The sequence below is a fragment of the Acanthochromis polyacanthus genome, chromosome 15 (assembly GCF_021347895.1).
Source record: "Acanthochromis polyacanthus isolate Apoly-LR-REF ecotype Palm Island chromosome 15, KAUST_Apoly_ChrSc, whole genome shotgun sequence".
Lineage (NCBI taxonomy): Eukaryota > Metazoa > Chordata > Actinopteri > Pomacentridae > Acanthochromis > Acanthochromis polyacanthus.
In genome coordinates this window covers 23,408,185-23,552,363 of record NC_067127.1, presented here as the reverse complement: position 1 = coordinate 23,552,363, position 144,179 = coordinate 23,408,185, and the positions used below count along the sequence as shown (strand labels likewise).

The 144,179-nt window shown below is 39.9% G+C and overlaps 2 protein-coding genes across 7 annotated transcripts in view; one reads left to right on the top strand and one right to left on the bottom strand.

Moving 5' to 3' along the window:
* The window catches only part of LOC110957747 (vertebrate ancient opsin-like), a 128,108-nt gene extending 120,698 nt beyond the window's left edge, over positions 1–7,410 (top strand). For both annotated transcript variants that reach the window (XM_051959937.1, XM_051959936.1), the window contains exon 5: positions 1–7,410. This exon is cut by the window's left edge and continues 1,162 nt beyond it. The gene's annotated coding sequence lies outside the window, so the exon portion shown is untranslated.
* A 44,026-nt stretch (positions 7,411–51,436) lies between these two features.
* LOC110957748 (cilia- and flagella-associated protein 46) lies at positions 51,437–120,622 on the bottom strand. Of its 5 annotated transcripts, none has more exons than XM_051960094.1 (59): positions 120,250–120,621; positions 120,049–120,170; positions 118,328–118,459; positions 117,941–118,005; positions 116,879–117,043; positions 116,018–116,141; positions 115,364–115,458; positions 112,424–112,579; positions 112,140–112,239; positions 111,660–111,758; positions 111,008–111,198; positions 108,395–108,620; positions 107,991–108,108; positions 106,080–106,209; positions 105,415–105,539; positions 105,010–105,125; positions 102,933–103,045; positions 101,550–101,762; positions 100,575–100,776; positions 97,742–97,894; positions 94,830–94,940; positions 93,837–94,018; positions 93,361–93,492; positions 93,102–93,264; positions 91,670–91,742; positions 91,298–91,433; positions 91,024–91,207; positions 90,607–90,760; positions 89,747–89,958; positions 89,520–89,630; positions 88,702–88,863; positions 88,146–88,294; positions 86,291–86,389; positions 86,155–86,215; positions 85,364–85,516; positions 84,872–85,072; positions 84,667–84,773; positions 84,110–84,292; positions 83,694–83,832; positions 82,492–82,689; positions 80,340–80,525; positions 77,663–77,770; positions 74,515–74,694; positions 74,119–74,292; positions 72,651–72,748; positions 72,245–72,321; positions 71,403–71,569; positions 71,016–71,122; positions 70,305–70,375; positions 69,635–69,808; positions 65,918–65,997; positions 65,463–65,523; positions 64,874–64,906; positions 62,223–62,322; positions 61,970–62,082; positions 56,679–56,751; positions 56,333–56,469; positions 55,537–55,635; positions 51,437–51,818 (listed from the first exon to the last, which is right to left on the bottom strand). In XM_051960094.1, exons 1-59 carry the CDS (start codon positions 120,296–120,298, stop codon positions 51,802–51,804), a joined length of 7,659 nt encoding a protein of 2,552 aa, XP_051816054.1. In that variant the 5' UTR covers positions 120,299–120,621; the 3' UTR covers positions 51,437–51,801. The 5 variants fall into 5 exon arrangements, 4 of the variants coding, with proteins under 4 accessions (XP_051816054.1, XP_022059630.2, XP_051816053.1 ...); XM_022203938.2 differs by lacking the exon at positions 51,437–51,818 and adding an exon at positions 54,177–55,296; XM_051960093.1 differs by lacking the exon at positions 51,437–51,818 and adding an exon at positions 54,177–55,296 and having other exon boundaries at positions 89,747–89,955.
* Between the last annotated feature and the right edge of the window lie 23,557 nt (positions 120,623–144,179).

Sequence of the window (144,179 nt, the reverse complement as noted above, 5' to 3'; positions counted from 1 at the left end):
CATGTAGATATATACACAGACTGCAGTTCACTGCCTGTTTTGTGATCAACTCTTTATAGGCACTGTGACAATGATACAATGCATAAATAAACATCACTAGCACAAGAGTGACTCTGCTAATTAGCCATGCACAAAAGCAATGAGCATTCCCCTCACAAGCACAGGTCAACAGCAATATGAAAGCTAAATACTGTCACACATTTGAGCACTTCTGCATTAGCTACAGTAGATGTAGCAATGAGTGTTAAAATGTCTTCTACTTGACTTTGTTGTGCATGTTTGTTCAATATTACTGGTATTTGTTGAAACACTGTTGTATGCTGCACAGTGATTCACTACATTACAAAACAGTAAAACTGTATGGTGTCAGTTTGCAATGTACCAAGTGTGTGTTTTAGTCATGTTTAGACAGTCTGGTAGGAGTAACATCCAGCATTTTTAAGCATCAGTGCCGAACTATTTGTGATGCCTTGATATAATCAACAGACCATGAGACCATGGTGGAGAGAACTGGCAAATGAGCCTCCGTCTCACACCAGTATTACCCAGAATTAAGAACCTTCATGACGCTTCTGGCTTTGTTGTTGAAATTTACAGTGTTTTGACAACCCAACTGAAATCACAGTGCATCATCACCACAATCAACACCTTAAATCCTCTAGCTCCTTTAGTTTACAGCTGCACAATTCCTGTATAGTTCAGTCTCAGTATTCTCTTTCATCTCATTTCAGCAGCAGGAAGCTGAAAATGTGTCAGTCAACCTACTGCATGCTCCCTGCCAACCAGTTGGCTCAAAATAAAATAAAATATGTCAAATATGGCCTTATCACCAGTAATGATTACATTTTCCCAGAGCTGGCCTCTGTTTTTTATGATGATTATGCCAACTACTCAACACTGCTTAATTTATTGGTGTTAAAATGTTCAAGCCATATCTGAGGTCTGTCAAAATTTACTATTTGTGTCAATTACAATACGGTCCTGTCATATAGCAATATGTTTCCCTCCTTTTGTATGTGTGTGTTGGCATTTTGAATTTTACATTCAAGAACTTCAAAATTGGTTTTCAAATGGGCCTGTATAGCAGTCTCAAGGGGAGAAAAACACAATTATGATGTGGGGTGTAGCAGATCAAGTACAAAAATCAGACTGTTTGGTTCGCTATTCACGCTTGGGGGCACGTACACTAGCGTTTAAAAGTTTGGGGTTACTCAGAAATGTCCTTATTTTTGAAAGAAAAGCATTTTTTCCCAATGAAGATTGCATTAAATTAATCAGAAGTACAGCCCAGATATTGTTAATGAGGTAAATGACTATTTTTGCTGGAAACAGCTGATTTTTAATGGAATATCTACATAGGGGTACAGAGGAACATTTCCAGCAACCATCACTCCTGTGTTCTAATGCTACATTGTGTAGGCTAATGGTGATGAAAGGTTAAATGATGATTTAAAAAAACCCTTGTGCAATTATGTTAGCACATGAATACAAGTGTGAGAAATTGTCTGGGTGACCCTAAACTTTTGAACAGTAGTGTGTATATGTAGTTAATTAGGAACAGTTTTTTATGAGTCATGTGCAAAACATGCCACAGTGACCCAGTGAAACTTCTCAGTTTGCACCATAGAAGTGCTGAGTTCAGCTGTCAGTCAGTATTAGAAATGACAAGTTGACAAATCAGTTAGATGATCTGCCAGCATCATTTCAGTCTGTCATATGGGAGGATTACAGAGTGAGTGTGTTACCTATGACAGGGCTTAAAGTTTTCCGGCGCCGCGCCGGATTTCCGGCGCATGGAAGTGTACCATTTAAAAAAGTTCATCCATCTCCATCCCGAAGGCTCCAAGCATGTGCGTCATTGTGCATTCAGTTGCTCCGCTTTAATCAATCAAACTCCAAATCCTACATTAAAAAATATACACCTTCTGTCCAGGCATGCGACTTTCTGATAGAACTTTTATCTAATTACAGTTTTCTAACTGCCAGTGCGCGTCGACTGCTGGGCGCACGATATGCCGCGCCCTCTTGGTTCGGCATCGTCAGTGCTACTGAGCCACTGATAAGAAATAACAGTATCTCACAAACAAAATCCAAATTTGCAATATTTGTTGGTGTTTTTTGTAATTATATTTAAAGGGAATTACTGGAAACAAATTGATATATATTGCATATTATTTATTTTATTTCTGCTTGGACTGTATACCCATTCCACACGTGTCCCAGCCCTGTGGCTGCCTGGTGTCTCCAGAGCGCACGGAGCTCCAATCTGTGAGCGGTGCGGTGAAGAATGGAGCAGCTGATCACTGGTCAATAGCGTTGGAGCTTGTGTTTCGCCCAAAGACGCAGATACTAAAGTTTGCGCAGACTTTGTGTGACAGAGGAGAGAGGATGTGTCTCTGCTGATTAACAAAGAGAGCAGCCGCTGCCACGATCCCTGAGCCGTGGTGTGTTGACTCGCCCCATTGGCGTAAGTGCGTCAGTGGCGATGCGCGTGCACCCCCCACAGTCCCATGGTTTCGCCACAAAATAAAAACAAACGGGCTTATGTATTGAATTAAAAAAAGTAACAAAAACAGAAGGTGTTGATTTTGTTTGATTTCTTAATCTTTAAACATTTTCTATGTGTTTTACAACAGCAAAAGGAAAAAAGGAAACAGCTATTTAGTTTGCTGGAATTTATTTTGAAAGGGAAAAAAATCAAAGATCAAGCCATACGGATTTGTCCCATTATTCTACTCAGAACATATGTTTAGTTAAATATGCACAAACTGAATGTAACTTAGGTGATATTAACCTTTTTTATTTGAGGACATATAGGATGTTTGTAACAATGAGTTAAATAGCTCTCAGCAGATTTTGTGACCTTATGCATCTGAATGATGTCTAGCCACAAACAAAAAATCTCCAATCTTAAGCAAATATTATTAGTAAAAATAGAACGAACGTATGGGTTGTGTGAAATGAATAATGGATAGATAGTTAAATAAGAATGTTCTTAGCCTGCTTTTCACCGTTTTTTCTTCCTAAAATATAGATAAAAAATAGAAACATTTAAATTCAGTTAGTTTTGTAGCAGTTTTGTTGTGGTTGGTGTTGTTTTGAGTTCTTGTTAAATCTACTGAAGAGATAAAAAAAATATTAAAAGTTATTAATAATACATGTACTTGATTTTCATGATTTTTTCCCCTTTACACTAAAATAAATCTTTGCAATTATAGTGATGTGGTATTGAAACATCAACACACACAAAAAATCAGACTTGGGGCACTTTCTAAAATGCCTTAGGTTTTGGCCAAGTAAGGTTTTACATTTGAGCAACAATAAAATAGTGGGATCATGATGGGCATTATTTCCACCAGATGACCTCATATTTGCTCTGAATTAATAGAATCTCATATATATTGTGTTTTAGTGAGTTTTAAAATACGTTTAAATACGTTTATTGACACTATAAATTGGATCTTAGAAGTTCAGGCTCAGGATTTTTCTCACTTTAAGCCCTGCTATGATAATGAGAGAATTAAGAGGTGAACTGTGTGCAAGTACTGTGCAACCCCAGTAGCAAATATTAGTTGCAATGCTTTCAATGCGATGAACCATTTAGGAAGATATCACCTGAGTGTAACAGTTAAAGAAAGAGAGTCACATAGGAAAGAGTAACAACCTCTCTGACTGTCATTAATGCAAGACAACACTGTCCCCCTAAAAATACAACGAGGAATAGTCAAAGAACACTCCAACTGTTCTTGCTTTTAAACATTGACTCTTTAATGTCAAAGTGAAAACTAATTTCAGTTTCAAAGTCACATCACTTAATATAATGTTAACACAGTGATTTCATAACTATTCACCCCTTCAAGTCAGTATTTACTAGATGTGTCTTTGCCTGTAGTTACAGCATCAGGCCTGTATGGATATGTCTCAATCAGCCTTGCACATCGGGACACTACAATTTTATTTCATTCTTCTTTGTAAAAATTAGGGCTGGATCCGAATATCCGTTCGGTACATCAGTATCCGGATATTAATTTTGGTATCCGAATATTCGGCCCGCCCCCGGTCGGACGTTACTGGGCGGAACGAATATTTGGCGTTACTGTCTGCCCTCCGCCTTCGGCCCACAGCGGCTCATATCGGCTCATATCGGCTCATATCGGCTCATCCTGTCGTGTGATCACATGAACAGATACACATATGTCTATGACATATACACATATGTCTATGTGATCACCCCCTCCTCCCCCCAGACGAAAATACGAATATTCGGAGCTCGTCTCTTCCATGCGCCTTCGGTCCACTTCGACTCATTCCGCCCTGTTCGGCTCATCTCGGCTCATCCATTCATGTTTGTTACCACCACCCGAAGGGCCGGATGGCTGCCGACTCTGACGTCACACTTCACTTTGTTGCATAAACACAAGACAAGATGCCAAAGACCTCCGCTGTTTGGGAATTCTTCAGTTTAACTGAAGACAAAACGAAGGCAGTGTGCAAAATGAAGTGTGCAAACCACTATTCGGGCCAGCTCTAGTAAATTGCTCAAGCTTTGTCAGGTTGCCTAGAGATTATGAATGAACAGCCCTTTTTAAGTGGAGCTACAAATGCTCAATTAGTTTGACGTCTTGGCTCTGACTTGTCCACTCAAGAACATTCTTCTGTTGTCTTTAAACCATTTGTACGTACCAGGCTGTATGCCGTGCATTAATGTCTGTCTCCTCGCACTTCTCTAGCAGACATCGTCAGGCTGTCCTTCAGCATTTCTCTGTACATAACATTTCCCTATAGTGCATTCATTTTACCCTCTGTCTTTAGAAGCTTTCCACTGCTGACCCATCATGATGCTGCCACCACCATGCTTAATAGTGTGAATGGTCAATTGTGATGATGTGCAGTGTTTGATGTCTGTTCAACATTTGACCTAGCCCGATGGCTAAAAAAGCAAAATTTTGGTCTCATCAGACCAAATAACTTTCTTTAAGTTCTCTCCCATAAAGCTTTGACTAATGAAGAACCCACGTAACAGTTGTTGTATGAACAGTCTCTCCCATCTCAGTCACTGAAGCGCAGAGCTCCTTCAGAAGACTCATAGGAGTATCTTTCTTGTACAATTGCTCAGTTTGTAAGAACACCCTCCTCAAGGGAGATGTACACAGTGCTGAACTCTGTCCATTTCCTAATGATGGAATTAACAGTATTCAAAGGGACATTCTGGAATTTGGATATTTTCTTATATCATTCCCTGACTTATGCGTTTCAGTAACCTTTTGCAGAGCTTGGAGTGTTCTTTTGTCTTCATGGTGTGGTTATATCCAGGAGTACTGATTCTGAGACTGGACCTTCCAGATACACGGAGTCTTTTTACTCCAATCACTTTGACTGCCTTAAGATGATCTCTATTTAACTAATTTACTTTTTTGCCCCTATATTTAGTGACCTCTAAATAGTCTCAGAGGTCCATTATTGCCCCATTTATTAGTGAAGTAGCTACAATTTAGCACTTGGAAAGAGGAACAAAGCCAAATTTGGAAGGTGGAGATAATGAAGGAGGTGTAAATCAGCAGACATTCCGCCTAAGAGACTTGAGTTTAAGTCCCATAGTTCTGACTTTATCTTTTATTTCACGTTTTGACTCAAAACTGCTTGGTCAGGTTAAGGAAAGGACACCACAGCTCCACTCATGTCCATTACCATATGTCACAAAACTAGTGCACTGATTTACACAACTTCTAACTTTCTGTATATCATGGATTAAAATGGATGATAACCGCCTACTGAGCCTACTACAGGATGATAGAGGTCCCGACTGGTCTGTATGTATTATAGTGATGTGCACTAATAATAGGCAGTTTGATAGGCTGAGAATGTCCAAACTGCCATATAATTGGAAATTCTCTCCTGCTCCAAAACAGTGACTGCAATACTGTCACGTGGACTGAACTGGGACTTTTGCGAACTGTTACACTTTAAATCATCCCCTGATTGATACCTGATTATACACTACGGTTCAAAGGTTTGGGGTCACTTAGAAATGTATTTTTTTATCAAAGAAAAGCAGTGTTTTTCAATGAAGATATTATTAAATTAATCAGAAATAAAGTCCAGACATTGTTAATGTAGTAAACAACTATTCTAGATGGAAATGGCTGATTTTTAATGGAATATCTCCATAGGGGTACAGAGGAACATTTCCAGCAACCATCACTCCTGTGCTCTAATGCTACATTGTGTTAGCTAATCGTGTTGAAAGGCTAAGTGATGATTAGAAAACTCTTGTGCAGTTATGCTAGAACATGAATAAAGTGTGAGTTTTCATGGAAAACATGAAATTGCCTGGGTGACCCCAAACTCTTGAACAGTAGTGTAAATTTACACAATTTGCATGCTCTCCTCTTGGTTTCCAGAGTGAAATATTTTCAAAATATTCTTAAAATTAGCCAGATTTAGAAACTGACAGTGCAGTATTGCTTGAATGTTTGTGCACTGCGGTAGGGTCAAACAACTAATGGCATGTCATAGATGTATAACATTACATAGTCTGGGAATAGCTCAGATTTTATGACATATGGTGGTGTAAGTTTTTTACTAGAAAGGTACATTTATGTGTGGACAGGAACTCCCAGATCTCCCAGTGGAGCTTCATGTGGACGTAGCAGACACACAGATAAAAAGATGTTAGTCATTACATCATAGTCCAGCTTTCAGTGTGGGCATTGATCACTGTGTGTAAAGATACCAGTTTATACCAGCAAACAAAATATTTCCGAGATACTGAGATGTCAAACACTCCAACAGCAGCAGTTTCAACTTTCTTTCTTTTTAAATGTGTGTTGTGGCTTGAAATGTTTGTTGATTGCTCATATCTGGATGACCGTGTGGCCGTGTATCAGCAGCACAGCTGGTCAGTGACTCATACTACCTGTGTCAGAAAAAACGTTCTATTTAAGTGTCACAGCCCACTGTTGCCAGTACCAATAGGTATTCTTAAACGTTTCCCTGCTGACACACAAACACACACAGACCCATCAACAGGAGTAGATACAGTAGGTGTGTAGGGGCTTTTCTATGTAGCGACTTCACCTTGAAGACCAGACAGGATATAAATCAAACCAACCTGCCAGTGTTACATTTTGGTGCAAAGATTACAGACTGCACTACATGCTGATAAGGGGAGGAAGCACTCCCAACAAGTATAGATGGGTTCAAACTCTCATTTCTCACCTCCCCACCCTCAATATCAGGTCCCTACACCTGTTTGTTGTCTTGTACTTACAAAGGCATGTCAAGACTTGTTCTGCTGTGTGTTTTTTGTGTCATGACTAGTATTGTCTGAGTTGGATTTACATGGGTTTACAGGTCATAGATGCACGCTGGTTATAAAATGTCTGCATTAAAGTATATTTTTGGAAAAGCGATCATGCTGCGTGTTCTGTTTTTTCTACAATATTCACAAAAATGGGAACTACTTAGACTGCAGCGATCAGACATACTGGATAAGACACACTTTCTGTGCTCTATTGAGCATTTTAGCGTTTGAGTTGAAGTCCAAATATCTGTCCACGCAGATGATGCATCGCCACGAAATCTGTGATGGATCGGCATTGTCCCATTGTAAAATTGGCAAGTGCTTGTGGACTCACCAGATTTGAGAGGTTTTCATAAACACTTGTCATCAGTCTTCAGTCAGTGCTGTGTTGGCAGAGGTAGTCCACAACCATCAGCTGCAAATAAAAAAAAAACTTAAATGAATCTGACACTTCCCAGCTACACACAGTGTGCAGCTGTTAGATGAAAAATGAAAGGCTGAACAGTCACGACTTCACGAGTAAAGAGAAGGACACGGTTGATTGTGTATTTTATTTTGTTACTGTCACTCCAAGCCATACATAGGAGAGATAAGCTATTTTTGAATGTTTGAGGTTTCTCACCTTTTTTCTGATTTGCCAAATGGCGTCTCTCGATAGTACATCTAAGCACACAAATCTAGATTGCATGTTGCATTTTATACAGCTACTATTTTCAGCCCCAGTACAGTTTCCACTACTCTGAAGACGTTGCTCTCCATTCCACTCACTCATGCAGGATGGAGAAACAAAAATAGGGTGTGTGAGGACAGTCTCTCAGTGTGGATAGTTTGTCTTCTGCCAAGCATGCAACAAAAAGCTAAAGGATGAAGGTTCAAATGTCTCTCGCGGAAGAATAAAGGATTTCCTCTCTTCATTCTCTTTCAATATCACTCTTCTCCCAAATGGGTATTTTCAAAGTCCTATCCTGCTCCCACATTGAAAGAAATCAATATTTTCAACCCACATGTGATGACAAATGTTGGACCACATGCATGTTCTCTCACCAGTGCAACACATCATGAACTGTAATAACTGACCTTGTTGTACTGCTGCCATTGAGGGGCAGCAGGAATGTGTTCTGACCCCATTAGCTGGTTTATTATGGTGACATTATAAAGAAATGCCCTTAATACTGTCATATTTCTGTAGATTAAAGGGTGAGAGAGCCAGTGCAGATGAGACGAGAGGCATATCTACCCTTTGCTTCATCTGCTCTCTGTTCTCTTAACACCCCAGGTCCACAGTCAGGGCAAACCCAGGACCTTCTCCCCTGTTTATGCAAAGGGGGAAACTGTGGACACTGTTCATTGAAGACTCATTCCTCTCAACTAGAAGTAGTCTCATATGGAAGTCCATTTTTGTCACACTGAGAGAAACAAAACAGATGAGAAACTATTGACTTCAATATGTATTTTCTGACTTACTGTGTTATTTGTGGCCATTTCAATTTTAACCAATCCCAGATACTTGCAAAGTGGGACTTTCTGCATCAGTATTCTTCAGAATTATTTTTTGAGCGTTTTAGTTGAGTTGGTATGCTTGAGCTGCAGTGAGTGGGAAAAGGGCTGAGCGAAGAGAGAGGTAGGGACTTAACAGATCTGTGCATTCTCAAAGAAGCAATGATGTGGTGTTACATCTGAGCCAACCATATGGCATGAAGGGATTATTTTCATGGAAATACGCAACTTCAATACACAGAAATGAATTGTAGGGGTGACAGTAAGAACTGGAGATGGACTTTAAGAGTACAGGTTGATGTAGATAAATTATTTTGTCTTTTATCTTGACTTTCTATAGATTTGTTTAACACATTTTAAACTTTTGCTACTCCACATGTATGAGTTACTTTTTCCCCAATACGAATTCAGCTATATGGCGTATCATTTTGTAAATTTAATTTAAATATTAAAATATTAGGAACCAAAAAATTGTCATGGTTTTGACAGTGCTTCACTTTTTTTCTTGGCCCTCCCTTGTTATGCCTTTCGTTGTGTTTCTTGCGTGTTCTATCTTTCTGCGGAAGTGCCTGGACGCTCCTGACCCATTTTAACATTTGTGGTAGCCTTGGCCAAACCTTATCCTAAAAAATCTTGTCCAGTGTTCTTGTTGTACTTTATAGTAACTCCATGATAGCTTGAGCCTGTAGTTCTCACCTCAGACCTGTCAGCAATGCCAGCTTCTATTTCACCACTTAGCTGGACATCGACCTACAGGCTCCACAACCAGCTGCTTCACCTTTTACATGATCAGACACCCCACCTGTGTCACACCCAGTGCCTCAGCCGAGCACCTCACAGACCTCCCTGGATTCCCCACCTGCAGTCCAACCTCACCAGCATGAGCTTTGAGAATAAATAATCCTTCAAATCCGTCTCTCATGTGTTCTGTATTTGGGTCCAGTATCTATTTTTAGCGACTTGGAGTCATGAATATTTGAAAAATGACACTATTTACAATATGAAAATTCTGATTTGTCATGTAAAAATTCTGATTGTTACTTTGAATTATTGAGTAAAACATGACACCTGGGAAATATATTTTTAATCTTATGTATACCTTTTCATCTTGTTTTGTTTCTGAGCTTGTATTCCATTGCATTACAAGTCAGTAACATTTAGATCTGCTGCACTTAGACTTAAAGGCAATCTGACTGAACTCTCCATGTTAAATAAATGTGTATTTTTTAGTGCATTAGCCACCAACTGTATACTGCAGTTTATATTTGTTAGATGTTTTAAAATAGATTGTTTTTGCACACATTATCAAAATACACTGAGAGTCCATTCTTGGTTTTCTCATAAGCAAAGGCAGACCAAAATGCAACACTGCTCTGCAAAATACTATATATGGATATACAGACAGGTGCAGAATAAGGGAGTTGAGGAGGGAGGTGGTTGAGCTTCAGTGTCTTGCTTAAGGATCTTTCTTTAGCAGCATGTCTGTTGTTCTCAAGTGGACTTTCCTTTCTCCTCTACCCACTGGAAAAATTCAATCCGTCCTTTGAAGCAATAGTGACACCAGTGACTCCATATCCATCATGCAGAAGAAGCAGTAAATATTTACAAAGACTGTCAAACCACTGTGACAGCTGAGATGAAAGTGTTAGTGCAGGCAAAGACAAAGAAGAGGAGAGGAGATGATGGCACCAAACACAGCTGTGTCCCAGACATCAAGATTGATGGAACGAGTGAGAGGTCCAGCGGAACCAGCAGCATCGGGTGCTGACAATTGATAAAGCAGACTTGATTTCTACTTTGTGCAAATTCGGTGCAGGGATTGCAGGTCCAACACATTGTGAAGCTTTCGTTAAATGTCTAAACTAGCTGTCATGGAAGTAAAACGAGGACAGATTTAATAGCTTATTTGTTGCCTCAAATGCTTTCATGAAATACATTTTTGCTGAACTGTTTTTGTAATAAAGTTTGAGAAGGTTTGCGACTGAGCTACCATATTGGCCCAACGTTTCTACCAGACGAAGTGGCCTACCAGTGGTCCGCCCAGCAAGCAGACAAAATTCAGATGCGGAGTGTTTCCATGCAAGACAAAATGGCCCTGTGGACACGTAGCTCTGGTGTCCATACTCGCAGCAACATGTTTTGTATTGAAGTGATACCATAGGCTTCAAATGTTGCGATGATAAGTGAACTCTTTGTTGCACAATTTGCACACAACCACACTTTCATCCAAGCTCCCATCAGGAAGTTTTTAAAAGAAAACTTTCCACCCAACAAGCTCATGTGGTCTTGTCTTCCTTCACTGTTCACCACACTTTCTTGTGCGCTGACGTCACTCACTGAGTCCTGTGTATGTTCTTATCATCCGGAAAACAAAATTCAGGTTCATTACTGCCCCCAGTGGAACTAGTGTGCCAGAAATTAGGGAAGTGAGAAAGGTGCGATTAAATGCATTGATTTTTAACACATTATTTCTTTTGTAATTAATTATTAAAATTAATGCATTACAGTCCCGACCCTAGATAAAATCCATCCATTCTCTATGCACCGCTTTATCCTCATTAGGGTCGCGGGGGGTGCTGGAGGCTATCCCAGCTGACTCAGGCGAAGGCAGGGGACACCCTGGACAGGTCACCAGTCTGTCGCAGGGCTACATATACAGACAAACAATCACACTCACATTCACACCTACGGGCAATTTAGAGTAACCAATTAACCTCAGCATATTTTTGGAGTGTGGGAGGAAGCCGGAGTACCCGGAGAAAACCCACGCATGCACAGGGAGAACATGCAAACTCCATGCAGAAAGATCCCAGGCCCACCCCGGGATTTGAACCGGGGATCTTCTTGCTGCAAGGCGAAAGTGCTAACCACTACATCACTGTGCAGCCCCCCTAGAGAAAATGTAACATAGAAATTGTTGAAATTCCTTATTAAAATCTCTAACATCATGTCTGACCATCACTTGTCATTTGTTTGTGTCATGGGCATTAATACAATTGGGGGCAGTATGTAGTTCTGAAATACAGTAAAAACTACAAAAAATAAGCAAAAAATTAATGAATGTAGTTTTCATGGGGCATGCTATGTTCTAAAATGTTCTGCAGAACAAGCATTGAGGAGACAAGATGTATTAAACTAATGACACAACATGACAGACATGTAAAAATGACCAGGTTAAAAAAATATCAACATCATCAATCTCATCTGTCTTTACATGCTTTGTTTTTATTGTGCTCACATAATAATTCACCTACAGGGAACTTTTTAACCTACTTATAAATCACTGTAAGTGCTCAGACTCTCATCTAGTCAAAACACTGACAGGTGTCATCTATTATCTGTGTGAATACAGAGACAAGAAGTGGGTAGAAAGAAGGTGAAGGCGGTGGTCAGAACACAGGACTCATCTGTCTTCTCTAGTGAAGAGGCTGAGATATCACACTGGTGTAGAAGAACAGCAACCCTCTGACATGTAGCAAGCGATAAACTGCTACACTTTGACATTGGCAGCTTCCATGTGAAAAAAACAGACAGTAAATGGGACATTTGAGGTATTTAAAGAAATGTTTCTTGCTCAGCACAGGTGAGTTTTTTTTTGTACATTACAATACATCATGAATGTTAGAATTTCTACATCATTTCTGTCAGGATCAACAACATCACATGATCTACAGTTTTGACTGTGACCGCTGTGTGAATCCTGCCACGGTTCCTAACATTTTGGATGAGATGCATTAAGAGTGCAAGCCCCTGACTCATTTCAACAGGTTACTGAAGACTGGATAATGAGGCAAGACTAAACGTCTGCAGCTCTGTGAGGCTGTAGTTGAACTAAATGCCAACATTCATTCATCCATCTATCCATTATCTATACTGATCAGGCATAACATTATATCACTGAGTATCTCTTCATCATGGCACCTGTTAGTGGGCTGAACATATTAGGCAGCAAGTGAACATTTTGTCCTCAAAGTTTATGTGTTAGAAGCAGGAAAAATGGGCAGACATAATGATTTGAATGAGTCTGACAGAGGTCAAATCATGATGGCTGGATGACTGGGTCAGAGCATCTCCAAAACCGCAGCTCTTGTGGGGGGTTCCCAGTCTGCTGTGGTCAGTATTGTAGTGGACTGACAGACAGAACATTCCAGAGCAATACACAGAGAATCCAGAGAGCCTTTCTCACAGCTGCAAATTTGATAAGAAACCGTTTCAGAAGACTGCTAGTCCAAAAGTCACATCCATATGAAGCATCTGCTGATCATTTGTTTACAACCAAAGGACCACTGACAGCTCTCTTGGAGACAACAGGATGTCTCCTACTTCCATCAGAATCTGATAAAGGTTAAAGGTATAAAGTGTTAACTGTGAGGAAAACCACACTTCTCTGACTTCTCTTTTGTCCAAACAACAGCTCCGACCACGTTTTAGTGTTAGGAATAAATCCCAGTGGTTCAAAAAGTTTAACACTCAACTCTTTCTATCATTTCTTGTACAAAGTGATCTTCCAGTTTTTCATCTTCCCCTGCTTTGGGTGCACCCTTGAGCTGTCAAGACACAAAATCAAATACCTCATAGTTGAGTCAATGGAATTCACTGTGCACAGGCCATTATCTGCTTTTTGATTGATCATTCATCACTAGAACGCAACCTCAAAACCTAATTACACAGAATGGAGAAATCAAGGGGGAAAAGATTTCTATGACACAAAATACGGCCATGGTTTAAACATAATGCAACAAAACCTGAATGCTAGTCAATAAACTCAATCGATAAAAGTCGATAGGATGACGCTTTTGAGCAGATGTGACAGCTTCACATTGGGGATAGATGGCAGCCCAAGGTGAAAGGAAAAATCAGAGGCAATTTGGGCCTGTCTGACTCACTAATTACAGGCCTCTCCTTTAACAATGGATTGATAGCTGCATTTAAGGACTTTGCAGGTGTCATTATGCTCCCAGCAGGAGCCCAGAGATCTCACAGAGCAATTCAACTTCAATACACTGAGCCTTGTCTTTCTTGCAAGCCAGCGGTTCACAGGTGATTTAGAATCCCTTTGCTCCTTGTTGCTTCAGACTTACCTTCTAAACAGAACGACAGAGGACACATTATACATGCTGTTCTCGTGCTAACACGGCACTCGACTCTTTCTCTTTTACTTCAAGTGTGGCTTTTAGATGCCAGGAGGGAATACTCAGCTGATCAGAGTAGAATTCTTGAAAAGTTATTTTGCAACTGTCAAAATCAAACTCATTCCCACGACCATTTGATGTGCATGCCTTCATGGCAGGTGTGTATCTCCCTACTAAGCTCTACACAACAGATCCTTCACTGCCAGCACAATGAAGTCATATTTTGCCAATGACTGAGTGCTGTTCATGTGTCAGGGGGGACATCATTCATAAAGCAGCTCAACTGAAAGAACTCTGGGCTCAGTGTAAAAGGCTGAAATAGCCATCTAACCCCACAGATTCAAAGCAAGCTTTACGATGTGAGTGCAAGTTTTGACCGATAAGCTTTTACGGTAAGTACTATGCACAAATGTATGAAGTAAAGATGTGGAAATGTGTTTTTATAAGCTTTAGGTTGAAAGAGTGTGAGGGAATGACATCAATAGAGTGATTGCAAAATATGTTCCAATCCAATCTTTAAATTGCATACGTCAGATAACTGCCGTATCAAATATAATAGTCACCGCTCTTCAAGCTTCACTTATGCTTTCAACTTTCTCCAGGTTGCTGTTGCCTCTGCCTGCAAGACTAAAGCTCAACTGCAGAATATTTCCAGGTGAATTCCTGTCACGGTGAAAGCAGTTTTGAACACGTCAGCCACATGAGTGATATACAGTAGCAAAGATTGAATTTCCCATGATCCCTTTTGTAGCTTATTAGCATTCTTGTCTATAAGTCTCCATATAATGACATTTTTTGATAGTATATCAGCACACACCAGCACTTGAAGTGGGCACATATTTCCAACAAATGGCATTTCTGACCAAATGAGGACAGTTGTGCATCACTCACCACTCTAGTGAAAAATAGACCAGTTCTCCTGCTCAAAGTCATAAGAGGATGCAAAAATGTGCAGTTGTGTACGAGTAGGTGAATGAATTACCATTCATGTTTCTTATGTCAAATGATCATTTGTAACCACATATAATCTATCCATCCATCCATCCATCCATCCATCCATCCATCATCTACACACCGCTTTATCCTCATTAGGGTCGCAGGGGGTGCTGGAGCCTATCTCAGCTGACTCAGGCGAAGGCAGGGGACACCCTGGACAGGTCACCAGTCTGTCACAGGGCTACATATACAAACAATCACACTCACATTCACTCCTACGGGCAATTTAGAGCTATCAATTAACCTGGAGAAAACCCACGCATGCACAGGGAGAACATGCAAACTAAGTGCTAACCACTTACTTACCACTTACTGTGCAGCCCAACCACATATTAATCCTTTTCAATTCATGTCTGTGCTTCTAGAGACAAAGGATTCTGCAACACTCAAAGAGGAGTCTGAGGGGAGGGGCAAGAAGTGCCTCATTTACATCATCGTGTATCATTTGGATTTGGGCCAGCCAAATGTCCAATGATGGAAAAGGCAGAGGAGAAAACCTACAAAGGCAACAGAAGTTTTTTGTAAAGACTTAGTTTCAAAATAATTTTAGGTGAGAAAGTAGTCATTATAAAGGGTTAGGGTTAATTTATCAAGATAAAGCCTGCTTAAAAATTTACTGCAATAATTCCGGAGAAGGGAGTGTCGAAGTCAGACAGCCAACATTATAAGTCATTCAGCACTCACAGTAGCCCACTGAGAGCAGCCTTATCTCGGCAAGATTTATTCAAAATCTACCGCTGGCTCTGACAATTTTATAGCGGTTCAACAGGGATGTAAGTAGTTTTACATGTATCTTATGGTCACAAATTTTTGGCCTTAAATAGGATTCTATCATTATTTTACCTGATAATTACACAATTTGTCCAAAAGCAAGGTTTAGCAACTAAGTTATGATGTTCTAATTTGGGTAAATTAAACCTTTAAACCATAACTGATTTAATGAGCCATTCGCAGTTTCACTGTACCGCCCAGAGGAAAAGAAAATTCAAAAAGAGATCTCAAAAATGTTTCATTTACTTCTCCTAGACAACTTTGAGATCTGTGTGACACCAAACTGAGACTAAGGCTTATTTCTCCTGTGTCTCATTTTTTTCTCCTGAGCAATAAGATGCACTAAATCTCAGTTTAGTCTCCTTTAAAGTTTCAGAAGAGATCTCAACAAGCTCTCATATAATTCTCAGAGTTTCTCAACTTTTGTGTCTCTTTGTGATCTCAGGCAGAGAAATCAGAGAGCTCTCTCTAGGAACTCCATCTATTCTCATCCCAGCTTCAGTTCATGCATCTCATACTAAGCTCAGAGAGAACAAATGAAGAGATCTCCACAAGCGCTCACTGAATTCTCAGACTCAGGTCAACGTTTTGGTTGTTTTTAATCATCTAGCATGTTGACTTTATTATAATCCACATGATATTTTTTTAAATTAATTAATAAAGATTCAGATTGCTTTATTCATCCCAAAAGGGAAATTCATTTGTCTGTCAGCTCATCTGCTATTTGCTATAGAATTATAAAGCCTGATCGCTGTGAGTACAAAGATCTTCTATATCTTTCCGTCCTGCAGTCCAGAGAGAGGCCCATCATGATATTATGAGTGAATGATCCGTGGTGTTTAGAATGATAAATCCAGTCAAGTGGGAGGAGAGGGTGACATGATTGAAGTCACCATATATTATTATAAGTGCCTCAAGATGTTTAGGCTGTATCCTGGCAACTTCCTATTTGTTGCAGCATTTATAAGGTGTGTGTGTGCAGTTTAACATATGTATAGGGTGGCATAGCTCAGTGGGCAGAGTAGCTGTCTCACACCCAGAAGACTGGGGTTCAATTCCGAGTCTGTCGTGGAGGCATGAGCGAGTCTCACATATTGCTCCATAGGAGCGCCACTATTGTTCATTTTCTTTTCCCGAGGAGAAATAAAGGAGCCATTAAAAACACTGTATTGAGATTAGCAAGGTATCTCCCACAAGTCTCAAGTATGACTCCCTCTAATTATCCTGTCTCACCTATTTCTCCTAGTGAATTTTAGGAGAAACATATGAGAAACCTTTAGACAAAATAGAAACTAAAATGAGGCTGACATGAGAATCTCAAATTTGTCTCCTGAGCTGTAGAAGAGCAAGCTTTGAGCAGTAAAATTTTCCTCTGGGCGGCCGTGTGTACTTAGACTTGCATGGCTTAATCTTTGAGACAAGCATATGCTACTGGCAGGATCAACCAGATAGGGACTACTCACGAAGCAGTACTTCGTGTGGAATAACCGAAGCATTTACAAAAAACTTTTGGAACCTTTGTAAGTCTTCACTCCACAAGTTAGACAGAAAATTGCATTTGAAAATAGAACTTTGAAAAATTGGGTGGAAAAAACTAAACTTTGAGTGGAAAAAACCTATTTGTCTCTGAAAGCACAGACAAGAAGAAAAACTCTGTCTTTCTCTCGACAGTGCAGATCTGTGAAGTCCGAAGTGCTTTCCACCCATGAGCATCTTCTCATCAAAGCTGTGCGATATAAATGAAACAAATTTGAAGTGAATTGATAGTAGTTTTTCTAATATTAGTCTATAATTCGCTTTGAACCAGGGCCGGCCCTAGGACTTTGGTGGCCCTAAGCAAGATTTTTTTTGTGGCCCCAAAACATGCACAGGACAACTACCAAATCACGTGCACAGCTTGTAATTGGGTTAAAACACACATGCACATGATTAACAGCAAATATTGATTTTTAAAAAAATGTATCCTTAAAACGATAGAGACAATTACCAATAAGTGTTCAAAATAATAGAAAAAAAAATAAGTTAACATATTTAAACCGTAAATGCGAATCACACACTTATTGTGGTGTGGCCCCCTCTAGTGGATGTGGCTATAAACAACGGCATAGAGGGTTTATGCCAGCGGCCGGCCCTGCTTTGAACAGGATGTTTTGCAAATGCCGTTCATGGGTTTTGGAGGAGTATCTCTGGAAGAAGCCCTGAAGTGTTTTCAAATATATGCTTTCAAAATCCAGCTTACTCTCACCCTTTTCTGTAATCCTGCATAATGTAGCTCTACCTAGTGTCTGATGTATTTATCAGGCTTCTTTATAAAATTGAAACTTCATAGGAATTCTAACAAAAAATAACATGGATAATTATTATGCTTTTATTTATGTATTAACCTTTATTTAACCAGAAGAAATCCCATCCCATCCCATCCCATCAAGGGAGTCCTGGTCAAGTCGATCTCAAGAACTGGCAGTTTGGATTTAAAAACCCTTGATGAGATTAATTCACTTAATTTCCTATTTTGCTGCAACATCTCCCAAGCAAAAGGTGCAGACTAAACAAAAGCCTTTTTTTTTTCTTTACCCAATTCAGCACGAGCATATGGAACAGGAAGCAACAAATGATCTTGGGAACAGAGAGAGCAAAGATCAGCACTTTTCTGTGCAATTAGAGAACAAATGTTCTCTGAGGTGGGCAGTAGTCCAAGTATTGCCTTATATATGAAAGTATATCAATGATGGATCCTTCTGGTGGCTAAAGCAGGCCATCCCACCTGAGAGTATAACTCAGCAGTGTCGCAACACTTTACAATTTGTAAGAAACCTCAAAGAAACATGGTAAACAGTGTCAACCATCCAAAGACATTGACATTGAATATTTCACCAGATGTATTTCCAGAGTTATAAGTGGGGTTTTGTTTGTAGAAACATGCTACACATGACCGTGTTGCCACAGACATCAGGTGCACAGACCAAAAGCAAGACTTTGTAGTGGCACGCTCTATTTTCTCCATCTCATTTGTACTTACACTACACCCATCAGCCAGCTGTACTCATTATCTGTGCCATCGAAAGAAACACCTGTTTGTTGGATTTTCCTAGAATTTCTAAGTGACATTAGTGTGCCCCTGCTCTCCAGGTTTTCCTCCCCCAGTATATCAGTTCCACTCAACCTTCTGCTACATATTTGCCGCCCAGCACTCACCTTGCTCCTAATCATCCAGCCGACACCGTTCCCCACACCAATCGCCTGGCTCCATGCTGAGCCGACCTGCTCCACTCATCACCGCTACAGCCTCAGTTGCCATCCAGCGCCAGTAAGACCTGTCTGCTCTCTCAGATCACCGCAGTCTGCTTCACTCCAGCTGGCCTCTGCTCTCAGCGGATTCTCCTCCAAACTGCCTATGTCAGCCAGTCAACTTTCTTGAACCTTGAGTAAATAAAACCAGAATGCCTCAAGTTGATTCAGTTTTTCATTTTGAATGGAAAACAAAATGAAAAGTACACCAGGCTCCATCCTGACACAAGCAAGGGATGGCTGCAATTCTAGCAGAGTATGCTTATATAGCTGAAAGTAATAGCTGATGCAATGTTAATAATATATCATCCACGCATGACAGTCTCATCTGATGCAATTTGAAAATAACAAAAACAAACAGAAAAAAAACTCCTGCTATAAACTTGGATTATTTAGACAGGAAATATGATTTTAAGGACTGATGTATTTTCTTTGAATACAAGTGTATTTATTGCAGGGATATTCATGCTGTATTACATGCATTTGCAGTTATTCTATCTGGAGAAAGACACACATTTAGATTTCCCTTCTGTCTCCCTGTGTCCCCCCACCCATCGCCTCTCCTGCTTCCTGTTCCTCCTGTCTTCCTGTCCTGTGCATTGGCTCAAACGTGCCGGGAACGCACTGTGGAATCATGCTGTGTGCTTCGGTCAGAACCACTTTCTTTCCCATTTACAGAACAAGGATTGTGATCAGATTTTATTCTGAGAGCACACAGAACAGAGAGCTAGTGAATGATGAGAAGATATGTGTGAAATATGAAAAAAAAATTGTATGGGGAAAAAATCTGTATTGGACTTTGCCTTTAATGGAGTGAACTCTACATGATTCTGTCTGTTCATGGAGGTAAAAATGGAAATATCAGAAGTGTGACTTTGTAATGACCCAGTCTCTACATTGAGTACTTCACCTAGACAATTTCCTGTTTTCCATGAAAAATCACACTGGGGTTTTCTAATCATCAATTAGCCTTTCAACACCATTAGCTAACACAATGTAGCATTAGAACACAGGAGTGATGGTTGCTGGAAATGTTCCTCTGTACCCCTATGGAGATATTCCATTAAAAATCAGTTGTTTCCAGCTAGAATAGTCATTTACCACATTAACAATGCCCACACTGTAAATCTGATTATTATCTTTATTGAAAAAAAAATGCTTTTCTTTTAAAAATGAGGACATTTCTAAGTGACCCCAAACTTTTGAATGGTAGTGTACATATACAACAAGATAGAAATATGAGCACATTATTAGGAACACTACAGTGATCCTGGATACTGCCTTCCTGTGTTTAGGAACATCTCAGTTCATCATCTCACAGATTCCACAAGATGTTGGAAATCTTCAGTGCTGCTCCACGGTGCCATGATTGCACGATGTGATTCCTGTGGATTTGTCAGCTGCATGTTCACCACATCCCAGAGGTGTTTAATTGGATTCAACCAGTTTAAGGAGAGCCCTTTCTAAAAATAATAATAATTAAAAAGTTTCTAAAATTTCAAGTTTCTAAAATACATTCTTAATCACATTTTTATGGAAATGTATTTCCATACAGGTTATGCTTACTTGTGACATATCAGAAATACATTTCTATTCTCTTCCATCTTACAATAATACATTTCTCTTCAGCATATTTTTCCATTTATTGTAATTCTTGCTCCTTTTCAGACAAGCAGTCATTGTCAGATGCAATGGGACTCATCATCGTCTGACTCACCAAGACTAAAAAAGTCGATCACATAACTCCAGTTTTGAGGTCCTACCATTGGCTTCCGGTCTCTCAGAGGATAGACTTTAAAATATGTTTGTTAGTTTATAAAGCTTTGAATGGTTTAGGGCCCAAATATATCAGTGGCCTCCTTTTACCACCATCCAGATCACTCAGGTCCTCTGGTACAGGTCTGTTCTCTGTCCCAGAGTCAGAACTAAAAATGGAGAAGCAGCTTTCAGTTTTTGTGTTCCACAAATGTGGAACAAACTTCCAGAAAATTGCAGGTCTGCTGAAACACTCAGTTCCTTTAAATCAAGGTTAAAGACTTATTTATTTACTGTTGCCTTTGATTAATGACTGTTTTAATACCAGCACTGCACTGTCACTCTTATACTGCATCGTAGCTTTTAAAGTAAATTTGTTTTATCTCTCTTTTATTTGAGTTTTAATTTCTTTATTTTTATGATCACACAATTTAATGTTAATTTCATTGCTTACATTGTGTTTTATTTCTATGATTATAACGCATGCTTTTAATGTTTTAATGCATCTTTGTCATTGTTTTCTTTGCCATTGTTAAGCACTTTGAATTGTTTTGTGCATGAATTGTGCTATATAAATAAACCTGCCTTGCCTATGTTGCCGTGATTTCCACCACAATTTATTTCAAGATTTTAGTTGTCGGAAATGATACAGTGACCGAGCAGTCTTGGTGGGGTACTGTGCTCCCTGATTGCTTTTCTAGTTATTATTATATGATCACCAACAGCAGCCTGGACTGTTCACACAACACAGGTTGGTTCCATGGATCCATGCTGTGAATGCCAAATTGTGACCCTGCCATCTGTAGCCTAAGATTTCTGTTCTTGGCTGGTAAGAGCGGAGCCTGACGTGGTCTTCCACTGTTTGTAGTCCGTTTGTCTCAAATATGAACATGTTGTGCATTCTGAGCCGCTTTTCTGCTCACAGTTGTAAAGCGTGGTTGACTGAGTTACTATAGTTTCTTTTATCTCCAGTCTGTCCACAGAACTCACTTGTTTTTTTTTGCTTTGTTTTGTTTTTTGCTGTTGCAGCTTTCTATGTAAATTTGACAAACTGCTGTGATGAAAATCCCAGCTCAGAATTTTCAGAAATCCTCAAACCGGTCCACTCAGATATGTCACTGAGATCTCATTTTATCACATTTGGATGTTTACTGTGAAAAATAAGTGAAGCTCTGCAGGATGTTGTGTATTTATTAGCTGCCACAAGTTTCACTGATTGAACATTTGCATGAATAAGAAGGTGTTCCTCAGAAAGTTGTTAGTAAGTGTATTATTCCAGTAAAAAGTGAATAACATTAAGAACATTAAACTAGAAAAGCATTCAGAGAGCGCAGTACTCTACCAAGGCTGTTCATTCAACCATATGGCAATCAGAAATGCAGCATTATTGATTGATTGATTGAAATCATGGCACCATAGAATGCGTCCCTTTAATGACGTTGCACTGAGCACAGGCGTGTGTTATGCATGTGTATATTGATATTGTGTACGAATACCAAATTGTGGGACCTAAATCTGTAGCGGGCGGCGGGTATTGATGGAACTCGGAAACACCCCTACAGTTTTATCAATTGTTTCTTGTATCATTTATGACAGATAAGTCCCAATAAGTCCACAACAGTGGATTTGTAGTAGGATCAAAATCATGCAAACGTCAACAGGCAGCTGACGTAGTGTTCCCCTGTAGTCATAGTGACAGTGACGCTGAGCTGCTATCTGGCAATGATACAGAAATCCTTAACAAATCCATGGATTCAGACAATAAACCACTGCCAAAATCTAATCACCTGGTCCTTGTTTCATTTCTGACTTTCCCTGAAAATTTCCTCTGAATGCATTAATCCATTTTAAGTACTGTTGCTAACAGACAGACAAACCAAGAGGCTCTGCCTTCTTGACAGAGTAATAACTTTCTCTTCTGTAAGTCAGTTTGCAAGAATCCAAGTAGGAAATGTTGGACATTTTCTGATACAACATTTGAACTTTCTTTGAGCTAATTCGAGCAAAGCGGGGTGAAAATAAAGGAAAGCTTAGGATTCCTGCTTGCATATTATACAGTTTTGACAAGTGAGAAACTGTACAAAACAACGCGGATAGTGTTGTCACTTTCACATGACGAGTGATTTGTCAGAGCCGCTCCTCTTTAAAAGGCTGGGTCTAATTGCTGGTGTATAAATATTCCACAACGTCAGTCTTTTTTTCCACAAGATGAAAAAGGACATTAGGGCTTTCTATTTCCCCCTGCACTTTTAAAGCCCATCATTAATTGAAAAGATGTCATCATTTTGTCAAGGCTTCAGTGTTAATATTTTATCCCGGGGGGAGAAAAAAGGCAATGGCAGAAAATTCTGAATCCTGATGAAATGGACCTGAGAAGACTCTGAGTTGTTGGTACCTTTGGGTGATTTAGAAGGAGACTAAAAATACATCTAAATGTCAGTGATAGATTTTGGCTGGAGTAGATAATGAATTTAAATACTTGCTAAATTGGGCTCTAAAATAATTAGCCTTGCCAGATTATATGAATATTCTCATTCACCTGCTTGGAAATGGGAATCTCTTGGAAAGCACAGAATTATATTGGATTAATTACACTCTTATTTGGATGTGTTTCTGAAACATTTTATGAGAATGACAGATTACAAAACAAATTATGTCCAGTAAAAAGTTTATTAGCATAATTACAGTAAAAGCGATATAACTTTAAGGTGGCGCAAAAACATGTTTACTTTGTCACTCTCTTTGCACATTAAGTCTGTGATTCACAATAATTATCACCCTCTGAATACACACAGTTATCTGCTCAGACTTCCTGTCAGCCATCTCAGCAATCTTGCTTGAAACTGGCAGTCAAGTTGAAATAACATTTAGCAGCTCCTTGCTGTCATGTCGATGTGTACACGGCTGCTCCATCCCAGCACCTTCACTCTCAGTGGCAGCTTGATTTAAAGATAGTTTCTAATTTGTGCTTCACTCACCTCCAACAAGCAGTCACGCTGATGAAAGTGTAGTTATAGTCTAAATTTAATTATATTCACGTTCCTGTACAGTATGACGTCTTAAGAAGCTGGAAGTAAACTGAGTAAACTGGACATGCTGCATGAACATGATGACATGCTTTCATGTGTTACTCCCCCAAGGAGGTGGAGCCTCGGCAGGGTTATGTGACGATCGCCGCTGGTTTGTCTGTCTGTCTGTCTGTCTGTCTGTGTGCAACATTACTCAAAAACGGACTAACGGATTTGGTCAAAGGTCAAAGGTCAAAGGTTCTTTATTGTCATATCATTCCACATTTGCACATGAAACAATACGAAATTAGACCCTGGTCCCGGTTTCAGCCATAAGACAATATAAAAACACTTTCATAAAAGACAATATAAGTATAAAGAGACACACTATTATATACAAATCTACAACATAAATATATGTGCAATGAACCATCAGTTAGTGCAAGATTTAGTAGATAAATAAATAAAGAGCCTAGTGGATGAAATTTTCAGGGAAGGTCAGAAATGACATAAGGACCAAGTGATTAGATTATGCCAGACATACAGCTTATAGTCTGGATCCATGGATTTGTTAAAGACTTCTGTGTCACTGCAAAAAAGCAGTATGGCGTCACTGTAACTATGACTGCAAGTGAACACTACGTCAGCTGCCTGTTGATGATCACGTGATTGCGATCCAACTACAAATCCACCGCTACGGACGTATCAGGACTTATCTGTCAGAAATGATACAAGGAACAATTAATTAAATTGTGGGGGTGTTTCTGATTCCCATCAATTTCTGCTGCCCACTACATATTTAGGTCAAGTGATTCGGTATCCATGCATAATGTACACATGCATAACACAAATGGGCTCAGCACGAGGTCATTTCGTTTGTGGGAGCATCTATGTTAAATGGTCACATTCTATGTATGTTGCTGTGATTTCTGCCACATTTTTTTTTTTAAGATTTCAGCTGTTGGAAATGATACGACTGATGAGTTTTATTTTCTCAACACATTAATATCTAATTGTGGAGAAAGACACTTGACACTCACAGCTTTTGAGTATGTTGTCCTAATCATACAAACCAAAACACTCCATGTAAAAGCCTAGGGAAGCCTACAGATGTGATCCTGAATTCTTGATTAAATACACTTGAGCAAGCTTCAGTTCACTTGAATTTAATTAAGGCTTGATTCAAAAATAATGTCAATTCAGGTTCATCCATCCATTCTCTATACACTGCTTTATCCTCATTAGGGTCGCGGGGGGTGCTGGAGCCTATCCCAGCCGACTCGGGCGAAGGCAGGGGACACCCTGGACAGGTCACCAGTCTGTTGCAGAGCTACATATACAGACAAACAATTACACTCATATTCACACCAACGGACAATTTAGAGTTATCAATCAACCTCAGCATATTTTTGGACTGTGGGAGGAAGCTGGAGTACCTGGAGAAAACCCACGCATGCACAGGGAGAACATGCAAACTCCATGCAGAAAGATCCCAGGCCCACCCCGGGATTTGAACCGGGGATCTTCTTGCTTCAAGGCGAAAGTACCAACCACTACTGCACTATGCAGCCCACAATTCAGGTTGCATTTGGGAAATGTGTTGCCGCACCATCTCTCATTACTCTGCCAAGGAATTTGGTGGAGGTAAGTGACGATCTGCGTTGGTTTGTCTGTCTGTCTGTCTGTCTGTCTGTTCGCAATATTACTTAAAAATGGACAACCGGATTTGGATGAAAATTTCATGTAAGGTCAGAAATGAAAATTGTTATTTATGAGCCAGAATATTTTGGCAGAATTCTGAGAATGTCATAGAATTTTGTTTGTCATTTCTCCCTCAAGAAAAATGTAAATACATAAATAAATAATAACAACAATTTTATATGGGAAGCGAGTTTAAGGGTTTATTATCTTCAGCAATATGTTTTCTGGAAGCATGAAATTTGGTGAGGATGCAGACAAAATTCTTTCCAGCCAATGCACATACATAAACACCGGCCTCTAAGCTAGATACAGTCCAGTCATGATCCAAGGACGAACCAAAGCAAGCTTCAATCAAGCTGGCCTCACCACACAACTGACATCACAGAAATGATCCGCTGCCAACATCCAGTTCCAGGCGCCGCAAGACACCACCAGAGGTCATCTCTCCATGAAGTGATTAGTCAGAACTCGTTTGGCAACATATCCTGTTTTGGTCTTCACTAACCGGGGGGGCTCTTGTGGCGGAGACGGCCCGAATATTCGGATCCGTTCGCCTGGTCTCCTGGGTCCAAATGTTGCCTTTGTTTTGTCTTCAGTTAAACTGAAGAATTCCCAAACAGCGGAGGTCTTCAGCATCTTGTCTTGTGTTTATGCAACGAAGTGAAGCGTGACATCAGAGTCGGCAGCCACCCGGCCATTCGGGTGGTGTTTACAAACAGGAATGGAGGAGCCGAAATGAGCCGAAGAACACGGCGGGATGAGCCGAAGTCGGCCGAAGGCGCAGGGAAGAGACGAGCTCCGAATATTTTCGTCTGGGGGTAGGAGGGGGTGATCACATAGACATATGTGTATATGTTATAGACATATGTGTATATGTTTATGTGATCACAGGACGAGATGAGCCGATAAGTGCCGATGTGGGCCGAAGGCGGATTGAAGACAGTAACGCTATATTCTTTCCGCCCGGTAACGTCCGACCGTGAGGGTCAACCACCATCTGTCCTTCTGCCTTCCTCTCCTGGATACCAAACCTGTCCATGACCTCCTCATCATCTCTGTTTCCTGCACCAACATGACCATTGAAGTCTGCACCAATGACAACTCTCTCACTTCTAGGGATGCTCTGCATCACTTCATCAAGGTCCAACCAGAATTTCTCCTTCTCCTTCCGCTCACATCCTACCTGTGGAGCATCACACTTTCGATTTCTAGCTTCAGGCTCATCACTCGATCTGACACTCTTTTTACCTCCAGGACATTCCTAACAAACTCCTCCTTCAAGATAACTCCTACTCCATTTCTCTTCCTATCTACACCATGGTAGAACAACTTGAACTCTGCTCCTAAACTTCTAGCTTTACTACCTTTCCACCTGGTCTCCTGGACACACAGTATGTCCACCTTCCTCCTCTGCATCATGTCAACCAGCTCTCTACCTTTTCCTGTCATTGTTTCAACATTCAAAGTCCCTACTCTCAGTCCTAGACTCTTGGTGTTCCTCTTCTCTCTCTTCCTACGAGCACACCTTCCTCCCCTTCTTCTTCTACCAAGAAAAAACTTGATTTCTACTGTCTTCTATACCAGTGAGTCACGACTCAAACTTTATTTTATATCTTAACCCTCGTGTTGTCCTTACCAAAAAATGTTGTTGCCTTGTCTGAAAAAAGTCCAAAAATTTAGAAAAAATTTCCCTAAAACTATAAAAATTTGCAAAATCTTTAGGAAGAAAATTCCTGAAAAGTTTCTCTCAAAAGTTTTATTTTTATAAAATAAAAAATCCCTAAATTTGACAGCAAAATTCATTGGATTTTGGTTGATTTTTCTCTAAATGTTCTTAAACATTTTTAATTAGTTTTTTCCACCAAAAATGTTCAAAAATTTCCTAATTTTTTTTTGAAAATGTGGATGTTTTCACTGTGAAAAAAAAAAAATATTTTCCACATTTTTAAAACTTTAAAATGGGACAATTTGACCCGCAGGACGACAGGAGGGTTAATCTGTATTTGAGTCCTGCAAGTTAATGACCTGATTTTCCCAGAGGATCCTAATAGCACAATCTGTTGTGTGTTTGTGACTGACGGCTTTCTTAAACTTGATCCTAACATTGCAGAACAGCTCAACAGCAAGCCTGGCCAGCTGCTCCTACTGTTTAAATTTTCTTTTCAGAACTTCCCTTCCCTCCCTCAGTCTTCACTGCTCTGGGTCAGACAGTTCTGGAGGCAAAAACCACCACCTTCTGTACTCTGTCTTTTCCACGTTTCCACTCAGCCCTGCCGCTTCCTGCAGCTTGAAGCACAGGTTCTGTGAAAGCAGAGCAACATTTGAGCGAGGAGAGGGGAAAAGGGGAGAAAAATGAATAAGAAATGCAGAGAGAAAGAAACTGTTGCACGTTAACAGCTTCCATTTTCAAGAGGTCCAACAGCTCTCTTTGTGGTTTCCTCAGATAGCCTGCTCAAAGCTACAGCGGCCCCCAAAGCCCTGAAAGATTAGAGTTTTTTTTTTTTTTTAAATCTTGTGCAACATAAGGATTTTGTGTACCTGAGATAGTATCCTGTGTGCACAATGTAATAACTGGTGTGTACAACATGATAAGAATTTTTTTTAAGTCGTTCTGTGCTTTGTGGTCCCAGTATGATGATGTATAACTTTTCTTTCCACATCTGTGCACATTTCTCCTAGCTGGCACTTTTCAGTAAACTTGGCATGTAGTTTTTTGCAATGAATCTTTTAACAGTGGTGGAAAGAAACATTCGTGAACAGTTTTGAGGTAATTGTACTTTAGTTGTGTTTCCCCATTTTAAGTTGCTTCATGTTTCCAGTCCAATACACACTACCGTTCAAAAGTTTAGGGTCACTTAGAAATGGCCCTATTTTTGAAAGAAAAGCAGTTTTTTTCAATGAAGATAACATTAAATGAACCAGAAATACAGTCTAGACATTGTTAATGTGGTAAATGACTATTCTAGCTGGAAACGGCTGATTTTTAATGGAATATCTACATAGGGGTACAGAGGAACATTTCCAGCAACCATCACTCCTGTGTTCTAATGCTACATTGTGTTAGCTAATCATGTTAAAAGGCTTGCTGATGGTTAGAAAACCCTTGTGTAATTATGTTAGCACATGAATAAAAGTGTGAATTTTAATGGAAAACATGAAATAATCGGTGTGAACCCAAACTTTTCAATGGTAGTGTACATTATAGGCACACTGTGGCTCCAAGAGACCATTAGACCATGTTCCTACAATGATCAACCCCAGCTGTTATGCAGAGCACACCAGAGAACCCAGCAGCAGTTGTGACAGTCATATTCATAAAAGTACACAACATGTGCTCAGCAATCGGCAGTAGGTACACGCAGTTCCATCTGTACAGTGAGTTTATTCAAAGAAAGAGCAGGCACTGTACAGAGAGAAAACACAAACAAGGCTTGGCAGCAGATGGTGAGTGCTACGAAAAGTAATGTGTCCAATATCTTTGACGCAAAGGAAACCAGAGGAGTTCAATGTGAGAACACAACAATGGGATAGAAAATTAAGACACGCTATTAGCTACCACCTCCCTGCTCACCCTGTGTGGTCACACAGAGCCATACCTCTTCACAGCTAATGAGGCACTGCAGCTGTACAACCGAAATGCTACTTCAGAGCACTGCAGAGGAAAATGCAAAAACCCCTGAAAGGACACCGTTCATTACAGCCACTTTCCCACAGTTCTCACAATGGATCCAGCCAGAGTTGAAATGCATGCCTAGCTGGAGTTTCCCCCTGAGTTACCATGCCCGTGCAGAGAGGTGAGAAGAGAGATGAGGGCGAGACGGTGGGGGGTTAGGAAGGAGCTGGTCTGCACGTCAGCACCTGGAGTCCAAACCCCAGAGGGGAACCACAAGTGCATCTCCTTGCCTGAGGGCCTCTTCTCCATCCATAGAGTGTCAACCACAATCCATCAGTGTTCCTCTGCAGCCATGACTACCGTGCTGCTAGCTGCTGGTTAATCAGTGAGACTGACCCAGCCCATCAGTCAGAACTGCCGGGGGGCCTCACCGTCAAGCTGATGCAATGAGATCCTAATGTCTCTGCATTGTGTAATTCCCCTCAATAGCAGAAACGTGATAGATGCATGTATTTCTTCCCACAAAGTTTGTGTACTGGATGGCAGAGGCCAATAATAAGAATTTTAATGAAGCTGCTGAAGAATTTCTCAGACAGCAAAGTTGGTAAACCAGCCCTAAGAGCAGTTTACAAGAAATGTTTAAGTAAGAACAATGCTCCAATTAGAACACTGAGTTGGTAATTCAGGATATATGCTTTTCTCCCCTTGAATGAGCTACATCTGGGTCACATAATTTAGCCCAGTCTCCCAAAAAATGTAAAACTACATGTATACAGAGCACAAAATGTGCTATATTGATGTCTTTTCAAGGCCATTTTTTGGGTGGGACTCGTCACTTTAGGAATGTAGAAAACAGCCTTGAGCTTTGTTGTTGTCATTTGTACGGGTGCAGTTTGACCCAACTGATAATATTTTCAGAAACCTCATGACATGAAACTCTTGTGGTGCATGATGTGGATGCATTCCAATAGGTCCAAATAATGCAAAAAATAAAAAAAAGTTATCTCTCAGTTCTGTTGCCTTCAGTGGGAAACTAATAGATTTATAGAATAATGTAACTATTACACCTTTCTGTGTGAGACTGTGTTGAATATATACACTACCATTCAAAAGTTTGTGGACATTTAGAAATGTCCTTATTTTTAAAAAGCTTTTTTTTCAATCAAGATAACATAGCTGGAAATGGCTGATTTTTAATGGAATATCTCCACAGGGGTACAGAGGAACATTTCTAACAACCATCACTCCTGTGTTCTAATGCTACATTGTGTTAGCTAACGGTGTTGAAAGGCTAATTGATGATTAGAAAACCCTTGTGCAACTATGTTAACACATGAATAAAAGTGAATGAAATTGTCTGGGTGACCCCAAACCTTTGAACGATAGTGTACATGAGAGAGGTTGTCTGTTTATGATTGTCTTTAATTAGGTAACTGGATAATATCAGTAATCTTCCTAAATATAAGATAAAAATGAATACTTGCCTTCTTGACTTAGAGTTTAATCATGTTTTACCTTTTCTGTTAAAGGGGAACTTCGGTTTTTTTCAACCTGGGGTCTGTTTTCATATGTCATTTCATACATGGGAGTGATGGAGAAATGAATTTTCGACATAGCTCCAGTATTTAGCCAGGCAGGCAGCTTAGCAGCTCAGCTAGCAGCTCAGCTAGCGAAAAGTATTGGGCAACTGGCCCCCCCACGTCAAAGTCCGCCCTAACGTGCTTTTTTCCCCCACACTGACCGGCTCGGATAGTCTCAACGAGTGTCCCACAACATACTAGAGATGAGAAGTGAACGAAAACCTCCACATTACCTGGCGATCGCTATTTGTTGTCGTCTGTATCCAAAGCTCAGGACGCTAGGAAGCAAATCTCGTTCTGAAATCACACGTTTTGGCGCGAGCTATCGCGCGATTTCGGAACGAGATTTGCTTCCTAGCGTCCTTAGCTTTGGATACAGACAACAACAAATAGCGATCGCCAGGTAATGTGGAGGTTTTCGTTCACTTCTCATCTTTAGTTTGTTGTGGGACACTCATTGAGAATATCCGAGCCGGTCAGTGTGGGGGAAAAAAGCACGTTAGGGCGGACTTTGACGCGGGGGGGCCAGTTGCCCGATACTTTTCGCTAGCTGAGCTGCTAGCTGAGCTGCTAGCTGAGCTGCTAAGCTGCCTGCCTGGCGAAATACTGGAGCTATGTCAAAAATTCATTTCTCCATCACTCACTTGTATGAAATGACATATGAAAACTGACCCCAGGCTGAAAAAAAACAAAGTTCCCCTTTAATAATTTTACAGCTGTCCTTCCAAGAAGTATCTTTCAGTACATTTTGTGGTGTTCTTTTCTTAAAATTGTGTTTTATATGCTTCTGATAGCAGATAAATAGCAGCAGTTATCCAAACACTAGTTTGGAGTTCTGGGGCCATCACTTCGATCCAGTTCAGACAAACCTGCATTTTCACCAAACACTTTGAAGATCAGTGGTTGCGAGGTGAAAACAACAACAGTGATGTGAAAAGTTAAAGCCGTCTATTCTTTTCATGTATTTTTAAAGCAAAATTTAGCTACTGAAAAAAAAACAGTCGGCTTCTTGAAACTGAATTGACTTGACTAACTTAACTTTATCATGTTGTTTCATGTGCTACTGACTTCAGTGTCTAAACAGCCCAAACACCTTTCACTGCTCACTTGTTCTGGAAAGATGCTGTGCACACAACAAACTTCCAATCCAAAAACCTTAAACGCCAGACACTGACAGTCAAGATCTCGCCCAGACTACCAACTACCACAGTGTGGGGTGTAGCCTTTCCTCTGAAGCAGGAGTCTCGGTTGAGATCTCCTCACTGCACGACATATCCAGGCTTATATCTGTTTCCTCCACGGAACTTTAAAAACTTCAGCTGCTCTGCATGGTGCAGGTAAATAACTTACATGGCAATCAGTCTTCCTCTATGAATCTGTTCATTTAAATTTTTTATGATTGTACAATGTAGTGTGCACCCTGCAGGTAAGCATCTGTAGAGCATTAAGCAGCAATTTAAAAAACCTACCCTGCTGCCACTCTGATGTGTCTGAATGGATGGAAAGCAGCAAAGAGACACACATGGCACACAAGGCGTCTCACATCAGCAGTAATATACCTGCTACCATCAGGATTCACAGACGTACAGCAGTAATCAAGCAATCAGATGGATGAAAGGGAAGGAGAAACACTGCAGCCAGTTGACAAAATGAGAAAGCAATCATCCCATCGGCCACAGAAAGTCAGCCTGCTGTCAGTAAATGAAATTCTTCGACTTGACTAAGTAGCTATTTTTCTCCACTAATGAGAGCCAGGAGATTCTATTCAACTCAGCCTCCTCAATTAGAATCATAATTTCCTAAACACAGCCACATTGATAACACAGTCGAGTGGCGAGAATACAATGTGAGTAATCCGAGGGTCGCTGATGGAAGCAATCAGACCAAAGATAATTTTGTCTGATGTGGCTACATGGGACACTAGCCTTGAGGCTAACATGCTAGAGCATCTGTGCCAGTAAAAACATTCACTACAGGCTACAGGAAGAACAAAAATAAGCTTCTTTCAAGTGAATTAGGAAGCAATATTACAGGCTGTATCATCATGGAACATTTGACTGCCCCCTCCCCTATGAATAGAGGGCAGAAGCGCTGTCAGACTTGCATTTTGTGTATGGGCACTCCTGACACTAATGCTTTTGCTTTGAGGACCAAGGTGCATTAGCTGTGTCTGATATACCTCCATGGAACCTCAGCAGCATTCAAAGCATGACTGAAAGGTGAGACTTGAGTCTGGCAAAGTGAAGTCCTGAGTCTTATTTGGACTAAGATGCTACAGAGCAACATCTAATGAAGCATCTTATGGTTGAGAAAAGCACTTCAAGCAGGTGAGGAGTGGAATAGGAGACAGAAATGGGGAAACATGTAGGTTTTATTGTTATCAGTGTCTCCTGTGGATTCACCCTCTGCTCCCCTGTCCTTCTGCTGTATGGATATTGATTCTTGCACAAAAAGCAGCTTAATTTATAGTGACTGCATGACAGTACAATGTGCATTAGACACACCACCAGGACAGTGTTCTGTCCTACTTTTTTGAGGTTAGCAGACACAGAAATCCTATTTCATTCCAGCTTACTCTTTCTTGAGTGATTTAAATATGCAGTGGTTTGGGATGTGCTAACGGCTCAGCAGCAACATACAGTTCCTTGTGAGAGTATTCGGCCCCCTTGAACTTTTCAACCTTTTGCCACATTTCAGGCTTCAAACATAAAGATATAAAATTGCAATTTTTTGTCAAGAATCAACAACAAGTGGGACACAATCGTGAAGTGGAACGAAATTTATTGGATATTTTAAACTTTTTTAACAAATAAAAACCTGAAAAGTGGGGCGTGCAATATTATTCGGCCCCCTTGCATTAATACTTTGTAGCGCCACCTTCTGCTGCAATTACAGCTGCAAGTCGCTTGGGGTATGTCTATCAGTTTTGCACATCGAGAGACTGAAATTCTTGCCCATTCTTCCTTACAAAACAGCTCGAGCTCAGTGAGGTTGGATGGAGAGCGTTTGTGAACAGCAGTCTTCAGCTCTGCCCACAGATTCTCGATTGGATTCAGGTCTGGACTTTGACTTGGCCATTCTAACACCTGGATACGTTTATTTGTGAACCAATCCATTGCAGATTTGGCTTTATGTTTTGGATCTCCGTCCCAGTCTCAGGTCTTTTGCAGACTCCAACAGGTTTTCTTCCAGAATGCTCCTGTATTTGGCTCCATTCATCTTCCCATCAATTTTAACCATCTTCCCTGTCCCTGCTGAAGAAAAGCAGGCCCAAACCATGAGGCTGTCACCACCATGTTTGACAGTGGGGATGATGTGTTCAGGGTGATGAGCTGTGTTGCTTTTACGCCAAACGTATCGTTTTGCATTGTGGCCAAAAAGTTCGATTTTGGTTTCATCTGACCAGAGCACCTTCTTCCACATGTTTGGTGTGTCTCCCAGGTGGCTTGTGGCAAACTTCAAACGAGACTTTTTATGGATATCTTTGAGAAATGGCTTTCTTCTTGCCACTCTTCCATAAAGGCCAGATTTGTGCAGTGTACGACTGATTGTTGTCCTATGGACAGACTCTCCCACCTCAGCTGTAGATCTCTGCAGTTCATCCAGAGTGATCTTGGGCCTCTTGGCTGCATCTCTGATCAGTCTTCTCCTTGTTCGTGGTGAAAGTTTAGAGGGACGGCCGGGTCTTGGTAGATTTGCAGTGGTCTGATACTCCTTCCATTTCAATATGATTGCTTGCACAGTGCTCCTTGAGATGTTAAAAGCTTGGGAAATCTTTTTGTATCCAAATCCGGCTTTAGACTTCTCCACAACAGTATCTCGGACCTGCCTGGTGTGTTCCTTGGTCTTCATGATGCATTCTGCACTTTAAACAGAACCCTGAGACTATCACAGAGCAGGTGCATTTATACGGAGACTTGATCACACACAGGTGGATTCTATTTATCATCATCAGTCATTTAGGACAACATTGGATCATTCAGGGGCTGCTCAGTGGCGTAGTGGTTAGCACTTTCGCCTTGCAGCAAGAAGATCCCTGGTTCGACTCCCGGGGTGGGCCTGGGATCTTTCTGCATGGAGTTTGCATGTTCTCCCTGAGCATGCGTGGGTTTTCTCCGGGTACTCCGGCTTCCTCCCACAGTCCAAAAATATGCTGAGGTTAATTGAGTACTCTAAATTGTCCGTAGGTGTGAATGCGAGTGTGAGTGTTTGTCTGTGTATGTAGCCCTGTGACAGACTGGCGACCTGTCCAGGGTGTCCCCTGCCTTCGCCCGAGTCAGCTGGGATAGGCTCCAGCACCCCCCGCGACCCTAATGAGGATAAAGCGGTGTATAGAGGATGGATGGATGGATGGATCATTCAGAGATCCTCACTGAACTTCTGGAGTGAGTTTGCTGCACTGAAAGTAAAGGGGCCGAATAATATTGCAGGCCACTTTTCAGTTTTTTATTTGTTAAAAAAGTATAAAATATCCAGTAAATTTCATTCCACTTCACGATTGTGTCCCAATTGTTGTTGATTCTTGACAAAAAATTAAAATTTTATATCTTTATGTTTGAAGCCTGAAATGTGGCGAAAGGTTGAAAAGTTCAAGGGGGCCGAATACTTTTGCAAGGCACTGTACCTGTTCACAAGTCAATCATATCTTAGCAACAAAAGAGCCTTGGTTTCTTAATGCCTACCAACTCTATCATATGACCATTACATGTCCAATTAACTTTAGCATTTTTAAAATCTTCCTCCTCTTTGGCTGAATAATTAGTCAGCATTTTGAAAAATGTCAAGTGATAGATGAAAAGACCTTCTGTCTGTTGTCCATGATGTAAATATGAAGCTACTACTGCTACTACTACTACTAGTTCGTTGGCATGAAGATTGAAAGGTAACAAAAGCTATTTACCATCTCTTCTAAAATAAAGTCAATCTTGGCTGCCGTGGTGCTCTCCCAAAGGGGGGGGTTAAGGAACAATAATGTTAATGTTGTGGAACTATCAAGCCAAAATTCTGACTTTATTTCAGTAGAAATGCCATAGAAGGACTCAAAGCGAGCAGTTCAGGAACATCCCAGAGGAATAGGCTCGAATCGGCATCAGTTGTTTGTACCTCCTGGAAAATCTCAGACAAAAGAAGCTTCATCCTCGAGTGTTTTGAAGAATTTCCCCTTTCCATCAGGCAGGGTGACTCTCAATATTGCAGAATGGAGGACACTGAATGGAAGTGTCCACATGTGTAGCTCCTACTAGATGTGGTTGTATTCCTTCCTGTGCTCCACCTGACCCACGGTCAGGTCTGGAAAACACAGCACTGGGTGCTCGTCGTATATGATGTGTTCCCGTCTTCCTGGACAGCTTAGTGGATGCGCGTAGGATTTTATCTCGGTCCACGTACTTCAGCAGACAGATGAGGATGGCTTTGGGTCACTGGCCTGCTGGTGAGTTGGATGCTGGGGACCAGTGCGCTCGTTCAATAATCAGGGGTCCAGCAAAAAGCTCCTGTCCCAACGTGGAAGGAATCCAGTCCATAAAAAAAACGCGCACTGGATCTGACCCTTCACAGACTTCTTGAGATTGCCGATGCGAATGCTATTGCCCTGGCTATGATTCTTCAGTTGGTCAACTTTATCTATCAGGAAGTCCCTCCGCTGTGTTAATTCCTTTGTTTCAGCAATACAAGAGCACATCCCATCTATCACTGTTTTAAGCTCCGAAGTAGACTGGTTGATTTAAGCACTTTTTAAAGTCTTGCTTTTTTGAAAGGGCTTCATTCCCACATTTTATCTCTTGTAGTCTGAGTGAACTTCCCTCCGCCTCATGTTGCCTGCTCGCCACCATGTTGCACTTGTTGCTTGCTTCATGTGTCGTAGCACCCCCAGCAGGAAGTTGCTTAGTAGGCAAAATTTGTGCCTTATTTCTCGGTCTCAAGTCCATTTTGCAACTTCTAGATGAAGGTGGGGGGTGAAGTAGGTATTTTTAATAAGTTTAAACCAAGTGTCTACCTAGCTCCCCACACAAATGCCATCTTTACTATAACTGCAAAATAGCTGCAAATCCTTATTTTGGAATATTTTGACGATTCCTGGCACTTATTGGTTAGCTTTGCCTTAACTATTAATATGAATGATTGATTTGTTCTTCTATTTGTGACACAGGTAACAGCAAAAAAGTTGAGAAATACGAATTGCTCAGTGATGACGTTCTTTGAACACTAGTGCAGAAGGAGGGAAGCCAGAAAAGGTTGAAAAAATATAGACTTTTTGTGAGCATTACAATGAGCATCCACATTTTTCTGCTCTTCGGAATCTGACCTTTTCTGCTTCTCGCCGATCTTTTCTCTGAATAGGTGTTCCCTCTAAATCTCAGATCTGTATCCAAACACAGAGAGTCAAAGAAAGTTGGTTGTCTTACCTATGGAGCTGATAGAAAAGTGACTGTCAATATAAGACAACCTGGAAAATTCCTTTTTTTTAACAGTGTGAGGTTTCATAAAATATATATTTGTCACTGTGCTAGTGTGTGTGTGTGTTTTCTTCTTTTGAAGTAGCACTGTGTTTGCAAAACTGCTATGAAAGATAGCTCTGCAAATATTAAAACAGCATGGTGTGTTCATATCTTGCTTCTTTACCTGCAAAATGAGGAATCAATGAAAAATAATTTATCTTTCTTCAGTTTTCCTCCACAAAGATGTTTACACTGCGCTGGCTGTAACCTGGTTACTATGGTGTACTACAAATATATGCTCTAATAATTATTTCTGGTCTTGACAACCACTTGTTGCTGAGCAAATGTGTCTGACTCCTCCGTAGATTGTTTACAAAAGATGAATATAGCCACATACGTCAGTCATTGGTTTGCAGACTGCTGTTTAAAACCTTCATTTGGAACTGTCACTACGTCAGCCTGTGGAAACCAGAAGTAACAAGTGAGCAGCGGATTTTATTGGAGATCCGGAGAACACTAACCATCGTGAATAGTGAGACGTTAATCACAAGGTAGTCCCACATTAACACATGCACTAGCCTCTGTTTTACTCTAAATGGAGACATTCTTCACAAAGTTTACATCATGCCGTACCCAAAAAATTTTGAAACTAGCAATTGAGACTATAAACTCATTGGGAAAGTGTACATTCTGGTATCAGATCAAGTGAGAAGTGGGGTCATTTTCTCATAGATTTCTGTGCAGTGAGACTTCTCTCGGAAGCAAGAGCAGTCTCTCCCTGCTGGTTAAAAGAGAGAATGCAGGTTTAAAGCATTTCCTCATCGGCTTCACTTTTCCGAGTGCATTTTTGCACCATTGAAAGAAATCCCTAAAAATCACATGTATTATATTTTGAAAAAAAAAATTGAGCTGTCTATCACTAAATGTCTTTAGGATGAAGAAAAAAAAATCACAGGCCAAATACTTACTTTAAATTGTTTCAAAAGAGAGAGCTGGGGGTCAGTGGAAGGCAGCCATGTTGTTTGAACTTGGAATGTGATATGTCTTTTAATATTAAAATTTTCCCACCAAAAATGTTGCACTTTTGTAGTTCAGAGTGTGGGGTGCTGGGACATGTAGTGTTTGTCTACATTCAATCAGAAATAGGTACAGCTATGCAGCCTAGAAATTGTTTTGCAATTCTGCAACTGTGGGCATCAGAGAGTTAAATGAATTGTACAATACAGCGGTTGTGGTGAATGTGACTGTTTCACAAATAAGTGATAAAGCTGCCAGTGTGGAAAGGCTATCTTAATGTACTTATCTTAACCCAGTGCCCATTTTAGTACCACTTAGCTTTGGTCACCTGAGATGGTACCAGTATCTGTCTGCGCTATGGACTATTTGTAATGTTTACACCTAGGACAGCTCACAACGTGCCCACAGTCATAGCAACAGTGTATGCTCAATCATATTATAATTTATGCAAATTTATGAATTTAGATTACATCAAGTTATGTTTTGAACAACAAGGGCCATTTCAAAATCTACTCTGGAACATTTCTGGAGCTGTTCAAGACATTCTCCACAAACTAAAGCAAGAGATAGGCTGGTAAATGACTAGCCCTTTTGCTCTACTGGGACACAGTCTGCGAAAACTTGCAACTTGTGTAAAATACGCTGACACTTTGAGAGGTCTATCATACCAAATTGGCATATGCATGGTTAGCACACCGACCAACCTCTCTGGCTCATGGGCTAAAAGTAATCTAAGGTCCACAATAAGATGTTGACTAAAAGATAAAACATAGTTTATTACAACCAGTTAATGAGCAGAATACTAACCTCTCCTTATGTTTGTATGTTCCATCCATTCCAGCCACTAGATGGGGGGAGTATGAAACACTGCAAACTCAAATCATCACTTTGGCTCCTACATGCACAAACGTCTAATGTGCTGAGCAAAAGCCTGACATTTCTCTGCTTATCTTGCAATTTGGAATTCCACCTCAGCAATTCCACTGATTCAAGGTGAATACGATAATCTTAGAAAATGTCATGTAATTGAAGAACTGACAGTAATGTCAGTGAATATTTTTTCCAACTGAAAACCTCAGTGCTGTGTTTGAAATCCAGCCTCACTGATAAAGTTAATAGAAAAATTAAGCAGAAACATTCGATGTGTTCTCCTGCCTATGTACACATTAGTCTTTACATCCTTCTGCTCGGTCTGCCATGAAACTTTGCTTTGTCTCTGTGTCACTGTCGTCGCAACACGTTCCTTTGAGGTGTGACATAATGAAACTTGTCATGCAAGAATTTCTTCTCCACTCCTCCTCCTCCCACCGTGCAAAACTCTCATTATGGGCATTGTACTGTAATGGCCTCATAATGTAATCTTGACATGAAGTAGAGCTTCTTCAGCCACACTAGGACTTACTGTGCACAGCATCTCTCAACACATTCAATTATAAAATCAATAAAAGCATGTGCGTTCGGGGAGCGAGCTGCAACCCTTGCTGTTCTGATATGATTACACCATCTAATTGCATTTTTTTTTAGCAAGAATAATATGATTATGTCTATGGAGACCAAATGTGAAAAGTCTGAGTCTTGCCATGCTATAAAACTGTAGGGGGGAACTGTTGGTAATAAAATGATGCCTGATTACTGCTTATGTCTTCCCTCCTGAGTTCAAAGTGAAGAGGCAACCAGTCTGCTGCTGCTCTTTTCAGATGTATCTTAGATATCAGTGTCTCGACGTCGCAAACCTTTTTACAGATCAACCAGGATAAACCCCGAACCTTTAGTTATATGTTCAAAGGATCAGAGAGAGGAACTGACCACAATATTACATTCTCCAGGGTTTAGTCTGAGCCAGCAGGAAAGAAACCGTGCTGTAATTTCAGTCTCAGAATTCAACTAAAGGTCTCACGTGGGGTATTTCACCAAATCTGCTTTTTATTATCTCCAAAATATTGCTGCTTTTCTCTCTGAGTGACACTGAGTCTCTGATGCATATTTTCGGATCATTTAGGTTAGATTGTTGCATTGTTCTCCTATTTGTTCAATCCTCAAAATGTAATGTAATCAGTTGGAAGTGATTCAGATTGCTGCATCGCTGATAGTGACTCAATGCAGAAGCAAGGGCTTTATACACATAAAGTGCACTTCATGGCTCTGGCTGTCTGACATTTTAGGTTTTAGACTGGAATGTTTTATGGTGATTATTTACACTATCTGTGAAAAGTTTTAGAACGCCACATTTTCTTTTCCAGTTGGTAGTTAAAATGCAAGTAGTTCAAGTCCAATGAATAGCTTGAAATGGTTCAAAGGTAAGTGGTGAAAAGCCAGAGGTAAAAAAAAAAAAAAAAAAAAAGGTAAAGTTACCCAAAACTGAAAAATAATGTACAGTTCAGAATTATACAAAAAGGCCATTTTCAGGGAACAAGAAATGGGTTATCAACTTAAAGCTGTTCTGCAGCAATGGAGGTTGATCAAGCCATGAAAGGTGCCAAATCCTACAGGTGTCCCAACTTTTCTTGATTACTTACAACCCCATCTGTCAAAAAAGTAGTGATGGAACACACCGTGGCACCATACTGCATTATTTGAACAGTGTCGCACTGCAGATAGTAGCATGTTGCTATAAAAATGGTGAAGAAAAGGCAATAAATAGAAGAGAGACAGACCATCATGACATTTTAAAATTTAGGTCTTTCCTACAGAGAAATTGCAAAGAAAGTCAAGGTGTCAATAGCTGGGTTTCCATTACAGTTTTTCGCAAAATAAAAGCGATATTTCTAAAATTTCGACAAAGTATATTTGCGCTTTGAACGTGTTTCCATTGAAGGTTGTTCTGGGCAGAAGCATCGTAACTCTCGTAAAATACCATCCCGCGAGATTTCGATGTCGAACCCTTTCTCCCTCATTTCCGCTTCTATCTCCTTATCCCTTTAAGCTGCAGTCAATTCCAGCCATTTTCAGTACAAAAAAATCGCTAATATTCTATTTGTAAATAAAAATATGATGAGAAATACAGGGAATATTGGACGCGCATCGCAAGGTGCATTTCCTTGAAAACGACCTATTCGTGGAGTATATACCGACTTCAAGACATGTTTTGGACAAAATATCTTACTGGCTTGTTTCGTCTGGATGTCCAAGGTTGGATTATGGCCGTTTTTTTGTGGAATATTTTCATCTGTGTGTAATAATGAACCCGGAAATGTGAGTCGCGCTGTGTACGTTGAAGCCGTGTATAGAGAACGGATGGATGGATATTCGTTGTTTGTCGGACAAATGTGTTTATATTACCCGCTGTGGTAATCACATCTGAAAGTGGTTTATACTGGCGGATTCATGAGAATCTAAGCTTTCCATCGGCATATAGTGTTTGTATAATCGTGTTTGCAGTTTCAGACATTTAGCAAATTGCTTATGCAGATCTCAAAGTGTACCGCGGGCGGGACACTGAAGCCCAACTGAAGCGTAACGGGTTAAAACACTCTGCATTCCTCTGCTGTTTGCTGTCTAGTATGGCAGTGATGTTTTTCTCAAGAATAATGGCAAGAAAAGTCTCGGTCTCCTCTTCTGTCCACACGTACCACGCCATGTTTACTCTGAGAGACCTGGTCATGTGACCAGGTACGTTACGTCCAATGACGTATAATTGCGGAAAAAGTGTTTCCATTGCGCTTTTGCGATATTTTTCAATATCGAAACATCTGAAAAACCACCTCATGAGAGCGTAAAAACTTTTTAGCGATATTTTAGTCCTTTTTCGAAATTCAGGTGTTTCCATTACCAGTTTTTTATTGTGCTATTTACATTTTGCGTATATCTAAGGGTAATGGAAACGCAGCTAGTGAGTACAGCTATTTTCCTGGTGGACAACAAGGCAGTTGGTGGTTTTAATTGGTGGGAGATGTTAGACTAAAGCTCTACGCATCTGTCTGCAAATCCAGACAGACACATACTGACATTTCTGATGCCTCTATAGAAAACAAGAAATCCACAAATTCTACCAAGGAAAGGCTGTCAGATAAAGTATTACCATAAATCAGAGCATTGTCTGGCCCTCTCCGCCTGCACATCGCTCTGGCCTTGAATAAAGAAAGGTCGCTTCCTTGGATACTTCACAGTACCACATTAATCAACCTTGCTTGTCAGAATAGTGGTGTGCCACAGCGTTGCATTTTAACATTACTTGCATTATTTAACCTGTAGCCTAGCTAGAAAAGTGTGTGGCTGTGGAGAAAGTCTGTGTACAGGAAACATGCAGTTACACCAGAGATCACCAGGCAAAATGAAACACTGTGGACTACTGCACGTATTGGATGTTAGAGCTAGCATGATGCCTTGGCAGATATTAGCATTCCACATTTTGAAAATTATGCATCTTAATAGATTCTACACTTCCTTTACTGTCTGTCTCTATTATCTCTGCATTATACAGACCACAGAGACACAAACACATGCATCTCATTTCTGTGACAGTGATCTCTCCTCACTATAGCAGGGCCAGAAGCTGCACATACTGGATGGATTAGGGTAGCAGTCACCTCCTTTCTCATACTTCTAGTAAAATTTTGAAGGCGTTAATAGAAGGCATTAGATTTCTCAGTCTACCTCTCGGGTTTGTCCCAACTGTAAATTAATGGACTGCCTTGAAATTTGCTACAGGTACTAATGGTAAACGGCGGATGAATTTTCGAAATTCAGAACAGGTGTTTTCAACGTTCCATCTGGCCTCCCCAGCAGGTTCAAATGTTAATTTGTTATTTCCAAGTCAGCTGGGATTGGCTGCAGCCACCTCACAAGCCTAATGAGGATGAAGCGGTGTACAGATAATGGATGGATGTGCAGGTGTTTCCCAGTCCCATCAATTCTAGGTCACACAATTCGGTGTCCGTACATAACGTACACATGCAAAACACACGCTTGTGCTCAACGCAAGGTCATTTTGATTGAGAGTACATCTAAATTAAATGGCCACATTCCATGTTGCAGTGATTTCTGATCATCAGTAACTAATAAACAAATGCTGTATTCCTAAAAAAAATGCTGCATTTCTGACATCGCCATATGGGGAAATGAACAGCCTTGGAGGAGTACTGCGCTCTTCGAGTGCTATTTTAGTTATTTCTGTTTACGCTTGTGAAGGCCATCTGTGTCTGCATCGTAGTCTGGATCTGTTGCTGGATTCTGACAAAACAGCAAGCCAACCGGGACCCATAACTTGTGCAATGAATAAAATATGTTGTAAAGTATCAAATATTTTTCATTGAAAACACTGCTTTTGTTCAGTAAAAGTGACATTGATTATATAGTGTAGCTGGAGAATATTCACAGGGTCCCATCTTCAGTTAAATGTGCTTTTAATGTTGTATACAGTGGGTACGGAAAGTATTCAGACCCCTTGAAATTTTTCACTCTGTGTGTCATTGCAGCCATTTGCCAAAATCTTGACAGAAAAAACTGAAATGTAGAAATTTTTACAAATTTATTAAAAAAAGAAAAGCTGAAATATCACATGGTCATAAGTATTCAGACCCTTTGCAGTGACATTCATATTTAACTCACATGCTGTGCATTTTATTCTGATCCTTCTCCAGATGGTTCTGCTTCTTTACTGAAGTCCAGCTGTGTTTAATTAAACTGATTGGACTTGATTAGGAAAGGCACACACCTGTCTATATAAGACCTTACAGCTCACAGTGCATGTCAGAGCAAATGAGAATCATGAGGTGGAAGGAACTGCCCAAGGAGCTCAGAGACAGAATTGTGGCAAGGCACAGATCTGGCCAAGGTTACAAAAGAATTTCTGTAGCACTCAAGGTTCCTCAGAGCACAGTGGCCTCCATAATCCTCAAATGGAACAAATTTGGGACGACCACAACTCTTCCTAGACCTGGCCGTCCAGCCAAACTGAGCAATGGTGGGAGAAGAGCCTTGGTGAGTGAGGTAAAGAAGAACTCAAAGATCACTGTGGCTGAGCTCCAGAGATGCAGTCGGGAGATAGGAGAAAGTTCCACAAAGTCAACTATCACCGCAGCCCTCCACCAGTCGGGGCTTTATGGCAGAGTGGCCCGACGGAAGCCTCTCCTCAGTGCAAGACACATGAAAGCCTGCATAGAGTTTGCCAAAAAACACATGAAGGACTCCCAGACTATGAGAAATGAGATTCTCTGGTCTGATGAGACCAAGATTGAACTTTTTGGTGTTAATTCTAAGCGGTATGTGTGGAGAAAACCAGGCACTGCTCATCACCTGCCCAATACAATCCCCACAGTGAAACATGGTGGTGGGAGCATCATGTTGTGGGGGTGTTTTTCAGCTGCAGGGACAGGACGACTGGTTGCAATTGAAGGAAGGATGAATGCGGCCAAGTACAGAGATATCCTGGAGGAAAACCTCTTCCAGAGTGCTCAGTACCTCAGACTGGGCCGACGGTTCATCTTTCAACAGGACAATGACCCTAAGCACACAGCTAAAATAACAAAGGAGTGGCTTCAGAACAACTCTGTGACCGTTCTTGACTGGCCCAGCCAGAGCCCTGACCTAAACCCAACTGAGCATCTCTGGAGAGACCTCAAAATGGCCGTCCACCAACATTCACCATCCAACCTGACAGAACTGGAGAGGATCTGCAAGGAAGAATGGCAGAGGATCCCCAAATCCAGGTGTGAAAAACTTGTTGCGTCATTCCCAAGAAGACTCATGGCTGTACTAGCTGAAAAGGGTGCTTCTACTCAATACTGAGCACAGGGTCTGAATACTTATGACCACGTGATATTTCAGTTTTTCTTTTTTAAGAAATTTACAAAAATTTCTAAATTTCTGTTTTTTCTGTCAAGATGGGGTGCCGAGTGTACATTAATGAGAAGTAAAATGAACTTTTTTGATTTTGGTACAAGGCTGCAATGACAGAGTGAAAAATTTCAAGGGGTCTGAATACTTTCTGTACCCACTGTATCTGTCGCTGACATCCTCATGGTGATGTTGACGGAAAGCAAAGTCAGTGTTATGTGTTGCTGCTGCTGTGTTCATGTATTAACGTTGCACCAGAGTTTGCTCATTGCTATAAACTGCAGAGATAAAATGAATATTTTTTCTCTAGTACACAGTTACTACGACAAGTGTAAATGTAAGACTGTGTGTCTGAGCTCAGTTTCATTCTGATCAAATCGCAAGAGATGGGACGTTTGATGTAATCACACATCAGAGCTCATTGATGCAGGTAATTGCAGGGAAAACATGCCATTCATCCTGTGTTGAACATGAAGGTTTGTTGCTTTTAAGTTGTGTGAGTTGGTTAAATGTTAACTGTATTATTACCAATTGTTCTGGACCTTGAATAAAAATCCCAAGAGAAGCTGTTATAAAGTCTGATGTAGCCAACAAAAGTCCAGGAAATAGCTCAAGACAAAACTTCCAGCAAAACCAATCTGTTGCAACTTTAGATTTAGTTTTTTTCACAGATTAAAAAAAGATAAAATTCATCAGGTTTCAAGGTGCTTCTAGGAAAATGTTGTCACTTTAGGGCAGATTCTTAGCTACACTCTGCTAATGCACCAGCAGTGTTCAAATAGGTTTCCACTAAGCAGTTGTGTTTGTCCAATTTTGTGTATCATCGTTAAAGTCACCTCCTGGAAGTTTCTTTTATTTTGCCTCCTTTCTGGGCAGAGCAAAGACGTGGTTAAGGAAGGGACACCTGATTGATTTCCGGGTCAGGTCAGGACAGATGACAGAGGAGATAATAACGGAGGAAGGAGGGGAACCTAAACATAGACTAATGTGACAACAATCAATACTTCCTGAGGGAGAGGTTCTTCCCTGCATTTGCCTTAAATTGGTGGGACCATGGTGGTCGTCACCAGCCCACATGAACCCCGACTGACCTCTCAGTGAATTTAGTAAATGAAGTCTGTTTGCACCTAAAAGCAGATTCATCTTTTCATCTCTTCAATGTCAAAAGCAGTCAGATGCTTTGCTTTTCCTCCAGTTTTTGTTCTTCAGCTGTTGTTCATTAAGGTGTGGTGAATACTTTTTATTGACATTGTAAATGCAGAACTTCCCCTTCTTTTCTGTCAAACACTCATGAGTCCATAATTGAGACTCTTCCTCTTTATTAACCCCAATGCAAATATTTACCCCAGTAGAGCTCTGTACAGAGACACAGTGTTGCTGATGCTGATAGGATTTATCCCCAAGATTTAGTGTTACCTAGCCTAGCCGCGCTAGACAACCCACGGCAACTAATTTAATTCTCTGCCAGGGTGGGTCTAGTTACCCTCCATAAGGCTCGAGGTTGGATGCTCCTAAAACTGGCCGGACGAATCCCCATGAAGTGTAGAGTCAGAAGGCGGGCGTAATTAAGTGACGACAGAGGCGCGACGATTCTGACAGAAACAACCGGAAACAACTAGCCTAGCCGCGCTAGACAACCCCCGGCAACGAATTTAATTCTCTGCCAGGGTCGACAACAAAAACGACAACAGTCGTTGAGCTCCATTAGCACTGACTGAATAATCTTTCTGTTAACATGTCTGTAATATACTTGAGCTTCACCCATTGACTGAATAAATAAGGCTTCACCGAACTACCGCATCCTCTGATTTCCGGCGCTCTCGGAACTACGTCAGCCTATTCGTTGCGCTGATTGGTTGTATACCTATCCAACTGCTGCAGAGTGATTTGATAGACAACCTTTTAGCCCGCCTCCCTCCCTGTCGAGCGTGCCTAGACCCTTGCGTCTTCAGAACATGGGTCTAGCGTGGCTAGGCTAAGTGTTACCCGCAGTAGTGTGTGAATAATCTCCTGGGTCTCTGCCTTTTTTCCTCCTGTCACAGCTGCCTCTAGTGTGAGATAAATCTGCTGCCTAGCTACGACTTCTCTCTGACCTACTTACATGCACATAGAGCATATAAAGGTCAAACAACAGGCTGCAGAAGGACATGCTCTGGCCAGTGCATATCAGAATAAGGGGAGCAAGAAAAGCCTCGTTCAGCAAATTACTCTGAATGTCACCAGCTAAAGAACAGGCCGTCCATGCATCAGCAACATGAGCTGAAACAATCACTTTAAAATGTTACTTCATAATCAGGATTTTGTTGTAAACTGCACAGTGTCTATGAGGGCTACTGCAATCATTGTGTGTCTTCACAGCAGAAGCTCTGTAGCCTCATCAACAGGATCTGATCATGAGGCAACATCTGGGTTGAAATAAATCAGTTTTCTGGATCCGAATGTCGCTAAGCACAGAGAGTCTGAGACTAGCCACATCAACACAAATTTGTTGTCTAATGAAGCAGCAAGATGAGAGAAGTAACAAAGAAGTAAACTGAATACTGGTTGTATTGGAGTCAATTCAAAAACTAATAGGGATCCATTAGAGCATTGTTCTCTTTCATCTGGTTCGCCCAGACTCGCCTACAGTTCTTTCTCAAAGCAGTTGATGCCTACAGGGTAAGGGCTAGGGTCTGAACATCATTTAAAAGCACAAACACGATTTCATTACAAGCAAACCAGAGAACTGTGTGATCACTAAAGCCTATATTTTATGGAATAATTCAATTTTGTTGGCTCAGGATGTCAGATGAGGGAAGTGACATTGCTTTTAAATCTGTATGGTAAATATAAAACTAAAGTCAGCAGGTTTTCAGCTTAGATTAGTATAAATACTAGAGACACGGAAAATCGGCCAGCCGAACTCAACCCAAAAGCAGCAGAATCCATCTACTACATCAAAAGCTCACTAATTAACAGAAACAGATATTTACTGAACATGAATTTAATGAAGAAATAAACAAAACGAAACCAAGTGAACACACAAGAGCATCAGGTGCTAGATTCAGGGCTTAAAGTGAGAAGAAATCCTGAGCCTGAACTTCTAAGTTCCAATTTATAGTGTCAATAAACGTATTCAAATGTGTTTTAAAACTCACTAAAACACAATATATATGAGATTCTATTAATTCAGAGCAAATATGAGGTCATCTGGTGGAAATAATGCCCATTATGATCCCACTATTTTATTGTTGCTCAAATGTAAAACCTTACTTGGCCAAAAGTCAAGGCATTTTAGAAAGTGTCCCAAGTCTGATTTTTTTTTTGTGTTGATGTTTCAAAACCACACCACTATAATTGCAAATATTTATTTTAGTGTAAAGGGGAAAAAATCATGAAAATCAAGTACATGTATTATTAATAACTTTTAATATTTTTTTTATCTCTTCAGTAGATTTAACAAGAACTCAAAACAACACCAACCACAACAAAACTGCTACAAAACTAACTCAATTTAAATGTTTCTATTTTTTATCTATATTTTGGGAAGAAAAAACGGTGAAAAGCAGGCTAAGAACATTCTCATTTAACTATCTATCCATTATTCATTTCACACAACCCATACGTTCGTTCTGTTCTTACAAATAATATTTGCTTAAGATTGGAGATTTTTTGTTTGTGGCTAGACTGTTCTGTCATTCGGATGCATAAGGTCACAAAATCTGCTGAGAGCTATTTAATTCATTATTACAAACATCCTATATGTCCTCAAATAAAAAAGGTTAATATCACCTAAGCTACATTCAGTTTGTGCATATTTAACCCGTTAAACTTCAGTGTACCGCCGGGGGTACACTTACTAATTTGCATAGGAATTTCAAGAATGTCCGAAGGCTGCAAACGCGATTATACAAACACTATATGCCGATGGAAAGCTTAGATTCTCATGAATCCGCCGGTATAAACCACTTTCAGATGTGATTACCACAGCGGGTGAGAAAAACACATTTGTCCGACAAAAAACGAATATCCATCCATCCGTTCTCTACACACGGCTTCAACGTACACAGCGCGACTCACATTTCCGGGTTCATTATTACACACAGATGAAAATATTCCACAAAAAACGGCCATAATCCAACCTTGGACATCCAGACGACACAAGCCAGTAAACTATTTTGTCCAAAACATGTCCTGAAGTCGGTATAAAATCCACGAATCGGTCGTTTTCAAGGAAATGCACCTCGCGATGCGCGTCCAATATTCCCTGTATTTCTCGTCATATTTTTGATTTACAAATAGAATATTAGCGATTTTTTGTGCTAAAAATGGCTGGAATTGACTGAAGCTTAAATATAATTACAAAAAACACCAACAAATATTGCAAATTTGGATTTTGTTTGTGGGATACTGTTATTTCTTATCAGCGGCTCAGCAGCACTGACGATGCCGAACCAAGAGGGCGCAGCATATCTTGCGCCCAGCAGTCGATGTGCACTCGCAGTTAGAAAACTGTAATTAGATAAAAGTTCTATCAGAAAGTCGCATGCCTGGACAGAAGGTGTATATTTTTTAATGTAGGATTTGGAGTTTGATTGATTAAAGCGGAGCAACTGAATGCACAATGACGCACATGCTTGGACCCTTCTGGACGGAGATGAATGAATTTCTTTAAATGGTACACTTCCATGCGCCAGAAATCCAGCGCGGCGCCGGAAAACTTTAAGCCCTGTAGATTACTTGTGGGTTGCTTGCAGAAATTTTGTCTATTGTTACAAAAAAAAGCAGCTTCAGTATGTTGAATCATGGGCTTTAGAAAAAGTGCACAGCAAAGTTAGATGTCTTCTGTTCCGACACTATATTACATACTAACAAGCTGCTGCCACTGGTTTCATATTTGACATGCACCAGTCAGCCATAACATTAAAACCATCCATCTGTAACCTAGTAGATAATTTGGTCCTGCTATGCTATTGTATTTCTGTATTATTATCTGTTTGATTATTGAAGCCAGAATGCCTATTGCATTTTGCTCAGGCGTGAACTAACCGTGACGTCACCCGTTGGTTTCAACGGCGAGAAAATGAAGCCCGGATTTTGCTACTTCCTGGTCGCCGTTTTGGATTTTTTGGAGCCAGTGACGTAAAAAGCGTCATCAAACAGGCTGGACCGGAGAGCTAGGGGCAGGATTGGCTTTAGACTCTCTTATCCCGCCCACATTTTACTGCAGAGGCTTCTGTTGCTGTCTATCAAGTATAGACACGCCCACTGGCTCTGCCAACTTTAACGATTTATTTAAAATTCAGTATTGATTTATTTTAAGATCGGCCACCTGATCTCTCATTTTGACCATGAAAACTAACGGGAAAAAAATCCTGAGCTGTAGAAAATCAGTCTATCAAATTTGATTTTTTTCCAAAAATGAATTGGGGTCTATGGAGAAAAAGCTTTTTGGAGCCAACCCTAGCAGACGGCGTGATATTGTTTTTGACACTTCCGGGTGGGCTTCAATTTTGGAGCCAGATGCTACGTCCACTTTTTATACAGTCTATGATTTTGCTCTTCTGGGCTACCTTAAAGCTCGTGTCCGGAGTTTCCGTTTGTTTTCAATTTATGTATCATTGTTTAACAAAGCTCAAATGTGTTAGTCTAGTTCAGGGGTCGGCAACCCGCGGCTCCGGAGCCGCATGCGGCTCTTTCAGCCCTCTGTTGTGGCTCCCTGTAACTTTGGAAAATAAATTGTTCTGCCTTTCAGGCGCGTTTCAATGCATTTTAATATAGACAATTTTATTGTGAAATTACCGCTCTTATTTTGACGTGTCACTCCACCGCATGAGAGCGCAGAGTTGAAGCAGAAAGACAACACGGAGCTTCCGATTCCCACACATTTCATGCCTTTTTTTTTTGTTTTACTCCTGGAGAAGCAACGCCTGTAGTTTCACATCGTTTTGTACTCAAGAATGGCAAGCCTGTATATTAAAGCTCCACTCCAAGAAAGACACGTCTTGTCTTTGAGTCAAAAGTACTCATGATGGGGTAATACACGTTACTCGCAAGAACACGGCAGCAGGTCAGAGAGTCAGAGGAGTGTCGTCTTGGAAAATAGGGCAGCGACTTACCGGAGAAAAGTTACTAGCTTAAGATAAATAGATAAATAGATTTTACAAGTTAAATAGACATTCGCAAAATATTGATTTCCAGCTAACAGTACGTAACATATGAGGTCCAAGAGCAAAAATGACATTAACCAAGTAAGATAAATATTAGTGGAAGGACACAATTAAAAAAATGAATCTATCTAATTAGAGGCTTTGTAATTAATTAATCACGACTGATTAACAAGGGCATAGAGGTAAAAAAAAAAAAAAAAAAAAAGCGATATATGCAGTGTTGTCTTCATTTTAAATGCCAAAAGGATTTTGCGGCTCCCGGTGTTTTCTTTTCTGTGGGAAATGGGTCGAAATGGCTCTTTGAGTGTTAAAGGTTGCCGACCCCTGGTCTTGTTCGATACTATAAAATAATGTTAGTATGACGTGATATGAAAATTTATTCATGAGGTCCGCCTTCCTCTCATAGACCCCCATGTTATTCCAAAAAGCGCCGGTCGCTGCCGACCAATCAAGTTCGAGCTTCAGCTTTGTCATGCTGTCAATCAATGGTTACGCGCACAGCAAGCAAGCCCATGCAGAGGTGGGTGAGCTACGCACTACGCAACCGTGCGCACATTTGTTTTGCTTGTGGAGGAGAGAGCATCAGGGATCAGCAACTTCCAGAAAAGTTACCAATCCCACGGCTTGTCAGGCCAAGAGACTGCAGGACGTTTTTTGGCTCGGGGTGCTCGCATCGCTCCCCGACCATGGCCTCCACAGCCCGCCTGACGGCTTCATTTAGATGCCCGACCTCTGGAGGAAGATGTTGGGGCGTCTGGGACATACTCTTCGTAAGAGGAGTCATACAATTCTGAACTCTAGATAGAAATAAATAAACAATGTAACACATATACACGCGTAAATGCACTAAGTTTGATAAACAACGTCATCGAGAGGGATACACGAGTGTAATCACATATTGAAACTTTACTCGTTCGTCCTAGCAGATTCATGTTATTTTGGTATTAGGACAAGTTAGACTCAATACAGCATTCTAACGTAATTCCTTTACTATTTACTAAATGTACTAAATGTAGAAGAGTGGAAAACAGCAAAACAGGCGAGATGCTGCAGCACTCCGGGCACTCCTCTAAGGTACTGCGCGCGTGCACAAATAAAGGGGCGAAATCAGAGGGAGGGAGGGTGGGACCAACAGTGTTTTGGGAGACGCTGCGATTCAAACTCCGGACACGAGCGTTAAGGAATATAGACATGTGATTGGTTAGAGAAGAATAAGTCCCGCCCTCTTCACGGAATAGTTTCGTAGACAGAGCTAAAATGTCAGCAGGAGTCAGGTCCGTGCTGCGGTGCAGAAACTAGTAATTTCGGAATAAATTGTTGTTAATTTTTATTAGTCCTGAGTTAACTTGAACAGACCCTAGTCTGAGTGAACGAGGTGGCTCACGTTCCAGTGTGCCAGGAGTTTCTTATTTTTGGCGGAGTCTTGGCTAGGTTTCTCAAATCCTTGGAAACTTTAGATTTTGGAATTGGAAACTTCTTGACAAAGGTGATGGAGAGCTCCAGTGAGTGAGATACCTTCTTAATCCAAGGACAGAATCAAGATTATGTGCTGCTGAGGATGTTATTACCCTCTTTGCTTTCATCATTAAAATGCTGTGTGGTTGGATCGTCCATTTGCCGCATCTGACTATTTGACTTCTGATAGATTTCCTGAACTTAAGAGCACCTTGAAACTGCACTGGACTTGACTTTATCCTCTTTGACTAAAGCTAGCTGAACTGACCAAACCTGGAACTTAAAGGAACACTTAAATGAACATTTGAAGGAACACTGAAAGTCATTGTGCCAATTTTCCTTTCTTGTAAACCCTTCCTATTTACTTACTTACTGCCCATCATGCCTGTGTGGCACATAGGGCAGCAACGAAATCCTTCCAACCCTGCCAAACCCTTCTATGAACCTAGTTTTGGTTCGTATCACTTCTTTTATCCAAGTGGGTTAAACATCCATCCATTATCTATACATAGCGTAATTCTCATTAGGGTTGTGGGGGGCTGGAGTCTGTCCCCGCTGACTTAGGGTGAAGGCAGGGGACACCCTGGACATCTCACCAGTCTATCACAGGACTACATATACAGACAATCACACTCACATTCACACACAGACAATTTAGAGTTACCAATTAACCTGAATATGTTTTTGGACTGTGGGAGGAAGCCAGAGTACCCAGAGAAAACCCACATATGCACAGAGAGAATATGCAAACTCCATGTGAACCAGGGATCTTCTAGCTGCATGTTCAAAGTGCTAACCACCAAGTCACTGTGCAGCCCAACATGAAAACAGCCTGACTGACTTAATATTTAAAACTGCATTTTTTACGTTATGTAATTTTGCTTTTCTGAGAAATATCTGAAACAAGAACTATCCTCGGGAATAACAAAGTTTTAACATATCTGGTATTCTGGGGACCACCTTGTGGAACTAAAGCAGCTTTGATCATCCAAGTCATAGACATGGGACCTTTGGGGTGTTTCTGGTGTCTGGCAGTGGGAAGTTAGCAGCAAATCCTTGATTCTTTTGGGATTTTGAGTTGGTGGGGCCTCTAAGGATCAGGCACATCCTGTAGATGGTCAATCAGATTGGGCTCTGAGGAGTTTGGAGGCTCAGGGAACACCTTTGTTATGTTCTGCTAGACATTTCTCAGCAGAGTGAATAGTGTTGTGATAGGGTTGTGTTAGGTTTACAGCAATGTTTAGATGGGTGGTACATGTCAGAGTAAAAAATGCATGAATACTGGGACCCACAGTCTACCAGCAAAACTTTGCATTGTAGCATTCACTTCACCTAATTTTAATGTTATATTTGTAACTCTCAGCAGGAAAATAAAATAGTTTTGAGACTAAAATGTCAATCTAATCTTTCAATTTTTCTTTTGTGACTTCTGCAGTAGTGGTTTACACACCCAAATCAATTTAGGAACAAAGCATCAAAATCACAGCAATGACTTCTACTCTCCCCCCTAAGTTTAGTTTAAATGACGACTTAATAAAAGTCAAGAAAATGTAAATAAATGCATGGAAACATCTGGGCATATAGGTCTAGGGGTATGTTTGCCATTTAAGAAGAGTAGCCCTTTGTGCACTGCAGTGTCTGATGAAAGCATTTTAAAATTCTAACCAGAAAATTAAAATGAACACAAGTATTTGGAGATGTCATTTGAGTATTATTTTAATGAAAGAATGAACCCAGCCTGTTTCAGCTAAAGTCAACTAAACAGAGGCCGCTGATTGAGATTTATCTCATGTGAAGAAAAAAAGAATTATAGTCAATACAGAGAGAGAATCAGCACAAAATGTTTATGAAAGCTTTAACACCGTTTTAGTAAACAGACATTTAAACAGAAGAACACAAAGTTACATGACCGCACTTGAATGCATATTTTACAGTCTGTCAGACATGTTTTCTGGTTCGGTTTGGTCCAAATTGTTTGTGTGTGTCATCAGTGAAACATTGTGACCACTGTGGACAGTACATTCTAAACACTCTGTATGTTGAACGCTACCTGCTAGGCAGGAATCCCACGGGTACAATTTGTCATCACATTGCAAAGTAGCATATGCTAATAATGCAAGACATCCATCCATCCATCCATCCTCCATACACCGCTTTATCCTCACTAGGGTCGCGGGGGGTGCTGGAGCCTATCCCAGCTGACTTGGGCGAAGGCAGGGGACACCCTGGACAGGTCGCCAGTCTGTCGCAGGGCTACATATACAGACACACAATCACACTCGCATTCACACCTACGGGCAATTTAGAGTACTCAATTAACCTCAGCATATTTTTGGACTGTGGGAGGAAGCCGGAGTGCCAGGAGAAATAATGCAAGACATGTAAGGGGCAAATCTCTGTAAGCTATCTGTCCCAGCACTGAAAGCCCAGGCCTTACTTTATAGGGTCGAGCATGTTGTATATTGTGCTTTATCTTTTGGGTAGAATAAAAAATATACCTTTTTTTAAACCCATAAAGTATAAAGTCTGTATTTTCATAAAATCACAAAGTAGAAAATGTCAGAAAAGAATCAAGGCTCATCTTTAATGAAATGTTTTAACCTCTCATACTACAGAAGACTTAGCTTTTTTGAATATTGCTATATTTGCAAAGCCACCTGCCATGTTTGCCTGTAATCATCTTCAACTGACATGTAGATGAGATATAGTGGGGATGTATGGGATATTATGTGAAAATTAGGTTAGGAAGTCCATAAAGAATGCAGCTGAAGGCTGACGGTGAAAGAGGTGTTTTGTGGTGATCGTCCTCTTCCTTTGAGTCTGCAGAGGAAGCAGGAAATATTTGAGAGGGTTATATTGTATTGTGCTCTCTACATACAGCCAGGCTACACTCATGGATTCAAAATTCCAAGTATCCTACATATGCTTTCTCCTTGCAAAGAAACCAAAGCCTCACACAGAAAGATGTATGGATGTCTGATTATGCAAACCGAATCCATTTGCAATAAAGAGAAATGAAAACATGAAACTAAATGAGGTTGTGAACTGGTTATACAGTACCACATGATCCTGTGATCGCTTGCTGCTGGATCTCTGAAGTGTTCCCTTTCCTCAGGGCATAGACAGCCTGGCCACAAGTCTGTCTGGCCTGTAGTATATCTACAACACATGGAGACACACAGACTGTATCACTGTTTCTACTGACAATGTATTAGATGGGGCAGTGATGTGGATCATCTTCGCTACAAGTGGGGTAGTAAGCAGACTTCATAGTAGCCTTACGGTTATGGTTGCTGTTTTGTGAATCAAAACAGCTTGTCAGTGGTTGTTTTTATGATCATGCAGTGCGGTTTGTAAATTGATAAGCATAGCTGAGAATTACCTCAATAATAAGGTTTTTGATTTCTGTGACCTCACACGATTTTGTGTCGTATCCTTGAATCCTATTGAACAGACCTGGGATTTACTGAATTCAAAATCAGACTGCACAAAAGTTTCATCCAAAGCAGGTCTCTGTTCTCTCTGAGAACAGCTAGAAGCCATTTAGAACTCAAAAGAGACAGTTGAAAAGTCCGTAAATACAATGGCAGCAAGAATGCAAATTGTTATCAGGGCCAAAAGAGGTCATACAAAATATTAAGATTTTTAGTTAATATATGTGAATAAGGACTATTCAGTTGTCCCAGTTCATTATTTGACAAATAAATAACAATGCTATTGTACTTTGAAACAAGTTTTGGATTGATTTCTAAAAATATTTATGTGTTCTCGTTTTTATGACAGGCAGTCCAAACAATTTGTTAAGCACTGTATATGCTAAAGACATCATTGTTTCAAAAGTATGTTCAAAACCTACTGTCTAGAACAGCGGCCATATTATGTGTATTCTGCTGAAGGCTGCTGTGCCACTGGTTGAGGACAATGCAGCCAACACCAGCCAAACTCAACAACAGAGCAGTCTCCATGGGCTTCTCCAGGGCAAACTGTCCTGCACTGCAGAGGAGAGAAATGGTGAGATTATTAAAGACAAAAACAGGGGAAGCCCCATCTCTATTAACTTCTATCAACAAAAAAAGCTTAAAAAATGCCAAAGATAAAAAAAAAAATCAACTGTCACTAGTGTTAGTGGATCCAGTAAAGCTCTGGAAAGAGAAGACCGATAAGTGAAAAAAAAGGTTAATTCAATAAAGCTGTTTTGTTACCTTTTCTGCATTGACTGGTGGAGAATGCTAGCATTGTTCTGAATCCGGTCAAAGAGCAGAGCCATGTGGCACTCTAAGGACAGCAAACAATCATTATCATTATCTTTATCTTACCATAGGACAATGAATATTCCTCTAAGTGGGTATCCCCAGAGACGTTCTAAAGGATAAGCTAATGGTCTATGGCTAATGGATATTTTCTCCTTTCTTTTGCTCTTCTGTACCAAAAGGAATTATACATCAACCGTGTCTTATTTTCTAGTGTAGACATAATGTTGAGATGTACATGATGTACTATATGAGGTTCTGAAGTAAAAGAAATGTTGAATTTATGATAAATACCAGGGCGAGGCTTTCTGTTACTTCTGGTCATATTTATTTTCCACCATTTCAGAGCCTCTACTTCGGCTGTGTCTAAACATATAAACACTATACATTTTAGTCATTAGCCCCCATCATGTCAGATGAAGTTCTCAATGTACTTTACACAAGTAAAAGAAACGTATATGGAAATTTAGTCTCGGAAAGTCACGGCACAGAGTCAGAGAGGTTTTTAGTAAGACCCCCCCAGCAAAGAAACACTGTTATTTTGAACCAGTCCATCTGTCTATGAGCACACAGGAAATTGGGCTGGACCTGTGGGTGTGAAAAGCTGGAACTTGTCTGCCACAAGATGTGTGTCAGCGAGGTCATCCACTATCCAACATCTTCTCGATAGCAGCAAGGTTATTAAGTCCCTTGTAGTTATATACTGGCTTAGTGTTTAGTAATAATCATGTCTGTGTCTGAAGCAAGACACCGCTGCTGTCTACACATTGCTAAACAAGTGTTTGAGGTTTAATACAGCAGTCCGCTTCGATTCTCAGTGGTACGGGTGGGTCAATATATAATTGCGGGACTTTTTGTAACATAGTTAACAAATATCACAGTTGACATTTTTGTTGTTTTCAAGCCTATAAATCAACATGGCTGCCTATAACCAAACACCACATAGCATTTTTACAGAAAGATTCTTTGAAATATTATATATACACAACTGAGTGAAATTGAAATTGAAAGTTATTTATAAAGATATCTTCGTAAACCTGTTGACATGCAATAAATCCACACTTGACTCACACACTACTTTATATTACATAACTAAGAATGAGGAGAAAGAACATACCTTGGAGTCTTGCCAGTCTTTTTTTTTCAGGAGGAAATATTATTCTCTGAGAGGCATTTTTTGTAGGGGGTATCTTATTTGAAAGTGATTTCTTTGACACAGATACAATTTGTTATTTTCCATTTAAAATTTGATACATTGCAAAAAAAAGAAATATGTGTCATGATTATCTGAACTTAATAAAAAAAAAACAAATCAAAACAACTTTTGAAAGCTCATTTTATTATTGTTTCGCTATTTAGAAGGTGGTTGTTATTAAATTCAGACAGTTAGTTAGTTGACATTTTAGTGATATACAGTCATTTTTTAAATAAATGATTGTTTCCACAGTAAATAATGATGGAATCTGTAAAAACATGATCATAATGGACATACATTTTTTTTATTTTTTTAACTTTTAAATGTTTGCAGGATATATCCCATGCACTTCAAAAGTCCCTCACTTATATATCAACCCAGATACTGCCAAAGCAATGTTAAGATAACTAAGTTTTGTTTCTTTAAGAGTTACATTTTCAGCTCTTCACACATTCAAAAAAAAAGGGTTCAAAGGAAAGAAGGTGTGAAGAGGAAAAGGTTACATAGAGTTGCAAAGAGTTAAATAAAGATTTTCATTTATCAATTTATTTCACTTTAAATGCCTCATATTAAAGTCTTGCATGTGTCCTTCAATTTTCAGCACAAATTACTGCAAAACTGGGTCACTTCACCGCGACTGTATAACCCCTGCTTTTGGACCTGTTCTGTATGGGCTCTGTGTCTGACATTTTAAATGCAATTCAGTCACTGTTGTCTACACTCCTTTCAGGAAGAAGACTCTCTCTGTATCTGTGACTGACAGCGCAGTTGAATGCATGACAGCTGAGATGCATGTGAATGAATGTGTCAGACCAGAACATACTGTTGCTTGTAACTTTCTTTCTAAATGATCGTTTAATATAGCCTAGCCACGCTAGACCCAGCTCTTAAGACACAAGGGTCGAGGCACGCTCGACAGGGAGGGAGGCGGGCTAAAAGGTTGTCTTTCAAATCACTCTGCAGCAATTGGGTAGGTATACAACCAATCAGCGTAACGAATAGACTGACGTAGTTCCTAGAGCGCCGGATTGTTGCTAAGTGCCATTAGCTTCCCAACCAGCGGAGCCAACTGGTATATTAAGGATTTGCCATATCCCGTCGGCATAAGTCCCAATACGTCTTTCTTCTCAATGAAACACTTGAGTGCCGTCCTTTGTTTATCTTTCAAGTTGAATTTTAGCTTCAAAGCTTTAAGGGCTGTGGCCAAAGCCGAGTCGAAAGATAACTGTTTATTGTGCGCCGGTTGTTTCTGTCAGAATCGTCGCGCCTCTGTCGTCACTTAGTTACGCCCGCCTTCTGACTCTACACTTCATGGTGATTCGTCCGGCCAGTTTTAGGAGCATCCAACCTCGAGCCTTATGGAGGGTAACTAGACGCACCCTGGCAGAGAATTAAATTTGCCGTGGGTTGTCTAGCGCGGCTAGGCTACGTTTAATATGGTCATATTGCTGAATTCTCATCACAATTAGAAACACAATATTTGTATGGAGATTTTGTCAGGTGCAGTTATTAAATCAGTACTTTAGTGGTGCTAAGCAGCAGCTTGGAAATTGCTATAAAGTGACTGCTGGTAAACATGTAAGATTAATGGACTGGATTTTAGTCTGTTTTATATTGGCTGAGTTGCTTGACAACAGAAACAGAAAACATATCTAAATGAGATCAGTTTTGTTGGGAATTCAGCTGTGTTAAAGTGTAGCATATGTGAGCACAGAGAGTGGGAGAGAAGACATTGAGATCTGACAGTAGCACAGTTTCTGTTGCACTGAATCACAGAAGGTGACAAATGCACAGTTACCCCCAGTCCTAGAATAGCATTCAATTTCTGATTATCCCTCAGCATGATAATGTCCACAGAGCTCTGACCTGGGGGAATATGGTCAAAGCTAATGCTAATATTAGTCATCTTAGCAGTACACAGGCTAATGGGAAGTATTTTTCTATTGTTGTGGTAACATTGCCATCAAAAATGAAAGTAATCCACTAGATCTTTGGTTCATCAGATGGCGAGAGTGCATGAAGACTTCTATGTTCCCTCTTGCAGCAGATTTAAAGTTTGTCAGACTCAAGCAAATCATGCCAGAGCTAGCAAAAGTGGCTCTCGACCAGGGGTGTTAAACTCAGTTCCTGGAGGGTCACTATCCTGCATGTTTTAGATGGTTCCCTCTTCCAACACACCTGATTCAAATGATCAGCTTATGATCAAGCTCAGCAGAAGCCTGATAACGAGCCTGATCATTTGAATCAGGTGTGTTGGAAGAGGGAAACATCTAAAACATGCAGGATAGTGGCCCTCCAGGAACGGAGTTTGACACCCCTTCTCTAGACAGTAAATAAACATGGCAGACTGTTAAGCATCTCACTTTGGAAGCAAGGGGCAGTGAGAGGGCCAATTTTTATCTGGAAGACTATTTACCAGATTCTTGCTGCCTTGTAAGGTGTTGAGGGAGGTGTAGAGGAATGGTCTGGCAGTATTAAATAGGCAGTAGTTTTTTCACACCTTTATTTTTTTCCACATCCAAGTCTATATATATATATATATATATATATATATATATATATATATATATATATAGACTTGGATGTTATGAGATATATATATATATATATATATATTACAGACACATATAAATGCCAATAAAAATAGTTTTTCACCACATGGGACCTTTAAGCAGACAAAGATGCACTGACACAATTCCCGAGTGCAGATGGTGCTGCAGATTCTGTGCGACATCTTTTTTATTTTTCTGAGAAACACAAATCTGCCATCACCTAATCATATCCTGATGGCCAATTAAAAATCAGCAATCTGGTGTGCGGTGAAGTAACAGCTGGAATTCAGACCATGGCGTCAGTCAGACTATAGTTAGCAGATCATACAGTATGTCTAGCCTGGGGCAACGCGCAAGGCCAACCTGACACTCTGCCAATCACCCTGGAAAAAAGTTCACCCATGCTCAGACTACCTTTGTTTGTTGGTGAAGGAGAGAGGCCATGAAGATGAAGTCGCGGTTGTTGCTTGAAATATTTTTTGAAGGTGTGAAGAGCTGAAAGGCGATTTGGGGGCAGGTTATCATTTATTTAAAGAGTATCTGAAGGAGGGAAGAAACCTTCTATAAGTGAGAAGGGGGAGACAAGTTTGGAGCTTTCTTGTCCCCTGACTGTAAATTACAACAGCCAGGAGTTCTTTTAAGACAACACAAAGAAAAACTATCTAAAGATTTGTTTGTGCTTCATCAAAGAGGCTTCTTCTGTGAAAACACCTAGTATTTCTTGATTTATTTCTCAAGTCATTCATCAGCTGAGACAGTTTGAAATGATTCAGCAAATATGCCTTAAAATACTGTGATTTACTGCAGCAGAAGTGTGATCTTTTATGATTGCAGACAATGAACCCAATACACCTTATCAGAAATTCAGAACAACAACCTTGTGTCCTAGCACTACACTACATGTCTACATGTTCATATTGTCAAGGCAAACTGTATTTTACAAAAACATCACACATTAATGCACTCTTAATCAATTAACAACTGCTTTTTCCAAATGGGATCCACTAATATAATTCAGAATCATTAACCCCCAACAGATTTCCTCAGCTAGATTGATGCTAAAGACTCTTAGTAAAGTTACTGAAATGTTATGGCAAGTATTCAATAGTAAAACCTTATTGATTTCTCACTGCAGTTCAAGGATATTTCTATATATACCCATGCAGCAGATGAAAGATTGATGTGTTTGAAGAGATGAAGCTTACTGCTCAATTTACTGCTTACATAATCCACACACAGCTCAAGTTCAAACTTCAGTCATTCATTATAACAGTTTCACAATCTATTTTAAATGCTTTAGAAAACCCAGACCATGTGATTTCATAAAGTCTGGCATACAAATGGAAACATCAGGTGCTGTAGAATTAAATGACACAGGCTGATTCTCTGTTACTCTCTTCATTTTCATATAACCTAAGAAGGTTAAAGCTGCTTTTTTTTTTAAAAATGTATCATTATTACTGTTGAACAGACTGTGGTGTAAGTGTGTACAGTACCAGACAGATTGAGGGCTGCTAGTTTGGCAGGTGGAATCTTTGCCATTAAGTGCTCCATCCCCAGGTAAATAAAGGCACTGCATCTGCACAGCACTTGCTCCATCTCAGACACACTTGATAGATATGAAAAAGTGTTAGCAAAGCAGAAGTGATGGGCTGCATTGTAATGCAATAAATACAGTAGGCCGTCAGCCTGCTTAGTGCAAAAAAACATGAAAAAAGGGCTATTGCTGCTTGACGTAAAGATTCAAACCTGGGTGTTTGTTCGCTGCCCTCCCACAAATTGGTGAAATGCTGGCTGTGGTTTTCCAAAATCTCCTTCATCCTCATGCTCAGACTAGTCCCTCCTGCGCCTTATAGAGACAACAACAGAAAAATGTAAATCCTTGCATCTGGATTTATAAAAGGTCACAATAGCAGAATTTTTTATTTTAAAAATCATGCTTTATAAACGGCCGGGTGGTAAGGAGAAGACATATACACCAATCAGCCATACCACTGACTGGTGAAGTGAATAACATTGATCATATTGGTACTATGTGGAGCTCTGCTGGAGAACTTTGGATTTTAGCATCCGTCTTAATGAGACTTAGACACCGAAATAAGCATTGTCCAAGAACAAGCATTTTCTTTCATGCACATAGCAATCCTAAATGTCACTGGCCTTCCCTCGCAGCAAAATGCACCCCACCATGTGGCAAAAACATCAAACAATCAGGAACACCTTGAGGAACATGACAATCACTCATGATGTTGATTTGACCTCCAAACTTTCAAGACCCTGTTCTGATCAAGCATCAATAGGATATAAGTTTGATTCACAGATGCCCCACTGCACAACCCAGAGTATCTACAGTGGGTATGGAAAGTATTCAGACCCCTTGAAATTTTTCACTCTCTGTGTCATTGCAGCCATTTGCCAAAATCAAAAAAGTTAATTTTATTTCTCATTAATGTACACTCAACACCCAATCTTGACAGAAAATAACAGAAATATAGATTTTTTTGCAAATTTATTAATAAAGGAAAACTGAAATATCACATGGTCAGAAGTATTCAGACCCTTTGCAGTGACATTCATATTTAACTCACATGCTGTCCATTTCTTATGATCCTCCTCGAGATGGTTCTGCTTCTTTATTGGAGTCCAGCTGTGTTTAATTAAACTGATTGGACTTGATTAGGAAAGGCACACACCTGTCTATATAAGACCTTACAGCTCACAGTGCATGTCAGAGCAAATGAGAATCATGAGGTGGAAGGAACTGCCCAAGGAGCTCAGAGACAGAATTGTGGCAAGGCACAGATCTGGCCAAGGTTACAAAAGAATTTGTGCAGCACTCAAGGTTCCAAAGAGCACAGTGGCCTCCATAATCCTCAAATGGAAGAAGTTTGGGACGACCACAACTCTTCCTACACCTGGCCGTCCAGCCAAACTGAGCAATGGTGGGAGAAGAGCCTTGGTGAGAGAAGTAAAGAAGAACCAAAAGATCACTGTGGCTGAGCTCCAGAGATGCAGTCGGGAGATAGGATAAAGTTCCACAAAGTCAACTATCACTGCAGCCCTCCACCAGTCGGGGCTTTATGGCAGAGTGGCCCGACGGAAGCCTCTCCTCAGTGCAAGACACATGAAAGCCCACACAGAGTTTGCCAAAAAACACATGAAGGACTCCCAGACTATGAGAAATGAGATTCTCCGGTCTGATGAGACCAAGATTGAACTTTCTGGTGTTAATTCTAAGCGGTATGTGTGGAGAAAACCAGGCACTGCTCATCACCTGCCCAATACAATCCCCACAGTGAAACATGGTGGTGGAAGCATCATGTTGTGGGGGTGTTTTTCAGCTGCAGGGACAGGACGACTGGTTGCAATTGAAGGAAGGATGAATGCGGCCAAGTACAGAGATATCCTGGAGGAAAACCTCTTCCAGAGTGCTCAGGACCCAAGACTGGGCCGAAGGTTGACCTTTCAACAGGACAATGACCCTAAGCACACAGCTAAAATAACAAAGGAGTGGCTTCAGAACAACTCTGTGACCGTTCTTGACTGGCCCAGCCAGAGCCCTGACCTAAACCCAATTGAGCATCTCTGGAGAGACCTCAAAATGGCTGTCCACCAACATTCACCATCCAACCTGACAGAACTGGAGAGGATCTGCAAGGAAGAATGGCAGAGGATCCCCAAATCCAGGTGTGAAAAACTTGTTGCGTCATTCCCAAGAAGACTCATGGCTGTACTAGCTGAAAAGGGTGCTTCTACTCAATACTGAGCACAGGGTCCGAATACTTATGACCATGGGATATTTCAGTTTTTCTTTTTTAATACATTTGCAAAAATTTCTACATTTCCGTTTTTTTCTGTGAAGATGGGGTGCTGAGTGTTTGATTTTGGCAAATTTCAAGGGGTCTGAATACTTTCCGTACCCACTGTAAAGGATCCACTGCCACCGTCCTGGTGCCAGAACCCATAGGATACCCTGAGAGGTTCATGCCCAGTGATTCAGAGCATTTTTGACCACTTAAGGGGGACCAACACAATATTACGCAGGTGGTCATAGTGTTATGGCTGATTGGTGGATAGCATGAGTTGCTGTATAGTATCAATGCGTGGTTGTAATATGTTAAAAATAAATCATTAATCACTGTAGAATTTGGCTTTTTGAACCTTAAAACTCCCATCACTGCTCTTGCAGTTCACACCACTCAAGAAGAATGGAAAATAAAAGCAGCTACTGTACAGTACTGTCATTGAAGTTAAGCAAACATTTTTACTTAGTACATTTCCACAATTCACAAAAACACACCAATAAATGAATGCATAAAGCATATAATGTAATGTACATACTGAATCATTTTCTCTGTGAAAATACATTTAATTCATCTAAATCAGTTGAGTTTACCTACCTGTATGACCTTCATTGTGAGGGTTGACAATATCTTCAAATGCCAAGTTAAGAATAATGATGCATGTAAAAGGGTACAACTCGATAATAGGATTCACATCTAACATACAGTCCGAGACATAATACTTAAAACTAGAAAAGCACTCGGAGAGCACAGACCTCCGCCAGGCCATCTGTTTGTCTGTCTGTCTGTTTGTCTGTTAACAGCATAACTCAAAAAGTCATGGACGGATTTTCACCAAATTTTTACAGAATGTCTGGAAGAGCAAAAGTAACAATCGATTAGATTTTGGAGGTGATCCGGATCACCGTCTGGATCCAGGATTTTTTTGAAGGTGTCCTTCAAAAGCCATCTCTCAATTGTACAGAGTCCTTCAAAAAAATCCTGGATCCAGACGGTGATCCGGATCACCTCCAAAATCTAATCAATTGTTACTTTTGCTCTTCCAGACATTCTGTAAAATTTTGGTGAAAATCCGTCCATGACTTTTTGAGTTATGCTGTTAACAGACAAACAGACAAACTCCGGTGATTACATAACCTCCTGGCGGAGGTAACTATTTGTGAAAGGACATCTTCGAAAAAGATACATCTGAAGTTACGTGTGTCCACTGGGAAGGTGTTAGAAGGCAGCGCATGATTGGCAGGTATCTGGGTAAACAACAGATTTCAATTATTCAAGCAAGCACAGCTAAACAAAGCATACAAATTGGAAGTAAATAAATAAAATATAAGATATACAAACGCATGCAAATATTAACTTTAGTACATGCACATCTGCAAATAGGTAAAAGACAGAAAACACAAGTGGATTTTAAGACAGAGCAAATGAAATCGAACCAAAAAAACAGAAGTGGAGCGTGACGGAGGATAAATGCTACGAAGCCAGAAGTAGGATCTCTATGAAAACACATTATGTAATTGATTGAAAAACCACAGTTAAAAGAGAGGCGGGAGAAACTTAAATAATTGCCAGGGCTGACAGCAGGCAAAAATAATATTGCTGTCTGTATCTGGCAGGCCAAGATTAATTTACTGAACTCACCACTTTGATGGCTTGGCTTTGATCTCCCTTCCCCTTATTTCCCTTGCCGCCTTTGGTCTCTTTTTTGTTGTCACTTTCAACTGTGACAAACAGGGAGCAGAATTAACACATACACTTGTCTGCAGGGTAGATTACACAGCGTTTGGACTGGCAATGGAAGAAATAGTTTCTCAGTATCGGCAAAGTCAATGACATTCAGTTATGAGTGAAGAACTAAAAGTTTCCTCCTGGCACCTGATACCCTCTGCAAATCAAAGCATCAACAATCGATGAAGAACTGATTCTCAATTTAATTACCACATTAATTACATTCAAAGTGGGTTAAATCAACACCTAGTGTCAGACAAATCAAGGAGTTATCTTAAGGTTATTATTTCTTTCACTTTTATGTATTTTAGGGCGGGCTCGCAGCAAGGCTTTAGGAGACGACTCCATCTGTAGGTGGAAATATTCAGCCATAGAGTAGACTGCTTGTTTATGGTAATGATGTGTTTTCTAGCAGATTAAAAACACTACATGGACATGCTATGGTAAAAAAAAAAAAAAAAAAAAAAAATCATAAATGAAACACTTTCATTATAGGATTTTTAACATTTTTCTCAAACCAAATGTTTTATCTCAGGTTGCAATAATCCAATAACCATACAGCATCACTGACCACAAGGCGTCGGTATGCTTTTTTTTTTAAAAAGTCTCCATAACTGACAGTGTTTTCTTGCCCCGACTGTAAAACAACTGCACATTTAATTCTACCAAACAAAAAACTTAAAGAATAAAAATTCCAGCAATTAATAAAAAACTGTACATCACTGTGAAGATCCAACTACAGTAGACATCAAATGGAAAATCTTTCAAAGCATGTCTAGTTCGAATTACTTCCCATTAATGACTTAAAAACTGTTAGTAACATTTGTGGCAGCAAGAACAGATGCACACAAATGCAAGAGTTTCCCACCAGAAGACAATCCTTTTATAGTTTGTCCTAATTTGTCCTGAGTGGACTTCAATCAATCAATCAATCAATCAATCAATCAATCAATCAATCAATCAATCAATCAATCAATCAGTGTTTTTTGTCTTGCCCTTTACAACAGGGCAAAGGGTGACCAAAGTGCTTCACAGTAAAAAACAAACAAACAAGAAAATAACTTAAAAACAAAACAGTAACTTAAAGCGAAAAACAGTCACACTCACACCTACAGGTAAATTTAGAATAATTAGTTAACCTCAACATGTTTTTGGACTGTGGGAGGAAACAAGAGCACCCAGAGGAAACCCACGCATGCACAGGGAGAACATGCAAACTTCATGCAGAAAGATCTCAATAAAATAAACAGCAAAAAACAGCACTAAAACCTACATCTAAAAGAAAAGCAATAAAATGTCACCACGCCACTAGATGTTGAAAGCCATTTCAAACAGGAAGGTTTTGAGTTTTGATTTAAAAAGACCCAGGTCAGTGATGGTGTGCATGTTGGGGGGGAGTTTGTTCCAGAGCCTGGGTGCAGCTACAGGCTCTGTTGTTATTTATAATTGGGTACTTCAAGCAGCTGCTGAGTGGGTGACCTCAGAGCTTTTTTGGTCCCGTAAAGTTAAAAGCTCAGATAAATAAAGTGGAGCAAGACCATTAAGAGCTTCAAAAACAAACAAAAGTTTAAAAGAATTCTTGACTGGACTGGAAGCCAGTGGGGAGCGTAAAGGACCGGGGTGATGTGCTCACGTCTGGGGGTGTTCATGCAAAGCACTGCATAGAATAATAAATACCTCTTTCAAAAGTGGTTTCAGACACTATCTTCTTGATGTCAAAATTATGGTAATGATATCCAGAAAAAATATCCACTTTTATTTTTTGTAAACTCATGTATTTAATCTAGACAACAAGAGATTTCATTAAAAAGCATGTTCTTGTATTTTCTTGTTTGTGGTATATAAAAGTGCCAAGTGACACAAACATACATGCTCACATTAACAGTAACCTTTGAACACTGACTCAAGTGATGCATATGACTCAACCTTTAAAAAGGTAGAGATATCTGCTGGATCAGATTCAGTGGTCTTTCTACGCCTTTTATTGTTTCCAAAATTTTAATGTGAAATATTCCCCCAAGGATGGAAACATCATTGTCCAAAACCAACCAGATGTTTTTGGGACCATAATTCTCCTTCAAAATAAAACCCCTAGACTGGCGAGGGGCCCCGATGTGACTGGAAGCTGTGAAAGAAAGGTGGATTTTTATGTGACCAATACTTCTACTTTAGACTAAGTTTAAATAAATTGTTTTCCAAACTGTAGACACTTATGCAGAACAGCAGTAAATTCTGTTAACTTTGTTTAAGGCTCTTCATTTGAAGTGCTTCTCAACCCTACACTGTTTCTACTATGAAATCATAATGAGAATGATATGCTAGGGGGAAAAAACATATAGGGGTATTATGAACAACAAAGTGATGGTTTTTTTTTCATTAGGATTAAAGTAAAAGGGAAAGATCAGAAATCGTTGGGTCCAGCAGCAGCAAAGTCTGCACCAAAAGTCAGTTTTTTCCCAAAGGTGTTCGCAAAAGACACCGGGCTTCAAGACATAAGGGTAAGTCTACAGCATCAGCCTTTCTGTGATAATCTGGTTTTGTGTTTTTGGCTGACAGCCTAAGCAAATGCTGTCATTTAAATTTAAAGCATGATTTTCACAGTTACCTATGGACACCACCAACCCCTGCACAGTGAAACCTGCCACCCTGATGCTTAATTGTTCAAGCAGGCACAGCAAAAGGGCCACAATTAATGGACATCCACTTTAGAAAGGCAGGCTGTGGTGTTTACGGATGTCTGCATGAAGTTCTGCATGCCAGCAGGATGTGAAATGACCTTTCTCTGCTGAACAAATTCCATTTCTATAGATGGCTACCTGCAGATGCTTTCACAACTGCAAGCTATTATTCACTGAAATATGATGAGGACTTATGTGATGCAAACATCCACTTCTACACTGAACCTCACTCACTGTGTAAATGACCCAAATAATATTTAGTTTCTCACATTTAATAATTAATGTGACGTCCTGGCTTGGACCTGGGGTCTTACTGCATGGAGCTTTGTTCTCCCTGTGCAGGTGTGGGTTTTCTCCAAGTTCTCTAGCTTCCTCTCATAGTCCAAAAATATGCTGAGGTTAATTGGTGATTCTAAATTGTCCCTAGGTGTGAGTATGATTGTTTGACTCTATGTGTAGCCCTGTGATAGACTGGTGACCAGTCCTGGGTGTCCTCTTCCTTCACCCAAGTCACCTTAATGAGGATTGAATGGTGTATAGATAGTGGATGGAAGGGCATTTAATAATTCATTTAGTTTTAAGGCAAACGCTTTTATTTTCAAAGCAAAAAACAAAAACAAAAACCATAAGTGCCACAAAAATGAAGGAAAGGTGGCGGTTTCTGCCGCAAGAAAGGTCAAAATGGAATTAAGTTCTTAATCATTTAGCACTTAGCTGAGGAAGGAACAAGGTTAGTTAATGTTGGTGTCATATTGTGTGTGTTCTAAAATAAGTGTTTTCTGGTTTTGTCGAGTTAAAAATGTTTAAAGTGGAGCTAGCGTGTTGCTATTAGCCTGCATTTCTTTTTAATGCATAATGAAAAGTATATCTGACAAGTTTCAGGTTCCTGGGAATGGTGAGGAATCTTTGGGTTTAGAAATATTTTAAAATGTATTGATGTGTCCTTTGGTACCTTTCTGTCGTTCTTCTCTTTTATGGCGGCTGTAGAAAAGCTGCAGTGAAAAGTCTCGTGACACCGAATTTAAGCCTTCCTGTTGCAGGATGGACAAAGATTCCAGTGGCAACTCCAGCAGCTTCCTGTCTGCCAGTATGACCATATATTCCCCTGGTTCAGCTGGTAATTTAACTGTATATACCACACACACAAAAGTACAATGAGTTTCACATGTATTACATATTTGATGACAGTGCAAATGTTTTTTTTTAATCTTAAAATCTTTTAGATGTTGTAGCACAACCACCTTTAAGTAATTATGACTTCACTTACAAAGTAAACAACTGATACAATACCTGACATAGTGTGATTGCTTCAACAATTTGGACTGGTAACACTTTAACATGCAGTTTAGGGACACTACACTCTACTTTGTATAAGTGCTGAAATATCACGTTATCGGTGGACACCAATGTGTATCAGATAAAACTACATTTAAAGCAAAAACACTGGCCTGAGGGGAATAAACTACAGCCTGATTGAAAGGAGACCTATGCACTGGCTGCCAATTCCCACAACATACATGAATCAAAGCAGTCATTGCAATGGTGGTTCATCCAGTGCACTGTAAAGATAACCACAATGCCCCCAGAGCGTCAGACACACATCTAATGCGGCGTAATTTTACCTGAGCTCCCTTTCTCCTCTTTATCTTTGCCTTTGGTCATTTCAGGGACTGGCAGTGATGCCGCCTGTGGCCTGATGGTTGGAGATACGGACAAATGACGATCAGTAGGACTACATTATCTTATGTCACATAAGGCAGACATGACCAACACAGTGTAAGAAGTTGCAAAAAGTACAGTTCTGCCGTACTTGCCTTGTGAAAGCTGACTGCATGCATCTGTGTGTTCAGAGAATATGACAAACCTAACCAACTAATACTTATAGCCACACAAGTCTGCTGAGTACACTTGAATCAAGAATCTTTATTGTCATTGTGAATGGACTTCTTACAGTGTGCATTAATAGTTGCCACAACTACAATTAATAAAGGCTTAAAATCATTTAGAATTAAGTTGAAGCATGCAAAAATCAGGATCCTGGCACTGATACACCTGTGTTTGACAAGTCAAAATGTCTGCTATGAGAAAGATCTATGATAGCACAACATAAACAATGACATATGCAATGAACTCAGAGACATGTAAGACAATTCAAAGCATACTCACCACTATCAAGCAAAGGTTTCTTTGATAAGTAACTGCAGACTTTTAACATTAACAATCTGGATTTCAAAGTGGAAATGTTTCCTTCCTTAGGCTAAAAATGATAAATGAAATTTGACATGCCTTTGTAGAGGACAAAATGCTGATTCTGATCTTAATGTGCAGTTTACCTTAAGCAAGAGAAGTCAAACTGTGTGAGAAGTGGATTCAAATAAGCTTCCATATCTTGTACAATTTTGCTGAAGGAAGGTGGCAACTTTTCTCCGCCTGCAGTTTTCTGTATAGAAGGGCAAGAAAAAAAAAGCAAAGGCAGAGTCCGCAGCTGGTATTCAATACTATTGTTTCAAGGCACTGATTACTTTCATACACACATTTCTTTCAGCTACACATGGCTTGCATGTAAAAATCAGTTGTCCCAAGGCCCCTCAGTGAGCGAGAAGAGGCATGAGTTGATAATAATTGGAGTGGAGTAAGATTATTTATGAAGCTTGCAGTTGGTAGAGCTAATAGAAGGAAAAAAGGGCAGAGGTCTGAACGGGACAGACATGGAGAAAAACCTTATGCTCCTCAGAGGCATCCAGCCTGCCCTTAACTCTGTGCCAAGAGTCTTCCTTGAAGAGGGCATGTCTGGTCTCCTGGCCAAAGGCCCGAGTCTGCTCCCTTAGTGCTAGCAGAGCCTGCGGCAGGACTGAAACCTTGGCCATCCTAGTGCACATCAGGGTACCTGTAGCAACAGGAGCTGACACACAATCAGACATGCATACTCACAGACACATACAGCCTTTGTAATTGGTCCCTCTGAGCACCTCCAACCCCTCCTCGTCATACTCCTTTTGTAAGATCTCCCTCTCTCTTCATCTGCTGCAACATGCTTTTTCTTCACTGTGTTTTCTGTTTAATGAGTTTGTCCTCATTCTCAGGCCATGGGTGCAGATGCAGCATATACGCTTTCATTTACTCCTGCAACATCTCAGCCTATACTGAGGAAAGGCCACATGGCCGGGTAACACTGTATGCTAATAAGCTGCGATGACTAATGAAAGCTGGGTTTCCATGCCAGGTCAGTCGCAAAGAGGTCCAAGGAAACTGATATTTTTCTATATTTCTCCCTCTTTTTCCCTTCTCCTCGTCATCATTAAATCTGAACTTTTCATTTCCCTTGCAGATAAATATTATACGGTAATTCCAAATTCATCTGACTCCATTTCAATGTTGACAACAATGCATGTGTAATCAAGACCATCTCATCTGGCACTATGGAAAATATTTGACGTAGTACAAAATAATATAAATACATAAATGAAATAAATGTTTGAATTAACTTTCATCCCACATAAAAGGAGAAGGTCTGACCCTTTATGGCTCTTTACATTAGCTTAGACATCTAAAAGTACTAAACCTGTAACTTGTGGAGTCTTTCCTTTTTGATTTTCTGGAGCTTTGGTCATCTCATAGAAGGCGCCATAAAGTTCTGACCTGAAAAGAAATCCACCAACATTCAAAAATACATACAAAGAAAATGCACCCTGCATACAATACATTTAAAAAAAACTTTCATTGCAAGCAACATTCACAAATACTAAGAGAGTACTTTTAACAAACAACCCTATGGTAGCAGGTCTACCACATTGCAGGCTCCTTCTGCTCAAGATGTGACTGCAACCTGAATTTAATGTGGCTTATGTGATCTGCAGTCATTTGTTAATATACCAGGATACTGAGAGCCAGATAAAGGACAGAATTTACATTGCATCAAAGCAAGGGAAATGCAATGAGAAAATAGAGAAGGACAAAAAATAAATTACCAATCTTTAGAGTGCTGAAGCAGCAAGATCTTCAGGTTGAGTGGGAGCTCTCCTAGGATGCTTAAGTGGTTTGGATTGATGGTCAGGTGGCTGAACACCTGCAAATCCAAAAGTAATTTCAAGATCACAAGTTTTGCAGTATAGTGTACGCATTGTTTTTTCCTCTTTTTCAAAGAAATTATTTCAGAAAGCATAAAAGGAATGCTCTTTGAATATGAAAATGCCTGTTGCACAAGATCCAGCAAAGTATGCTCTCTGTAGAGTGTGTCAAGGAGGAGTTTGACAAACGATCAGAAATTGTAATGTTTTGTAATTGTAATTTTTACTGCGAATTACTCATTTGATTGACAGTGCTCACCTGGCATGCACGTTTTGCACTAAACCAAATCCTCCCATCACTATTTTTTTTTTTTTTTTGGGGGGGGGGGGGGGGGGGGGGGGGGGGGGGGGGGGGGGGGGGGGGGGGGGGGGGGGGGGGGGGGTGTACTGTTGATTTTCCTTGACTTAGCTCTGCTCACTATAAATGTGACAGGCTAAAGAAATACAAAGAAGCTGCAGTGTTGTTTTCCCCTATAGCAGAATGATGATGAGGTGCAGCCACATCATTTTGCACTGAGGAATAGTCTGACTATGCGCAAACACGGTCTCACGGGGATTCGTGAAACTGTCACGTCAGTTTTTGTTTCGGTTTCGTGCGCACCAACACGATGTCGTCATGTTTTTCGTGCCGCTCACCACGAGCGAAACCCGCTGTGGTAATCACATCTGAAAGTGGTTTATACCGGCGGATTCATGACGATCTAAGCTGTCCATCGGCGTTTGCGGCCGCCGCTTCGGCCGCCGGACATTCTTTAAATTCCTATGCAAATTCGGCGGATTCATGACGATTTAAGCTGTCCATCGGCGTTTGCGGCCGCCGCCGCGGCTGCCACTGCGGCTGCCACTGCGGCCAGATGTCTGGCAGCCGCAATGGCGGCCGCAGCGGCGGCCGCAAACGCCGATGGACAGCTTAAATCGTCATGAATCCGCCGGTATAAACCACTTTCAGATGTGATTACCACAGCGGGTTTCGCTCGTGGTGAGCGGCACGAAAAACATGATGACATCGTGTTGGTGCGCACGAAACCGAAACAAAAACTGACGTGACAGTTTCACGAATCCCCGTGAGACCGGGCTGCTATGCAAGAATAGACCTAAATGACACTCAACATTGCACTGGAATAGCAGAAAGTGTCAACCTTCTTTCAACCAGTGTATAATATACCAGCTACTGGACATGTTAAAGAACCTTTGAGTTAAAATATGTTTTCCCAGTTCCACTACGCTGTGTGATTTTGGAACCCTACAGTGCACCCGAAGCGAAGGCCAAAGCACAAATATTATGCCCCCCCACCATCAAGGGAATTTACCAAGCTGGCAATGACAGCATCCATAAATCATGAGTGGTGAGTGTTTGGTGACCCAGTACCTTGGAGAGGCTGTTGAGGGAGTCCTCTACTCCCTTCAGTAGGCTGCTGGGTCTCTCCTCCTGAGAGAGGAGCAGATTCCTGTGGAGGCTGAGCAGAGCAGAGAGCTGGCACGCTCCGGTATCAGCACAGGCAGAACTTAGGACCTCAGTCATCATAGCAACAGTGCAGCAGGTCTGGGATTAAAGCAGAAGATTGATGAAGGAGCTGTTGGCAATAGCACGAATTTCAGCAAGTGTTGATGACTTGAAGAATCTAACACAAGTAAGAACAGAAAATGTGAGGGCACAGATGCAATTGGATGTGTTGTGCATGTAAATTTATGTATTCTACAAACACTGCAAACTCAAGATAATGCCTGTATATTTAGACACATGTGACCTGATGCAGTGGTGTACCTGAAACAGGGCAATGTACTGGCCCGCCACTGCCGGGTCAGAACGGCCATGACACTCCAACATGTTTAGAGAGGCATCAGCCAGGATGGAGGAGGGCAGGTTGTATTGGAGACACAAACTGGTGGCCTCTGCCAGTGCTTTACTGGCTTGTACCAATAGTTGCTGGGCAGTATTCTTTTTCTATTGCAAAATAAAGACAAACACAGACACACAAACATATAGGAAAATAAATATCAGTACTGATAGAAAATAACGCATGTGTAAATGATCAGTCAGTCAAAGAACATGTACACCAGCGTTCAAAAGTTTGGGGTCATTTAGAAATGATCTTGTTTCTAAAAGAAAAGCTTTTTTTTTTCAATGAAGATAACATTAAATGAATCAGAAATACAGTCTAGACATTAATGTGGTAAATGACTACTCTTGCTGGAAATGGCTGATTAATAATGGAATACCTAAATAGGGGTACAGAGGAACATTTCCAGCAACCATCACTCCTGTGTTCTAATGCTACATTGTGTTAGCTAATGGTGTTGAAAGGCTAATTGATGATTAGAAAACCCTTGTGTAATTCTGTTAGCACATGAATAAAAATGAGAGTTTTTATGGAAAACATGAAATTGCCTGGGTGACCCCAAACTTTTGAACAGTAGTGTATGCACTGTGCTGAGTGAAAATATTTGCCTCCCTCTACAAGAATCTTGTATTTTTGCATATTTGTCACACTTATATGTTTCAGATCATCAAACTAATTTTAATATATGACAAATATAAGTCAAGGAAAGAGAAAATGGAGTTTTGAATGATGATTTCATGTGTTGAAAGAAACATGCTCTCCAGCTCTCATTACCCTATGTAAAAAAAAAAAAAAAAAAAAAAAGTAATTAGCAACTAATCTACTAAATGACTAAATTAACTTAGCAATTGGGTTCAGTCTCACCAGCCACACTCATATGCAATTACTGCCAGGCCTGTTGAATCTAAACATCACTAAACAGAACCTGACTGGCATTGTGAAGTAGGTAAGGGTCTCAAAAAACAGCATGTGATGTGTGGAGGGTTACAAAGCCATTGCTGAGGCTCTGGGATTCCAGAGAACCACAGTGAGAGACATTATTTACAAATGGAGAAACGTGGACCAGTGGTGAACCTTCCTGGGAGCGTATCGACATCTCATCCAGGAAGTTACAAAAGAACCCAGATGAACCTGTAAAGAACTGCAGACCTTACTGGCCTCAGTTAAGATGATGAATCTACATGACTCCACAATAAGGAAGACTCTGGGAGAAAATGGCATTCATGGGAGAGTAGCCAGGTAGATGCCATTTCTGACCAAAAAGAACATTAAAATTTGTCCACCAATTCCAGAGTAATTCGAAATTCATCATCTTTCTACCAATTCCTTCCAGTGATGATCACACCTAATTAGTTTGCTTATCTGCATTTATTCATTAATTTATTCACTCTGTTGTTGTTAGGTCATTGTTGTTTATTGTTTGTTCATAGTATTAGTTAATTAATGCTTGAATACTTCTTTGTTTGGGAAGCTGGAGGTCAATGAAATCAGAGTTCACAACTCTTGATTATGAGACTGATCATTACAGACAGGCAATTAGTTGATTAATTAATGATTATTGAACCTGGAATATTTTTGATAAAGTTCTTTTAGGTGGCCTACATTCAATACCTACAGTAAGTGTTGTCCTGATAAATTAGTGCAGTTTTAATCATAACATCTAGCTTCTACAATGATGTGGTGTGACCGCATTAGGCTACACTGCTACATATAATTCTATTTCCATGTATGAGGCTATTTCTGCTACATACTAATATTGCTACAAGCGGGGGGGAAAAATTCCTCCATGGCGATGTAAGAAACTGTTCACAAGCTATAACAAACATTTAACTGCAGTTCCTCCTGCCAAGGGTGGACCAGGGGATTCAGGGGGGCAACTACTTTTTCACAGGGTTGATAAAGTTTTTCAAGAATTCTTCAACAAGCAATCATTTAAAATGCAAAATCCAAGACTAGAAGATTTCTGTAGGGGGGAAACACTTTTGCACAGCACTGTGCTTCATGATAAAATGTAAGAAACTGAAATGTACCAACATCAACCATTCTTGAAATGTACAGCTTCCTAAGGCAGTAGCCACAAGCGCAATGTGTCAAAAAGTGTGTACAATATGCCTTACGCAATGAAATATCAGCAGGTATATATGACTTTTTGTGAAAGTGCACCCAGCGCTGAGAAATAGCAACACAATCAATAAACTGTATATCCCTCCAAGTTGTCATCATAAGTCATCCATGACATGGGCACTAATATATTTGACCAAAGACCTCTTTACTTTAAGGACAGATTCACATTTTTCAAGTTTTTTTTTGAAACATTAATTACGTTTTTATATGTGCATTGAAGGAGGTAAGACTGTTGAAGCCTCACATAGTATTAGCTGTAGCTGAACTGCAGAATTCCATCACTTAGATTGGAATTCCATTTAGAAAGGATTTCTTCACAGGCAGCCTGGACAAAAAAAACCAATTACAGCAATCAATAACTCTTTGAAAGGTACAAATGTGAGTACTGTTTTAGGACACGCTTGAAAAATGTGGAGCTATCCCTGAAGTCAAACTTACGTAACACTATTTTTTAGCTAATTCTTTATTGGCTGGCATTAAATCTGATGTAAAGGTTAACACCTTATTTTCTAATAAGCCATGAAACAGACCTGACTATCAAGCAGTCAATGAAATCAGTGCTGAAACTTTCATATGATGAAAATCAAAATCAGCGCTGTGCAACATTGTACAAGATTTTCAGCTGTGGGATTACTGCGCCTTGATATTAGACATTGAATATTTAGTTTCATTATAGTTAATCTCAAAGCAGACATCTATGTCAAAAGTCAGTTTCACAACACTACTTAACATTCCAAAATGTTCTTGAATAAATAATCTATTGCCCCATTTTATTCTACACCAAGTTTGACTAGGACAGGAGATGTCTCAGTGCTCATTTTCAATATTAGAACTACGGAGGATGCCCATATGATTTGAAGGATTTGAGATGTGGAGTGAATTTCAGCATAAGACCTCAGATTAGAGACGAGTCAGGAGTGTTGGGGTCACTTGTCAGGGGGTATGTACCTGATGCTCAGCAGAGGTCATTCCCAGCTCTTTTTGGCTTGATTCACTGCTGTTCTCGGAATTCTTCTCCTTTCTGGAAACAGCGTTACGTTCAGACCAGGCTTCCTTCTGCACAGAGTTATATAAAAATCACAGAACAATGATTGTGATTAGTATACAATTCCCTCATGGTCGCAAACCAAGATAATCTATCTTAAAGTATCTCTTAAACAGACATCCATCTTTATCACCATAAACTTGTAAAGCCCTGTTGCAACTTTTTTCCAAGCCATTTGTTCATTGGTGCACTTATTTCTTCATAGGTGGAGATTTCAAGGGACTGCAAGTGTATGCCTCCTCAATAAAAACATAAAAAAAATGTTCTTTAAAAATGCTAGAATGACTGTGGGATGGAAACACATATGAACTGATGAAGTCAGTGGGTTAAGATTCATTAAAATTAAATAATTTATCATTGATAATAAAAGCTGCCACATATATGTTTAAAGAGGTTACTGACCCAAACAAAGACACCAAAATTGAGAAAGTACGGTTAATAAATTCTGTATGTGTGTTGACTTAGCAGGGAAAATAATAAAAAAGAAAAGTTCATCTACAAGATCATTCACATTTTAAAGCAATAGAAAATGTCTGAGAGCAATACTGCTTTATACACACGTGGACAAAATTGTTGGTACCCCTCAGTTAAAGAAGGAAAAACCCACAATTCTCACTGAAATCACTTGAAACTCACAAAAGTAACAGTAAATAAAAATTTATTGAAAATTAAATAATCAAAATCAGCCATCACTTTTGAATTGTTGATTAACATAATTATTTAAAAAAACAAACTAATGAAATAGTGCTGGACAAAAATGATGGTACCCATAACTTAATATTTTGTTGCACAACCTTTTGAGGCAATCACTGCAATTAAACGATTTCTGTATTTGTCAATGAGCGTTCTGCAGCTGTCAACAGGTATTTTGGCCCACTCCTCATGAGCAAACAGCTCCAGTTGTCTCAGGTTTGATGGGTGTCTTCTCCAAATGGCACGTTTCAGCTCCTTCCACATATGTTCAATGGGATTCAGATCTGGGCTCATAGAAGGCCACTTTAGAATAGTCCAACGCTTTTCTCTCAGCCATTCTTGGGTGTTTTTGGCTGTGTGTTTTGGATCGTTGTCCTGTTGGAAGACCCATGACCTGCGACTGAGACCAAGCTTTCTGACACTGGGCAGCACATTTCTCTCCAGAATGCCTTGATAGTCTTCAGATTTCATCGTACCTTGCACACTTTCAAGACACCCTGTGCCAGATGCAGCAAAGCAGCCCCAAAACATTACTGAGCCTCCTCCATGTTTCACCGTAGGGACAGTGTTCTTTTCTTCGTATGCTTGGTTTTTGAGTCTATGAACATAGAGTTGATGTGCCTTACCAAAAAGCTCCAGTTTGGTCTCATCTGTCCAAAGGACCTTCTCCCAGAAGCTTTGTGGCTTGTCAACATGCATTTTTGCAAATTCCAGTCTGGCTTTTTTATGAGTTTATTTCAGCAGTGGTGTCCTCCTTGGTCGTCTCCCATGAAGTCCACTTTGGCTCAAACAACGACGAATGGTGCGATCTGACACTGATGTACCTTGGCCTTGGAGTTCACCTTTAATTTCTTTGGAGGTTGCTCTGGGCTCTTTGGATACAATTCGAACGATCCGTCTCTTCAATTTGTCATCAATTTTCCTCTTGCGGCCACGTCCAGGGAGGTTGGCTACTGTCCCGTGGGTCTTGAACTTCTGAATAATATGAGCCACTGTTGTCACAGGAACTTCAAGCTGTTTAGAGATGGTCTTATAGCCTTTACCTTTAAGATGTTTGTCTATAATTTTTTTTCGGATGTCCTGGGACAATTCTCTCCTTCGCTTTCTGTTGTCCATGTTCAGTGTGGTACACACCTTTTCACCAAACAGCAGGGTGACTACTTGTCTCCCTTTAAATAGGCAGACTGACTGATTATGAGTTTGGAAACACCTGTGATGTCAATTAAATGACACACCTGAGTTAATCATGTCACTCTGGTCAAATAGTTTTCAATCTTTTATAGAGGTACCATCATTTTTGTCCAGGCCTGTTTCATTAGTTTGTTTTTTAAATAATTATGTTAATCAACAATTCAAAAGTAATGGCTGTTTTTGATTATTTAATTTTCAATAAATTTTTATTTATTGTTACTTTTGTGAGTTTCAAGTGATTTCAGTGAGAATTGTGGGTTTTTCCTTCTTTAACTGAGGGGTACCAACAATTTTGTCCACGTGTGTATTCTACTTTTTGATTTGTCACTTGGTTACTGAATTTTGTTTCTAAAAGGAACAAATTAGTGCATTCAAGCTGTTGATAAAACTTTCCTGGAGGGGAGGACAACCAGTTCCCTGCTTAATGTATCCCCACTAATGTTCTAACGAACTTTACACCAACCTATATGTGTATCTGCATCCTAAAAAGGTCTGTTGGTTATTTGTATTTCTATCTTCCAGTAATTGAGTAAGATTGATTCCATGACTACAATGATTTCTTTGTCTTCTTAGTGCTGTACTTTCAACTCAAAACGTTTTTAAATTCAAACTGTCTGACTTTCTTACCTCTTGGGGTTGCAGATGTACATTTGGATTATTTGTGAGTTTTCATATGTGAACATTTGTGTGGTCTACCTGCTTTTGTGTTTCCCACAGAGCATTCAGGTAAATATCCTCCTGCACAGCCTGGAGTCTCAGGTACTTTCCCATCAGGCTCAGGCGGCGAGCTCTAATCTCCATGTTGTCCAAGGAGTTAGAGTTGACTGCTGCCAACTGGTACAGAGCCATCTGCCCCAAGGTTCTGCCCACACTCAACCATTCCTGGACGAGGACCACAAGAAGTTAAGGTCAAATGAGGAGATGAGTCAGGACGAGATATCTACTTTCACTAACATCTGATAGACAGGTATTTGGAAAGAGAAAGCTTTCTAAATTTGATTTGATGCATTCATTGATGTTCAAATTTTGGCTGTAGAGCAATTAGAAGTCGATGTTGATGCAGGTTTAATCTATCTTTTCTTTTTTACTAGGAAAAGCGGTTACAAAAGCTGTTCAAAAGAAGCATGATTGACATCTGTGGGCAAAACACGGAGCATTGTCATTTTACATTTCATTTAATTTTTCATTTCCAATTCAAGGTGCTGGGCAATGCTATTGCTAATAACTTATTAGACTTTCCAAACATGTGTTGACTGGGAATTACAAGTCAGAATGGATCCATTTTTTATGTAGTGTATGTGTCAAATGAGTGGACTTTTAGGGGAGTCTAATTGCTGGTGTACCTGGAATTTGAATGTTTGCTTTTGTTTCTAAACTGCAATATCAGGAACAATACAGGATGTATTAAGTGCTATACAGCCATGGCCATAAGTTTGGACACAGCATGACTTACTATGTCTGTTTTGATGTCTATTACAGAACATAACTAATATTTTTTGACAGCACCAGTTTAATTAGTCAACAAATCAACAAGGGATATAATATTATCAATAAATTCCAACAATTGGAACAACTTTGTTCCCAAAACATAATATTAGAAGAAAATAACAAAAAAATGCAGTACTTTCAAAACCGAATTTGGTAAGAATAACAAAATGACACCAAACTCTTTTGATGTTTTTTTAAAATATGAAACTTAATATAGTTCTCAGGAGTTGTGTACTGTATTGTAAGTGACAATTTTGTGGTATTTTCTAAGATTCACAAGCGTCATGGTACTTGTGTCCAAACTTATGGCCATGGCTGTATGGCACTTAATACATCCTGTATTGTTCCTGATATTGCAGTTTAGAAACAAAAGCAAACATTCAAATTCCAGGTACACCAGCAATTAGACTCCCCTAAAAGTCCACTGTAGATGTTAGATGATAAACAGAAAACGTATTACTCAATGTTATTTAGCTCTCTGAAGAGCATTTTAGAGTAGCACAAAGTAATTGGTCGCCATGAACCATGGCAAGTTTTCAAATATGTCATGCACACAAATTACTATAACTCGCTCTCCTGAGGCCAGCACTCCAGCAAGAATTCTTACTGTTACTTTGAATGTTAGCACCCCCAAGTGACAATGACAGGTAAGCATCTACTGGCTGAGGATATCAAACTTTATCAAGATGGATCTTCAATGTATGTTTTGCAAAGTGATGTAAACGAATGCTTTGTAGAATACTTTTTTTTGCAGGTTCTGTACTGCACCATATTAACTCTGGGTGAAACCCAAAATGTACTTAGGCAAACAGGGCAAATCTGAGTTAGGGTACATCTATGTTTACATCTAATGCCCTTTTGCTTTGATGTTCAGACTCTAATCAAAGGTGTAATTTGTTCGTATGTGCTGAATACACTGGCTATGCTGATTGGAAGAAACTACATAATGCAATCCCCTTTATGTATTTGGATAACAATAGACACGTGTGCAGAATAAATTCTGGAGGGATTTTTTTTATTTGCAGGCAATAAAAACATACAAATAAAAGCTTCTCCTTTGAAAGAAGAGCTACCCCCATGCAATTTAGTAATTGTCAATTATTGCAGTTAATGTGGTAGAATGTGTGTACTTTGGCAAAATCTGTTCATTTATTACAACACAATACAATACAATATACTTTATTGTCCCACTTGTGGAAATTTGTCTTGGACTCAGCAACTGTGCCATAAATGCCATCTCAACAACAATTACATAACCAGTGATTGCATTAACTGGCATTAAAGTGCTAGTTTGACCATGTCTAAGTAGATATGAATTTCACATTCGGTCTAGGTTTTAAGTGTTTGTCTTCTACCTAACCTGCTCTGTAGAGTTAGGCTCAGGTGTGGTGCGTGTAAACTCCTCCAGTGCTATTTCAGCAAGGGTCTTCCTCTCCCGAGCCAGAGCCTGGCGAGTCTTTTTAGCACAGTGGTCCTCCAGAATGGTCAGACAAAATTCTGCCAGGGCCAGTCGCAGGTGCAGCAGCCTCTGCATGGCTGCCAGTGATAGTCCATGATTCTGAAAATAATGAAAGCACCAGTGTAAAAACAAACTATGTTAATCCAGTTCATAAAGATGAATTGATGAGCAAGATTTCAATGATTTTTGTTTCCAGTGCAGGCTGGATGTCAAAACGTCCGCTGTACTGGGCAGCAGCACCATCTGCTGAAAGCACAGTGCTACAACTGGCCTCCAGCCTCCAACGGCTGAGTCAAATATTGACAGAAGATTTAATTAAAAACTCAGTTGAACAAGGATTTTCAGCAGGTGTTAGCATTGCTCAATTAATCTTTCCTGAGTGATTCTTCCAACATGTAAAGCAAAGCTGCAGCCAGTGTCATCCAGTCCCTCTCTGTGACTGAAGCCTTCAAGATAACCTCATCTGTGTGAGAGTCTCTATAGTGTCTGGATGAAATGAGGAGTCTAACATCCATCTGTTGTTGACATCTCATAGTGTTTTAGCAGTTAAACTGTGGCAGGAGATAAAAAGTGCAACACTCACACAAATATTTGGTCAAAATATCAGACAAGCAAGAACCTCAGAATGTGACAGTGACACAAGAGCAGCTGCTTAATTTTGCTCTGCTCAGTTCGGCTTCTTAGTCTGAAATTCAGACAGCAAAAACAAAGTCTTCCTCTCCGTTATTTTCTCAGAAAATTATTTCTTCCCTCAACATGTTCAGAGACTTTCTAAATAGGATAAAAAAATGTTGCCATCTGTACATATCCTTAATCAGCCAACAATCCTAGCCAAAGTGCTTGGCAATTACACTCTAAGATTATAACAGCCAAGCAAATGTACTTCCACAGCTGTTCAAAGCAAGTTTTATTTTAGCCACATTGTCTTCTGATCAGTATCCTCAAAAGTTAGCAGACAGTCTGTGATGGGAGAAAAATGCTGACAATAGGAGACAGAGAGTTACTCAGAGCATGTGAGAGATGAAATGTCTTCCAAGGTTTCTGAGAAGACACTCTCATAATGAAAGCTTGATTTTCAAGGAACATGTGTGCACTTGATTTACCTCCTCTTTAGAGGGGAGCAGGCTCTGAACATTCAGCACCACGTGTTCCTGCATTGTGACAGCGAGCTGCATGTGGAAGAGGCCATCAAGCTGGAAACGTTGTTTCTCCTCCATTTCAGTAAAATGGTTGGCTAGCATTCTGCAGAAGAATAGTAGTGTAGGTTAAAGAGTTGATAAAGACAGAGGACATATATACAATGAGACCGCCTAAGTATAAAAGAGTATGGGAAAACATAGCGTATGGAAGCTAGAGCATGTGCTACTATACTATGAAGTCATTCTTAAGTTGCTAATTTTCAGAAATTGAATGAGTCACATCCCTCAACAGGCAACAGTGTATTCAAAACTGTACTTGCAAATTGCAAACAGTGTGGTTTAGCTAAATTCAGGTCTAATGTAACGGCCTACTGACTGACCTCAGACCATGTGCGTACTCCGCATATGCCTTTGCTGCTTGTTGTCTGCAGCTGAGCTCAGTGAAAGCCCTGGCACATTCTCTCAGTGTATCACAGGCAGTCATTAGCCTCTGGACAGCTTCAGTGCTGAGTCTTTCTCCAGGTTCCACCCCATCGATTGCACATATATATTCCACAGCACCTCTAAAACACAGCCGACACACAGCATTACATCAAGATTAAATAAATTACACATTGAGAGTGGGCACTCCTTATAAGAGTGTGTTTGGGTGGACTTTTTACATATGATATTCAATAGATAGCTCAAATACATTACACTTGATGCATCTACATGTTATGTCTACATACAATGTAGGTTTCATTAGTTACAACTAGCTGTTTAGGAAAAGTATTGATGTGGATATGCAAGCACGTGTTTCAATGAAGCTGTTTTTGTGGTGAACTCTGAAATGACAGGAAAAGTTTTGTTGAAGATGATTGAAAAAATTGTAGAAAGAGTGCAGGCCATTAATGGAAAAATTGCGATTTACCAGGTAACCGGGGAAGTTTGTCGTTACCTCTTTTCTAATGAAGTGATTAAGAAAGTGAGCTCTGGGGCTTGGTTTGCCCGCTGCTCCAGAACCAGCTTCAGAGCCTCACAGCCTTGTTTTAAAATCTGATCAACCTATAAAAGAAAAAAATGAATGATGGAAAACTACACTTATTCCAAACACATGATAATTGCATTGTAAAGAATTGTTACAGAAGGTGGTATATTTATACCATGGTTAGTGAATCTTGGTCTCTCTGGCCCACTACAGCTGTGACCTTAGTAAGTGTGAACTGGTACCAGAAGTCCTCATCCCCACCCAGGGCTTGGGCTTTATCCAGCAGGATCAGAGCCTCAGCATGGTTCTGTTCTTTACAAGCCAGAGAGGCCAGACTGAGTAAACTTCTTGATATTGCATTCTGATCTCCCAGCTCCTGAACAAAAACGAAAACACAGTCATAATTAGGTATGTTAGCAGAACCATTGCAGTAATTACTTCCAATATATCGCATAAGTGGGCAAAAAGTTGTTGCCAGCATCAGCATGCTCCAATTTTTTAATTTTCTGTACGGTACTATTGAAAAATGTTTGTTATGTTACAGATGTTTAACAAAGTATGCCAGAATAGTAAAATAATTATGTTCTTTCACTTTTTTTTATTCAATCTGATTCGGGAGACTTTTTGTCAGTGTCTGACACGGTGGTCTTGCTCTCTTTTAACTCACCATAGACACCAGGTAGGCCTCTGCCAGGAGCTGTCTGGCTGACTGATAGAGCCCCATGCTGAGACAAACCTCAGCTTTGTCCAGCCAAATGTCCTGAGCACGCAAATCCACACGCTGTATCCGAGACCCAGCCTTTCCATTCATCTCTACTTTCTGAAACATCACCACGTTATTGGACAAATCAAATTTCTATCAACCAAGAGGTTGGATACACATGAGAGATACTCTGTGCAAATAATGTCATTCAAGAGAAAAAACGCACACACTTAACTACTATGTAAAAAAAATGAATGTAACAGAAAACCTAATTATGCGACTCTTCTAGGGCCAAATAGTGTTATAATGTGATGTTCATGGGCTGTGTAGATTTCAATATGAAATTCCCACAAATAACAGGCTGCAGTTATGGAGAAGGATAGAAGCAAATAAAAGTGATAAGCATGTGTAATTATCATAAAAAAAAATCATGGTACAAAATTGATTTATCAGTTAACATTCTTCCCAGGTTTATGCGGTAAGTAATTTTACCATCAAAAGCCTCATATATTAATCTGTCATAACCAACTGCTACATTCTAAAAGTACTAATTACAGCATACAATAAAATTCTCCCACCAGTATAAGTCACTTGTGGCTGCTTGCCAATCATCCTCTAAGCAGTAATAAAATTACAGTAAATTAAAAGTTATTCATTATAATGGCCATTTGTTTAACTTTTAAAGCCCTGTGAAAGAATAGTACAGACAGCAAAATAAAAACATAGATGGCTCTATTTTGTGAGAAGCAGCTGACCTGGTTATAAGGTTTGTGAAGTCTTCTTCCCTCCTGTGAAAGAGCTATTGCTTTGCGACACCTGCAGTCATGAAAATGATATCATAGGTTATTAAATATGTACAAACATTAAATCTTTAGAGCTGAGTTCACATACCTTATTTGTTCTTGTTCTTGGATTCTACTCAAGTCAAAAAGCTTCTCCTGATATGGTGAATGTGTCTCCAAACCCAGCTGGGCACAGGTCCTCACAATTCTAATTAAGTAGAAAAAGAGCAACAAGGACATAAAAGTGAATTACTGAGTAACTAATGGCGCCCCCAGGCTTTGGCTAATTACATAAATCAGCCATTTGACGGCTGACTTTAGTCAAATCATTTTTTTCACTGGCACACAATTAAAATAAATTAAACTGAATTAAAATATTGGGAATGCCCTGACTGAAGAATTTCTCTGAATTTTCATATGCACTTCCATAACATTTTAAGTTGACACAGGTCAAAATATAACCTAAAGCATACAAGAGCAGTTTGAGCACCCCTGTGAAGTATCACTTAAATGTCAAGTGATTTGAAATTGTACCACCTCTCAATGACTGCAGTATCAAGTTAACAAGAACAGTATTTTCACTTATGAACCAAATGATTAAAAACTAATATTTCAAAAATACTAGGTTGGAAAATGCACACCCCAAAGCAGGAACTCAGTGCAACAGTACACCTGCACTCATTGACACACTGCTGATGCTGGAAACAAGGGTCATAGAATAAGCAACAGTACCACTAATAAAGCCACAATTGCTGTCCTCCTGACCTGATGCTACAGACGGTGTGCTGTTTGTACAATCTGGCAGTGGAAAAAAACAAAAACACAATGAACAAGAGCTTCAGACGTTGCACACAGGTTATGGATGGATGGATGGATGGATGGATGGATGGATGGATGGATGGATGGATGGATGGATGGATGGATGGATGGATGGATGGATGGATGGATGGATGGATGGATGGATGGATGGATGGATGGATAGATGGATAGATGGATAGATGGATAGATGGATAGATAGACATAATATAAAAAATAAATCCCACACAAGAGTTTCTACAGAAAAAAATAAAGTTACAAACTATGACCTGAGCAGGTATGTTGGCCGTCTTGATTTCAAAAACACCTCTGCAGTCCTTTAAAGACAAACCTAAAAGCAACACAATCCCTCCAGCAAAGGGCAGATGAAAAGAATTGTCTTTGAAGAATGCCAGTACACACTTTCAAAAAAGTTTGATATGCTCCATGCTGAGGAGGACTGAGGCTGTCGTCAAAACTAAATCGAAAGTGTTCTGCCTTTACTTTGGCATTCAACTTAAAAGTAATGCAGGAACTGAAAGTGAATTACATCATTTGATATTGAAATGATATTGCTCGCTCCTGTACCTACACTGAGGGTGTCTTGCCCACAGTTTTGTTGGAGATCCAGGGGTGTTTATGTCACCAGCTGCCAATAATGCCCTGATGCTACAAATTACTGGTAGGCTCACCTCTTTGTGACTCCACATCTTAACATTTTCTTCCATTTTCACACTTGTAGTTATCTAACCAAACTAACATTGACTTATGCAACACCACTTAAACTGAAGTATCAGAGAGTACAGCTTCTCATGGAACAGCAAAAAAAACATGTGGTAGTACTTCCAAACACATGTAAACAAAAAAAACTTATTAAACCATAGTATTACTCTTTAATGTTTTGCTACAGTCTTACTGTTCTTATCAGCATCTAACTTGTGTACCAGGCAGCTATTTTTAGCAAAAGCAGCACAGAAGCACCATTTAGCACCAAACAACACACAAACAAAATGAGCTACTATCTAGTGAACACAGTTAAGCAGTTTACGTAACACAGCTCCCTCTTGAACTACAAACAAAAGGCTTTACACAACACCCTTCTCATATGCAGCGCTGCAAAACCTTGAAAAAGGCTATGATGGATGAAATCACTGCATTAATGTTTTTACCTGAGCCGGTAGAGGTCAGAGAGGCTCTTTCTATCCAAAAGGTCATGGGCAATAGTCTCAGCTAGATGCATTATGGGCAGGTTTAGATGGTCAAGGGAGAGTGAGTGTAGTTCTTTTTCCAGCAGATCCAGATAAAACAGACTTTGAGCCTACAGTCAAGCAAATACGGGAAATTAAATAGATAAATATGGGGCACGCTCACAGAAAAGCACATATCAATATCACCAAGGGCTTGATCAGAATACGAATTGACTCAAGCTCCGTTTCAGAACTAATATTTTCAGTCTTATTTCATCCCACTGCAGTAATAGTGGTGATTAAAATACATATTAAATTTAGAAGACCGGGGTTTCATGTCCTTCTGAAATCTCAATTTGATCTGCAACAATCATATTAAGTCATTGATCTTTGCAACTTCAATTGTATACAGCCAGCAGACACACTCTCTGTTGTGTTAAAAAACATAAAAACAAAACTGTAATCAGAGACAGTACCACAGATGGAGCATTGCTATGACACTGAGAGAAATGTCAGAGAGGGAGAGATGTAGTCATGCCTGGTTTGTAATGCTGTGTGTATTGATACACTGGGGGTTGCTGTTGGTTCTGAATATCTGCCTGGCCTGGTCAGGACAGAGGAAGTGAGCCCAGTCCCTCGGGGAGGAAGGAAGTGTCAGATCCAACACAATGGGTTTAGGTCTTTCTTCTGCAGGGGTGGGCTGGTAAAACAGATGAGACACAGAATTGGCATTCAGTTTTTATAGCCAGCACTTAAGTTCAGTAAATACCTATCAAAAATATACACTCAACAAAAATATAAACAACATTTTTGTTTTTGCTCCCATTTTTATGAGATGAACTCAGAGTGGCCTTTCATTGTGGGCAGTCTAAGGCACACCTGTGCACTAATCATGGTGTCTAATCAGCATCTGGATATGGAACACCTGTGAGGTGGGATGGATTATCTCAGCAAAGGAGAAGTGCTCACTATCACAGATTTAGACAGATTTATGAACAATATTTGAGAGAAATGGTGATATTGTGTGTGTGGAAAAAGTTTTAGATCTTTGAGTTCATCTCATAAAAAATGGGAGCAAAACCAAAAGCGCTGCATTTATATTGTTGAGTGTATGTATTGCTGAAAAAAGCTTATATGAATAACAAACATACTACCCAGTGTTGTCATGTAGTGTCAAGTATAGTAACTTCCTCCACTTTTTCCACCAAATCAATAAAATGTTGAACTCATAAATAATTATCAAACATAGTTGGGAGACACATTATGTGAACATTGGGAGACAGTAATTCTCAAGCAAGGCAAATAACTGTACTACAATTTAAAAGTACAGACTCAGATATGAGCTGTCGGTCTTACAGCTTTCACTTTTTTGCCTTTGCCTTTTTTGGATCCTGCAGAGGGAAGGGGCTGGACTGCCTGACTCTTTGTCATCTCACTGGAAATCTCACAAGCCACTGCCATAGAAGCCTGCAGTAAAATATGATAAACACACATGCACATTCATTGCTCAACTCAAATATAATTTGCATCGGAATTACTCTCCACATTATCAGAGCTAAGAGGTAGTGTTGAAGACAAAGTACCTGCCATATTTGGAGTACAAAGGTGTAGGCTCTGAGCAGGTTGAGCTGGTGCTCAGGTGAAGTCTTGCCTGCCATGACAGCGAGCACAGTGTGCGCTTGTATCAAGTAGTCAAGGCGACGCACTTCCATCAGACTGGACAAATTTTGTGTGAATCTCAAGCCCTGCACGCCAACCAGGGATTCACTCAAATCTCTCTGAATGGATTCAACTTCTAGAGGAAACATACATGTAGTGAGTCAATGAGACAAAAACAGTAACAAGCAACAAGACAGATATATTCAATATTCTACAAGTACAATCAGATAACGTCACTGACACTTACAAATAAAGCCAATAATACAGAGGTTTTACTGAAGTATTCAGTTTGTCTCTCAGGTAACATTTAATGAGGCTCATAGCAGGAGACTAAAAAGACTTCTTACAGCAGTCTTTTAAATAGTGTTATGTTATTTCAGTGGGTATCCGCATGGGATCTTGTGAAAGCTGTGCCATTGTATGGTTAGTTTGTATTCCTCTGAAAAAATATTTACTTGGTTTATTGTTTACAAAGGGAGCAAAAGCACAAAGAGTTCCAGTGCTGATGCAACTAACAAAAAGCTCTTATTCCCTATGCTAAACTAATACAGTGTAAAACATCAGAGACTCCCAAAAATGAAAGCATGCAGGCACATGTGCAAATACGCAAGGACCCCTGAGATGTCTGCGTCCCATTCCCGCACACGTATCTCAAGGGGATTCTTAGAATCTGCTATTTTTCCCTACAGATTTGAGAGTGCAAAGTACCATAATTAGCAAAACAACTTGTCAGTGACAGAGTTGTCACATGACACAATGAACAAGATGAGCCAATGAGTCCGACCTGGTCCTCCTCGCTGCTCAGGTTCTACGTGTAGAAGGATGTCTATGGCCCATTGAACCTGGTGTCGGGCATCTGCTTTAGGGAAGCTGTGACAGTACAGCCACTCTCCAAATTCAAGCAGAATGCTGACCTTCTGCCACTGAGTCTCTGTGCTCTGTAAACAGATGGCACAGAAATGTAAGTCAATCTACAATTTTGTACTCAGGAACAGCTGTAATGACACACTTGTTCCACATGATGATGCTCAAGCATTTGCTAGAAATAGTGCCTTGCTTCAGCTCAAACCACTACACAGAAAATAAAATGATGAATTCCATGGCAACAATTAAATAACATGACAAATTTCAATCAAATGAATTTGATGATGTATTGTCTTTTGGTGCTGATGTAAAAATGGTGCCAGAGGAGAGGTATTACCGTGAGAGAGGTGATGGCTTTCTGGTAGCAGCTTAGCTGTTGAGTTATACTGCCAGCACACAGTGCCACCCAGTGCCACATAAATGAACAGCATTCCTCTCCTTCATCTTCTAATTTCTCCATGTCCACCAGGACACTTTCTCCCATCTGTGCTTTCACCAGTATACGATATTTAAACAGAGGCCTGAGAAAACAAAGAGAACATTAAGATGCTGGCTTGTTTATGCATCTTTCCAGTTGTTCTCATCTCCTTCCCCAGTGTTTTCTCACTCACAGTCGGTGTCTGGTGCAAGGCATGTCTTTCATTGCTTTGTCCAGCAGCTGCAGAGCACTTTCAAAGTCCGCCTTGTCAATGTGGATTTGGAGTAACAAGCTGTAAATAGCTGCCCTCAGGGTTAGGTGCTCTTCATCTACCCACAGAGAAACATAGACAGATACACATTTACTTTAAATATTGATCTGTAACTAAAAGCAAGGAAGTGTGTGCTCGTCATTTTGTGATCAAAAATTAAGCTGCCCAAGTAGACCGTCAAAACATAAATAAGAGGTTTTGGGGAGTGGCAAAAGCAAAAAAAATGACCACGAAGCTATCCGCAAAAGAAAATATGATATAGCTAAAACATCTAAGGATCCTTTGAACACATACGTGTTACTCCATGCTTGGAAGCCACAAGAGGCGGTGCTGTCAAGGTTAGCAATCCTTTCACTTTGTCGTGTTTCTGAAATAGAAGAGTAAAGGGAATGATACTTAGGTATTAGTGCTGGTAGGAATGGTCATATTGAGAGCTCAGTGATCAGATAAAAGATAAATTGCTATCTGACCTTGCCCTTCTCTACATTCTCTGCACTGTTGTCTGTAAATCCCCTTTCACACCCAGAGCCTGCAACACTGCTGGGTACAGAAACCCATGTGAGGAAACTGGCTATGATGTGCACACTTGGGCATCCCATACAGAAAAAAAAAAAAATGACATCAAGTCAGAAAGCAAGAAAAGGCATGAGTGTAGGGGTTAGATTTCACTTTTTCACTACTTATCGCTTTTGCAGCACTGCTTCAGAGCAGTGTCAAGTAGGAAAGAACACCGCAGACGAACATCATTCCGAGTTCTCACATAAGCCGCCTTTAATTATAGATTTCAAGTTATTTCCCAGCTGAACAACTGTTTATCCCACTGGCTGGATTGCTGTCCACAGGCAGAGCTGGGAAGATTGTTTAGCACAACTGAGCACACCCACAAGTTCTCTCCTCTAGCGCCCTAAAGAAAAGTTTTCATCAAATTTATCATCAATTAAATACAACAGAACCCACTTAAGAACTTTGACACCCATTTAATTATTTATTTTGGTTTGATAGCAACTAAAATAAACTTCTAAAAAAGTAAATGGAAAAAAATGAACCAAAAACTGAAACGGTCAAAAAATTTTTTTTAAAAATAACAGGAGATGAAATGTGGGTTCTGGCTGTCACTCAGTTCTTGTTTTGCTCTCTTGCTCTTCTTTTAGTTATTAATACTTGTTTTGGCAGAACTTTTGTCCTGTCAGCAGCTGACATAACTAAAAGTGAAAAGTTCTGGGAGAGACTTGTCTGATGCTGGGGCTGGAACACCGGCTTTCATGGTAGATGGGCCGACTGTGTTTCTGTGGTGTTCACTGTTGCTGTAATGTTTCATTGCTTCTGCAAAGTGGCAGGTGCAGAGAAACAGATCCAGTCAAGGAAAAATGCAAAGTATCTACACGGGATTCATGCTCCTTCAAAGTGAACTGAAGATGATTTTAACAAATGCTATAGTTATATAGACATAAAATGTATTTCTTAAATGTTTAAGGTTTCTATTTCTGCAACATCTGTACAGCTCTTTTAATTTTTTATGTATGTAGAGGGTCATTTTTGTCTGATCAATTTACAATGGCTTCACCCAGATATGAGCAATTCACACTATGAAAGGTGACGGAAATTGTATGATGAGTTGAGTAAGCATCAAAAAACATAACGAAACAAAACACTCTAGCTGTAAAGCATTGCAAGAATGTATATGAATGAAGGGCCAGTGTAAATTTGGCTATGCAGGAGTTCATACATTTTCATGTTTGGTGGTGTGACTCAGGGCATTAAGAATCTTCTCCAGGTGTTCTTGGAGCTGCCATCTTTCCTCGAGGCTCTGTGTCAGAGGTAGACAAGCGTTCCAGTAATGCCTGGCAGCTGTGACACACAATGCCAGATTGCTCGCGCGCTCTGCAAAGCTATGGACAAGAGAAGGAAGCAACCTGATGTAAGGTATGAAATTAATAATGACAGAGGAGCAGATTAAGAGAGAAAAAAAAACAGTTGAACAGTACCTGACACTGGCCAGAAGCACCTTCATTGCTTCTTTATAAACATGTAGATTTCCACTGGACTCATGGACTAAGCTCAAACCCCTCAAACAGGCTGCACTGCTCAGCATCTCATTCACTGCAGTCGGGCCATAGCTGCAGATATAAGGAAATTTACTCACCATCAATCAACGTCAATCAATCAGTCAAGCAAACTGTACAGCTGACAGATCATGGCAACTTAATTTACACTTTTGAATTTCACGCAAAAATGCAAAGCAGTATATGTTCATTAATATTTATTGCAATACACTTGAATATGCACAAGATGCCGCAAGTTGTCAACCACTCCTAATACCTGACTGTAGTGTTTTCCATAGCAATTCACACATGCTCCCAAGTGCAGCCCTTCTTGCCATTTTTTAAAAATTAGACAAAAAATTTCAGGTACTTCTAAAATTCTCTCACTGTTAAAATGAATGAGAGAATTTCACACTTACAAAACGCAGTGCATGGTACTGAGACTCTTTGCTGCCGCGTCTTCCAGCTGCAGAGCACTTTTGGTGCAGCTCAAAACCAAGCTGTGGTCCTTGACAGAGTGGCAGAAGGCAGCCAGCTGGCACCACACCTGCAGCTCCACCACAGCATCGGACCAGCTGCATTCAGACGCCATGCTTACCAGCTTTAGGTGAGGAGAGAAAAGAAGGAAAGGAAGGGAAATAGAAGCGCTTACGGGAAAGGACAGGAGAAGAGGAGGGGTGGCGGCAAAAGAAGGGAGGTAGGAGTGGGAAACAAGGGGCAAGCTCGGAAGGAATTAAATCGAGGGAGGGGAATGGCAGAGCAGAAGTGGGATTAAGTAATGCAAGCACAAAATGGGAGAAGACGAGAAAACACAAAGAGGATAATGGGACAGAAAGCAGAAGAAAGAGAGGGGGCAGAAATAAATCGGAATTGACAAGAAAAATGAGTGAAATAAAAAAAGAAGAAGGGTAGATAGACAGTAAAAGTATGCAGGAGAAAAAGGAAACATGCATGGAATAATAATGCAGTGAAACATGAAGTAGGAGGTAAATAAAAGGTTCAATAAATGGAAAAAATGAATAGATGGACAGAAAATGAAAGGCCAGAGGAAAAACAAAAAAGAGGGAAAAAGCAGGGAAAGTAGGAGATAATGAGAAGGGGGAGAGTGGAGACAATTCAGAAAATGAGTGGATAAGTAAAGAACGTAGCGGAGGAAGGGGTGAAGGAGAACAGAGTCAACTTTTCAGAGAGGACAATCCTCCACAGAGTAAAGACAGTGCAGCTCATGTCAAAGAAATCTCTGATAATCATAATCTGAACAAAGCATGACGATGAAGGCAGGTGCAGTATTTTTTATATATATATACTGTACTGAAACATGATGAGATGCAGACAGGCTCATGGGTCACCCTGGCATCTGTTGTTGCCATCTGGGCATCAGCTACTGTAAACATGAACGGAGAAGTACGTACTGTGGAGAGACTGGGAACAGAGAACTCCATATGCCTCGGGTTCCTATTGCACTGGAGCATCTCCACTCCAACCAGCACACGCGTCATCGCAGACACTTCCTCACTGTCACACTGCAAATAGAGGGGAGAACAACGCATACTGAGCCTTTTAGCAGTCCCCTGCTGAATGCAGAGCAATCCCTTATGTTCAATTATAGCAAAGACATATATATGTACTACTATTTGCTCATAAATTATACATGAACATGCAGTATGATTGTCACATCGTATGGGTCCTAAATAGAGATGGCCTTGTTGATAATATATGACCCCCCATTGTGTGGAAAATGAGTTGATGAATGATTTATTGATTGCAATTAGAGATGAACCGCATTTACATCAACAGTACATTTCTTAATTTGCATGGCAAGAAACAAATCTCATTTAGCTGTGACTCGAAGCACATCAGGCTGAAGCGGCGAATGTGGGGCAGGAAATTCTTAGATGACAAATGGCAGTCGGATTATGGTGACTAATCAAACAATCCATTTAACTGACAAGCTGTGCAAGTGCTTTCCCCACATTTTTGTCCCAGTGTAAAGCAGCACAATCAGGAAATATGACGTCCAGAGATGATCACAGACCAGCACATACAATGCTGTAATATAAATAGGGCAGAAAAAACACCTACAACATCAAAAAGATTAAGAACAATGTCAGCAATCATAAGCCTACAGTATCATAATCATATGGTAGAAGAACTGACTCAACCAAAATATAGGATACATAGTGATGTGACATGATTATGTAATGATGCAGGAGAGACAGTAAGCCTCCCTTTCATTTTGCAATTTTTGTTGTGTAATAAAAGCGTTCCAATTAGCTGTTCTTATCCTAGTATAGATAGAAAACAAGCATGACAGCCCCTTGAAGTGAAAATGAAAGTAACTGCGCAGCAGAGTCTGAAAACAGCTTCACTGTATGTCTTAATCATTCGTGTTACATCAGAAAACACTGCACTACCTGAGGCTTTATATGGTTGAAGGTTTGTAACAGTTTGTCTCCACTTCTTCATTCACCTTTGGCAATTGAAGTCTGAAACTGCAGATGCAGTGATACAGTGATCACAAATTCTCCATATTTTAAATAAGTTCTTTATTTTTAAGTGTTTTCTTAGAGCTACATAGAAAATTATACACCAAACTCATTGCAGAGTCTTCCAACAGTCTTGTGCTTGTTTCCAATGAAGAGAAATAAAACTCAAGTAAACTTTCAAACTCAAGACAAACTCTATTTTTTTTTCCTGTGGTGTCTACGTATTTACTGTACATGCACATGCTAACACGTAAAATGCAAATAAAAAAAGCAGCTATGATGTGGAGATGTGTGACTGCAACATGGGAAAATATATGGAGATTTGTGAAAACTTTGATAGTGTCTACATCAGCAATGTAAAGTTTCATCATGTCACTCACTCTCGTGATGAATTTCAGAAGTGTTTGCAAGCCAGTGACTCTATTTCCAATTAATTTAGTCACAGACACCTTGACTTCTGAAGTTTTTTTGCTGCAGAATTTTCTTTTTCTGACATTAGTTTGTAATTTTGTTAATTGTAAAAGAAGTAAGAACACAACACCTTGCATTTGTTGTTTTGCTAATGCAACCACCTTTCTGTTTTTTGTGTCCTTTCTTCGAAAAACTAATCAACAAGAATTATTTAACAAGAATAGGCCATTAAGACTGAACATATATAGCTTGCTTACCTCTGAAAATAAAATCAGATTCAGACTGCATCCCACTTTGATTCTAATTATAACCCTTATGTGCAGTTTTGCGTGCAAAATGTGAAGTTCAAAGCCTCATCAGCATGACCTCTAAATTAAGCCATGGACCATGACGCATCCACGGACCATGGAGCAACCTACAACTCCAGGATTATTATAAACAAGGTCAGCCTTCCAGTAATAATGTTACTAAGTATTAGTGCATAAATTGAATATTATTTGCATTCTAAACTGTGTGAATGCTCTAAAATACCAGCTAAGGTCAGAGTCAAACTACAGGAGTTTTAAAATCCCAGAAAAACTGATTTTAAATTGTGCTGCATCACACACATAAGAAGAAACTCCACAGATATTCTTCTTGCTACTCTCATATATATATATATATATATATATATACACTGCAAGATTGGAAAATAATGACACATCACACATGACAAAATATTAAGATTATCATGGTAGTGGGAGCATCAGTGAGCAGTGTACACATAATGGAGACTGTGAAGCAACAACTTGAAACAACAATAATATTACATTGAAGTGAGAGAAAAAAAACAAAAGCAGAAGGTTAAACTAATCTAGATGAGAAAACGGTTAGAAAGATGAGATCAACATGGATTGTTCATTTCAATCAGTTTTAATATCAGTAACTAATCTTCAAGCATCAAGGGCAAGAATGTTTAAATTTGCTTGGCAACAGTGTCCTCTGCTACGGGTGCTACCGTGATATTACTAACATCCTGATTAATAGCAAATATGTTTGATATCATCAGGTCAACTTGATGAGTGTGCACACAGTTCAAAAGGTTTCAAACTGAATCTGTACATCCCTTGCATTGCCAAATAAATTGGACCAAGCATACTTTCAGAACAAGATCCCTGACCAGACTTATCCGATTGTCGGTAGGTGTAAAACAGGGATAAAGTGACCTAAAGTTCCTGTAGTCTGAGCTCAGACTAAGATGTTTCTTAAGTTTCAAATGTGTTTTTTATGCTGTAAACATTTTAGAGACAGCAGTTTGAAAAAAGAACTAAATCCTGGGCATCTTGGGCAAAAACGTATTATCTTATGAATGACTGGGCTCTAAACATGGATAAAGCAACCTAGAAAAAACAGCATGGACAGTTTTAGGCTGAAACACAGAACGGTACCTGTTCTTTAAATGTGTCCATCTTTGAGCCGATTTGTTGATGCAAGAGCCTCTTGATGTGCATCCATGTGGTCAACACCTGTTTCCTTGCTGCGATGGGGACGGTCTCCCCGGACATGTGGCAACCGGATATACGAAGGGCATGCTCACACAGCTAGGAGGAAGTGGAGAGAACAACAATGAGCTAACTTTCCTTAAGCTATTTCTTGGTACAGTACAAGCAGTCACAGAAGCTCAATACCTGGAACATTACATAACACAAAACATACGCAAGACTTTGCAAAGGTCTAAATGATATTAAAAACATCTGTGTGGATCGAAGGGTCTATCAGGTACTACATATTTCAATACATATCTTCATTGCTTCGAATTTTTTTCTGGCCCAAGCTGTCAGCTGCAGACATACACAAAGGACTCCACATTTTTTAAGACTTTGTTCAAGTCAGACACTGCACCTGACCCTGCTATACTATTTATAAAAATAATTTGCAAAGGGATTGGTTTTTATCTCTCCTTCAAAAAGGAAACTGATACGATGAAGTTTAGTTAATAATTCACTGATAAAGTGTCTTTCATCTTAAGTTAGAGCTGATATTAATGGTGGATCCTCGGAATAGAAGAGAGAAAGGAAACAGGTTTTTAATTGGCAGCATAGAGAACGGAGAGATCAGACTTCACGAGCACAAAGAAACCCAGTCATGAAAGATGCATGTGAATGTGTATGTATGCGTCTGCATGCATGGTAGCATGGATCAAAAAATGTAGAAAATAACAAAATGTACCCGAAGTGTACACTGATGCATCAACATATGCCATAGTAGCTTCCTGACAAAAGGCTTCATATTTCTTATACACAGATATAAGAAATATGCGTGTGCTTACACATACAGAACCTAAACAATATCTGTGCTTCGTTCTTCTTTCCTTGAGTGCAGAGACTGTACTAATGCGAAATAGATTTCTTTCTTTCTTTGTGTTTTTGTCTATTCTGAGATACGTTTTTGACATATTGTACTTAATAGCTGAAGTACAATTAGAAATATTCTGATCAAAAGCACAAGAAAAACATGAACATTGAAGTACATACTATGTGTACAGTTGTTTTATAAAATAGGTCACTGTCTAAATGAAGCAAAAATGCACCCATAATTGATAAAAAAAATAAAAGCTTAAAAAGTTGATTGCTGGCTAGGATGCTTTAAATTGAGGTCTGGAGAATGAAAATGTGGATTTGAACATGTAAAACCTCCCAAAATTGCCAGTGTGTAAACGGTTGCATACATAATGCATCTGCACAAAAGATTAAGATTTGACTTTCTGAACACGTCTTGAAAAGATCCAGCTAACTGCATTCAGAGATTATATACACACTCCTCTACACGCTCCTCTCAGAGATTCCAATCATTTCTCCAGCTTTCAGACATTGTTTTCACAGTGGAAAGATCAGATACTGGGGGGGAAAAAAAGCTCAAAATGCCCCAATCAGTCTGAGAGGGAACTGACATAGGCAATGATCATGACTGGTTCTCCCACAAAACTCATCCAAGAAATCAGGGATTTTCAGCTACATGTGCTTTGATGAACTGTAATGTGACATTTGTGTAAGCTCTGGTTGTTTGAGTTGTCATGATTACATGTTACATAATACTTCTGACTTTACCAGTGTTCTTCTGGATTGATTATTTCTTATCTCCTACAGAAGTATTGGGCCAAATCAGTCACAATCACCACTTTTGTCTTAAAGAAGTTCCAAGTTATAGGCCTTTTATCTTTATGCAAATATCTTTTAGGCTTAATACCCTGCTTTGCAAATCAGTGGTGGTGTTGGCCGATTTAAGCGAAATCTGTGGTAAGACGGGGCATTTTTAAGCAAATGTGCAATGATGTGTGGAGGTTTCATTCAAATTTAGTGTCACAGGAAGTTACCAATCAACTTTTGTCACAATGTTAGAAACTGCAGGGCATCAGAGAGAATCTTGTAAAAAAATAATGGACGCATAGGTGACAAAGGGTTTAATACATGCGCTGATGGCAATAAATGTAAGTAGTGGTATGCGACTGCCACTGACAAAGTCTGGTTTGCTTCAAAGTTTTTTGAGGTCAAAGCCAAATGCTACTATAATATAACTGAGACGAACTAAAATGTACTATTCTATTAGCCTAGCCACGCTAGACAACCCACGGCAACGAATTTAATTCTCTGCCAGGGTGGGTCTAGTTACCCTCCATAAGGCTCAAGGTTGGATGCTCCTAAAACTGGCCGGACGAATCACCATGAAGTGTAGAGTCAGAAGGCGGGCATAACTAAGTGACGACAGAGGCGCCACGATTCTGACAGAAACAACTGGCGCACAATTATCTTTCGACTCAGCTTTGGCCACAGCCCTTAAAGATTTGAAGCTAAAATTCAACTTGAAAGATGAACAGAGGACGGCACTGAAGTGTTTCATTGAGAAGAAAGACGTATTTGGACTTATGCCGACAGGATATGGCAAATCCTTAATATACCAGTTGGCTCCGCTGGTTGGGAAGCTAATGGGACTTAGCCACAATCCTGCGCTCTAGAAACTACGTCAGCCTATTTGTTGCGCTGATTGGTTGTATACCTACCCAACTGCTGCAGAGTGATTTGAAAGACAACCTTTTAGCCCGCCTCCCTCCCTGTCAAGCGTGCCTAGACCCTTGTGTCTTAAGAGCTGGGTCTAGCGTGGCTAGGCTACTATTCTATGGTACTGACATTTATTAAATCCAATTAATAAAACATTAAGAAATACACAGCTGCACACAGATGCCTATTCCCCTCATCTCACTCCCACATACAGACATTGACATACCTCCAATGCCTTGCGTACATCCTGCAGGGCAGCAGGGTCTAAGGCAGCCCCATGGACACTGGCAGCTTTCTCCATCCCCTTCTCAGCTCTGCTTTTGCCTTTGTCTCCTACCGGAGCTAGCTCAGTACTGTCTGGTCCAGACAGAGGCTGGATCAACCCCTGGGCCACAGTGTCACACAGCAGCACAAACAGAGTACAGTTCCTGAAACAACACAACGGATGCTCTAAACTGACATTATCTGGGAGAATATGTGCTGAAAGTTCGGCTTGAAGGCCAAACATCTTTGTTTTAGCTCTTGGACTTAAAAATAGATATGTTTCCTTGTCTACATTGTTATATGAGAATGTCACTGTACACCAAAATTCACACAATTATTGCGGTGCCCAAGGACAGTTTGGTCTGGTTTCATGAGCTTCTTTCCACAGCCCAAAAAAGAAGAGCAGAGGTTAAACTGTTTCATTTCCTCTGAGTGAGCTAGAGTGCCATAGAGAATGAATTTTGTACTTTTCATGAGTCGACTTTGACTGTGCCTAAAATGATCTTCTGAGGACAAGTGCACATATTGCTATTATCGCTGAAAAAATTTCACCTGAACTGCAGGGCTTTGTATATACACAGTGGTGTACTGAGGGCGGATAAAACAACTGCTGGGCTGATGAAACGCTTTCAAAACCCACTGAATAATTGAAAATATGTGTAGTCATCAGTCTAAAAACAGCTATGTTTTATGTTTCTCAAATGCTGACATGTGTGAATAACATACTGATGAATGATGAAAGTTCACATCAATAGCAACTGCACAATATTAGTGTTTAATTCATTGTTGGTGGAGCAGGTTGTTTCTTTTTTTTTTTTTAAACACTGAAGCAAAAAAACTTCAAAGACTCCACACCTCACATCTGATCTATTCTAACAGGTATAATATATCCTCTAGTAAAACAGCGCAGCAACAGTAATTTAGAGACGTGGCCTACCCAGTGAACTCTGTCCTTTGGAGCATCTCCACCAGATTCTGGAAGGTGGGCAGCAGGCACTGGTATTCCCCAGCTGCCAGCAAGTGGCTATTATAGTTCCACAGGTAAATGGCTGCATTCACCACTACCCACGGCTCCCTGATCTCTGCTCCGAGCTCCCCTGCCAGCAAGAAGTTGGAGGTGGCGTAGGCAGACAGAGCCTGGATCCAATCTCTGGGTGAGAGATTGAGTAGAGAGTGGGAAAGGCACAGAGAAAGTAGCGTTTGTGTGTGAGAGAGAAAGATAGTATAGGGCCTACATGTTGCTGTTTCTGGGAATAATGTAACTACAGGTGAAAAAGTTGATGAATTTTTAAAACGCTTCATGTTTTTGTAAAAAAAAAAAAAAATGTGTGTAATTTCTTTTATTATTTTGTGGCTGAACACAAGTGGCATGCTTTTCAAAAAGATTCTTATGCACAAGAGTCAGTGTCAAATTAGATTTAATGCAGCATTCATCCAGAATTTGTTTGAGCACCTGGACAGTAATAGCTGTCTGCTCTCATAGTGTTATAACATGCCGGAGATAAATTTCAAGCACATTTTGGCACAACAGTGCAGCAATTCCACTGCCTGAATGTCATGCATCAGGCCTTGTCAAGTTAATGTAGAAAATAGGCTATTAAGACTCCTGTCCTCTTGTGAGACAAGTAAAATACATAAAAAGCCAAAAGATATTAACTTACTGCAGATTCTATCCGAGTGCAATGTTCATTTTAGAATCTAATAATAAATGAGCAAAATAACCATCCTGAACATCCTGACTCTGATCCTGCTGTAAAAGGCTTGAGGAGGTGGTAAAAAGCACAGTTCAGGTAGTGGACTTTCTGCAACATTTAGGTCCTTAACAAAGATAACATCGCAGCTAATGTTAGAAGCCTTACCACATAATTTGTATGCGAATGAATTTAGATTTTGTGTGTAGTTTTGGTTAAAAACATAAGGCAACTGAACCTGTTTTAGGTAACAGTTTGTAGATAGACTGTTACTGCTGCCACACCCCATTATTCTCACAAGTTCTGTAAATGTATTCACCTTAAAAGAGTCACTCATCACCCCATTAAAAATGCCACTTTGACTCCGAGTTACATTTTAGTGTAGAATAATTCACTTCAAACTGTCACAACTGTGATCGTATTAATAATTACAAATGGAAGATAAAATATCCAGTTGTTAATTATGGTCATGCATAATGTCATAGCATTTACTGATTTTGACTTAAAATGAAAAAATATTAAATTTTATATGGAAACTATCAAGAAGAAATTAGACAGTAGATATAAAAAAACATGCAAAATATTCAAGTTTTGTGACACTGACATGTGTGTGGATATTGTGCTTTTACCTGTAAATCACCCAGTGTGGGTCTTCTTCAGACACACAAACCCCTCTCTCGTGTGGAGGGACAGGAGGGCTGTTAAACTGCACCCCCTGTGTTAGCAGCTTCTGGATGGTGGCCTGAGCATGACAGAATACATTAACTTCTCAGCATCGAAAGTTAATATTATGGATGACTTACAGTCTCGACAACTTCATAAGAAAAGGAGAAGAGAAGACCACCCACTATGGGAATGACACCTTCTCTGGAAGTGTTAAAGTTAAGCTGTACAGATCAAAGAAAAAAGAAATGACTGTTGAGCATGTTACTTCAGTGGTGGACAACTCAGATAAGAAAAGAGGAACTGGCCTTCATCATCAAATGTAGAGGAAAACATCTTTTAATGAATTGTCACTCAATACTCAGAACCCCCCCCCACACACACACACACACACACACACACACACACACACACAAAAAAAAAACGTGTGTCATAGAACAAAGAGAAGAATAAATGAGAGGAGCAAGAGCTTCGGCAAGGTCATGTCGTTGCTGTGGATAGCTGTCTCCATTTTCTTCAAAGTGCTGTCAAGTTAACATCTCTATAGACTTAATAAAGAAGCTGCAGGCTTGATGAGAAGTGGGATTACACAATAAGACAAGCTCATAAGGCAAGATCAACAATCTCTGACTCAGACCAATCAACATCTACTTCAAGGGCTTGTTAAAACCCCAACAAGTTTGTTCCTCATGTTATATTCCAAAGGAACATTTCAAGCTAAAAAAAAAAAAAAAAAACACATCAAAAACCGTTTTAGTCCAAATAGTGTAAAACCTGGCAGACCAGAAAATGTGAGCTCAGACTTTCTTCTGTCATTGGTAAAGTACATACATTAACATCAATAATAGAAAAGGGTCGCAATGAAAGCAAGACAGGTGAAGGATACTGTGTCTCTACTGTAAGGACAAATAAAGTGTGGCCTCGTTTCATAATCGAAGCCAGAAAAACATGTTTGTGTCGGTTGAAAGTTCAATAGTCATTGTACTGAATGTACATCAGGAATATGAATCTACTCAATTTCAGTGTTTAATATACTGCATACACAATACCCTTTCAAGGGCAGATGATGCTAGAATTGTAATTCAAAATACGATGACACTGCTGTCTGCGTTGTGTCGTGATATGTTCTGCTATGTCAGCCATCAACATAAACTGAGTGCGCCCTGTAATGACCTTGCTGACATGATGGAATTTAACGTTCATTTAGTCGAGAAAAATGCTTGACTATTTGATTAAAATAGATAAAATCAAGAGACAAAATGTTTTACTGTACATAAATTTGCAATCTGTGTCAGATTGGATGTCCTTGGATGTTCACCCATTTGTTGCTTCTTGTTGCCGTTTGTATACATGAAATCATGGTCAATATAATTTGTCATTTTTGACAAGATCTTGCAAAAATAAATAAATAAATAAAAATACCTAAACCTCTTTAACACCAAAGTGAAAACAGATTTTCCTAGATGATCCTACTACATATCCACCACTGGGGACTTATTGGGATTTATCTGTCAGTAATCATACAACCACTGAGCACCCTTGGCTGCTTATTGTGCTCTTTGAGTGCACAGTTTTTTTTAATTTACAAATTCTTGTCAAAATAGCCAAATTACATTGACTATGATTTCATGTATAAAAGCAACAAAAGGGTGAAACATCCAAGCGTGGTGAATATTTTTTACAGGCATTGTAAGCTATTTTTCCTGCTGCTGGCAGGAATGAAAAATGAAAAAGAACATTAATGGTCAGAATCTCTTTGTGCATACAAGTATTAATTAAAGAAAAAAGCATATATGCATATCAAAAACACAAATACAGCTTTATTTTAAGCCATGACTGGTATCAAAGATGGCTTTTGATGACATTACAGATTAAAGTCTTTGCTCCATGTTCTATTTTAGTTGTATTATTTTTATCTGTAAACACAGCCTGTATACAGTCAGAGTGAAGTGAAATATGTCACAGTTCATTAGAGCTGTTGGAAGATAGCAGGTAATAAGTTTGCCTGTGTGTCTGAGGAGGTCTGAGTTAGTAAGAACATACCTCAGCACTGATGAAGCGAATTTCAGCTAAAAGGCGCAACACGTGTACGCATGTTTGGCTTCCACTGCAACTGTGAAGACGTTCTGTACTGCTTTCTTCCTCTGAACAGCTATATTCTGGAGAGAAATCAGTGATATGAAATTTATCAGTAACACAAATCCTCAAATCCTCCTTTATTATTATCTAGAAAAATGACATATACACTACTACATCAATTACAAGCATTGTTTAATGTAAATTATTACTTTTTATTTGAATACTTACAACCACATTAGAACAAGTGTATATCAGAACAGTTATATTATTATGAATCTGGTTTAGACAGTGAAATGAGAATATTCTTCCTTGATATGAGCAATATTTATGTTATCTTATGGTCAGTCTTAGGATTATTCATCTTCTTACTGTCAGTCTTGGAAATTTTCCATCTCCCATCATCGTAAAGTAGACAGAATCGACAAGCAGCTCGACACACATCCCAAATTTCCTGTTTCCTGGATGTCTTTGCTAATGTTGCCCACAACATCACTCTGAAACAGCCAAGATGTAAAGAAAACTTCAAGATGACTCCTTTTTAGACGGTGGAGGTTGGAGCAAGGGCATAATCACACATTGTATGTCATCTAAAATTGTTAGTAGGGTCATGAATAATAAAAATTTGCTCAAAAGTCCTGATGGTACAACACTCTCCTGACTATTAAGCCTGCCATCCCTGATGTGCACATGTTCCAACAGTAATGATAGGGGCAGACATTGGGAAATCAACAATGCGCTGTGAATAAGATGTAATGGGAGGGTGCAGACTCCTGTAGTCACAAGACAACTTTAACTTCAGAGAAGACCAACAGATCAAACATTCATTAATATCTGATGTTCAGTAAAAGCAAGCAGTAATAAATTCAATGAGCCAGAAAAGTCTGATTATATAGGCAATTTTCCAACTGGGTTTCTGGGAAGCGTGACAGCTAAAAATAATTCAGAGCAAAATTTTACGCTGGCAAAAGAATGGAGAGAAAGGCTTTCATACATATACACATATAGGCACAATTAATACATGTACAAACACACACCTCTCTGTGTCGTTTGTGTCTTTGCTTTGTCTGGCCAGATGTCCGTTCACTTTTTCCACTGATGTGGAGTAATGCTGAGCCATAGCAGCGAGGTGAGCCACTGGTCCAGATCCAAGACTGCCTACGGGAACTAGACAATTGTTGAAGTACTGCATGCATAAGTCATACTGGAAAATCATTTGCATTTTCTATTAATCATGCCTTAATCCAAGTTTAACAAAAGATCAAGCCTAAATGAATTCTGGAGAGATCCAGAGCACGTGCAAAGTGAGAATGTTGTCATTTCTAGGTGATACAAGAGAAAATGACTTATTTAGACTGTCACTGTGGTGTTACTGACTACAGTGAAATCAGTTTAGACAGAAGCATATTCCAGATTTACACTGAAACCCTTCTGCAGCACCAAGGGTATTCAAGCGCTTTTTATGTGGACTGAATTATGAATAGAGGTCTGTGACTGTGAGTGGAGGCACAAAATGCTCCAGTGCATGTGTGCTCACCCTGAAAGTTCAAAGACACACACTCTCATGCACACACCGCTCATTGATGAACATCTGAGAAACAATACCAAACTGCAGCAACCATGCAAACTGCAGTTAATTAATTCTTCCAGTCTCAATAGTTGCTTTGTGTGCAGGCTTTGAAGCTCAGAATACAATGATTAAGTGTCTTCATTTAAGGGATACTTGAGGTTCATGGACAAAAACAAGAGGTGCCTCAAGGGACCAAAGCTTTTAACCAGTGCCTGCAGGAGAAACCCTTTGACGAGCTGTCAGACTTCTTCCCTGGGTCATTAAGATTGCTGAATGTTCATTTGATGCTGAGGACCAAGGAGCCTGGAAGAAGTCTGAGATCAAAGGCTCTCCCCAAGCTCAGGCTCTTCTGCTCCCAGATCTACAGTCGATTGGGCTTCACTGTGGGCAACACTAAAAACACTCTAAATGTGGTTTCTCTGAGAAACTGCACACAACCTCGCAACAAAGTTGGCCACTTAAACCACTTCTAATCAAATGTGGTGACTGAAGTTACAAAGTTAGCAGCAAATCACACCCATTGTTGTCTGTGACGCTCATTCAATTTGCACTCAGTCTGGGTGTAATGAGGGCCTGCTTTACTGAGGCAGCACCGAATTACACAACCGACACAACCGATTGTCTTCCAGGTGCGAGTAAAGAAGGGCTCAGTCAGTACAGATCAACCAGATTTATCTTGGATCACCAAGCTTAGAAAGTCATGCTGCTTTGGAATATTTATGCATGCTGCAGTTTAAAGGCTACAATAAATGTTTGATCATTCAATAATTTATAATGATTCATGGTCTGTAGGCCCTTTTATGTTATTCATGCAACAAGGCTAATTAAATGAACTTCAAAGAAAATACAAAAATACAGTCAGTGTACAAAAGCCACCACAACACAGCGAAAGAAAGTTAAGAGGGAGAGACAGTGAGAGAGTTGAGCGGAACGAAATACTAGCTTGAGCAGTAGTACAGACCAGAGCAAGTAAAAGGCTGAACGAAATGTACACAGCAACAGATTAAAATGACCGGCCTGAAGGTACTCAGTTTAACTTTAAGTAAAATTAACACAAAGCAGAACATTTACTTAGGACATTTAAGATGCACTGTCTTAAAACTAGTCCCTCCATCTTGCTGAAATGTCATTTAAGTGAATTTATCTTAAACCAAGTGGGAAAATTTTGAGTTCTTGCAGTGTTAAAACGCCTTTCAGGTCAGTAAACTGTCTATTTATGAAGCTTTAGTAAAACATATGATTCCCGGTGAAGATAAAACAGTCGTTAATAATCTGTATTTCAAGCTTCAAGAGAAGAGCTTCTTGCAAATCAGACATAGGCTAAGCAACTGTCAGTGTAACTTAGTGTAAAGTGAAAATGATGAAGAGAAATGTTTACTTTTTGAGGTGTCATCAGCATCCAGGACTATTTGAAACTCATCAGGGGCCAAAAGGAGACCTGCAGCAACAAGAACAGGACGACTATTTGTCGTATCTTGGGGCTGCATATCTTTGGCCTAAAAAAAGACACAGAAGAGTTATTGTACAGAACACTAAAGTTATTTCATTGGGCATGCCATTTACACTTATTTTGCCTCATTAAAGTTGCACATTGCATTTAAGTGGACAGTTGAACACTCAAAGGTTATGCAAATATTCTGTTTTGGAGGATAGGTGAATCTCCTTTGCTGTTCCTGTCTGTGATATCAACAGGTTTGTTTTTTTTAATTCTTCTCCCTCCACAGTTTTAAATGAGCTGTAACATTGTGTAATGTAGCACAGTCTGAAAAATGGGCAGAAAACCTGCTGCATAAGCATGGCGGCTTTATCCTCAGTCCGGGGAGGTGTCTCGAAGAGCGTCCGCCTGAGCTGTAAGAGGCGAAAAGCTGATGACAGGCGTTCTTGTTGTGTCCCGTTATCCAACAGCATGGCTTTCTGAAGGTGAGTCAAAGAAGCCTCAAGGCGCCCCTCCTCCTCTTCAATTGCTGCCAGCTCTGAGTGGACTTGACAGCGCATCTCGAGCAGCATACTGTTAAAATAACACACAAACACTTCTAGTATGAACTGATACATTGTGATGGTACAAAAATCTGTAAGTCTGCTAGTTCAAAACTGGAAGATATTAATGATTTCTACACATATCATCTTGTAAATCACAGGCTGCACAGTGGCTCTGTAGTTAGCACTGCTGCCTTGCAGCCAAAAGATGCCCGGTTTGCGAACCGGCCTGGGATCTTTCTATGTGGACTTTCCATGTTCTCCATATGCATGCGTGGGTTTTCTCCGGGTATTCCAGCTTTCTCCCACAGTCCAAAAACATGTAGAGGTAAACTGGCGACTCTGAATTGTCCGTAGGTGTGAATGTGATGTGATTGTTTGTCTCTATGTGCAACCCTGTGATACACAGGTGACCTGTCCAGGGTGTCCCCGGCCTTCACCCTAAGTCAGCTTAGGGTGAAGGCCGGGGACACCCTTCCCTCCTGCAACTGCCCATTTCCACCGCTCTACTTTGCATCGCCCTTACTATACTTGATATGCTCACCTACACACTGTTTGAATTTTACTGCCCGCTATAAATGTAGTTTCATTATTGCCAGACCCTTACACCACAACAGTAAACTTGTGAATCAGTTTCAGTGTTAGCTTATATTTTATATGTATCATCTTATCATGCATGTATCCGATTGTTTGTGATATGTTCCTTGTTCCCCACCCCCCTCTTCTTCCACTCCTCCTAACCCCAGATGGCGTATGAGTTCTGCAAAGCGTTTTGAGACGATTTGAATTGTAATTGGCACTTTATAAACAAAACTGAATTCAATTGAAATGAATAAACTGAATTTTTCTAAAGCAGCAGTGCATGGCAATCTAAGACACTCTGTGTAAACTAGATCAGTTGAACAAAAAGCAGGATCAGGCAGACCAAAAGTGAGCACACCATCAGTAGATCAATACATCAAGCTTTGTTAACTAAGAGCTAGAAAAGCAACTTCTACACAGATTCAGTACTTGCTAAATAAAGAATGCAAGACTTCAGTCAACAACTGTCAACAGAACGCTGTCTAGTAGTGTCTCAGAGGACCAGTCGAGTCTTTATATCATTTCTCAGGAGGGAAAACAAGGCCAAACGCTTGGAGTGGGCCAGGAGAGAGCAGCCTTTCAAAGTGAAGGATGGGGGAAAAAAAGTCCTAATTAGCAATGAATCCAAGAAATTGGTGGCAGTAACAGGAGCATTTATGTAAGGAGACCAAGAGAACAGAATGAAACACAGTACTCAGAACATTCAGCGCTGGGGGTGTTTTGATGCTCTGAAGCTGGAACCTTAACCAAATCAATACTACCTTTACAAAGAAAAAAACGGCACTAGATTTATCAAACGGAAGAATTGTGTTTAAAGAACTACTTAACAAGAGAACGCCAAGTAGTGGTGTTTTTTTCACTTTTCACTAAATTTTTTAAACAAAATAATTAGTTGTAATTACATGTTTTTAAACAAATATAAAAGAAATGCATTTTCTTACACTACCTCAGACTTTTGGATCCCACTGTAAATGTTACTATGCATGTATGAAAACATTCTATTGGTGAATTCAGACTTTACTGTATTTACTGCATGAACCCCAAAACCAGAAAGAATGATTAAAAATTATGACTGTTATATACATATATATATAAATATATAGGCCCTCTTGTGAAAATGATCTGATAGGGTGCCATAAACTATATTTAAAAATAGAGCACCTTTAGGTTTTAATATTTAATTTGGCCACAGTTTTTCTTTTTGTCAATTTGTTTCTATAAACTAAGCTACATTACACATTCAAACACACAGGCAGGTGACAAATTAAAGGATAAACCACCATGCAATGTCTCAGTAAGGTGTTGGGCTACCACATAAAGAACAGTATCAAAGTGCCTTGGTGTTGATCCTAGAATTCTCTGGAACTCCATTCTTTTAAAAGATATTCCTTCAGTGGTTTGTTGATGATGGTGGTGGAGGCCACTGTCTAACACACTAGTCCAAAATCTCTCATGGGTGTTCAGTTGGGTTGAGATCTGATGGCTGAAAAGGCTACAGCATATGATCTACATCATGTCTGTCCTCCTCAAACTATACACTGACCTCTAGGGCTCTATGGATGAAGAAATTGTCATCCTATAGGAGACCACTGCCACCAAGATGGAAATGTTTCAACGTATCATAAAGCAGACCCAAACCACGCCAGCACAATGCCCTCCACAACATAAGAGAGCCACAAAATGCCTTCACTGAAGAGGCCAATCAGTCAGGTTTTTCCTTTAATGTATTGTCTGTGTGTACGCTCCATGAAAACCAAGTACATGCAAACCGAAAATTCCTCAGACATACACGCATAACCATGTCAAATTATGATGAATTTAAAGAAAGTTGAAAACCTTTGCATGTCTTCCAGTGCTTCGGCCACCCTGAGCAGAGGTGTTTTGATGCGTTTCCTAATTTTGCGCTGCAAGAGGGGCAGGCAGACGTTCCACTGGGTAACACAAACTGCCTGCACAGCCTGAGGGTCCCCCTCTCTCACTGCAGTCTGCAACCACTGATCCAACCTGCCTATCTCCTTCAGTCGGGCCTGTGGGACAACAACTACAGATTGAGCATCTCTCCTGTAGCTATGACGGCACAACACTTCTATCACTTGGCAGGTATACTTAGACTGAATATGGTAAATGCGCCAGTTTCTTAAACGTGACAGTTTTCACAGCATGCTATGAAAGAAGATTATATGATTGCGTGATCCTACTTCCCCGGAGACTGTTTTTCTTGTTAGCACAGTAAAACTATAGGAAATGTATTCAGGTGATTATATGATAATTAAAATTCTTCACTGAAACTTAAATGAACTAGCAGGTCATTAAAGGCTGGGACACCTCTTCAAGTGAAGAGGAATTTCTAGCCTATAAACAAGCAACATGATTACAGTAAGTACAAGCAGTTATTCACAGTTAATCAAGCTTGTGCAAGTAGGTTCACTGCTTGCATTAAAACGTGGCAGGAGGATACGGTTGATAATTCATGTATACGATCGAGCACCTCCACACTGGCTTTGGAATACTCATTCATCTTCGCCTCTTTCTTCAGAAGGTTGATTTCACAGTTGACACATTCCATTATTATGCGCTGGCCAATACTCTAAAAAGATAAATACACATGTGATATCAGGAATCAGTGTTCAGTGATGCACTGAGGATAGAATGACAAATCTATAAATTAGCATTACCATCTTTTTCAAACCAAAAAAAATCACATACATGCACTGCTGCTAATTATCATTCTGTGCAATTCCCTCAAAAAGCAAAAGTAAAAACAAACAAAAAAAAATTACTTTCAGAAAGTAAAAACGCAGTAATCTCTTTAGCTCTTAAGCCCAGATAATTAATTTCATCTATTGTCAAGTTCGTACTTACAAGGGGATGTCAAACTCCATGCATAAATTTGCATATTTCTATAATATGTACAGTTAAAGCTACTGCTACAGCTGCCTGAGGTTTTAAGAGAATATCGGACACTCACAGCCTCTCCCACCAACTTGAGCTCTTTCAAACAGTCGGCAGCCACTTTCTGATGCTTCACTTGCAAGGCCAGCAGAGCCAACTCCAGGAGGAAGGCAACTCTGCAAATCCCAGATAAAGCATAATTTATACAGTTCAAAACACTTCAGTACAGTAATCTGAGCTGTGTACTGCCCTTGGGATATTCATTTGTGAGGTTATGGTAGTCTGAGGTTTAGGAAGAGGACGGGGAGCAACAAAAGTAATCTTGTAGGAGATTTGATCAGAATACTTTGGGTCACAGACCTGTCAGACGGCAGGACGAATGATGGGCTCTGAGGAGGGCCAGAGTTCACAGGAGTAGCGGGTGCTTTGGTGCAATCCACCAAGAGATAGAAAATCTCCTCAAGCTTGGTGGAATCCTCTTTTGTCAGCTCGTCCTCATTAATTTCTTCTAGCCTGCTGTGAACAACAGAGAGACTTGTCTGTGTACATTAACATACATAAATGTGCGCATCCAAGACTACATGCATCTGTGTTTTCATTCTCCCTCTAATACACTCACACCAAGCAGTGCATGAACCTTAGGCAAAATAACCTATATGGTGCTGACGATGGCTGGGTCTGACTGAGTCAGGCTGTCTACGTTTATAGCTGAAACGAAGAGCCATAAGGAGCTCTGACATGTTGAGTACACGCCTGCAGAAAAGTGGTGGGTGGTTGGGTTTGTACGACAGTATTCACCACCAGAAGACATGGTGCTATATTATCAATGTATGCAGCCAGCAAGCTAAACCTGCTTACTTAGAGAAGCTGCAGGCTGAGCTACAAGCCGGTGAATCACTGGCCCATTGACCTAGGTTTAATGTTTGCAGAGCTTGCAAGTTAGCTTAAGGCAAAAAAGATTAAAGATCAAAAACACAACAAAAAATCCCACTGCAAGTCTTACAGCTTAAAAAAACATGGCAAATATATTAAAAAAATAGCAACACAGAATAATAAGACTTCAAAAATCACACAAAATATAACTTTGGTATGACACAACCCTTAGAAGGGTCAAAAACAGTAAAGTTTATGACTCAGCTTGCCTTTATTGTTGGCGAGAAGTGCTCTAAAAACAGTAAACATGCACTCAATCACAAAAGCACATGTTCAAACACAGTCTTGCCTCCACAACTATTGAAAGCAAACATTATTCAAGCAGATCAAGGACTTATTTTTGTGGACAACTACAGCTAGAGTAGAACTTGTTTATTTTAGCAGCAGATAGATGGAATGTGCTTTCATCATAAAAGCACAAAAACAATAATTCATCCAGCCACAATGCCTATAAAAAGTATTCACCCCTCTTGGATGCTTCACCTTGTTGTTGTTTTTATACATGAAAGAATGGTTAATATAATTTGGCATAATCTTCAGAGGTCCAGCTAGTTGATGTCACAGCTAGTGAAATGGAGATCACCCGAGTGCAGCTGATGTCTGTCAACAAATGACTGTAGTCTAGAAACACCTGTATCTGGAAGGTACAGTCTCTGGTTCATCAGCATCCCTGCTACAATTGCAACACGAAGACAAAAGAACACACCAAACAACTCAGAGGAAAGATGACTAAAAAGTATAAGTCAGGGGATGGCTACAAAAAGATTTCCAACTGTTAAATCCATTATTAAGAAATGTTAGGAGTATGGCACTTGTTTAAATCTGCTTAGAGCTGGCCGTCCTGACAAACTGAATGACCAGGCAAGAGGAAGACCACTAAGACATCTATGACCACTTTAAAGGAGTTAAAAGCTTCAGTGACTCAGATGGCAGAGACTGTACATACAACAACTGTTTCCCAGGTTCTTCACTTGGCAAAATTGCATGGAAGAGTGGCAAAGAAAAAGCCACTGTTGAAAAAGACTCCTATGAAATCTTGCTTGGTATTCACCCAAACACACGTGGTACATTTCAAGGTCAAGTGGAAGAAACTTCTTTGGTCTGATGGCACGAAACACTAGCCTAGCCGCGCTAGACCCATGTTCTGAAGACGCAAGGGTCTAGGCACGCTTGACAGGGAGGGAGGCGGGCTAAAAGGTTGTCTATCAAATCACTCTGCAGCAATTGGGTAGGTATACAACCAATCAGAGCAACGAATAGGCTGACGTAGTTCCTACTGCGCAGGATTGTGGCTAAGTCCCATTAGCTTCCCAACCAGTGGAGCCAACTGGTATATTAAGGATTTGCCATATCCCGTCGGCATAAGTCCAAATATGTCTTTCTTCTCAATGAAACACTTCAGTGCCGTCCTTTGTTTATCTTTCAAGTTGAATTTTAGCTTCAAATCTTTAAGGGCTGTGGCCAAAGCCGAGTCGAAAGATAACTGTTTATTGTGCGCTGGTTGTTTCTGTCAGAATCGTCGCGCCTCTGTCGTCACTTAGTTACGCCCGCCTTCTGACTCTACACTTCATGGTGATTCGTCCGGCCAGTTTTAGGAGAATCCAACCTCGAGCCTTATGGAGGGTAACTAGACCCACCCTGGCAGAGAATTAAATTCATTGCCGTGGGTTGTCTAGCGCGGCTAGGCTAACGAAACAAGCCACATGACAACAAACACACCATCTCCAGCATGGTTGTGGCAGCATCATGATATCGGGATGTTTCTCAGTAGCAGGCCCTCTAAGGCTTGTGAAGGTGTAGGGGAACATGATTGCTGAAAAACATCACCAAATCATGGAGGATATTCTGACTCAGTCTGCAAGAGAACTACGACTTGGGAGAAGATTTGTTTTCCAGCAAGACAGCAACCCCAAGCAGACAGCAAAAGCTGTCACACAGAAATGATCCAAAGACAACAAGGTGAATGGTCTAAAGGCCGAGTCACAGTTCAGACCTCAATCCAACTGAGAATTAGTGTCTGGACCCGAACAGTTCTCTTCACTCATAATCCCAGTGGAATCTGATAGAGTTTGAACGGTTTATAAAGAAGAATGAGGTAAAATTTCAGTGTCCAGATGTTCAGACTGATGGAGACAAATCCACACAGACTCAGTGGTATGAATGCAGCCAAAGGTGTATAAACTAAATGGTGACCTGAAGAGGGTGAATATTTACACAACCATTTGCCTTACTTTATATATTTTTTAAGTAATTTACATGATTTTGGAAAAATGTGTTTTCTCTTTGATATTAAAGGCAATTTTTTCTTGCAAATTCTTGTCAATAAAGCCAAATTACATTTAATGTAAATGCAACACAGAAACTTACTTTTTAAATTCCTGTATTTTGAAAATGACGTCTAAGGTAATGCATTGCCTGCTTGTTTCAAGGAGGGCATCACTGTGTGACAGCTTGTGTCGTACCTATGAAGAGAAAAGTAAGACGTTACACTTTATACATCGTGAAATGATTCACAAAAATGTTTAGGGTTAGGATTAGATGTTAAATGTTTATTGCATTTCAAATTTAACTCAAATAATGGCAGTAAAATTAGTCCACATAGTTTCTTTTGAGGTTAGTATAAGACATGGGCCATTTGTATAAATAGGGTCAGGTTAGAAATGGGCTAAACCTTTAGTTAAAAGTGTAGCTGTGTACTGTATTCCATGCAGACAATTTGACTGTCACATGTTCAGAAAGTATCACCGTTGGCCAACTGTGATAAACTGGTATCAAGTTAGTCAGAAACTTATTGACAATATCTTCTGAAAACGGTGTGTTTTCATATTTCAAGGATTTTTAGATTTTCAGAAACTTTTAAAGATTAAATGCCCTTTCTGGATTCGGATAGTTCTGAACATCCTAAAAACCTATTAACCATGATAAAAATAACCACAAAGATTGATGCACGGTTGCTTTTCTTAATCAGTTAAAATATGCAAACTACCAAGATAACTACTCCGCATGCAGCACACTGTTTACCAGTAATGTAAAGAGTCTTTGATAAAGATGTGGAGTATGCAGCTTGATAAATTCCTCTGTAGCTTTGGCAAAACTTTCAGCCTCCTCAACGTTCCCAGAGTCCACAAGGCATCTGACTAGGTGCCTGTAAAGAGACAGAGAGCAGGCATATGGACATTGATCATGTTGTTTCATAGTCTATATAGCGCCATATGCCAAGTTCCCAGTTTATTACTATACGTACACAAAACTACTCGAATAGAATAGAATAGAATCACTTTATCCGTAAACGCAATCCAATCAATATACCAGTACAATCCAACATAATAGCTTCCCCTTATGACACTTATAATGTTCACTGTTGTTGACACTGAGTCTCTAAGGTCAGTATGTTGTTTGCGTTGGAATTACATTGCTTTATACTGAAGAGTTTTTCATATTTTGTTCAAATCAGACCATGCACTGGAATTACTGTAGTAACCTTTCAAAAGAAACTGTGATTGTTGGCCAGTCTATCTGCCACGGATGAATGCTGCCCATGCCAGACATACTGTGCCTGATCCTTCTAATACCCCTTGACTGATATTACACTGTCCAGGAGTGGTACTCGAATTGTTCATTGAACAAAGACAAAACTAACATTTGGGTCCGAGGTGTCAAGGGAGAGAATGATTAAACAGCTTACATTAGAACAGATTCTCCACTCTGAACATGACTAAAAGGCAACTAATTAACTTGGGAGCTGGAAAACCGAGGTCATAAATGAACTGCTGGTTAATTAGCCCTGCACATCAGCTTCATGAATCTGGCAGAGAATGGATGGGAATCTGAAACTGACATATTAAAGAAAGATGAATAAGAGAGCATAGCGGGGTCACTTGCATCATGAGTTCAGCCCTCCAGTTGTAATCTTGGTCTGCCACCTCCTCCAGACTTTGCACCACCTGTTTGAGGGAGGGGACCAGGTGGAGGCATCGCCCCGGTTGCAGGAGAGGATGCACTGTCTGGCAGTACAGCACTGAGGCATTGAACACCATGAAGTGGTATCTGTGATGCACACGCATAAAGAGTAAATACAGAATGGTGCATTATTTATATGATACACATGCAAAACATTTCATCTCTTAGTATAGCCCCATTCAGACCAGACGTCAGGTCTGTAAGCAGAAGTCCTGTCATTTGCAAATGTTTGCGAGTTAAGAATTGTACAATGAGCCACAGCAGAGCGCCCTGTTAAGCTCAATAAGTGAAATTTATGAATTCATAGCGCTGTTTTGGAAAAAAAACTGTGCCAGTAGACCGTTTGAATGCGGCTAATTTATGCACCAGAGAATGTGCTGTGCATTCATCTGGGTTGGATGGATTAGATATGTATTCCCTTTGGTATCATTGGGGTTGCACATTAGGCCTTTTCATTGACAGGTTATGAGTTCATTAGCAAAGAGATTCAGTGCTGATTGCCTGCAAAGGCTAAGCCAGTAATCTCCAAGCACATATTTCAAAGTAAATAACAAAGGGAACTTATCAATCATGATTTTTTTTGTTACAGCTAAATGTATTCGCCTCTTTCACCCTGCTCTCAGATACTTTAAGTTGGCTGTTAAAATGAAGAACACATGCTGAATATGATCCACTTGTGAATAAGGGGTCAGGGCGAAGCATGAAAATCATGTTATATTTCAACAATGTTATTTAGTTCAATCAAACCATTAATTCTTAAAATATTTCTGTGCAGCACACTGAAAGCAATCTACCATAGCTACAAAAAAAGCCCTCCCTGTGGGGCATATTTCACTTTCATTACGTCTTTTACAAGAGCACTTTGGCACTATAGGGGCAACTGCCAAACAATATCAGAGATGATCAACTGTACACAGCATAAAATGGTCAACTTTCTTGACACTGTAACAACAAAGCCAAGCACACTGCTGAGAGGTTGCATACCTTGGGTCACGCTTTGAAATCTCAGTTGCTTTCACAAAACACATCACAGCCTCTTCAAAGTCTTCCTAAAATAGAAAATAATGCAAAAGGGTAAATGAGAACTTGTCATATCATGGAAACATACAAAAGAGAGTAGAAATAGAATATTCAAAGGAGGCCGTAGTCTGACAAAAAAACAAAAAAACAAGACTTTAAATTGCGCTAAAAAATTCAAACAAGGGCCAAATCACTAAAGCTTGTTTACAAAGTTAGGGCATCTGCTTCATTTTTTTTGTGAAAATAAGTACAGTGTATCCCTACAGTAATTGTGTGTACATACCACACTACCACAGAAACACAAACACACACAAAGCCCTTGAGGAGACGTGTCCAATTTACTGTCCTCACCACACTCCCAGTGGCCGGCGGAGACTTTAGCTGGCCCTGGCAGAGGTAGGCTCGACACAAAAATTGATTAGCCGGCGGATTCCCTTCAAAGTACATCTTTAGACATGCTGCGCTTATCTCCAAACAGCCCAGCTGAAAACACGCAGAAAGAGAGACATAAAGGCCAAACTAAATAAATATTTAAACCTCATCTGCAGTTAGACTGTGTAACTGGAAGTTTCTTGAGTCTGATGCATGATCAAAACTATTCAGAAATGGCATAATGTATGTGAGAGGCACATTTTTTTATGCATGACAAGGAAACTATCTTAATGCAGGATGGTGCCCTTAGTGCAGTGATACATACTGTCTCCTGTAAATTGTCAAATAAATTCACACAAGGTGGTGTTCATTCAAAAAACTACAGTCCTGCGACGGGAGATCGTTAAAGCTGCACATAGTAAGCTTTTAATTGTGCTATGACTGTGTATGAAATATTTCATTTTTTTCTTCTGTAAGAGATTCATAAAATAAGTGAAATCCGACAGTAATGAACAATGGATAAGGGTGTTCAGGAAATGTCTGCATGCAAGTGGAATATTTATGACTCTCTGGAAAACTGAAGAGTATGGCAATGTAGTTCTACCGGTGGTGAGGGCTAATTCAGTATTCACTTAAGCCTGACACTTCAAGGCAAGCTGCATTTTCACAGAAAACCTGCTGTACGATACAGGGGAGAAGAAAGAACAAATCACAATATGGAATATCCTTGTGTTTCATTATTCAAATATATTTCTGTTGCCTTTGGATAGTTCTGTCTACATTAGTAAATAGTCATTACTATTCCCTGCTGGGAGAATATTTAGATTAAGCTAACTAAAGTTATTTTATGAAAACAATGAGAAAATGAGATCTAAAATAAGACTTTTCCAGCAGAGGGGTACTGAACAGGCTTTTTTTTTTTAAATCACCACAATGTTTTCATCAGGGAATCACAATAACAGCAATCTCAAAAGGATCAAGGCTCTGCTTTATTTAGTCAAACCCAGTAGGTCATCTCTGACTTATAGTGACATTATACAATAATGCATAGCAATAAATGATGTGACGAAAAAATTACGAACTTCCACAGAACATGCTAATACATTTTTACGGTATTCCATCACTTAGATGCAAATCTTTCATTCTTGGAGGCTGCTTGAAGCATTATGTCTTATGTGACATCTCAGCAGCCATGAACTCCTCACTACATAAAAACACTCCTCACAGCAATGCTAAAAGTACAGTCAGAGCATGTGTTCTCATTTTGCTGTCTTTCATACATCTGATGCTGACTATGCAGGCCTATGCATATATCTACCGTGCTGTCCTCAATTTAAGTCTATACATGATTCTGTACAAAGCTGATAACTGAATTTTTAAAGAACATGTTTATTGTATGATATAATGTATTTTAATTTCTTTCAGTAGAACTGAACGGAATAATTCCTCTGTTGTAAGAATGAAAAATCTGAATAATTTAGTTTCGTAAAACACCACACAAAACCGGTCTCTATTTTTAAAAGCATGTTGTGCAAACCAAAGGCATAAATACACCATGTCCTCTCGTCCCCTGTTCAGGCTAAACACTGGGCTCGACTTCTATTCAGAGGCTGCGACTCGTGACCTCGGTGTATCTTAAAAATGGCTCTGCTGAAACATAACCAGACACTACTGCAGCAAATCATCCCAACCTCTGTTACCTGTAGAGCTTCTTCTGCACAAACGACGTACGAGTCTGAGGAAATACGTGGAGTTCTTCTGCTGCTTCCAGCTGCTGTCGTTTTCTGGATCAAATGGTAAGCTGACTGCAGAGCTCCAGAGTCTGAAACATACACGATGAGTGCAGCAAACCTTCACACCTCTTCACACCCTTAACAACAGTAGCAAATGACACAACAAACCTTGGTGCTCCTTTGCCTTTGCAAGATACTGACGAATATCCAGGTCCATGTTCAGTTAAAGTTAACTAGTATACCGGTAGTATTTCAGTGTGTGTTAGCTAACGGTAGCTAGCTACACAGTAATATTGGTCAGTTTAATGCTAATGCTAGCCATTAAAAGTTCACAGGTGCGTGTAACCTGTTAGTCGACAAAAACGCTAAACTATTGAACCACTACAACAACTATGCGGCTATTTGTTAATTCTGCATCATTATATAAAAAAAAAACTACTTAACTGGTAGTCTGTTTAAGAAATAGCCATTAACTACGGAGTCGCTAGATTTTAACCAAGCAACTATCCATGGTTTGTAGTGTGGAAGTGTTGCTAAGCAACCGTCTCTAGCGTCTACCACGTTTGCACTACGGGAACACCCATGGGACAAACGTGTTTGAAACTCTGCTTCACCAGAGCGGATGTATACAAGTTATTGTCTTGATGAACTGTCTGCATCATAAAATGTAATTAACTAGTAGTCAGACATTAAACAGCTCACTGTTTCAGTGGTGGCGCCAGACATTTTAAAAGGGTGGCTAGACTGACAACCTTACTCACATTTAGATTGCATACACTGCAATGTCTTGTTAAAAATTTTTCATCAAATCACTGCATGCAAATAATTCACGATTATTGTTTGGTCTCTTACCCATATGATTTTGTTACGCAGGTAAGACTACAATGTAGAAAAACTTGAGAACTCACACACAGCGCAGTTTTAATTATGTAACTTTCAATTGATTTAAAATCTGAAACAGTTAGTTATGAGTTTTAATTCTTCATAAGGTACAGAGGATAATGGCAATTTACCCTTAGATCAAAAGTGCCCTTTATTCAGGACACCCACGTAGTTGAGATAACACACTCTGTCCATCCTGCCTTTTTTCTTTCTTGTGGCTGCAGGTTCTGGGTCAGTCTTACATTGTTCCGTAGTTCAAATTACCCTTCATCCCTGCAGTCTTTAAGAGTCTGTGCAACAGCTTCAACTAAATTCACAGCGAAACCTAAAACATATACACTTTAAATGATAAAAACATACACAAATCTTGATTTACATATGAAAACAGGTGCATCTTTGTACTGTCTATACTCCTTTTTTATGAAAAAACACAATCTTTGAACTGCTACAAAATCTGTGTAAAATGTTCATCAGATCTACTTCGTTGTATGTGGTTGAATGGGAGGTTTACTGCTATGATGCATCTCTATGAGAACAAAATTATCAGAGAAAGTATTCTGCTCAAAAGTTCTACCAGAAGAAATAGTAGTGAATGGATACAATTCAGTTCTACGAGTATGTGTGTGTAGAACTCGAGCAGGTTTCACAGCTTTATGTGTGGTTCTGGTGTGACTTTAGTCTGTGATGGCCACCCCGGGCCAGCCTGCTGTCACTGCAGTAGATAAAATTTCTCTTTTGGCATAATGTCATGTTGGATGCATACTTTAAGAATATATTTTTGAAATACATTCATTCCAAAAAATATAAATAAAAAATGAAAAGATGACAAATATTAAAATTAAAAAAAGGACTCCTCCCTCTCACATACACATACTTGTACAAAATAAATACCTCTTCATGAATGTGGTCTCAACTTCAAAGTGCATCATTAGAAATCAGGCCACTCAGTGTGCAAATATAATTTACTTGGTCAAACCAGATACTGCCTCTGATGTGACAGGGGACAAAGTAGTGGAGCAAGGCAAAATGCTGCAGCTCTCCTCTTAATGGACCTGGGATTCCTAGCTGGAGGTTTAATTGACAGAATCGCGTATTACCTGCCAGTATTTCAAAGCAGAATAGATAGCTCCTCGGTGGCCCTCAAGCAAATTTGTTAAGCAGTTCATCATGGGATCTCTCTAAAAATACACACAAAGAGAATATTCACCCTTTGGGATGGCTTTCAGTGTGAAATATATAATTATTTTCTGTAAGAGATTTTCCTCTGTCACTTGACCTACTTAATGGTGTGAGTTGATGCTTTTATGTGTTGTTACTGATTTCACAACTGTCATGTCATACAGTGCTGTTGCTAATGAAGGTGGGCTTTACTGCATTCTTAATTGAAAGAGAAACACCTATATGCTGAAACTGTGGACATTTCAGGGGGATGATGCACAAAATATCCAGGAATGGGCCACTGGAAGGGATATGGTGAGGCATTCATATTCAAGACACATCACATAAGTATGCAGTATGATCTTTGTAATACTGCACCAACTTCAGTGACACAGCCAAGTGCATTTTCATTTATTAAATGCACTGTGATTGTTCATTTAAACATGAAAAAAATAACGCTTAAATTACTCCTGAAATACATCGGAATCAGTTGGTTTTACGTCAGCAATATATTCAATTCCTTCCACAAGGTGGTCAGACTGGCTTCACAATGTTAGTAGCCAAACAATCTGGCCAGCACAGATGGTGCTATATGATGATAAATAGGATCCTAAGATGCTTAATGTGTTTGTTCAAAGTGTCATCCACTGTGCTACAACAATACACCTTTCCTATTGTACACATTGCTTACAAATCTTCACTGTGGTATTTATCATGTGGATGAGAATTTATGTAATATATTGCATATATAAAATTGTAATCTGATTACATTCAATCATATCTGCCAACTATGAAAAAAATCTTTCATAAAACTCTGCAAACAAGGCTTCAATATTTAATGTCAAGGCAGGTTGTGGAAATGCTGACCCAAAATAGCTAAATAAAATAAAAGTAATAGCAGTTATAAGACAGGATATATGCCAGTATTCCAGAGAAACAGGCAACCGGGGCATTTTCACCGCAATATCTGACTTTAATTTACTGTCGTTGGAGCAGCTCCAGGAATGGCTCGTGTTCGCAAAGAGAAACTGCCCTGGACTACATGAATAACAAGCCTGGACTCTTTTCAGAATTTAATTTAAAGAACTGAAGAGTTGAAGTTCAATCCAATGAATAAATGTTAAGCTTCAGTTAGGGCTCAATAGCAGATTTTAGCTCCATTCAGCTTGTGTTTACACACCATCATAAACACTGTTTTGCTGAAATGTGCCCTGTTTAGGTCATGGTCTCTTGTAAACTGAGAAAGGAAATTGAAATGCCATTAAGTGATGATCCATGAGCTGTGTCTGTGAGTTATCTCTAGTCCAGAGCACAGACACCAGCCACATTTAATGAGGATATAACCACATGACACAACCTTGTCAGTAGCACTGATGCGCACCAAGGTGGAGAACAAAGATAAACAATGCACGGCCAGTAGTGACATTACGTTAATCACCAGCAGTTTCCAGACACGAATACAAGCAAAAACCCAAAAGACCGTAGCTCCCATGTTTTTATCCCCAGGATGCTCATTGTAAACACACATTCAGATAAACAAGATGAGTCAGAAGCGATTTGTTATTCATTTCAAATGTATGTTTATTTCACATGCTTGGAGGTTATAACGAGAAAAAGAGCAAGAAAATACAATCCAGGGGCCCATTCCATCAGGGGAGGTTAAAAAAAAATCCTGGCTTATTTTGATTAAGTCTTGCTAAATTAAATGAGAGCTCTGTTTCATTATGTGGCTCATAAGAGCCCCTGCTCAGTAACCAAGGTAACCACAGCTGCTCTGTAGCCAGTTAACTGAAAGATTTCAATAAACAAAATCCCAAAAGATACCGTCAAGTTTCTTTTCACATTCACATCAGGTAAGTGTTTGGAAACATACAGTGGGTACGGAAAGTATTCAGACCCCTTGAAATTTTTCACTCTGTGTGTCATTGCAGTCATTTGCCAAAATCCAAAAAGTGGAAGAGTCCATCAAGCTGGATACGTTGTTTCTCCTCTATTTCAGTAAAATGGTTGGCTAGGGTTCTGCAGAAGAATATTAGTGTAGGTTAAAGAATTGATAAAGACAGAGGACATACAGTACATTCAGAATTTGTTCTCTAACTAGGCATGAATTTATGTGTCTGCAGTTTTTTACCACTTGCAATGCATCTAAACACCAGTTAGCACCAACTATGGCAGGTCCATTCTGTATTACTCCACCAAGGAACGTGGCGGAGTTATGTGACGATCACCACTGGTTTGTCTGTCTATCAGTTCGCAACATTATTCAAAACAGGACTAACGTATTTGGATGATATTTGAGGGAAGGTCAGAAATGACACAAGGACCAAGTAATTAGATTTTGGCAGCTTATAATCTGGATTCATGGATTTGTTAAAGGTTTCTGTGTCATAGCAAGGTCGGCATCACTGTAACTATGACAGCAAGCGAAGCTGCCTGCTGATTATCTCATGATTGCGATTCTACTACAAATCCACCACTGCAGCTCAGGACTAACCATTGTAAATGATACAAGGAACAATTGATTAAATTGTGGGAGTGTTTCGGAGTCCCATCAATTCCTGTTGCTAGCTACATATTTAAGTCATGCGATTCGATATCTGTACACAACGCACACCTGTGCTCAGCACAAGGTCATTTTGTTTGTGGGTACATCTGTATTAAATGGCCACATTCTATGTTGCAGTGATTTCGATCACCAGTAACTACTAAAAAAATATTATTTATCGTTAAACGGTTTCAATTTAGGTGCCCATATAGCTCAACGGGTTAAGCAGGTGTGCCATGTACAGGGGCTTCCCCGATGCAGCAGCCCGGGTTTGATTCCTCCTCACGCCCCTTTACTGCATGTTCTCCCTCCTTTCCTGTCTGTCTCTACTGCACCTATCAATAAAGCCCAAAGAGGCAAAAAAAAGGTTACAATTTAGAATTTAACAGCATAAAAGTGTGCCAAGGTTGTTTAAAAAAAATTTTATTTCTTTCAGGCTGTGAAAACAAAAAATAATTAAAATCCATGCCATGACCTTGTGCTGTGTTCAACTTCATACTTCCATCCTTCAAATTTATCTCCAATTGCATCTTTTGGTACTTGATACCAGATGTCTGACTTTCAGTGCCAATAAACAGACAGCACTTCTTAATCAAACAGACACCCCAAGAAGAGGAAATTTGTCAAAAAGTAGGTGATTATGTATAGTTCCTGTTAACTGCACGATGAGAAGTTACTAACGTCATTCCTTAATGAATTACTTGTTCCGATTATGTCATGACACATCAAAAACATGCCACATTTGGTCTTACCCCTGGCATTTTTGCTAATGCAGAAATAGTCTCTTCATCTAGAGCCCCAAACACACCGGTGCCCTTTCCATGCAAACAGGAGAGCACTGCAGTTGCTAAAGCAAGAATTGCATGAGATGCTCAGTGTTTTTACAAACTAAGGACTGTTCACACATGAATCAGGCACGCCTTGGGCATCATGAGCTGGGGGATTTAGGAAGCATATACACCAGTCTGTGCATGCTAAAAAACTTCCTGCCTAGTATTGTGCAGGTCCTGTTGTGCTGCCAAAACAGGTCATTTTGGGGCATGAACACCAGACCTCTGGGGTCGTCCTTGTGGTGTCTGGCACCGGGATGCTACCAGAGGATGCTTTGGGTCCTGCGGGTTAAGATAAGATAAGCAACAGCAGAGAAATTACAGCAGGAAAAGGGTAGTTTAAAAATATAGGCACCTAAGCTGAGAAGTAAGAAATAAACAAGAAATATGCACACATAATAATAACAATAAATTCAGAGACTGTACAGATTACTCTGAATGTGGAACAGCTTTATTGCACAGGGCTTTCCTATTTGTAGAAAACCATTTCTTTTGCACAGATTTGTCCATGAATAAAAAGTTGGGCTCTTACACACATTCTGTTGATATTGCAGTGGTAACTATCTTTTGTTTTGGTGGCTAAATAAATAAAAAAATGCTAATAATATTTCACATTTCATTAAGGACTACTTACCACTTTGTAAAATGTCTTTTTGCAGAATTTTCACTTTCATTTTCTCACATTCTTTGTTTGGCTGTTGATGTAACATAAAGGAATGAAAGAAATGAAAGGTTGCAAGTTCAGAAAGACTTCAAACACCTACTGACTAATTAAAAGTAAATGCATTGAGGTTATGTGAATCCCCCTGAGTTACACTATAGCTTCAAAAGTACTTTTGATATTATTCAGCCGACTCTTAACATAGTAGTCTTACTGTACATAGTGATGTAAATATTTCTTTTTGAAAGACTATAGCTAGGCTGAGTATAACTTACAAATTGTGATTTGTCATCTCCCCCATCTTGCTAATTGTGTTAGTATTGGCCCTTTTTTGGTAATAATGAATGCTTTATGATCTTCGTACTGTTCCATCAGCAACATTCTGATTTTTGCATCTTTTTTGCAAAATAGGATCTTAGTTTTAAGAATGATCAGTTCTGTGCTGCTTACAGTGCCTATCATAAGTATTCACCCCCTTTGATGTTTTACCCTTTTATTGCTTTCAAAAATCAATCATGGTCAATAAAATTTAGCTTTTATAACAAAAAAATATTGGAAAAAACTCTTTAATGTCAAAGTGAAAACAGATTTCTATAAAGTAATATTAATGAAAGAAAATTATATCAATGAAAATAATTGTTTGCATAATTATTCACCCCCTTTTTAATTTAATGGTCTAATTCAATAGAGGTCCATCAAATTGTTGCAATAGTCTCACAGTTAGTGAAATGAAGATCACCTGAGTGGTGTGGGTGTGTTTCAAGTGACTGAGTTGTAAAACACCTGTGTCTGAAGGGTCCAGCGAGTGGTTGATCAGTATTCCTGGCTACCATTACACCATGAAGACAGAAGAACACTCTAAGCAACTCAGGGAAAGGGTTATTGAGAAGTACAATTCAGGGGATGGTTACAAAAAAATTTCCAAGGCACTGAACATTTCCCGGAGTTCAGTGAAATCAATTATCAAGAAATGGAAGGAATATGGCACTTGTGTGAATCTGCCTAGATCAGGCCGCCCTCATAAACTGAATGACCGTGCAAGTAGGAGACTAGTGAGAGAAGCCACCAAGACCCCTACAACTACTCTGAAGGAGTTACAAGCTTCAGCTGCTGAGATGGGAGAGACTGTGCATGTAGCAGCTGCTGCCCGGGTTCTTCACCGGTCAAAGCTTTATGGGAGAGTGGCAATGAGAAAGCCGCTGTTGAAGAAAAGTCATATTAGATCTCGACTAGAGTTTGCCAAAAAGCATGTGGAAGACTCCACGGTCAAGTGGAAGAAGATTCTTTGGTCTGATGAGACCAAAATTGAGCTTTTTGGTCATCAGACAAGACGTCATGTTTGGCGGAAACCAAACACTGCACATCACCAAAAACACACCATTCCCACTGTGAAGCATGGTGGTGGCAGCATCATGCTGTGGGGATGTTTCTCTGCAACTGGACCTGGAAGGCTTGTAAAGATAGAGGACAGAATGAATGCTGCAAAATACACTGAAATCCTGGGGGACAATCTTTTTCAGTCTGCAAGAGAACTACGTCTTGGGAGAAGATTTATTTTCCAGCAAGACAATGATCCAAAACATACTGCAAAAGCCACACAGGAATGGTTAAAAAAGAACCAGGTAAATGTTCTGGAGTGGCCTAGTCAAAGCCCAGACCTCAATCCTATAGAGAATTTGTGGCTGGACTTGCCCGATACCCACGCAACCTGACAGAGCTTGAGCAGTTTTGCAAAGAAGAATGGAGCAAAATTGCAGTGGGCAGATATGCAAGACTGATTGAGACCTATCCACACAGATTCACTGCTGTGATTGCAGCCAAAGGTGCATCTACTAAATACTGACTTGAAGGGGGTGAATAATTATGCAAACAATTATTTTCATTTATATAATTTTCTTTCATTAACATTACTTTACAGAAATCTGTTTTCACTTTGACATTAAAGAGTTTTTTCCAATATTTTTTTTTTAAAAAAAAGCTAAATTTTATTGACCATGATTGATTTATGAAAGCAATAAAAGGGTAAAACATCAAAGGGGGTGAATACTTATGATAGGCACTGTATGTACTCTGCATATACTATACACTACCATTCAAAAGTTTGCTATTACCCAGGCAAAACTCACAATTTTTTTCATGTGCTAGCATGCTTGCACAAGCGTTTTCTAATAATCAATGAGCCTTTCAACACCATTAGCTAACACAATGTAGCATTAGAACACAGGAGTGATGGTTGCTGGAAATGTTCCTCTGTACCCCTATGGAGACATTCCATTAAAAATCAGGAGTTTTCAGCTAGAATAGTCATTTACCACATTAACAATGTCTAGACTGTATTTCTGATTCATTTAATGGTATCTTCATTGAATAGAAACTGTTTTTCTTCCAAGATAAAGACATTTCTAAGTGACCCCAAACTTTTGAACGGTAGTGCACATAATGCAAGGTTGTTAACACCGATGAGACACGGCTAAGTGGTAATGGAGCTGCTTGAGTCTCAAATGAAGGTCAGTGTTAATTCAAACTGTTTTTTACCCCCTTAGTTAAGCACAGATTTAATTAGCAGCGTTGATGGAGTACCCCCCAGGTTTACAGCAGCTGGTTGATATCTCACACTGTGTTGAACTGAAGACTAAACTATTCTGAACAGTGCCGTGACAGAACACATTTGACCTGAAAAACTTTTGAAAAACAATCCAATTTGAAATTGTGTCGTGTTGCGCTGCCGCAAATCAAACGTACACCTTCTGAGAGTGGGTGTGTTTTTGATATTGACCACTTGCATATCTAATCTTCATCAAGGTAAACAGATGTACAATTCACCTCTCATTCACAAAGAATCAGATACACTGTGAGCAGCAACCTCATTATGCATTACCTACTCTCCTGACAGCATAACTTTGAACATCACTGAAAATCCCCACACGTCAGCCTAGCCTTAAGATGGTAAATCAGCAGGATCCAATAAAATATTGATCAACTCTCAAATTGGTATCAATAATTCAACATTTTGTACATGTGAAACCCACATACACAAGAATGGCAGCAGCTAAACAGTGGTTACATCAGCTCTAATTACACTGGTAATATCTCTACATACACAAAAGCTCCATTGTACCTTACTATTTGTATGCACATAGAAATAAACCAAAATGTCCTGGATGAACCTTAGAACAGTTCATCTATAAATGAAAAGAGAGGTCTATTTATCTCTGCATTAAACAAACACTTGAGTCTTTCATGGCAGAGCATACTGCAATAGAGAGCAATACTTTTAAAATAGGCTATTATTAAAATATAGCACACATTGGCATGAGAAATAAAATTTGTTGTGAATTTCCTATAAAAGTAGGAAAATGTTATCAATATTTTATTAGTAAGATGTGGTGTATCTTTGAAATGCTCATTAAAATGATCTGCTACTTGTGCAAAGGTTTACACTGGCCTGGATTAGAAGTGTTTTCCAGTCAGTCCCTAACATTTCCCCACTGCACACATTACCAGAAACCCCTGAGAAACTTTGCCACAGCAGGGCTTTGAGCTAAATGCTAATCTGCAATGTTGATCATGTTTTCCGTCTTAATTAGGTTTGTTACCATACCAACATTCGCTAAATAGTACCCATAAATATATATGCTACATGCTTCATTTAGCTTGTGAGATGCATCTGAACTGCTGCCCTATAGTAGCAGGGTTCTGTTCAGTTTAAATCGTAGAAAATGCCAGAATTTCAGGCAAAATAAATCTACAATCATTTCTGAATGTGTTGAGTTCGATATGCTACAGTCAATTATTCTTCTCTTAAGTTAGCATTAATGCCTGAAACTGGGTGTTGATATAATAATAAGCTGAGCTAACAAAAACCATTTGCATTTTTATTTCATCAGCATTATTTCATTTGCCAGGTGCATTTATTTTCTGTTGTACAAAACTAAGACTGACTTGACAGAATCTGTAACTGTTACAAGTTGGAAATAGTAAAAGTGGAAATAAGGAAAATATTTTAATAAAAATGTAAATGAAGACAGAATTGTGAAGCCTGTCAAGGAAATATGCAGTCTTTGAATTTTCCTAGCATAATTATTTGGCATCCAAGGGTGGGTGGAGATGGAGGCAGAAACTTCATAGAGCTGCATATTCTAGAGCTAAACATGGTGTAGAGTTACATGTAAGTAATTTTTAGGCATGTGGCAATATTTTCATGAGAAAACTTTCCTCAATGTGTAATTTTGACACATGTAGATAAAATTTTAGTTCTTAATTAATAATCTGAGGGGACTTTTAGCTATAAACTACAGACAGTTGACAAACGAAACAAAAAAACCAACGTTAAATGTGTTTTAAAGAAGTGCCACCACAACAGCTGGATTGAGGCGTTGTAAGAGACGACTACAATCCGGATAGAAATGTTGCATCACAGGATAAATGTGCCCACTCAGAGCAACTTTGTTATGATCTACGGTGACCTGTCTTTCTAAGGGACTAAGTATGCCTGACCCAGCAGAACTGAACCACCTCAATGTAGTGGTCAAACCTCTTGGTCATTGTATGTAAGCTGTCCACCGCAAAGTCTGCCCCTATTAACTGATTACCATAGATCTGCGTGTGTCACTTTTGTAACTGCTCCTGTAGAAATACTAGCCAGCTGAGTAGTTCTTTTGACTGAAGATCCTGCCATCTGTGCCACAACATGACTGCATGATTTAGTTGTAACTCATGTGGTAGAATGTACTTTCCACCGGTGAATGTGAGAATGAGAGAAGATTTGTAATCCACTTTGTAGAAACTAATTAGAGGTGCTACATATGTTTTCCATTACAACTTGCATTCTTAGAAATGAATCACTTTGGGGTCTAGTATTTGTGACCCTTTAGTCTTTAGCAGTTCATTATTATTTTCATGAATAGATTTGAGATTCAATTTGGTCATCAGGAGGGTGGGACAAGAGAAAAATGGCATTTTAGGGGAAACTCCAGACTTATTTGGTATTTTTAAAATTATTTTTAAACATTCTTTTCTCCTAGTTTTCTTAGATTTGGTCTCAGGACAAGTCAATTTAGACAACAACTGCATGTTTTTGTATTTTGTACATGGATTATTTGACATTTGATAGGTGGGGCGTAAAATGTCCTCCAATTCTGGAATGACCATGATCACAGATACCAATCACCAGGTGCATCTTGTACTGAAGAACATGAAAAATAGTAAATATCTGGGTAGATATTTCACAGTAATTGTGGAAACATTTCACTCAAATTCATAAATGTATAACTCGCTAGCTGAAAAGTCAGTTCATTGTCCAAGACAATACATATTTTTGATGGCATCCAATACTTGTCAAGACATTTCTTCTAAAAGCTGCTGCTAAGATGGTGCAAGACTTAAAATCTGAAAATATCATACACTCAACAAAAATATAAACGCAACACTTTTGTTTTTGCTCCCATTTTGTATGAGATGAACTCAAAGATCTAAAACTTTTTCCACATACATAATATCACCAGCTGCACAGTGCAGTAGTGGTTAGCAATTTTGCCTTGCAGCAAGAAGATCCCCAGTTCAAATCCCAGTCTGGGCCTGGGATCTTTCTGCATGGAGTTTGCATGTTCTCTCTGTGCATGCGTGGGTTTTCTCCTGGCACTTCGGCTTCCTCCCACAGTCCAAAAATATGCTGAGGTTAATTGGTTATTCTAAATTGCCTGTAGATGTGAATGCGAGTGTGACTGTTTGTCTGTATATGTAGCCCTGCGACAGACTGGCGACCTGTCCAGAGTGTCCCCTGCCTTCGCGCGAGTCAGCTGAGATAGGCTTCAGCACCCCCCATGACCCTAGTGAGGATAAAGCGGAGTATAGAGAATGGATGGATGGATGGACAATATCACAATTTCTCTCAAATATTGTTCACAGATCTGTCTAAATCTGTGATAGTGAGCACTTGTCCTTTGCTGAGATAATCCATCCCACCTCACAGGTGTGCCATATCAAGATGCTGATTAGACACCATGATTAGTGCACAGGTGTGCCTTAGACTGCCCACAGTAAAAGGCCACTCTGAAAGGTGCAGTTTTATTGAGACCCCAATGAGGACGACGAGCATGCACATGAGCTTCCCTGAGACGGTTTCTGACAGTTTGTGCAGAAATTCTTTGATTATGCAAATCGATTGTTTCAGCAGCTGTCCAAGTGGCTGGTCTCAGACGATTTTGGAGGTGAACATGCTGGATGTGGAGGTCCTGGGCTGGTGTGGTTACACGTGGTCTGCGGTTGTAAGGCTGGTTGGATGTACTGCCGAATTCTCTGAAACGGCTTTGGAGACGGCTTATGGTAGAGAAATGAACATTCAATGCATGAGCAACAGCTCTGGTTAACATTCCTGCTGTCAGCATGCCAATCGCACGCTCCCTCAAATCTTGCCACATCTGTGGCATTGTGCTGTGTGATAAAACTGCACCTTTCAGAGTGGCCTTTTATTGTGGGCAGTCTAAGGCACACCTGTGCACTAATCATGGTGTCTAATCAGCATCTTGATATGACACACCTGTGAGGTGGGATGGATTATCTCAGCAAAGGAGAAGTGCTCACTATCACAGATTTAGACAAATTTGAGAGAAATGGTGATATTGTGTATGTGGAAAAAGTTTTAGATCTTTGAGTTCATCTCACAAAAATGGGAGCAAAAACAAAAGTGTTGCATTCACATTTTTGTTGAGTGTAATAATAATATAATACATCTGTGTCACATTTAATAGCAATTTGTCTAACACGTGTAGGTGGAATATTTTAACCTTGACTAAAGTGGTGGACTGTCTGACCAACTATGGCTCGCTGCTTTAGCTATGCTGCTATCATGCTAAAAGCACACACAAACCTACACACCACACATGCCTATCCACAGACCACAAGTGTTTTCTGCTACTGCGAGTTGTCTGCAAGTAATCAGCAAGGCCACCCACGTATGAGATATTCCTAAGCGAACATGGAATTTTAAACAGATGTACTGTAGGTGTGATTTAAATGAATGCCTCCAAAATTCACTATGTATTTGCTGAGAAAGCACACATGGAGCTGAGTATAATTACTTTTTTATGAACCTAAGCCTTTTTTTTTTTTAAACAAAGATATATAGTATGAAAAGTCATTTATTGGAAAATAAGCCCCAGGCTAAATTCTCAGTCCATCCCAGTTGCCCATTTCAGTTCTTCTCAGGCAGTAAATCAGTCGGTTATTAAAAATCAACAGAAAGTCCGAACAAAAATGTGCCAGACTACAGTGCTCTTCTGATGTTTCTTCTTTCATACATCAATGTATATTAATGCTCATTTCCTTTTTCCACAGAATTTTTCTATTAGATCAGGGTAATTAGTGGTGTGAATCATGCTGTGGGCGCATTTGCATGCATTTGCCACACTTAAATTGAATTTTGGCGCAGAATGCCAGCCTACTGAAGAAATGCTAAGTCATTATAAGCAATAAGTCATTTTCAGGTTCTTTGCTCGGACATTTGAGCCTCTCAAGATTGTAGTCACCTGATTTTGTTCCACCGAAATGGTTGATGTTGCATCTCGTCCTAATTTGTACCCAACACTCTATCTGTACTACTCTTCAAGTGTCCTACTTTGTGCACAATAGGCATTCATACTTTTAGGATGACTTGGTTTCCCAATCTGCTAGCTTAAACAGTTCGACATTTGAAAATAATCTGGCCTGTCAGAGCTGGACTGTCAGACACAGTTTCTTATCTACACAAGCATGTGTTCAAACAGCTAATGAGGGTATTGACTCACTGCTCACACTCTCATTGGAGATGACGGATGTCACTGATTTGTTTAAACATCAACAGCGAGGGGATTGGATTTGATGGCACCCTGGATGCATGCTTAGCAATAACTGACATGATGCCCAATCCTTCACAGCACGTATCTACTGATTTGGTTGCACTCCATAGAGATTAGTCATTTATATCAAGTTGAAAGCAAGCGAGGCATTACTCTGCTCCATATATTTTACATGTATGCTGTAAGCTATACTTTAAGGCAGATTACTTATATTTAACACATTTGCAATATATTAGGCACATGCAGTTCAGTGTGCATAGGATTACAGTGCTCCACATTTCATTGTGCACTGTGCAAGAAACCAATGTATTGTACTGTGCTTGTGTTTATTGTCTCATAGCCATCACAAAAGCAAAACTGTCCTCTTTGACAAAGTCTGTGCTAGAAGTCTTTAAATCATTCCTAGAGAGTGATGATTTAGTGTTTAATTATATTGCAATATTTCAGCACACTGATTAAAAAGGCCTAATGTATCTGATGGAGGTTGAGGACTTATTGAAAAATGATCAACTTTACAGCTAAGAAAAGATAAATGATGCTGTTCATTCATCAGATGTATTTTTAGTGATGCTGGAGGTGTGCCTCTAAGGATTCTAATATTCATTATGTCAGTCAGTTTGTCAGTCTAATTAATTAGTTATCTATATCACATAACTATTGAATGCACAGCCATCAAATTCCACTGATACGTAGACCCTCAGAAATGAATCATGTAAGTTCTAGTAGGATAATCCTAACTTTATTACCTAATAACACTAAATGGTGTAGCTTTTCATGTGCCCAACACTTCAGTTAATTCGGATCACCGTCTGGATCTAGGATTTTTTTGAAGGTCGAAGGACAATTGAGAGATGGCCGCCAGGCCTCCAAAATCTAATCAATTGTCACTTTTGCTCTTCCGGACATCCTGTAAAAAATTGGTGAAAATCCGTCCATGACTTTTTGAGTTATGCTGTTAACAGACAGACAGACAGACAAACAAACTCCAGTGATCACATAACCTCCTGGCGAGCCCGGTCTCACGGGGATTCGTGAAACTGTCACGTAAGTTTTAGTTTCGGTTTCATGCGCACCAACACGATTTCGTCATGTTTTTCGTGCCGCTCACCACGAAATGCGCACCAATGTATTTTAAACGGCGGACTTTTCGTGCCACTCAGAACGTATTTCAAAAGAATGTGTATATTATATTTTTAATGTAAAACCGTGGCGAATCCAACGCTATATTTTGCATGACATCGTCCCTAAACATAACCCTAACCCTAACCATAACCTAACCATAACCTAACCATAAGCCGGTGGTACACTTACCAATTTGCATAGGAATTTCAAGAATGTCCGGCGGCCGGCGGCCGCAAACGCAATCACACAAGCAGTATACGCCGATGGACAGCTTAGATCGTCATGAATCCGCCGGTATAAACCACTTTCAGATGTGATTACCACAGCGAAAAACATTTCGTGGTGAGCGGCACGAAAAACATGACGAAATCGTGTTGGTGCGCACGAAACCGAAACTAAAACTTACGTGACAGTTTCACGAATCCCCGTGAGACCGGGTTGTCCTGGCGGAGGTAAAGAGGGGCACCTCCACAACCTAAACCTCCAGTGTTATCTCCTAAAGAGGAACACCGGACTTCCAGTAGCTTTTGAAAAACACAGAGATGCACACATTTTTTTTTCAGCATCAACTGTGAATTATAACTCGGTGTGTTCAAGAAAGACATAAAAAGTACACCAGCTTGTGTGTTATAACTGCAGCCAGATTGTGTGTTAGTGAAAGATCAGACCACATTTTATGAGTAATCAGTGCAGGAATCTTTGCTGTTGCAAACAGTTCACAAACATTTTTCTTGCAACTGCAAGAGGTCACGTAGTTTGCATGTTCTACATGTACCCTGCTGACCAGTGACCGACCATCCACATTCATGAAGGTCTGAGGTTGTTTTTGTGAGTGGCTTTCCTCAGGTTGGAGAAAACGCAGAGCTTTGTAGGTGGAATTAAGAATGGGAATGTCATCTTCATGTGGATGAAATAGAAAATTGCCAAGAAAATGGTGGCAAGGATGGGTGAGATTGAACAGGTGTTAAATGTGCACTGTTCTTTTGACTGAAATGGTTCCAAGGGGAAAAAAACGTTAACTTCCTCTTTTTAACATCAGAACATAACATCAGGTGTCCAGTATGTCCCTTGGTGTTAGGACAAAACAACTCCTTGCAAACAGAAAACTATTCAGATTAAGAAATGAAATGACAGAAGGGTTGGATTATTAGAATCATTTTTGCAGGAGTCAGACAGCTGAAAAAACAACCTTTGAGTGTGATGATGTTTTACTGTGGGTTTGATCTGAGAATACTATTACTGAGTAAAGCTGTGCTTTCACAGTATTGACTTCCTCATCCATTAGATCCACCAGAACCCTTTAAGTATAAGTGGGTGCCTATTTAAAATTTAGAGCATGAAAGACCCAGAGTCAGTGGAAATTCATGAAACTGTTGAAATATCACAGCGTCTGTTTTTGGCTGAGGTGGCCAAATTGTTATTTCAATTCAATCAAAGTGTGACAAAGTGAAGCAAAAAATGACTTAGTGAATAAATCAGAAGGAAGAAGCCTGGGACCAAGGTGTGACTCACTGCGCTGAAGAGACGAAAATATGAGAAATGTGTAGATTGGCAAATTTAGCATTCCTCATATTCGTAAAAGATACAAACAAACAAACAAACAAACAAACAAACAAACAAACAAACAGGTAAACACTGTTTTCTACAATTTTTTCAACTGATTGTTTGGTTGGCACTCTCATTTTAACTATATCATCTAGTTCTGTCCTCTTTTTCTGTAGTTCTTTAATGTCTTCTCCCGTGACTAAATCGTCTACAGCCCACCAAATGTTTATCCTGATGCTCTCACGTCTTCACATCACTTGTGGCTGGGCATTTTTTCACATTTTTCTTTCATAGATTTTCTGAAAGCTCTGTTAAAATTTGCACTGCATTTGGACGGAAACCTGGCATCGACATTCACATTTTGCAGCTACTCGTATCCATGGCAACAAAAATCCACTTCTGACTTTAAACTTTTGCCCCACTAAGAATAGCAAAGCCAGATCTACATTTTTCATCTGTGCAACAGTTTTTATCCACCTGGTTTTCTGGAGTGTAAAGTGAATCGTCTATTCACTTCACATCTAAGCATGGCCCAGCCTGATTGATCTCGTTAATAAGTTTCAACGTCTCCATCTTTAAACCGTCCTCTTAGCATAGAGACAGGGTTGTGATTAGCCACACTCTGGCTTCCAGTTGACAGGCATCAATAAACCACTTAAAGCAACTTGCTGCTTGCTGTTCTACCTCTCATCTCCTGCGACCTGACAGTACTTCAGTACAACTTGACCTGAACACAAACCATATATCATATTCATATGCACTACACCTCGAGTGACTACACTTAGGGGATTATCACTCATGCCTATTGGCATAAATTTTCTGCAGCTTGTGCAGCTACTGCCCATCAAATATAACCTCTCCTCATAATGATTTACTATTTCTCAAGAGTTGTTCTTCTTTTTGCTTTCTTGATAGGAAGATCAGCGGTCAGGTATGGCATTGATGCACAAAATCTTTGGATCTCAGTGTTACATTAAATGACATAGTGTTGGGTTTGGAAAGGATTAATGAGAACTTGGCAAACTATTAGAATAAAGAGGGACATGAATATGTCTGTTGTTATATTTAGTTGTTTCTCCCTCCACTATAAGAGTTTATAGCAAGTTGCTGATGCCTAAACTAGGGATGGATATTGGATTTTTGCTGATTTTCAATATGTCAGTATTTTCCAAATCGTTTTGTCCACCTGCCGATGCCAAGACGGATACATTCATATATTTCCTTCACAAATGCAGACAGAATCCCATCTTTGCTGTTGTAGAGTTAACATATTATTATGTCTACTCTTATCGTCTTGTCCCACTGGCAGGTGCAGACATAAAATACAATGCATTTTGCAAATCTGTAAACTTTTAGCCTAATAAGGGTTCTCTGCCTGGACAGTATTTATGTTGGATTGATGCTCATAGTTCATTTCAAGCCTTTATTGGCTGATTACTAATTCATTAAATTTTCCTCACATAATTCCAATGCATATGGGCCAGTAGCGACCAAAAATGCCTTCTAGTAGAAGACCCAGTTGACCCATTATCATCCCTTCTGATCATGATAACATCGTGGCATCATGTAAAACAGACAAAATTAAACTTTGTAGCATGTCATAACCATAGTGACTGCGTGTATTTTCACCTAATCCTAATCCTTAAGTAGTTTTGGCATCTAAATTTAACCAAATGACTGAAAACACAACTTAATGCTGGGTGGAAAAAAAGGTAAATGTTCTGGATGAAAGTCTGCAGACTTACAGCAACTCCTGATTCGAAATATGGAATTTTGTTTCTTTTTGCACATGTAAAATCACAGCTGCGCCACCTTTAATATGCTGATCATGGCTTGCTAAAGCTATTAGAAGTGGGAGGAGATCCCTACTTGCCCATATGGGAATGATGGTTCATGACAGCGATAACTGGATGGTATGATAGCATTTGAAAGGAGTGGGTGATACTGATGATATTTTTAAGTAGCTCTAACATAAATCCAGGAAAACTAAGGCAAAGGGAGAGACAGATGAGGTTAATGTATACATCACCTGGTACCTGACAAAACACTCCACACTTGTAGGCGAGCAAATTATTTCCATGTTCAATGTTAATTAGACTTTCTAATATACTGGTCAAGTGGTTTGTTTGTTACTTATATGAAGTTTGCCCGGAGGATGGCTGATTGTTGGTGATGTTGGCAGGACAACTGGTCATCAACCCAATTTTTGTTTCAAGACTTTGCTGTTATATTGACATCACTGATACATTCGTTGCTTGAGCTATAGACCAGGGGCCTGTTTCACGAAGCAGGTTCACTGAAAACTCTGAGTTTCTTAACTCCGAAATGAGGGAAACTCAGAGTTTTCCGTTTCACGAAGCGAGGTAACTTAACCCTGAGACAGAGGGGTAACTCGAGCCTGTTTCACAAAGAGGGGTAACTTCAACTCTCGGTCAGTTACCGCAGTAACAGAGTCTATGAGTTGAACCTGGTCGGCAGCAGGTTTACCTGAGAAAACCTCGAGTTTCTTTCCGTCTCCGCCCACTTTCAGCCACACACGCTGTTTCATTTCCTCATTCATTCAGTCAGTAAGCGAGCGAGTTTTGGCGTAGAACAGCTTTTATTAACGATCCAGTGGATAAAGGAGCAGCATTACTGCATAGATAATTAAATATTCGTCGGTAGGTTGTTATCAGACCGAGCATAAATGTTCTCGCATTTCCGGACAATTATCGGTTTGAGTGGTACCGTTTCGTAATCGTTTTAAGTCCATAATCTACATAAACAACCTAATCCGTCCTTACATTTACATTACCAGCCGTAGTCATGCTCTCACATCCAGCAGATATTGTGTGTTGCGCTGCGGTTCTTTGCAAATGGAAGTTTTTATATAATGTCGGAGATGCAGAGCACTACAGTAAGACAACTGTATGCAGGACAGTCAGAAAAGTGTTCCTGGTCCTGAAACGACTTTTACTCATCATTGTGGACATAAACCTGTCAGAACATCAAGAGGAGTTCCACAGAATTGCAGGTGAATGATGTAGAGATCTGTTAAATTCATTTTAAATCATATTCTGTTAATGACATTGTGCTGCAGCCTCAGACTGGGATTAGTAATTTTAATTTCTTTTAGGATTTCCCAGTGTGATTGGCTGCATAGATGCACACATCCCCATCACAGCTCCCTCACATCATGAATAGGAAGTCCATTCACAGCATAAATGTGCAGGTAGGCTACAGGTAGACTGACTACTGTTTCTGAATGTTGAAGACTGCATCATAGTTCTACATCTGTCATTCTCTGCACTGTCCAGATCATATGTGATGCTGCATACATCATTTCTAATGTGGAGGCCAAGTGGTCTAGGTCTGTTCATGACTCCAGGATTTATGGAGAGTCCAACCTGAGCAACAGACTGCAGCATGGTCAGCAGCCTAAAGATTTTCACAATAGAATTCTCTTGTCTCCCTCCTTTAATATACTCTGATGTATCCACTATACATTACAGGAGAGTTTGATGGCCTTCTGCTGGGTGACAGGGGTTACCATGCCAACCCAGGCTGATGATCTCATACCCTGACCCTGAACCAGGCCCCCAACAGAACTTCAACCGGACTCACTGCAGGACCAGAGCCCGGGTGGAGATGACCATAGGCCTGCTGAAAGCCCGTTTCCAGAGCCTTCATCTCCTCAGGGTGACCCCTGAGAGGGCCTGTGATATTACTGTGACATGTGTTGTTCTTCATAATATTACCACTATTAGAGGAGAGCAACACCCTGCCCTACAAACTGAAGACCCAGATGATGACCCCATCCACCTGCAGCTATCCAGGACAGCAGAGCAGTCAGAGACACCGTATGCAATAATCACTTTAGAGTTTAAGTCACCATCATCACCACCACAGCAAATAAAGACATGATACACATTTCATTTGGTCTTCTTTATTTCCTACAAATAAAAGAGATAGTTCAGTTAATGTTCCAGTAGTTAACATAATTCACCTGTGACCATCACCACCTCTAACTTGTGCTCCAGTATTTCAATTTCCAGATCTGCCCTCCTAATCTGTTTTTTGGATTTTTCTCAGCAAATGCAGTTTGTAAATCCGTTTTACTGATAACTGGGAATAGATAGAGGACATTAAATTATACAGTTGCACATGAATTCCACAGAATGAAGCTCTGGTGTTTCTTGAACATCCATCTCACTGTGTCAGTCTATGCAGTGGAAGATGAGGGACCATCCTGCTGCTGTCCAGCCATGCTCTGTTAAAAAGGATGAGAATGTGCAATACTTCAGTGTATGCTAAATGTCACACTCTATATTCCACCTAAAATCTGAATGGGAAGAGAACTATCCGTAACACACCTCTGTATAAAACTTAAACTACCATTTGGATAAATGTTTGGAGTGTTGCCTACTTACAGTTACAAGGTCTTTTGTGGTGTGAAGGGGCCAAAAGACAAAAAAAGACACAAAAGAGAACTAAATATCTATCTATCTATCTATCTATCTATCTATCTATCTATCTATCTATCTATCTATCTATCTATCTATCTATCTATCTATCTATCTATATGTATATATATATATATATATATATATATATATATATATATATATATATATATGCATCCATGACATTTTATACCACTGTTTTACAGGCATCTGCTTTCTTTCTGTTGGCTGAGCAGAAGTCTATGTTAGTTTAAATAGGCTTAATTATTTAACAGGACATGATATGGATGCAGACATTTAGGCTATGTGTGGATAAAACAACTGCACAGTCAAACAGCCACTTAATATTTAGGCTACTTCACAATGTAAAACATGATCAACATGAAGTACCTCCATGAGATAATGCCGAGGTCTGACCTGTTTGAACAATGTTTTTATATTTCATCTTAAGCTGCTGCCCCGTGCGCTTCTCCCCGCAGCGGGATTTCACCTAAATGAAATAACTTACTAGGCTGCCATTCAGACAGTTATTCCCTGTAATATTATTACGATTACAAAGGACAACATTTAAACTTACGCAGTGATCCGGGCAGCAGTGTTCTCCACGCCGTCTCTCTCTCTTTTGCAGCTGCAGCGGTGTTGCACTTCTTTCTAAAAACGTGTTCAAACTCGCCATATGAGCGCGTTAACCCAACTCATATCAGCCGTTGTGAAACCGAAAACTCAGAGTTTTCTATCTCAGAGTAGATCAACTCAGAGTCGCGGAAGAAACTCAGAGGCTGAATCCCAAACCGCCCCCTACACACTATCCCTACACACTACCCCTCCGTTTGCGCGTTCCCGCGGAGGGTCCTCCATATTAAGGGCCGTCCCAAACCACGTAGTGCGCAGGGAGAGTGGACTGTTCAGCCCTTAAATAGCGAGTCTGCATCGATGCTCACTCTGGACAACTTTTTCAGGAAGTGCAACGTCGAAATTGAGGAGGAAACAACATATCGATGTAAGTTCCACATGCGTCCATTATTTCTCCCGCGCCTTTTTCACTGACAGAAAATCACAAAAATAGTGGTGTAAAAAGATAAAACAAAAGAAACAGATCTTCTTCTCTGCTGACGTTTGATTTAATTGTGCACCCCCTGACACCTTAAAATTTGAACACAACTGACAGAATTCATTCATTCATTCATTCATTTGTTGTATTTGAAATGCCAGATAATAGGATTGGAAAACATGTGAGTCAAAAAAAAGTGGGACGCTTTCGTCTTCTGGAAGCAGCAGCGATCCTTGTTAGTTGCAACCTGTGCCACAGCGCTACAGCCATGCACACTAGGCGTCTTTGTGTTACCATGGCGATGACGTCTTCCGTTTTCCGGTGAGGCGACAGGGCATCCCATTCCTGACGATCGTATTTATACCCTCCCCCTTCAATAATAGGTGCCCTCCACAGCTGCGAGTGTGACTTCTTTTGGAGTGACACTCGGTAGTGGAGGGGAGTGTGTTGGGGGCGGTTTGGGATTCAGCCAGAGTTTCTTGAACTTGCTTCGTGAAACAGGCCCCAGGAGCTTAAAGATTCATTGCTAGCAAAGTCACCTGAGTGATACATCAAATTATGTTGCATATTGTGCCATATCAGAGTTACCACCTGCTTCATTGACTTTACTACCTTCTGTCTGAGACATATGACACATGATTTTCCTCATGTGAAATTATAAATGGTGATGACAGTGATGACAGGAGTGATACGTGATCACAAATCTGTTACACTTCTCTACTTTTCGTGTGATGGTTTTTTAAATATGATTCAATGTACCCGTGCTCTAAAACAGACAAACAGATGCTTCATGCAACCGTTACATATTCATTCGTGTTTTTTATGCGGGTATTCTGAGAACTGCAGATGCCTCTCGCATGCAAATTCCTCACAGTTGGAAATGTCAAATACATTCCTTGGTCTTTTTTAAACAGGGAAGGTAATGCTCTACAGAATGTAAACAGTGACAACAAAAATAAGGTTTTATACACAGTGTCATGGAAGTGGCATTTTGAAATGCTGTAGATATCTGGCTCAACTTCATTGGCTGTGACAAAATCTGACATCATCCTTTCGAAAAGAGATGAAAATAATAGACTTCATGAATATTTCAGGAGGAACCTGTCATTCACAGAATAGTACACCTGGCTAATGAGAATCTGTGTTTCATCATCCTGTTATATGTAAAGCACTGTATCCGTTTGTGAATGCGGTTATGTGTTACTCCATGTATCTCACCTCTCAGGTGGCTGACGTGTCTCTCTAGCCAAGTGGCGGTACTGCCAGGATGTGGAGGAGGAGCAGTCTGCGTCTGGAAGAGTTGGATCAAAAGCAGAAGGATATTTAATACTTCTGCAACATCGCTGAGCTGAGGTACCATGGTAACCGGCCAGAACCTCCCTTCTTCCTCCTTCCCATTTTATCTCCCTTTTCCCTACTCCCTTATTCCCATACTTTTAAGCAATCTTTGTCTGTAGTCGCACATAAACCATGTAGCAGTGAGCAACTGGTCATCGAGCTGCGTCAGGCTGATTTTCCAGTACACAGATTTGCTGGAGAAGTGTGGACACGGTATGCTGATCACAAAGTTCACACCACGGTCACATTATGAAAGCAATTTCTGAGGGAGCAGCTCTCTCACTCCCAATCTCTCTCTCTTTCTCTCGTCTTTTTCTTTGATGATAAGCTAAAGTTACATGTGCTTGAAAAAAAAAAAACATAATGCTACGCTCTCACAATGTGATTGGAATAAGAATGAAATGAGATGTTCTAGAAAATGTGCATTTAGGAGAACACAGTTTGGGTCAAACACAAGTTATAGTTACATGTTCTAAAGATTATGAGGCCCTTTTTATGTGTGTCGTGTTTGTCGATACAACTGGGCGCTCTGTCTTTTCTCAGTTGCTCCTTGGCCTCTTCCCCAACAGATTGGCTCTGGCCTCAGGACATGCAGCAAAATAAATCATCCCACTGCCCTCATTACATGGATTATTCAAAATGGAACAACTCAAAATTTAATAACAGGAAACTTGAAGTAATCCCTAATA

Bases quoted from the DNA above. Each gene is read 5' to 3' on its own strand.
- LOC110957748 (XM_022203938.2), bottom strand. From the start codon at position 120,298: ATGGACCTGGATATTCGTCAGTATCTTGCAAAGGCAAAGGAGCACCAA. The intron at 85,073-85,363 runs GTGAGTTAAAAG...GTTTTTGTTCAG, and splicing joins AGGCCTACCTGGTGTCTATG to GAGCTGGGAGATCAGAATGC. The intron at 62,083-62,222 runs GTTTGAATCTTT...ATATCTATCAAG, and splicing joins GGCAGCGAACAAACACCCAG to TGTGTCTGAGATGGAGCAAG.